A 104,622-nucleotide genomic window follows, 5' to 3' on the forward strand; every position below is an offset into this window, starting at 1 on the left:
AGCATTCCCTGTCCCTGCCATAGGCAAAAAGTCTTACTGCCGCTCCTGTGCTAACATCTGCATGGCTACAGTCTTAGCAGAGTAATTCAGCTGAAAAGTTAGTAGTCTTTATCTGGATTAGTTCTCTAAAAGTCAAGAAGCAGGAACATGCCACCATTGTCTGGGGATAGGTGAGGTCACCACTTTTGGCAGAAGCATCTACTTAGATCATCTTCAAGTGATTGTGAAAGAACAACCTTAGCTGCATGCAGAGTTAATTGGCATTATCTTCTGCATTGCCACAGCATGTAACCACTCATTCTCAGATCCCTGCTAAAATGGGATGTAAAACTCAACACTGAGTGTCATTTGTTAGTTTCTGAGAAGTCATCTGACAATGGGGGAAGGACCAAAAGAGCATTGAAGAGGTAAAAACCTTGGTGTTAAAGAGTAAACAGAATCAGATTAGTTAAAAACTTCATTTTTAAGTGGGAAAAAGTAGAGAAAAACTGCTTCCAGAACAGCTCACAATATCGTGAAAAATTTGTTCAAAACAGGAAGAAAACAGACATCCAAAAAAAAGAACACCTTTTGACAAATCCCTATTACAAAACACAAGATTTCAAGTCTTCTCATTAAAATAGTTTCAATTTTTCTCCTTGGTTTCTTAGAAATTTCTCAAAAAAATCATATCTGCTGTGGATATATAAATGAAAAGTTTCTTTACATAGTTAGAGTTCAGCTACTGAAAACAAGATTTTGTAATGAGATACATCTGACACCTGTAAAACTAGGCACTTTTTCCAGTCCTAATAATAATAATACTTTCATTATACAAACGTGTGTGAAAATTCTGGTGTGGAAGTGAAAATAAAACTGTGCAGCAAGTATTGACTTTTTAAGTGTTCTTTCTGTAGGCGCTACATGAGCATCTATAAAGTATATATACTGAGTATATACACAGCTATGCAGTAATAATAACAATGGTAAGTACATCCTTGCAAATATATACAGGATACATAATAACTGGTACTCACAAATAGCCCTGCAGACTAAGCATATAGAATTATCATAGTGCAGCAGCTTATGAACAAGTGAAGCTGCACCTCAGAAATAACTTCTAACTTTAGCTCTCATGTCCAATAAAGAAATATTAATTATTATTAATACATATCACAGTGCTGTTCAAGATGTCCAGTAAGGCACTCTATGGACATTACTGAAAACAGAGCCCCTGTCTTCAGAGCTTACAGGATTAAGTCTGACCTATTTATCACAAAGATGCTGATCCAGATATTCATAAGGATTTGCTTGAAGTAGTGTTTTAATTGCATGTTTCTCAAGAACACATATCACTTCAGGATCTTCTAGGTAACATACTGGTAAAAGGAAATTTACCACACACACCCCTCTAAGCCTGATGAGGGCCCAAGAGCTAATCAAAACCACTACAGGCCTTTTAGCAACAAATCTGAATTAATCAAATCATCCCTGCTGTTTTTTGTTAATGTTTGGACAATCTAGCTTTTCTTCAGTATGCTCTTGCCGTCTGAGTAGAAGACAGGGAGCCAGAAACTCCTTGAGTTTTAATCCTGGCTCTGACACTGATTCTCTCTGTGGCTTTGGGCAAAGAGTCATTGTTCTATAGTAAAATGCTTGTGTTGGCAAGATGATGAACTACTACTGTAGATGATCTAATAAAATTTTTCCATCTTTAATTTCTATGATTCTGTAATGCTAACAACATAAGTTTCAGCCTCTCATCTGAATAGAGGAGATAAATACTTACGCGGCTTGCCTGCATGCAAAGAAGAATTAAAGTTACAGGATATAGGACTTCACAGGACTGAAACTACAATGCATAATTGGTATCTTATTTAGTACCTTGATAATCAACAACACTTACAGGGACAGTGTAAGATGAGACCAGATTGAATATCCTCCTTTCCACCCTGCTAATCATTGTCTGAACTAGAGCTCATTGGCAAATTCTGTCTGTAGCTAATTGAGAGCCCTCCTTTTGTGTTTAGGCATTGCTTCACTAAAATGTTTCAGAAAAGTAAAGCAACCTCTAAAGTAGCCAATGGTGGACTTTTTTTTTTTGGGGAAAGGTAAGGGAAGAGGGTAAGTAAAACAGGGCAAAGTTCCAAGAGCGATGCTTATGCCAATGCATACAATGACACAGTCATTGTGAGAATGCCTGCATTTCCCAGCTTTTACAAGCAGCTCAGTTGCACCCACTGGTTGCTGACTGAAGATGGAGATTCTTATGGGTGACTCTAACTTGACCTAGGGAATAGACTGAAGAATAATAGAACCAAGATAACCTCCCAAAAGTACAATAATAACAATATGCTTCTGAAAAATGTTATTAAGATTTCTAGGTTTAGAAAGACAGAAGACATAGAATCATGGAATCACAGAACTGTAGAATGGTTTGGTTTGGAAGGCACCTTAAAGATGACTTAGTTCCAAACCCACTGCCATGGGCAGGGACATCTTCCATCAGACCAGATTGCTCAAAACTCCATCCAGCCTGGCCTTCAACACTGCCAGGGATGGGACAGTAAATAAATGATCTTCCATATGCAATTACCTTCACATTAGCTTAGCTGCTTCATTCACCGTACAAAGAACACCAACCATTGTAAACCTTGTAACCTACTGCTATGGATGCCATTCTGCCATTTCAATGTATGTGCAAAAAAGTCAAAGGTGGGACTGCTGCTGATAATCTTGCTTATCAGCTATACAATGCTGGATGTATCAGATGGAAGGAGACAGCAGAGAAGAGTAACTAGAATATATTTCAGTGAAGGACAGTTACAAACAGATCTACCTAAAGACTTTCTCATTTTCCTATGACACTGAAATCTGTCTTTCTCACACCAGACAATGCACAGAGACAACTACTTACAGAACTGGTTGCTAGTGAGTTGTGTCATTATTTGGCAGGGATTTCCCTCTCACTGTTTTAGCAGGCTATATTGTTGTTTCCACAACCTAATTTTTTTTATTAACTTACTTCCTTTGATAAAAAATGCTACCTTGGCCTTTAAGTCCATTGCTACACATCATAGCAAGGTAGATACAGCAGAAAGAGTGATCCTTGCTTGAACAGTGGAAACCTCTTTGCAGGCCCAACAAGTAGTCAAATTTTCTTTATTCTACACATGGTGAAGAGGAGGCAACAATACAGACAATGTAGAGATGTATAGATATAGATTGCTGTCATTGAAGGAGGATGTGGTGATCTGCAAGATGAATGTTGCAAGATAGCAATCCGTCAAACTGGCAAGGGGTAAATAGGGAGACAAAGAAGATTGCTGTCCCCCTCCAAGTTACAGTGTTTTTTGGGGTTCTTAATGATATGCCAACACCAAGACTATCCTGACATAAAAATACTAGTAATGATGACACATTGCTCTAAAAAAATTGAAACTGTGCCAAATTAATTTTCAGTCCACAAGAGATCTCTTTGCCATACTATTTAAATAGATTAATATGACTTCTGTCAATAGACATTTGCTGCCTTAAACTATTCTGTAACAACATGACATTATTATGAAAAATACATATAATTACTGTTATTTACAGAAAATATTGGTGGAGTTGTTAGGTTAAGCAACCAGGACAACTACAGAGGAATGGTTGGTTAACCAATTATCACATTTTCTTAGAAATGAGTGCATAAACCTCAAGACATACCACAGTTAAAAGCCATTTCAGCCACTGGAAAACAACTGAAATACATCTAGAAACCTCTGGAAAAAGGATACCCTTCCCCCCAGAAAAAATTTACTTCATGCAAGTCACAAGAAAGTTATTATCCGACCTAGGTCACTGACAAGAGATGTTATTAATGATCCCATTGAAATTATTAATGCATTTAACAATCACTTTGCAAACTATAATATTATATCCTGGGAGAATACTGAATCATGCTGGTTACTTGGATGAAGATCAAATAAGCTTAGGATGAAAAGATCAGACTCTGAGAAAGTTTAGAGTACTTTGTGATTAATAAAAATTAAATGCCAGAACTACTTGATTTGCATTTAAATCCACAAAGGTGTTAACTTGACTCTACTACAGGATTTGTAATTACACAACTAAGCACACCTCTGCATACAGAAAATATCAACATTAATATGAGTCTACTACTATACTTATATGCAAATATGCTAGAGGAATATTTTGTTCAGGTGATGCACAAATGAAACTTCTCTTCAGTTTACAAAATGGATCTTACTGTAACACTTTGTTAATACATAAGGCAATAAAGAATTTCTTGATCTCTCTTCTTACTTCTCAGGTAGTTTAATGATGAATAGTCTAAATTTCCTATCTGACCATGTGATTATAAAACACTGTATTCATGCAGATTTTATATGGTATTTAAAGTATGTGGTAAGACTTGCAGCCTGCAATTCTGTAACAATCAAAATTAAATCATAAAAGAACTCCTTTCATTTTAGATATGGTATGGACAAAGAATGAGAATTTTTGGTATGAAATAAAAATTTATTCACTAAGTGGTAAACGATTTGAATTATTCTGTCAAGAATGATTTGGGGATAGTAAGACCTGCCGGGGAAATGAATACTGAACTAAAAGGCAGTTTTTCTCAACTCTCTCTAGTTCATGTCTCACTTCCAGTAAAAAATTCCTTTGTGCCTAATCACAACATGGCTCCAAAAGAAGCAATCACAAGGCTGCTTCATCTTTCATCTGCCATTCAGAGCACCTCCAAGATGGCATATGCTTCCTGTTTGCATGACTAGATGCTCTGCTGAAGTATCTTCCAATCTGATTTTCTAGAACATCCAAGTCCAGGAGTGATGTGCCTCCTATTTTCTTTCTTATTATTTCTACTTTGTAACCTGTGCTACTTGTGGTAGCTCCACTGAGTGACTGCAGATGTGTTAGCACATTCTGTTGCCTCTTTATGTATGAGAAGATCAATTTTCCCTATACCATCCTCTTCTCTTATTCCTTTACTGTCCCTTTAGGCCTTGCATCATATTTCCTGGAATTCTAACAAATTACATTTATCACACTGAAAACTTCCTCCTCTGCTGAAACAAACTTTCATTACTACTTACAGTCTTATTACCTGCGTATGTATCTCTTAAATCTGATCACAGTTCTAAGCTAGTTAGGTAGGTGGTAACAGAAATATGTTATTTTCTGAATAGCTTCCCATGAGCAGATCATTCCCTTTATCAATTAAGGAATTGAGTTAAGGAATGCTGGTCAAATACTTATCACAAATACCACAGGTCAGTAGAGATTTCATAGAAGGGCTGTACCATGGCCGGTTGTCTCAGCTCTCATTCCTCTAAGTGGCCCTTGGGTTTAAAAAGGAGGTGCTCTGACACGAAAAAGTGTGAGAATTTCATATTGCTGTTGCCTGAACTGGACCTATTTAGGCAGTGAAGAAATTATGTCTGCCTGGAATACAAAAGAAAACTGGGAAATATAATTATTTAATTCTGCTCATAAAATATATTTTAAAACCCGACAAAATAAGTTTTCAAGTTGACCATATCTATGAAAGCATCAGTGGGAACAGAGCACTGCTCAAAGAAAAGAGCCTGTTGCAAAGAAAAAGTACTATTCAGCAGTTAGAGAAACATACAGTTAAATGTGCTGTTGAAGAGAGATACTACTTAACCACATACTAATTTTCCTTGCTGAAATGAGTGCTGAATTTAAAATGCAAATCCCTCTAAAACTCACATACAAAAGAGATACAGTACAACCTCAGTGCTACAGGTACTTCCCTCCTTCATACCTATATTTTCTATTCTTTATCCATTCTTAAGTTATAACAAATAACCAGAGATAATTATCACATTTCTGTAATGACAGAGAACCTGCACATGCTAAGACAGTGGCATAATTTGATATTTATGAAATGCTTCTTTATTTATGAAGCATCTGTCTCAAAATTTAATTACCACCACTACAGTGTTTCATTACAATTCTAACACAAATTAATAATGAACAAGATTCCTATCCAGGCTATTAAAATTTGAAAAACGAACATCTTTTGATGAATCAAAAACACCACCTCACCCAGCTACTGTGTGAAAGTCTTAGTATTTTCGTTTGTTTTTCTGTTTCCTATTTCAGTCAGAGAGGTTAAAATAAGAAAGCCAAAAGCTGGAAAAGAAGCAAAATGAGAGGGACAAGGGAATGGGTGTGTGAAAAGTTAGGGAGGTTGAACAGCAAAAGGTTCAGATTACAATGCATAAAGAGGCCAGAGAAATATTAAAAGAATTATGAAGTTTATAATATTGGACACAGAATTAAAAAAAATCTGGAGAAGCAGCATAAGAATAGATAGATGACAGCTGTGGGTGGGTGAAGAGAGAGAAAGAATAGAAAGGCCAGATCTTGTTCCCATGGAAGTCAAAGGCAAAGCACTCACTGACTACAGTGGGAACTGGAGAGGCCCTCAGTGAATGAAAATTCATTCCCATGAGGGTTGGAAAGGGCGGAGAACTGGCATTGATAGAAGAATGAACAGACATAGGGAAAATAAAAGTTGAGAACAGTAACTGAGGTCCAAGATGACACATTCAGAAGAGCATCCATACACCAGGCTTGTTGGGGAGCTGAGGGCACTCGGCACATCACAGGACCGAGACCCAAACTCAAAAGCTCTCCCACCTTTAGTAATCAAAGATCCCAGAATTGGAATCTTCACGTCACTAGTGATTTTGGAAAGTTCTTTGACTAAATGTCAGGTCATGTCACCTTTGCTTCACTGTAATTTGATGTAGAGGCACCTGGGACAATTTGTCAGGTTAGCTGCCCTTGACTGTAGGGAATTGACTGATGGTAGCACCAGCAGGCTTCAAGCCATTGTGTGTAGCACAGGAACTGGTTTCTACAGTGGAAGCAGTTCAGCATTTTTGAACTGATGACCCTGCTTTCAGTCACCAAATAAATTACCTATTTCTCCTATTCAGACACTTTTATTGTGCATCTTGCAATAGCTGGTGTTCTTCTTAAGTCCTAATTTTTCTTTTTTTTTTTTTCCCTTCTTAATTGCAGAAAAACAGTTTGACCTAAGCATTTCCAAACGCTCACAGAAACCCAGGCAGATAAAAGGAAATTAAGCATCATTCTCGGGGTGTGTTTCTATTTTCAGGCTATGATTTTCTTAATCTTTGCCTTAGGACCAGTTAACCTACTACCCCAAAGTCTCATAATTTCTTCATGAGCTAGCAAAGATTTGTTAAATTCACCAGCAAAGCATGTGTATCCATTCCCCCCTAGTGGAAGATAAAAGTCTTCTGCTACTACAAATTACTTTGTCAGCTCAAGTACTAAACAGCTGTGTTACAAATTTGAAGAACCTGGGCCCACTGATGACCCACGTGAGTATCTGCAATATATTGCAGGATTGAATGTTCAGTGGTTTTTTGGTATAATTTTTGTTCCCATGTTACTGCAACGTAAATTGCTTTAGGAATTTGTGTTCTGCCTCCCTTGTGCATATGTAGATACAATCAATGTCCATGACAATACAGTTCTTCCAAGTGAAGCCAGGCCTTATTTATTGCATAGTTGTTCAGTGTTCTCTGTTAAATGAGTAAGAGCTACCAGTCTTGCCATAAAACCTAACATTGAGACTGAAACATGCCGGAGACAACAATCTCGAGACTAGAGAAGTTAAAGCTTCCCTAGGTAAATTGATTCTGTCTCAGCTTCTATTGCACCTTGTAGGTGCTGCTGGGAAAATCGAAGAATCTGAAATTTTCTGAAGCATACATGGTTGCTGTTCGTTGGATGTGCAGTACGAAACCACACAGTGAGTGTGCTGACCTCTTACTCCTGTAACTAACATCAGTGAGACCAAAGAGTTATCTCAAAGTGCTATGGAGAGGTTGGAAGGACTACAATAATGAGACTAGATCTACATGTGAATTTAAGCCAGAGCCTACTTCTAATTCTGAGCTCCTCCAACACCCATTTCTGTTTTCACCCAACCTTGGAAACACCTCATCTCCATAAGAGTCCCAATTACTTCACAGTGGAACAAGTACCTAAAATTCTACTTCTGAATATTCACAGAAAGGTATGTCACTGTAAATAGAGTCTATTTCAATTTAACATGCCTTCTTCAGCCTGATTTGACTCTATAAACTCCCATCTACGTCTATTAAAAGCCTTACTGTCTGCTGATTTTTGTTAAAACCTAACTGGCCAAGAAGGCGGTGCCTGCTGTTAGGTAACAGTCTAGTCAGTACGGCATTTCTCAGGGATGTGGGAGGCACAGACTCAATTTCCCCTTTCTTCTGAAGTGGGTCATACTCAGAGCTTCCACACAATAGGCTTTGGGGAATGCAAGGAAGGGAGGGTAGAAACACTGGTTCCTTTTGAAGCTGTGCCACAACATGAAAGGACGATGTGTATAAATTTTCTGGGCAAGATTTAGAATCCAGGCAGCAGCAGGATTGGATCAGAAAGCCCTGCGCTCCATCGTAGGTTTTTCATATTTTTTAAAGGACTTCTTATTAGGAAAAACAGCAAAAAGATATTCCCTATCTTGGGTAGCAGCTGCTCCCTCATTTCCTCCCTCCTTCTCAGCTGCATGTTCTAACTATTAAATTAAGAAATAATGGTTCAACCTTGTTCTCTTTCTTGCCTGATCAAGTACAACTTGCTTTTTTGTACACTGGAATGGCTGTTGAGTATACATTTTACTCCTCTGTCAGAGAGGATTTTTAACATGCCAAGTCAATGCTTAACTAATAAATTATTGCACAACCAACATCACGGTAAGAGTACCATCAAATCCTTTGCTGCCTCCTCCTCTAGTCAAATTTTGAAATAATAATGTTCCCTGCTCTTTACTGGAAGCAAGAACTTAGATACTTCGCCAAACGTGAGAGGTAGACTTTTGTCCAAAGTGCAAGGATGTGCAATCCTGTACCCTTGAGTAAGATTTTTAAGTTTCCACCGTTGAAAAGCCTTTAACTGCATTTCTTCTTTTAAGCAACCCTCTATGTGTCATCCCTGGACAGCAGTCTACTCAACCCACACAGCCCTCTGAAATATCTTTACTCTCCCTTTACATCATGTGTGGAGTATGATCACATAACTCCAGGGTTCTGAAATCCTGTGTACAGTCTCATGCTCCTTTTGAACTGATCCATTGGCACTAATGCAAGAGCCCAGTAGAAATATTTCTGTACACAGTGAAATTTCTATATTCAGAACAGGGTTTGGATGGCATGTTAAATAATTGATACAATCATATATTGAAAAATGAGACTGTGAAGAACGGCCAAATAAAGACTAATTTTCAATGAGCACCATTTGTCATAGTCGTTAATGAAGCTGGAGTTCTGTAGAAAAAGTGGGCTGTGGCTGTCTAGTTAAAAGTGCTATGCAACATAAACTGATATCATATTGCATGTATGTACAGAGAGCAAATATATGTTGGAACAGCAACTCCACTGTTTGCAGTTCCTATTTTCTTAACTTCCTTTAGTAAGGTATTTTTAGATGTCAGTTTAGAGAAAGAAAGAAAATTGTTGAAATTTAAAAGTTAACATGCAGATATAGAACATCTCCGTATGTTTACTGATTAAAAAACAGACAAGAAGGTACTGCCTGCAGGTCTTTAAAAGCTGTCATCATTTCTTTTTTTTCTTTTTCTTCCAATAATTCAAAAACATACAAGATAACCCATTTATTACAATTAATATACTGCAACAGGCTGTTGTACTACACTGATAATCTTTCCTATTTTACAGAGCTTTCATGAAGCTTAATGAGTTTAGTTTCCTGGTCTTGTTTTCTTTATACTCTTTCAATACTAATTTTTACACAAATGGAACTGATGAATAGTGCAAAATATATGCAACTGTCTAAGACATGAAACAGGTTTTGAAATCTTTGGATAAAATTATTTTAAGAAGTAAACTGCAACACTGCACACACTGTGATTTTAGCTTAAACCTCAGTACGATACTCTTACTGCCACTGCTTATGCATTTTACCTCAGTCCTGTCACTTCCCAGGCTGTTATTTTCAAATTGGGTGTCAATGATTCCCAGTGGTCTTTATTAGTTGTTTTTGTTGGGGTTTTTTTTGAAAGACCAAAGATTAAAGATGAGCCTATGAGCTATTATCAGATGGGAAATATTAATTTACTAAAGCATCTGAACATTTGGAGTAAATTTGAAAACAGAACCATCTGTTATATAAACTAATCCAATAGTTTATAGACTCCACACTTTGTGTAGTCAGCCACTGTCAAGTAACAGATTATGAAACCTAGTAATAAATCTTAACTCCAAAAATGTTTCTCCATTTGAAAGGTTTGAGAATTTATTTTTCCTTTCTTGCTTTAATGTAAACTTGATGCAAGTTGGCAGAACTCTCTGACCTGTCGGGGGTCTAGCATTCACTCAGATCCCTATGGGATGCTGTGGATGCAGCCTCACAGAGGTCAATTGCAAGGCAACATTTGTGATACCGGCCTCTTCTGTGCATCAGTCACTTACTCTTATGCACACCGTGTGCAAGCTGCTCAGTCTGGTTTTGAGATGGGTACCCCAAAATGACAAAATTCAAAACAAGGATTGTATCCACCTTTTCTAGACTAGTCAAAAAAATGAAAAAAAAATGTTTCTTGTGGCCAAGATTTAAATTAATAGTTCAAGATTCTACTCATTCTGGGTTGCGATCCCTGCTAAAGACAAAGACCCCTTATAGCAGTCAGCATTCAAATGGACTTCAGACAAAGTCCCCCTCTTTCTGATATGACGATTATGGCTCCATGTACCAGTCATGAGCAGATGATTCTTACCAGACACTAGAAAGAACTCTGTTCATCGCAGCTGGTTCAACACACAGAACCTGACAATTCCTGCACCTGGCATATCTAAGTCTGTCCTTTCCTCCACTCAGTGACATGGTAGTGAACCTTTATGCTTCTAATTCTGGGTATGGCCTGTCATCTCTACCCACATCACATCAAACTAAAAGAAGTTGTGCAACCCATCCATATTCCCCCTTTTATATTAATTGATATGCATGTGTGTCAGTGTAACACTAAACAAGGGAAAGAACTTCATATATATACATATATTTTTACTAAACGGAATAGAATGAGGTCAAATAAGGATCCCAAACAAGGTTGGGGATTCCTAAGTGCAAGAAGGACTTCAATCTTTGGTTCTTAATATCCTTGTTTAAAATATAACAACAATTGTCACATCATATTAGAAGAAAAATAATATTCTGGTAGTTGCTGTGAAAATATTTTGCATTCCTCATTTTTGTCTTCAGAATAGATCAGCTATAGATCTTCCAACAGGTACAAACAACATTCTTATATACTTAACTATGAAACCTCTGAAAAAAATGGGGGTATTAGTAGATGAGACACTGCAGACTCAATGTGGTTTACATGGCTGCAGCAGTTATGTAAACTAACACTCAGTTTAAACAAGGAAGGAAGCTTTCCAAAGCACTGTGCTGATATACAGTTTAAAAAAGGGAAACACTGAGAGAAGCTTTTAAGCTCCTTATTTCCTCCTCATCTTTATATGAAGAATGGTACATTACTTCTTGAGTCCTTCTGTTGCCTTCAGGTATCCCATCTGAAGAATGACATACTAATTGCTATGAGCAAAGGAAGCAGACTCTTTTCCTAATGTGACATATCTGATTGCATAATTGGACAAATTCTACAAAACTATAAATTTAAATGGAAGAACAGATCTGTTCTGTTCTGTTCACAGAACTCGGGTTTTTTCATAACTTCTTTACTTCTCTGAACACCATAATCAAAGACTGATTAATGTATTCCGGCATTCACCAAATCCATTAATCACTCAGACTGCTTAATTCACTGTCCAAGATAGTCTTTGGGAATACAGTGTACAACTGTTTTTCACGTAGGGGAGCACTTTCTGTTGGAGTAACATCACTGACAATCTAACCATGTTAGTGATTAAGCGATTCAGGGTTATATCATCTAGCCATTTGTCAGCCCTCCATATTTCACAATTAGGTATAAATGTCTGAGTTTCCAGCCTGCATGAATTAGGCACATTCTATGTGGACTTTTCCAAAAGTTTGCCTATCCTTAAAAATTCTAAATAGCAAGAAAAAATTGTCAATGCAAAACTACTCAGAGACATCTGTTCTTCCATCGATTTATTCAACAATCTCCTGTTAGCATGTACACTAAAGGGAGAATAGGCTCTGCAGAATGCAAGAAAAATCTGTTTCACTAACTAAATAAATTCCTTCATATGTTGTGGCAAGACAAATAAATAAACCCAGAGATTTACAGACAGCCACCTTGGCTGACATTTCAGAGAGCTGGAGCTTTTAGCAATATTTTTTGCTTAACTCCATCCTAGCAAAGCCCTATCTCTTCTCCCAAAACCTCATTTCTCAACTCGCCCCTGCTGTCCTCTTTCAGGCCCACTTCCCAGTTTCTTTCTCTTTTTCCTTCCAAGGTGTGATTGCTCTCTTTGCTCCCCAAAGTCTCCTTCTTGATTGTTTTGCTCTGCTTTAATGAGTCCAAGGCTTCGCTCTACTCCAGAAATTGCATCTATTCCTTTTGTTCCCAAGCACATCTGTCTCCTCCAAGCTTTCTCTCCTGTTCTGACCTTCCTGCACTTCAAGACTTTTTTTTGCCAAGTTTATTTCCCCTCTGTCTCTCTAGACTCTTTCTACTTCTTGACTTTTTTCTACTCTCAGTGCACTAAACCCATGGCACTATTTCTTCTTTTATTTTCCCTTTAGCAGTGACAAACTAAAACTTGAGAATTCAGATTAGTAAGAACAATAAAATAGCAGTCATTGTCACATTTTTTTTTCAGACTAGTATGTACAGCAAAGAGGGAGGCTTTTAAAAAGCGATGCAATATAGACATCACTAAAAACAATAGCAACTTTCAAGCCTCATCTGTGATACCTTATGCATAGTCAGAAATCCATATGGAAATGTCATTTGATATTATATTTACATTTTCTAATCCAATAATGAAATGTTCAATGCTGAATGTAGTAATACCTCATTATATAATTCAGATAGTAGATATTGATAATGTGATATTATCTGAATGTGATATTATTCTTAAAAGTCTCTTGTTCTACAGACTTGCCATTTCTTTTATATGTACTGTGGCATATAATAAAAATTTAAATTTCTACTGCCTCTAAAATGAACAATATTTCTACCTTGTCCTTCACTGATGGACATTACTAAAAAAAGTCTGTTAAACATTTTACTATTTTGAGCAAAATTAGCATGTTACAGGCTATTGGCAGATTACTTTATATTGTACTTTGCTGCTAACAAAGAAATTAATTTGTATCGGAGAAGAGGGGGTCCTTCCCTGTTCTCAGTGATGTTAATAAACATTTAGCTAGTTAATTCACTAGAGACAGAATTAGAATGTAGGCCAACACAACAGATATTTCGCATTTAAATACATTACTTTCCTAGTGCTCTATGCAACATTCCTTAGCCAAGCAAAACTCCTACTGATTTCCTGTATTAGGTCCATCTTTATTATTTAGCAGATTGACGGAACCAGAGTGGTACCATCTATTACTACTGGCAAATAACATTTGAATTCATCTTCCTCTTATTCACAGGATGACTCATTCTGTGTCGTACACACTTCATTTTTGATTTATGTAAGACGTACATTTTAACATCCTTTCTGAGACTCAATTATTTAATCTATTTTTGTCATTCTATTCATTTGCTTATTCAAGTCATTTTGCATTAATAATCAGACTCCATTCTTCTTCATTATTTAGTATTATTTGGTATAATGGAGTGTGTGCCAACTACGACTTTTGGATGAAGCTTCAGGATGAGTGACACATTAACTGCTGAAAGTTAAAACATATAAAACTTCAGACAGCGAAAAAAGCAAGATATTTGTAGAAGTACTGTCTAGTTTTGAACATCATAATTGTGACTTGAGCCAAGTTAATAATAATAATAATAATATGCTTTTCCCAGCTATTTGTATCCATACAAGAAAAAAAAATACGTTATCCCCAAAAAGTTAAAACTGAGAACTAGAAATAGAGATCTTCTCATTTTTTTTAAATACCCTGTTACGCATTTTGCAGGGAATGGGAGATATCACTTTAGAAGAAATTCTATTTCTGATGAGACAAAATATTCTCCACCTTATTTATTAAGTAGACAATAAATGTGATCTGCTTTTTCTGTAGGACTGTGGGCTCGTGAAGACTGAAGAATGCTCGACTTTCAGACTTTTGTTTTACATGTCCTGCATATTGTTTCCTATTAAAAACTGAATGCCAAGACAACTGTCAAAATTTTCTCACAAGCTAGAAGAGGAAACTAATGGGCTTTTTCCAAAGAACTAGCCTAGCATACTTCTCTGCTGCCTGTGTACATAAACAATTTGTCACAACCTCAGGAAAAAGGTTAAGGTTAAATTCTTGTGCACCATGGCTCACAAAACAACATTTTGCCTAAACAGACACATTTTCTGACAGTTTCAGTCATGTAAGTCATGCAATTTGTATGCCAACATACTAGCCTATTTAGTTTGTGAAGAGTGTGTGCAAAGTCATTTCACAGAATGATGAAATTGTTGGGGTTGGAAGGGGCCTCTGGATATTGTCTATCAATCCTCCAAAAATATCAGCTCTTCTCCCCTTATCCATCACTCTTTTGGTCTGAGTAGGGTCAACTAAAGCTTGTTGTTCAGTAATATATCCACTTGGGGTTTGAATGTCTCCAAGGATGAAGACTCTGCGATCTCTGAGGGCAACTTCTTCCAGCCTTTGAACACACTCAGTATGAAAACTTTGCTCTTATGTTTGATCTAAACATACTGTGTTTCAGTTTGTTTCCATTGTTTCTTCTTTCACAGAACGTCACTGAAAAGAATCCAACTTCTCCTTTTTTGCTCCTTCGCCTCCTTTCCACTTTGAAAAATCCTCCTAAAACTTCTCTTCTCCAGATTTAATGATTCCAGCTCTCTGTGTCTCATCCACATGTCAGATGGTCAAATCCCTAAATCATCTTCATACCTGTCACTGGACTCACTCCAGTACAACAATATCCTTTTTGTATATAGGGGACTCCAGGCCTGGAGTGGAAAAAGGGAAAGGGTCACTTCCCTCAATCTTCTGACAACTATTTGGCTAATACAGCCCAGAACTCTGCAGGCCCTCTTTGACATAAGGTCCTGGTCCATTTTTCCACCAGAATCCCCAGGTCACAAAGGTCTTTTCTGCAAATCTTATTTACAGCTGGTTGGTCTCCAGCCTGTGCTGATGAATGGGGTTATGCCTTTGTTCTTGTTCCAGTCAGGATGGGGTTAATTGTTGCAGTAGCCAGGAAGGAGCATGGCCAGGACCAGGAGGTTATTCTATATCACCTCCTGTCATTGCTTGGGGCAAGAGGAAGGGGGTATCTTCCGAGGAGAAGGGATGCCTTCTGGTTGATTAAGTGTGGTAGAGGGAGTGGAGGGGAAATGCTGGTTCCGAGACGGAGGGAGCGGTTGGGTAACGTGGTGAGGAAGCCCTCCAGTATTGTCTATTGTCAGGGGGTTCCATGGTGGGGAATAGCATTTTCTTTTCGTGTACCCTCTGTCATTAGTAACGTTGTTGTTGTTGCTGTTCTTTTCCTTATCTCGCTGCTGTTTCCAGTAAATTATTCTTATCTCAACCCGTGATCTTTGCCTTTGTGCCTTCAATTCTCCTCTCCAGCCTGCCACTGAGAGGGGCAGGAAGAGAGGGGAGCAAGTGAGTGGTGTGTGGCTTGGAGTGGTTTCAATGGCAAGACTAAATTGGAGAATACTATTCCTAAACCATGACACTTCACAGACACAGAACCTTACATTTTTCTTTGTTAGGAATCCTGCCTTTCAAGGTCTCTCTGAAAGGCAGGCACAACCATTTATTGTGTCAACCATTCTAATTTTGCATCATCCACAAACTTACTCTGTGTGCATTATGCCCCTTAATCCATATCATAAGTGATGATGTTAAATAGTATCAGCTCCAGTATCTGGTCTTAAAGCACACAAATCGTGACTACCCTTTAGTACAACTTTATGCTGTTTCCCTTTGATCCCAGAAGTTTAGTCAGTCTTCAATCCACCTCACTTTCTGTTTGTCATCTAAACTTCATCAGTTTGTCTATGCAGATATTATAGGGGACAGTGTTGAAAGTCTTGAAAAAGTCAAAACAAACAATATCAGCTGCTCTTCTTTTTTTGGCCCTTCTTGAAAACAGGAGTGTCTTTGCTGTCTGCCAGTCCTTGACAATCTTGCCCAACTGGCATGACTTTTCAAAGATTTTTTGACCAGTCTTGCAATGACACTGGATGGCTACCTCAGTAGCCATACTTCAGCACTTTTAAATGATTATTTCCTTAACAGTATTACAACACATTTAGAAAACACTATCAAAGCATTCCTGTAGCTAATTTATATGTATATGTGGAAAACAAACCTTTAATTGTGTGACAGCTATGGTTTCTGGTTTATGTTGCACAGGTAAAGAATTTAAATCTACTTCACTACCTATTCTCAGCAAAGCCAGTAATTATTTATTCTTCCTATATTTCCCAAGATGATGAGAGTATCACTTGAGTTCAAATAAATCATGAAACAAAAACAGAAGAAAGTTTATTTCACTAAATAGGTGTCATTTATTTTAATATGTCCATGGTAGGAAAGGATTAGCTATGTAAATGGTCAACGAGATAAAACCAAATTGGCTGCTTCATATTAACTCATAGGAGGGTAAGGAAATAATTGAATATCATGTTAGCAGACTCTCACTTCTCCTCCAAAAGAGTATATTTGTAAGGAGTAACTACTCAAATCTATGATGCTCATTATAACAATGCTGGTCGTTATTGTAGGTTTCCATTTGACATCAAAAAGATAGTTCTCTCATACACTCTAAATTACCTATAACAAGGTGTCAAATTCCTGAACCAAAAGAATATTATTCTTTTTTTGACACAAGCCTGTATGAACTGGCTACCTAAATTAGCTACCTAATCTTTCATCATTAGGTGAATGCATACATCTCAAAGATATATGTTCTGTGAGCAAAGCCAAATATTTTTTGTAAGATATTAACAGTAATATCTTCAGCATAACTGATTTCCGGTTCGCGTATGTTTGGCCCATGACACTGATTCACATACCTCTATATCTGTTCATTTTCTGGCTGCTTCCACAATTGAAGTTCAAAAACTATTATCCACTCTGGTCACACCACAAAAACCAACAAAGATACTCATAGTCTTTGTTGATATATATTATTTTTCCTGTTTTAATTCTGTAATTCTAGTAATCCAACAAGTTGGCCGCCTTCTGTTAATTATTGCATCTCCATGTAGATCGGCTTGTTTTGTAAGTATTACCAGGCATAAATTTTTTTTAGAATATTTAGGCTATCTCTCAATAAAGACTCAGACACATCCTCAATTTTCTTTACAAATTATTGTACAGCACATGGCCTTTGTTTGCCAGTTCGCTCAGCCAGAAACAAAGGGAAATTACTGTGACTTAGCTCAGTCCACAAAGAAAACAACTAAAACCGAGACTCGTTTCTGCTCATGCTACAGGCTAAGGAAGACCCATTTATATATGCCATACTTCAGCTGACAGACAATAACACATCATAAATGGATCTGAAATTCAGGTTGATAGAGTAGCACTAACAATATTGGACCTTTAGCTGTGCACTGAACAAATAGGTCTTACACTTCTCTTTGAAAGCCCTGATGATTTTTGTGTCTCCTGAAATACTTGGGAGACAATTTCACCCAAGGTCTTTAGCTAAAAGCTAGTAACTAAACTAGTAACCTGGAATGTCTTCTGAAGCACGTAAGAATAAGATGGAGAGTGACAATAGTCTATATACTACATGTATAATACATATATTAATCTTAGAAATGTACAGTAGCTATTTACTGATTGAAGCTCCCCAAAACAGTGACCATCTTTCTCCCAGTCCCTTTTTCTCCAGATATTCAATACAAGTCTTTACGCTAATGTATTTTGACTGGGCAGTGCTAGGTTAATTGTTGGACTTGATGATCTTAAAGATCTTTTCCAACCTAAAAGATTCTATGATTATTGAATTATATTATCTCTGAGATCTTTCTGGATAATACTATGTGTAAAGAGTTCCCAACAATGAAGCATATTCCATACATGATCAAGGTGTTACTAGAACAATGTAAGCTAACAAACACCTAAAAATATCTAGAAGTGTTTTAAAGTGAGAAATTGTTGTAAGTTTCAATATCACTGAATCAGTTCAATTAATTTTGAATATTCCTTTACTAATTTGAGGAGATTCTAAAAGTATTACGGCTCTTAAGTTCTGTTTGGCTAAAATTTCACACAGCAGTAGGTTAAACCTTTTCAATGATCTCAGGATTAGCCTTAGCTTTCAAAACTCATACAAAGAAAAGTTCTATAGTCCTTTCATCTGAGATCTTATTTTCTTTAGGATTATGAGATAATGCATCTGGAACAACATTCATTCATCCAGGTTTGTGGTTTAGCTGAAAGTCAGTCAAAATTCCTGTAATCGCAAATGACATCTGGCTAAACATGCACTTGGGTCAAGTTTAGACCTCAGCCACTACAAAGAGTTGTGGTTAGATAGCATGCTCAATTTGACACCTCCCAAACAGTGGAATATATGCTCAGTTCACACAAACACAACAAGTTAAAGTTACACTTTTTTTTTATTATTCTCTGTAGCTCAACATTTACTTTCAGTAGCCTTCAAAATTTATTGTCAAAAGCTTTCCTGGTGTTTGTACGGTGCTTTCCACAAGACCTTATGCTGAAAAAATCTCAAACCTATACCTGATGTACCTGATGCCTTCTAGTGTAAATTAAATCAGAAATCAGAATTTCAGAGCATTAACCAGTAGTTCCAAGGGCCAAAAGCAAGTTGCAAAATCTGAACAGGCAAGCAATCTATGAAATGGAACAAAATGAACTAGTTTAAAGGTAGAAAAATAGCAGAAAGTCTGTAAATTCAAAATCAACTAAAATTCCCTGTACTTTAATCAAGCTGTAACAAAACTAGAGAGCTACATGTCTGCCTTCACCACATGTTTCAGATGAGACTTAGTGACAGGACTCAGCCTCTTTCATTCTTATCACCCATTTTTTGGTATGGATGCATATCGACATTTTCTCATAATTATTTTCCTAGGCTCTGAATGAGAGACTGAATTTCATCTCATAGTTTCTTCAGGACCTGAAACATCACTGCAGAACTGACAATTCCAGTCCTTTCAGCTACTTTATAGCACTGAATATAACACAATTCTGTTGAGTAACAACCATGAAAAATGTTAAATGGATGACTGTATCTGTTCAAAATGTAGATGTTAGATTTTCAGTGAATATCTATTGAGGTTACGTGTTATATGGCAGCCATGGCATTCAATGATTGGACACGCCTCATAGCAAAAAAAAAAAAAAATTAGAAGTAAATCTTTTTTAAGACAAATCCCTTGTATACCTCGTTCCACCTGAAGTTCATTATCACAAATCCTCAACATGGTACAGTTAGCAAACAGCAGAAAGGAGAATTAATGCTAGAGGAGGCAGACAACCCTTGGAAGTGCACATTAGCAAAAGTGAAGAACAGTACATAACACAGGGGAATAACAAAACACATGGTGCATTGCAAAACATATAGAAGGAGAAAGCAGAAAACTGTATGGCAAGAGATAAAAAAGTGCCACAAGCCCACTATAAGAAGAGTAGAAGAGAAAATCAGATAAGTATTTTATTTAGGTTTTGTGCAGATTTTTTGTAACATCTGATTCATCTTGATTTTGGACAACTCCTAAGCTATTTCTACATTTTTTTTCTTCTAAAAGTGTGGGTTTTTTATGAACATGTATAGTTTCTATTCCTTGTATGCTCTCTACTCTCGCTACTTATTTTAAGGTGGCCCTTTATGTTATTATATTTACAGCTCTATCCTACTCCTCCCCAGAGCATTTTTTAATTGCCTCCTTTTCCCTTTGGCTCCAAACTGAAAGTAACACCTACATTGTTGATGGCTCGGTCATGGTCTTATAATTACCCCCAGCTGTTTGTTCAGGAGACTTTCTTTCTAGAACTATAACTTGTTTGTACACTTTTCTGTTGGTCAGATGTGGAAAAGCCTGTAATCTGAAATAACTGTATAGTTATTCATGTATTAACCAGATCACCTTCTGTTTGCATATGATTTTCACTTAACAGTCTCTTACTTTCTCGAAGATAAGCTTCAAGTTCAGCACTTTTTTTCATGAAGCATTTCCTAAAGGTTTTTCTGGGAGTTGGTCCAGCACCCATTTATAACAGCTTTCAGTACATTAATATTTGGTAATACTGTGAATAGAGTTTCACATGGAATAAAGACTGCTCAGGCAGCATCATTGAGAATCATGACTTTTTTCCCCCCTAAACTTCTGCTTGAGTTCCTTGTATTGCTGGATGGAAAACAAACAAACTTCTGAGCATTTCCAGAATTCTATCTAATAGTCTTTGGAATGATTCAGTCTACCATATCGGTAAATGTATAGGGTAGAATATTTAAACTTAAGTGATACAGAAGTATATAACTTTAGTAAACTCTTCCCAGTAAAAATCAGTAGCTTACACAGAGTTAAATACCAATCATCCAACATTAAGGCTATGAACACATTCTTTAGCTCAAATTCTCTATCTTTTGTCAGTATGATTAAAGGCTCAGATTCAATGTAACTGATGTCTAAGGAACTTTAATTTTCCTTTGATAAACTGACAAAAAAATCATTTCTTTAATCTTAATCCAAAGGGCACAATGTTACAATGGACTCCTTGTGATACACTAAAACATGTGAAAATCTGTTCTTATCTTCAGAGCCCTTTACTAGCAGCCACTACAATACCCTGCCAGATACAGAAGTACATGCAGTGGATTAATCTGGAGCAATTAGCTAACAGCACTTGGTAGTTGTTGTTATGGTGGGGAGAGAGGTATATATGATTTCCCATAAAGGTGGCAGTAAAATAATAATTAGTTTAGAATCAATCTATGTAGAACAGGGAGAATATGACATAAGTAGGAGAACCCAAGGCCCTGCACATTAAGGATGTGTTCTCCTAATTGGTGTTGGGGGAGTGTGAGGGAGTAGAGGCAGTGGTGTTTGATTTCTGGGTTCTACTAAATTCAGTGGTTTTGACTCAATGTTCAGTCACAATTGTCTGGATAGATACACATACAACCTTAAAACCTTTGTGTAGAGTAGGGCTGTACTGCTGCAACCATTATAAAAGAATTACAAGGTATCAAGTCTGTTGCAGAAGTGAAAAATCAAATTTAAAATGTGCCACTGCTATAAATGTAGAACCACCTTTTTACCCCCTTTCTGTCTCTTCTTTGTAAATGCATACATACTCCTGAAATGTATATACACATTTACTGTGGATGCCACATGCAACGTTTATATTTTAATTTGTTTCCTCTGATTTTTGTGCATTGCTTAATTTAAGAAGAAATATAACATGACATAAGTTGAGCTCAAAGAAATTCATCATGTCTGTATCGTCACTGGAACGAAATGTCTCTTTCTCCTATCCCTTGTTTCCATTTTCATTCAAATTGGACGGAAGAAACAGTCCTAGCAGATTCAGCTTGTCAGCTATATTACTGGTAAAAATCTGTTTGGAAACCAGATTCCTCCACATGAAAATGTGTGTGTTAATTAGCCCCTTTTGTGTCAGCCTGTTTCTGAGCCAAGTCTGAAGAGTCATTTGAGGGCACCGAATGTCTGTTCTGAAGAGAGGCTTACGTGATTGAGAGTGTCATGACCACTTGAAAAACTTTCTTCAAGGATGAGAACTTTTCTGTTGGCAACATGTTATCAGGAACATCTAGTCCAGCACCATCAAGGATTTTTCTGTTTATTTTAAAAACATGCAGACACTACTACTCCCTTTGGTTGTAGTGATACAGGGAATTGAGGGCAGAAGAAAAAAATGCTCAGAGAGATTGATTTAATGAAGTAAGTGCAATTTATCATTAATAAGTGCCTGCATTTAAGTGCCACAAGTTTACCTATCAATTCATGCTCCATCTGTAATGATTTTAAGCACAGACAAAAGCCAAGAAACTCAGCTACAACTTATGAATTTTAGTCACTATTAAGAAACTGGCAAGAATCAACTGGGGGGTGTTGGTCAACCTATTACCAGCAGAAAGAATGAAGTTTGAGGGTATCTGCATGATTTGTGCCCATTTTTATTAAAAGGCTGTACTTATACATATTTCCTTTTTGGCATTTGTGGCAAATAAGGACCAATGTATCCCAAACCCTCCTGACTTAACTGGCTTATATAGGGTCCCAATCCTCTGGATTGAACTGGTGTGAGCAAGGCAAAACTAACCAATTTCCTAACAAAACCAGCAAGTTTCTTCATTCCCTTCCCCCCACACTGAGTCCATGTACTCACCCTATCTTTCCCACAACTCTTGTCTCAAAGAAGAACAAGGGTTATTTTTTCTCATAACCACCCCAAACTGCATTTCTGAGAGGACACTGCTTCCTTCCATTCTCAGCAATTTCAGAAGGCTGCCAGAGGCAGCCCCTCTTCCCAGAAGTCACTCACAAAGTCAACAAGCAGTTTACCCTCTAACTGTTTTGATGTTGGCCTGCCTTCCAGCAATTCTCAGTTGGCACATAGTTTCCTGCAGACTATAATCAGCTTGGCACATGTTAAAACACCCATGCCAGGGCTATGGCCAGAACGAGTCAAGTCAACTGCTGTGTTGCAGTTACAGTTTGCCTTGTTACAGTTTCAGCAACACACTCAAGACCAGATTCTCTGACTGCCCACATTGTCTAGCACTTCACATCTCCTTTATGTGAAACTGAGAGCATTGCAGTTTTAATGTCAAGAAACAAACCTTAAGAGAGTTGTTCTCCAGCATGCTCTGAATTCCTTACACAACTTAGATAATCTGCATTCCTGCCAGCCCACCCCAGTATTCCAAAACATCACGCCTAACACAGCATAGCCCATCCTGCCCCAATCTCATATCAGACTGCTTAACTCCTGTAGCTCTACACAAGATATGTCCCTTCCAAAACCCTGCTCAACAGACCAAACTCACAGGCAGGCATTTTTTCCTTTAGAGACAAGGTGTTCAAAACTGGGAGAAGGGGGTGACTGTGATCTCAGGGACAAGCAAGAGGAAGTGAAGCACATAATTCCCTGGAAGGGGAAATTCAGCGAAGCAGGTACCCAGGTCTACGGTCATGAGGATGCAGATAAGGGCAGTGGAACATATCTCCTGTCTATATGGCCACAGTTCCCTTCCTTCTAAGGCACAAGGACAGGATCCCCATTGAGCAAACTCAGTCAGTGCAGACTGTATTGGCCACTGTGTCAGTAGGATTAAACTCAGCTCACCTGTTTGTTAACTGCAGTTTTACACATGTACAACACCAGGCAGTCCAGGAAAGTGATTTTACCCACATGACCAAGAAAAAAGTACAGAGGGGGTATCCAGAATATCCTCAACACTGGGTAAAGTGACTGCTAGGTACAGGTTTCCCAAAGGATTATTTACAGACATGGAGAAGTCACTCTTCTTGACTCATGATTGTTTTTTGTAGGGCACTATGTTCTGTTCATAGTCATATACAGAAACTGTGATAATTGACATTTTTTAATGCACACTCAGTGAGAATTCAACAGTTCAGTGGAGAATTCTGTATGACAGAGAAGGCTAGTGACACTCTTTGCCCATTGCTCTTTCACAAACACATACGGCTCTTAGGGGATGCTTTTTCCCTTAAATACTTTGAAAAAAAACCCAAATCTTGCCACTACATGACTGCTATTTAAATTTTCTGGTTTTCCCTGATCAAACTGCAAAATTTGCTAACACTATGAAAACATCCAAATAAGGCAGCCCATCAAGGGCATGAATATGTTATAGTGCTTCTAAAAAAAGTCAATGCTTAATCTGACTGTGATTAATATGGGTAGCTTTTTTATATAGATTCTGACTGTATTGGCAAAAATAATTTTCTGCCTTTTGGGAGAGAGTATTTGTATTTACCAACAGAGAAAAATAGGTCTGATTCAGGTTTTACTAGTTTTTATGATTCTTTTCTCCATGTAAGGCTAATAAAATCATCTGAAATTGTAAAACAGAATTGAAATTAGGAAGGAGAATTGACTTTACACTTAACCAAAAAAAATGAGTTTTCTATTTGTAAAGAGACTACTACTTTGGCCTAATGCCCAATATATGTTGACACAGATGGTATATTTCCCTTACCTTGCAAGAGTAGTATCCACCAAGGTCAAGCTCTTCTCTGCATTCATATAAACAGTGGCAACCAATGCTCTCCCTACAGGCATTTTGAAGAGCTCTATAATCCTGAGTGATCCTTATAGCACTCTGTCAATCCACCTGCTTCATAGGCAATGCCTTTGTGCTTTGACTGAACTAGAAGAAACCTCAGCAGATATGTGGCATCTGTTCCACGTAGCTAAATTTCTTGTAGTCGCCTCATCTGGTAGTATCAAGGATACTCACAAACCATGCCTGGAATGACCAGTGACAGGGCAGAATAATTACTTCTGGGCAATAGGTTCACGTCCTTCCTTGGAGCCTCCTGCTTCCTTCCTCATTCCTCTCCAACGCTGTTAGTCATGACTATTTAAGAACACACAGTCACAGGAAGATCAATGTTAATGTTGGAGGGCAGCAGTGAGAAGGCTCCTTTGTGAAAAGCAGCATGATGAGTCGCAGAGTGTTTACAGTCTAGAGCAAAGAAGGGAGTAAGTATCCTTACAAGAGGTGCCTGTATCCCAAGGACATCCTGTGAACATAAATGAATGGTGTGGTTGAAAGTCATGGGATATTCATTGTAGTCTTATATATGTACCTCTGATTGAGATATCTTTACTGGGGAGATCCTCTGGAACAATGTAGAGGAGTACATAACTGTAGGAAGCTAGGACCCATAAATAATTTCCTTCCTTTCTTGAGCTTGTCCTAGTGCAGGAGAGTTTCTGGGCCATCATACTGTTTCCTGATTTATGCAGGAAGGAAAAGTCTTGGAAAAAGGTACTTCTTACAGCCTACTGTAATGACTAAAGATATTTTCCAGCTACTACTGCAACACAGAGATACACGCATAAGGTTTCACCACCTTCAAAGTTCCAGATTATTTTCTTTCCTAAAGATATAACCTTCAAGATCAATGCTTATTTAACATCAGTAACAAGCCTGGACATGTCTAACATAAGTCTAGTAAAATGTACCCATCTTATCGATGAGGCATTGAATGTTAAGTTTATCTTGGAAGAAACTTTGAAATGTAAGCAACTAATAATTTTTTTTTTTTTTGTTAATATAGGTCACTTAATCTTACAGTTTATCAAAAGTCAGTCATTTAATGGTATGCTTGAATCTGTGTGTGGTTTGCTTTCTTTTTTTTCTTTTGATACTTTTGGTATTAGCTCAATTTCAGAGTTCCTACAAATTTACTGTAAAAGATCTGTTTGACAATGAGAGAAGAAGTTGCCAGCCATGCCAATTATAGTGATTTTGTGGTGTGGGACTTTAGGCCACTGGGAACTAAAGACCCATGCCAGAAAAAAAAAAAAAAGCTTTTCTAGGCATCTATGTTTCTTTCACAATTGTATTCACATTTCCAATTCAACCTATGGTTCACTAGTATGTTATCTAAAGAAAGAGATTGGGTTTACACTAGAACTTTTCTGAGTACTTGATATTAAACAGGGGTATAGAAGAAATTTTTTAAATTTTTTTTTTCCCTTTTTTCCTAGGAAAGTAACATCTGGAACAAATAGAGTCTTTAAATGATTATCATTAACACAATTGTGTTGTGTTCTCGAAAAGCTATTAAAACGTGTTAACATGGTTACATCATGAACTTCAGCTGGTTCTTATAACACATAATCAACTGAAACCAGACGTGTTCACATAATGCATATTTAAAATACTGTATCGTAAAATATGATTTTGAGAACATTTTCATTAATATTAGGATTACTTACCAGTTCAAGCAGTTATTTTGAGGACAGATTTCACTACCCATGACACACTGAACAGTATTTAAGTACAAACGTAAATGCGTTTACTGTTCTGTAGGTAGTAAGGAAGCCAGGAACCAGTTTGGACAGAAAAGACAAAATCTATTTTTTTTCTTTTTATCAAACCATTCTGTCTCACCTGTTGTTCAAACAGCACCTTTAAAAAAGAGGCACACATAATGAAAATCAAATACAGACTTCATTAGTTTTGAAATCAATTAATTAATAGTCATAATCAGTATGTGCCTATAAGAATGTTAAAAATATCTCCCAGCATAGAACTCAAGTGGAACATGACAGCTGTCTTTTCACTGGGTATGGCATGGTGTACCAGTGCAAGACAGGAAGGAAAGAAACTGTAAGAATAATATTGTGGACCTATTACCTGTCATTAACACCTGCTAAAGCCTTCTCTTTTGGCATCAGTGTTTGCCTTCATGCCTTTAGGGAGAATAACACTATTGGTTAAGCCATTTTTTCTAGCAGACAAACCTTCTTGACAGAGCTTCCCAACTAAATCATGAGAACACCTTTGTCAGTTTGTCATAAGTAGTAGTGTGACAGCCAAAGGCTATGTGCTTGTTAAGCAATGAAAGGATTTCATGTGTTTGGAATGAAGATTGCTCTAGACTTCCCAATTCACCTGACAGCCAAGAAAACCTAGTAGTAATTAGCAAGTACAGGTAACTAGTACACAGTGCATCAGCATCATATCAGATCTTCCTGTGTGCAAGGTCATGTAATGGTTGCCTCCAGGACGACTAAGCCACATAAAAATTATAGGAGGCTGTTTCACAGGCAATATTTAGTCATCGAGGTCCCTCTGACTACACATGGGCAGGGAAACCAAGAAGCATATCTAAGTTCTCCAGTTGAGATGCACATTTTGAGCCTTGAGTCAGGACCTGAGCATGCACCCTTCTCTGCTGTGTTTCCAAAGGAAGGTAGGGCCTAGGTTGCTTGCTCAATGAAGTATAGACACAGACTCCAAAACCAACATTGCTGCTAAGTAAGGCACTGAGCATAACAATACAGGCCAGTTTTCCAATCTTTGGGCACTACATGCCATGTGCAGCCACAGAGAAGCAATAATATTTTTACCAAATAGTTAATGAGATACCACTTTTGTGGCAGGAGGAGTAAAGTAAGAAGAAAAAGAGTGATTTCCATGCTCAAAGCCCAAGAAATGGCATGTTTGGTATTCAAATGGATCTTTTGCAAGACTGGAAAGTGGTCTTGGAGATGACAAATATGTGGTCACTCAAGTAGCCTTGAGTCCATCATTTTACTAACCTGTAATTACATGACCACAGAGTATTTCCCCCAAAATATTCCTTTTTCATTCAGGGAAGAAACTGAAGGCACAGTGGGGGCTGATAACAGGGTTCAGGTACAAATGTATCTTATTTTTCCATATCATGTGTTTGATTTTTCAACCATAAAATCCCCTTATTTAATTTAGAGGGAAGAGGATGTTATTTTTATACAGCAACGATGTTACAGATTCTTCGGATTAAAGAAATATTGGCAAAATAGACAAATGTTGTTCCAGTAATAAACTGAACGGTAAGTTTACATGTATTTCAATATGACTAGAATAATATATACCTATCACAACAAAAAGTAGACATAAAAGCATCTTTTTGTTTTCATGTAAACACTATATGTTTATAGAATAAGAATACAAGAAAATGACAAAAATTATCAGTAAAGACTGGAATAAAAGAAACAGAAACTTAATGCACCTATCAGAGTACTGTAATCTTCTATAAAGAGATTCAAAGATAATTTTAGAATTTAAAAAGGGCAACTGATTCTAAGCCAGTATGTTCCATGGACTTGATAGAGGCTATGGTTCAATGATTAGTACTGAATTTTAGGGCTTCTGATGCTAGATAAAAATATTCCAAGCATACATGACACAAAGCTTCAAACAAAACTCACTGTGCCTGTTAAAATTCGCTGAAGTTTTGACAGGTTAATTTTGTACCTGAAGTCTTTATGCCAGCTCACATAACAATTGCTTTCACCCCTATAATGGTATGAAGAATAAAATAACATGCCTCCTTCTGCATCCAGCATGAAAACCACATCAACACTGAATTCTGCTCTGCTTTATTAGATGAAATGTGATCTTGTGTTCACAGCTGATCTGACTCAGACTTGTGCTTCTGAATGACCTAGTACCGTGCAGATCCGGTATTAATGATTATAGACACATAAAACAGATCCGTTAAAAATATGAATCACTTGCCAAAAGACAGAAAAGTATAAACAAACCGCAAGCAAATACAAATATTGCAAAGTATAGGTAGATACCATGTTTGCATATATATTTTAAGTCAAAAGGCAAAAGAATAGAAACAGAAATTTATAAAGAATGAGAAACCTTTAAAATCAAACACTAAGCAAAGATTTTTTTCTCCACTGATAAAACCTGCTACACAGCCTGCTATGCTTTTCAAATCTCAGATTGTTTTGAAACACTGATGATGTTTGGAACCATCTCAAAACAGCACCAATATTCAGTTCTTTACCATAATGCTGATGCTGTTGCCCATAAAAAAAAAGCTTTTAAATGGTATCATTTTTCTAAAGAAACAATAGTAATCTTTTATGTAGAAAATATCCTATGGAAAAAAAGCTTACAAGAAAAATAAAGATTTAGCAAACTAAAGATGTGATAGCTGTAAAAGTAGACATAAAAACAGGAAAGTCCTGTTTAAATATATAACACAAAATATGAAGTGAATGTGTTTTCTTTCTCCTAATCTTTTCTGAGAAAACCTAAAATTCTAAACAATGAAATAAAATAGCTTGAGACTCTTATTTCTCTTCATCATCTATACTTCCAGCCCATGACACTTCTCACAGGACTTGCCCCTCCTTAACAAAGATAAAGCATGTTTTCTTAGTTCTTATTGTTTTTTTTGTGTGACAAAGCATTTCATATTCATGATTTTTTATTTCATTTTCTAAAAAGATCTAAAATTCTACATAACACTGAAGGAAAAGAGGTGGAGCTATTACAAAAAGGGTACAAAGATTTAAAATTATCTTGCCAATTTAAAATGGTATTTACCACCTATTAGCACCAAAAGAAGTCAAGTCAGCACTGCAGGTGCTCATTACCACTGAAAAGCAACCCAGACGGTAGCCTCTTTGCCAGCAGGTTTTTATTCTGCACAGGGGCATGGCTCAACCCATAGGCAGGTTCAGAGACTGGAAAAAATGTCATGCTAATGAGTCTGCTTGTAGAACCAGGACCCTACTCTATAAATGAGCCATGTGTACATATTCAAACTAAGGATTACTTATTAAATAGTCCCCTTACATCCCAAGTAATACATAGCTAGCCACTGGTGTCTCCAACTTGATGGGATGCAATTCCCTTAACTGTTATATTTCACTGTTTTCAGAGATGTTACTCCTCACTTACCCAAGTTTAAATAAAAGCCTTATTTTCTTAAGCAGCAAAGACACATAAACTTTTATCATACTTCAATATCGGTATTGTACAAAGAACAATCATTCCAGAAACAGTTTTGTGAAGAAGGTCTTCGACAGGAACACTTGAGAATGGTGTAATAGAAAAAAGTAAGAAAATAAGTAAAAGGAAGCATCTGTTGGGAATTCTTCCAGCTATGCTTAACACATTTGGAAGATGACAGAGACATAATACGCGCAAGGCTAACACAGTAGCTTGTCGCTTCTTATAAACATACTGAGGTGTTTTTTGGGCCATGATAATGTTTTCAAAAAATACATGATATGGCTTGCCCTGCTTTTCCTCTATGAGTCTCAATGTACCTAAAGTAACTACTATTCCTGTTTCACAGACAGGAAAATATGGGACTGATTGGAGAAATTACTCAAGTGGCTCAAGGTAATACAGTAATTCAGAGGTAGAAATTATAATAAGACCCAAGTTCAATGCAATTATATATAAGTTCTGTTAGAGATCAAAGATACATTTTTGTTTGTTCTAATGCATTCACATGGAGGATGCCCTGAAACCCAGAACCACAGATTTGCAAAATCGGTTTCAATGGCCTAAACTGCCACCACCTTTCAGAAAAACCTAAAAACATATCTAATAACAAAATAACATTATGAAAGCAAAGAGATGAAAATAAATGGTGTAAAATACATTAAGCTTACTAAGAAGATATCAGATACCAGAACCACAAAATTCGTGCATAAGTCCTTCTACTTTGCTAAACGTGGAGTCTCATTCTGCTATAGTTCAACAAACTTCATATTTTAAGATTAAAATAGGGAAAGGAAATCAGATGCGGTCATTTGATCAGATGATACTGTTTAAAATGACAGTTGAAGAGATGGTTGCTATGTCCTAGGGATACAGTATAGATTGAACTCAGTTTTAATTGACACAGTGAAGTCTATTACAGAAAAGCACTCATGAATCAGAATCAATATAGCTTTTATTTGGGGCAACTTTGTAATTCTGTGGGTTCTTTTTAGTACTTAAATTATTCAGTAGTTTCTTAATGAAAGCATAGTTGACCAAAATCTAAGAATTATAATTAGGTGAGGCTGTTTATGGGTTTGGGCTAATTTTTTTCCCATTTTAATGTTTTGTTCAAAATAAACCAGAGTATGACTGTATTCATAGGCCAAATCAGAGGTGACTGACTCATCTGTAACTTCTATTTGAAGAAAACATATAGGAAAACATCAATGAGGGAGCTCAGTATTTGAAGATGCAGAACCTACCAGCTTCAGTCCACTAAACACTGCATAAATTTTATGAGATAAGCTCCTTCTGTGTAGTAAATCATGAGAGTGAAATGAATCCAGAAGAAATAGTCCTAAGACATACAGTAAGAACAAGATTAATTGTAAATTAAAGAAATTAAAAATGGTCAAAGCAGAAATTCTATTTTGTTTAAAAAGATCTTATTTCATCTCCAAATAGAGTTTGCTTACAAGTTTCATAAGGAGTACTTTCTGAAGCCTGTAAGTCATGCAAGAACTCTTCAGGGCGAGATAAAACAGGTAGGAATTTTTGCCATGTGCTCACACTGTTTGCTTTGTTTACATCCTGCTTTTGATAAAATTTACGGTATTCAATTCTCTTTACAGGTTTTTCTGAATCATCAATTAAAAAAAAACAAAAACAAAATCACACATAGACATTGGCATTCCTGTGTCTAATTTATAGAAAAAGCAAAATACCATTAAACATATCTGCTAGACCCTATTTTATGAAAATCAATGATCACAGATTTAGCCTTGAGATGACTCAGGGAAAAAAAAAAAGAATATTTCTCTACATTTCACCTAAATGTGGAAGAAGCAGTATAGGAAATTAAAGGAATATCTAACGCCATGCATTTCACTTCCTGTGATCTTCCTCATCTACCAGGAAAATATACACATATATGTAAATTGCTGCCCATCACAATCCCCACTTATTTTACCTTCTTTCTATACATGCAAGCATAGAGCTTATGCAGTCATACCTCCTGATTTTCTTCCTTTATTAATTCTGACTTTTTTACTGCTTTTAGGAATAAGAAAGAAAGCAATTTTTTTTGGACCAAAGACCATCTATTCAGGGCTTAACATTGGGAAAGTGAGAGCAAGACTACAAACAGCTAAAACTGGGAATTTCCAGTTTAATGGAAAATTCTGGTATTTTGATTATTCTGAATCAGAACAAACTATTTCAAAATTTCCCACAAAGCAAAAATTAAAAAAAACAACAACACTTAAAAAATGCTTTCAGAAATGTTGAAACACATTTTGTTTGAGCTTTTTAGTTTTGTTTTTTTAATATTACTTCTCATATTTTGTATTTTTGTATCACATTCATAACTATACCTCATTTCATGCCACTTAATTAATGAGTAATTGCCATAATATATTATCATTTAAAAAATTTTGTTTAAATTGTGAACAAATATATCCAGTAGCTGATGTATATCTCATTTGAGTAGGAAAATAAGTTCAATATTTGGCTTTGTATCATTTTTAGAAACATTTGTTTCTAAAACTAGAATTAATATGGAGATATTCAAATTGTATTAATATTAATTATTAATATGGAGATATTCAAAATAGTAGCTACTTTAATTTGTACTATAAATTAAAATTACACAGTACTTTATTACATCAGAGCATTCTCACCATACTTGACCCCTTTTGATCTCAGCAAAGTTATTATTCTTGCTCTACAAAATGTGAAATACTCAGTAATTTCAGTTTACAAGTCCATGGATTAATTCTGACCTGTTACTAACATCGATTATTTCTACCACTACTACCTACAAACAGTGATTCTGGACTGAGTTTCTCATACATCCATCCTGCTCTTGAAACACTTATGCTTTTCTTCATCAGCGAATGTGAAAGGTTTCAATTTACATGACCCTCTCTAAAATTCAATCATGAAGCTTGCACTTTCCCTGTTTGCCCAAGTGAGAAACTGTTTTTCATGGCACTGCTCTCCCCTTAGTGTCTCTTCAACACTGGCAATGTAATGACAGCTCAGATTGCATGCCTTCATCCTTCCCACCAAATTTGTTGCTTCGGTTTAATCTAGTGACAACACCACTTAGGTCACCATGAAAAAAGGTGTTTGAGGGTTTGTTTTTTTTTTTTTTAAATGAATTAGCAAGATGATTTTGTTCTTGACTTCCCAACTTTTAACTTGAAAGGAATTTTCCATGATATACCTGACTAATCACTAACTTCAACACAAATTTCATAGTAATAAGATACACCCCTTCACCGCTTTCTTCAAAGACAATCTTGTCTCTGCTATTTTCACATAATGAAAAACAGCTGTTCACCAGCCACCATGTTTATTGTCTTCTTCCATGCTTTATCCCACCATGCTCTCCACCCTATCACCCTCTCAGGTGATTTCTATTATAGTGGTTCTATCTTGGTTCCAGAAAACTTGTAATCCCAATGTAAAAAATGAAAAACAGCTACAAATAACTGCATATAGGTAAGAGTGATCTAATACAAAAGAATGCAAGAGGCATGCACACTGGTTGCCTTACTATAGTTCAGACTTTTTCAGGCATTGTGGCAATGCTCCTACCCTTTTTAAAAGGATTTAAGGAGGGACAATATATTAATTTAGATAAATTATTATTTCTAGTTTTGCTATCTTCTATAAAATGGAAAAATTGACATAGGAACTCTATAGCTTTAGAGCATGTTAGTGATGACATATGGGTATTAAAGTGCAAAAGATGAGGATCAGGACACATAAATTCCTAAATATTTTGTTACATCTCTCACTCATTTAATATGTCTTTGTGGTTATTATATCACCACGGGTCATATTTAAGAAGCCAAACAAAAATATGTATGCTATATTCTTTTAATGTAGAATAACTATACAAATTCCAATTAAATAATTTTTTTTGACCTGGACATCTTTTGTGAGTATTTTGATGACTACCATAAACTCTGTAGTTTACAGGTGCATTTTATTCAAGGGAATGTATGTAGCTGCATAAGCACTTTAAAACAAGAACCAAAAGAAATAAGTGAAGTATATCAGAACCTTAAGCTGGTGAGGTGCATTGAGGAAAAGTGTTCAGAATGGCAAACACGATTATCAGTTGTTTAGAGACACTATGATTCTCTGGTTACCCTGAAAGCCAAAAGTTGCATCTTCTACTGTATCCTGCTCTCATGCCAAGAAAGGCCTGGTGAAACCTAGGAGAAAGCAAGCAGTGCAGAGAGAGACAAGGGTTTGCAGCTCAGGCACTGGGGAAGTTATGAATGAGTGGTATTCCTTCTGTTATGCAGGAAGAAAAAGGCAGAAGTATGTGCACCCACCTGTAGTACAGTAAAAGCAAAAAAAAAAAAAATATTATCAGACCTTTGCTAATTTGTCATCCCACATTCTTCTACAAGGCTTGTGAAATAAGTGATATGTGTGTTATGAGTAGCATCAGGCTTTATCAAGCTATGTGTAGAATGGTGCCACTATGCAGTGACCTCTGAAATGCAGAGGGAAGAATAAAACAGACCAGAATATTAAAATATAGCTCCTGCAGTACAAATGTGTATTAGAATACTTGAACTATTAGTATTACCTGAACTAAGCAAACTTACCTCAAAGCCCCCTGTGATTCTGCCTTTATGTTACGTTAGAAGAAATCCCTTCCAAAGATTAATCAGCTTAGCTAACCATACAGTGTTTAAAACCGCACAGAGCAGAGTATTAGCCATTCATAGAGGATACAAATAACTAAATGTGTCCTTTCTGCCTGGCAAGCACCGTATAGTTCAAGGTGGATCTGAAAACAGAAGAGATCTGAGCCAACATGATCTCAATTGTTATTTTCAATAATAAAGTACAGCTAGCACCTCAGCATGCAGTTGAGTGGAAGCAAACAGGGACAAAATGCAATGTTCTGAAACAGCTTTTATGGAAATCATGCACTGTTTGTGACATGTATTTGGTCTCTGGAGATGCATTCTTGTTTAGCCCTCTACTTTTAAATGCCATCTTACAAATCCAAAGGGTAACAAGTACAAACTGTATCTATAAAACAACATCACAACTTTATTCTCAATAGCTAAGTTTTGAAATGCAAGCATACATTATAAATAGAAAAACAGCTGGCTTGGAGCACATTGCAAGCCACTAACACAGTTGAGGGATTTGAATGACATCATAACCCGTGAGAGCATGTTGCTGGCCAGCTGGTGTTATTTATAATATACTCATAATTGAGGAAAAATAAAAAAGGCAAAACTTAGGTATTGCAGAACTAATAAAGTTGAATTCTCTCTTTCCCAGTGTCAAGTAAATTGTTATCAAGAGTAATTTGAAGATTACTACTCAAAAGGGGGGAAATCACATTATAATTACAACAGCAGATTTAATATACACATCATGGAAGCCCCCCAAACTGGGCTACTTGTGCTACTATATTTATAGTACTGTAAATTCTAGGAAATTATACGATTTCCCCTGTGTGGTTGCTGAAAGATCACAAAGCTATTTTGCCCTATTTACAAGTAGTGCTTAACAATTCTGTTATTTTTAGCAAATTACAAACTGCTATTTTAGGGTTAATCACACAGAGAGTTGGAGGTTTTAATTGTTACTCAGCATATAGGCGTGGCAAGTTTAATAACGTAAAGACGCATTAAGAAAGACGTAGATAACTGACTGACTACCTTTCTGTACTATATAAATAAAATACCTATGCCTCTATGCAAAAATAAAATGTGTGTATATACACAAAAGTATGCATATATACAAACATTGCCCCTAGGTATATGAGTTTTTATGTATTTGAAATGCAGACACACACACACACATAAATACAAATGCACACATAGCTATCTGAAAGTTAACTAGAATACATCTTCTTATTTTTCATGGCAGCACAAGCTCTTTTTGTCTGCTAACCCCTCAGTCACTAATTCACATTTTTTTAAAGGGAAAAAAATATGCTTCTGTGCTCTAGTTTTAAAATGCAAAGGTATGATGTTATTTGTCACCATGCCCAAAAAAGTCCTTACTCGGTAACTTTGCCAGAAGAGGGAGAGAGAGAGAAGGCAAATGCTCCCCCAGCTGTTTCCTGTCTACAGTGTCTGTGTAATGTAGATAAATGTGAGGATTTTCTCTAAATCCCTCTTCTGTTTGCTAAATCTCACTGTCACTGCTAAAATCAGAGCAGATAGAGCCTGCGCAATGGAATAAAGTCCTCAATATTGAAATGTGACATTGCTCTCAACATCTCACATCTCTCTGGATTTCTTTTTTCTCATCATTACTGCTAACAAATTCATTTCCAGACTTTGCACTTTTAAGAAGCAATGGAAAAAATCAACAGTCTTTCAACACAATTAGTTAAGTGCTGCTTGTGTGATTTCTTGAAGGTAAATCTTTATTACTATTTCAAATAATTTTTTAGTTTTATTTTGCTGTGTATTGTCTGCTTCTGGTTTGAAGAGTATTGTGCACTTTTCAATAACATTATTTTAGAACTGAGAATTATTTATAAATTGCTGAACATGCAATTTTATGTGATCTGGAAAATGGCTGTATGTAATAGTTGCAATTACATAGATGACTGTAAGGGTAAACTATTGCAAATACATGTCTTAAATTTCACTTCTATTCAGAGAACTTTGTAATATTTCAGTTATGTCATTATTAAAGGGTCCAATTACATCATTGTCTATATTGTTAATGAATGCTTTTGAAAACAAGAACTTTTAGCTATTTTCTGCAGGTGCAGGGTTTTATAGGAAAAAAAGGTATTATTCAAATGTTAAGTTTCTGCAGTTTTATTATACACAATTACAGAGAAAACGTTCATGCTTTCACAAGGAAACTTTCAAGGGATGTTGTCACTGCAGCAATTTTCTGGCAGCATCGTAGCATTTGCTTGTTTTTTGCTTTCATAAATTAAAAGTAAATGAGAAGTTCAGTTTGTTTTCTACATTAGAAACCAGCTGCGACTTTTGCTGACCTTGCATATTTGTACAGCTTAAGCAATTGTACATAAAGAAAATGGAAATTCCCTTACATGTTCATCTCCAAGTTTTCCCTTCTAGGGAGGGCTGTTTCAGGAAAGTTTGCATGTGAAGTTTCATGTTATGACCCTATAATTTCTGCACAATAATATAAACTGTCTTAGGTAAATTTGACTTCAGTAGGTGCATTGACCTCTGTTTCTGTCAATTGGCTCCAGTTCAACTTTCCATTATCAGCAAATTTATATCCATCAGGAACTTTTTTTCTTTAATATTTTGCAAGGAGATTTATGCAGTTGAAAGAATTATCCTGTTTTAATTGTTTAAGGCCTAATTATTTTTTTACAATGTCTTACACTTAAAACACACTTATCTCATTCCTTAATGACCTAATTACAGGTCTATAATTGTAATGGATGAAATCATTCCCTTAATGTATAAGTGGGCATCCCTTCCAATATACTTGAAAGATGAAGATTTTTTTTTTAAAGTATTGAACAAGGCACTAAGAGACATAAAAGTAATGTGCTAGTTCCTCAGCTGTGCATCCTGCCAAGCTTCCTTGGAATCAATGGAACATATTGATTTAGGTTAGCATGTAGCCCAGATTCTTTACTCAAAGTTAACAGTATTTAAACCTTGATCCGCTCTAGAGTATATAGGCTTTATTTATATAATAATTACTAGTGAATACTGTTATTGCATAATAATTACACATTTCTACTCTGATTTGATAATCAGGCCCACCCTCTTTGTAGTAAAATGTAATTTTGAATATATATCTTTTGATTTCTTTCTATAGAATGTACTGTCCATAAATATGTTGCTCCACTCCAGGTATTTATAATTATTGCAGATGTTCTTACATGTTACTAAAATGACCGAGCATGTGAAGAATTCTTATGCACAACTTTTGTCAACTATTAGTTTTTTAGTCAAAGAGGACTTACATAGAAGAATTGAGAAGTAAATGAGATGTAGAGTGTTCAAATATGACATTCCTTTGTGGTGCCACTCTTCTGGACTGTTAAAAGAGGAATGTAGCAAAAGCTGGTTATTTTACTGAAAAAAAAAGGAAATTCCAGCTGTGAAAATATGGTCATTCTATGCAACTAAAAGAAGTGCTTAACCAGGCTCATCTTGAACCTGTATTCAATTTCCTAATGTAATTAGATGCTTCAATAAACCCCACCCACATGGCAAAGCTTTTTCTTTTAAGCTCTCAACTTTCTAGTCAAATTGGGGATAATGTAAGTATTCTGCTTGATTGTAGAGAACCTGAAGCAATATTGGATTACAACTTTGTATTTTCTCAAGAATATTCCCCTCAGACATAAAGAGGAACTTTGATTTTATCACAAACATATTGAATCAATTAATGTTGTGTTTAATTAAAATGATGAGGTAAAGTCAAAGTTTTAAGCTATGTTTTGGAAGTAGTTTTAATGAAACAGTACTTAATTTATCAAATAATTGATTGAACCCTAGAAACATGTGAGTCTGTTTTCTTTTCTGCAAAGTTTTTATGTGTTTGAAAATTCTTGACTGTTGTTAAATTTGGAGATAAAGTTAGAAATTCTCTGTGGTTTATACTGTGCAGCCTTTTTGGCTTCCACTAAAGGAAAAACAGTAGATAATCTGTTTTGTCGTAGTTCAGTGCTGATATTTATCTGAAAATGCAAGCCAGCTGAGAAGTCTTGAAAAATAAAAAATAGTTAAATGTCTAAAATTTATGTTTATTTCTGGACCAAATGTTATACGAGAACAAATTGCTAAATACATAATGTTCTTGTATTTGTAATGTCTTTCAGCTTTCTGAGGCAGTGTGCTAAACAGCTTTCTGCTTTACCTCCTCAGAACTGGGAACCATCTTAAACTGCAGGTGCATCACATTTATCTTATAAATTCAAAAATATGGCAAAGGAAAAAAGAATTGTTGTTGTTAAGATATGTAATCATTACAGGGAAATAATGCCTCATGTTACCATCATTCATTTATAATCTGATCTTTTTCCATCTGCCATTGCAGTCATGTCTGTGCCTTCAAGCTTGTTGGGTTTTGCATGGCAAAGTTGGCTAAAGACTCTTGTGAATGGGAAAATAATTATTTATTCTTTTTTATAATATATCATGGGATTTAGATTTGTTCATTATTTTCATAGTGGAAATAGGGGACTCATCTAGCAAGGTACTAAGATCCCTTGCCAAGAAAATAATAATTCTTCTAAGTTATTGACTAGAGAAGACTTAATACCCCACTGGATCAGATCCCAATTGATCAGACAATAGACAATTTCATCAGTTTTTCAAAAGTTCAGTGAAGAAATAAGATTAAATGGTCCCTGAAACCCTGAAAGAAACTTCAGGAAAGATTAATCATTTTACTCCAATTACTTTGTACTAGTTTGCTAATACAAAGCAGTTTTAAGCCAAGTTTAACTGTATATAGAAGACAGATTTGTAACTTCTTACCTGACTGCAATACTAATGTTAAACTTGAGAGAGAATGAAATTAACTTCAGATTTACACCTTTTGAAACTAGCATTTTTGGCAAGCGATCTAAGTAAGTTCAGAGTATGCATTAAGCACATTCTTCAGTGTCCTGCTACTATAGGTAAATAGCTCTTCCTAATATTAAAAAAAAAAAGCCATCTTCTTTGATATGTTGGGTAAGATCTTTGGACATAAATTGATACTAAAGGAAGTGGATAAATGGAATGGTGTAAGTTTACACCCATTGAGAATTGGCCTTTCAGTCATAAGTACAGAAAAAAGATGGTTTATAACCAAATGTAAATGAGAAAATAATTATCACCCCTGTGTATATCTCATAGCCATACCTGACTAAGAGGATATAGTGGAGGTCAATAAAGTATAGCTGCATTTCTCGAATGCTTCCAGATATTTGCCTGTTAGTAACAGGAGACTTACTGTAAGAGTCATTGGTTGTGGTCCTCTACTATGGAAGGTCCCACATCAATTCCAGTAACACTGGCAAGCTGTACCTTGGAACATTTTTTGGTTTGTCCTGGTATTTTCCTTTTTAAGGTAGATGGAGAATCATGGGGTCCTAATACAGAACTCTCTTCCTATTAGGCCAAATCTCCTTCCATTCAGTTTACAGCCATTTATTCCTGTGCCAGTGCTGGCTTTTAGTTTAAATAGCTCTTCTCCATCATATGCCACCCCCATTTCCCACAGTATGTTGGCAGGCAACTCTCATATTCCCTCAGCTTATCTGTCTAAGACAAACCAATTTGAGGTTCTCTTCCTTACTCCTATCATTCCAGGCTTCCCTTTGCCTGTCTATTACTCTCCCCCATATCCTCCTCTTGCAGGAGCAACCATAAATTGTAGTCACTACAGGGTTCCCTAACTTACATTTGAATGTGAACCAAGAATATTCACCAGAGGAAATATTCACTTCACAAAATACATGGACTGGAATATGTAGACCATTGCAAAATTATGATAAGACATTTCCTGATAGTACATTTATTGTCCAAGAAATTATAGTACATATTCATGCTCAACTCACGAGGGTGCAGGAGTTATTTTCTTTAAGACTGTTGGGAAATTCTGACACTGCTTTTGCTTCCTTGGCAGGTGAAGATGCACACTGTGTCCTACACCCATTTCTTCTACCTTGGGCTGTGTTTGCTTACCTTAACCAGTTCTGTTGCTGCTGGCCCAGAAACACTCTGTGGTGCTGAGCTGGTTGATGCTCTTCAGTTCGTGTGTGGAGACAGAGGCTTTTACTTCAGTAAGTCAACCTTTTCTTTCATTCAACTGCTAAACTTTTCCATGTAATCCATTGGAGTCTTCTACTCCTCTAAATGAGCTTAGCTATGATCACCAAGGCTGCCGACTTTATCTCAGAGATGCTCAAGACTTCAATTACCATGAAGTCTCAGTAAAGAATAAAGTTGTGCCTGTGTTCAACCTCTCTGAGTTTCTGACAAATTTTGCTTTTCAGGCTTGCTATTGTTTTTAACCACTTTCCAGCTGCTGCTATTCCACCTGCTATCTTACTGTTTTCCACTGACCTGTCACTGAAATTAAATGAATGAAAGCACATACAAGACATTCATGAGGCAGAGGTGCATGTACCTGTTATGTCAGACTACTAGTAAACAGTTTAAATACACATTGTATCATATTAAAAACACATTAACTTCAACATCTGGTTTGAAAAAAAGAAAAGTTGGACAGCAGCAAGCAGAAAGTTACCACGTCCAAGGACCCACATGCTTCTTCAGTTAAATACAGGTGGAGGAAAATTCATGCGTGGTGAGATAATAAAGACTAACACCAGTACAGGCAACAGATAAAATTAACTCTGCGATTGTGTGGATCAAGAAATATTCACCTTGTAAGTAATAGAAATCTATTTCTGATTTTCAGCTATTTGCTACTCAAATAACAAAGTTAATGAAACTTTTAGCTAGGAACACATTCATTAACATACTTGTTCAAAACATCCTAGAATTTGTGTTCTTATAGCCTCTGAAGCTGGCATTTACTTTTAATAACAGCATGTGCTTCTCTGATGTTCTGTTCTGAGGTTACCCATCCTTCATGTCTAGTAGTAATTCTTGTCTTCCAAGCTATCATTTTTGGGTTTTTGATCATACCCACCCTATTCCTATTAATTTCTATTCATGGAGTTATTGCTTTCAATATTTACTCCTTGCTTGCAATAAAAGCAGAAGTTCAGATTCTTGCACTTCTAAATTATAAAAAATCCTAATTTCCTTAACATATAAACTGTAGACATTTTCGCTATCTTCTTGGCACATTCTATTATAGTTCACTTTTGAAACTGGGCACCTTAGTTTTGTATATGCAAAGTAATTCACTATTCACAAAAGAACTTTTCTTTTCTGTATTTAACACTTTAGTTATTGTTAATGAGCATCTATTCTAGGCTGCTGTTGAATTTAGTATTCTGATGCTAAGCACAACATTAAAACTACTGTAATCTCTCATAAAGGAATTTACACTTTTCTACCAACTCTTTACGTGTTCATTTACACACCAAAATCTGTTATATTTATCAGCAGCTCAGTTACACTTAAGGGGCTATTTGAGTGCCCTACAAATACTTTATGGCTGGAATGAATGTAAAGGAAGACTGACACCTCCCACTTCTGTTTCTGCACCAGAAAACAATGAGATATATACTACATCCTTAGAACAGCATAGTATTTTTTCTTTTACTGTGTATGTATCTTAGATGTTTCTCTCCCAGCAAAGTCTTTGCTGCTTGTTCAGAGAGCTATCATTCTTGTTTACCACTAGAGCAGCTGTTACTGCCAAGCTGTCAGACCTACTGTTATGTGTACTTTGTGTTCCTCAAGGTAAGAGGTTATGTGAAATGCCAACCATTAGCAATAAATCTCTTTGTTTTCAATCTCGGTTACTCTAAGGTTTCACAATCTGTTTCAAATCTCTACCCTAAGCTAAGTCATCCTTACTTTAAAATACCTGAATGGGTTTCCAAAGTTTCAAAGGAGATCATTACTCTTGCAATCTTGATTTTTTTATCTGCTGTCAGTTAAGACTTTCTCTTAAGTTTTCTCTGTTTTTTTCTCACATTCTGAGTTCCCACTTGAAATAATGTAACTTGACACCATAAGTGTGGAAGATTTTACTTATGAATGACCACTTTTAGGAAAGTCTTGCAAAGTTGTAATCAACATACTGCAGTTGCATCATTCAATAGGAATTTTATGAAGCTGATATGTATGTGGCCCCTTGGATGCTAAGTAATGCGTGTCCTCTACCTGAATACTTCTGATTCACAAGGAAGCAATTTAATCTGTTTTAGCCTTCTCCTTCTTGTTAGAGTTCAATCTAAAATACAGAACTGGAAAAAGTAAGCCCAGTAACACTGGTAAAGCAAATAGCAAATGTACTACCAAATCTAGTGAATATTTTTCTTTTGTTGTAAAGAGTATGTCAGTTAAAGTAGTATTTTAAGCCTTCCATTCTCATATTCTGGTTCCTTTAAATAAAGTATAATCAATGGTAGTGTTTGCCTTTAACTTGCACAGGAAATAGCTGTGAGGGAAGCTTTTTCTTCCATCATTCTGTATTTCACTAGAGACTCCAAATATAAAGAATACCTTTTGGCTGAGGTGGAACTCCTGGTTCAGATTCAAGGTCAAAGCTTCTGACTATTCCTTGGGAGCTGTGGGTGGAAATGAAGATAGAAATAACTGTATTACTTTCTGTTGAAATTCTGTACTTCGCAACCACAAGTCTATATCTATGGCTAGGACTGGAACACAAAAATTTCTTTTATATAGTCTACTTTGCCCAACTTTCTAGCTATAAAAGGAAACTCTTTACAGCTTCTCAGGAGATGCCCCAGCTGCTTACCACACACAAAGGGAAGTATTGACTTTCAGAGGAAGTCAAATGTGGTTCCTACCACTCTTTCTTCATGAGATAGACTGTCAAGGAGCAATTTTAAAGTTTTTTTAGGGGAGAACACTGCAGAAACCCCAAAATGGAGCATTTACTTTTTTCCTTGATCATATTTAATTCCAACAGGCACTGGCTACTCCTCAGACAGCTTTTTTTTCCTCCCATGATTCAACAGAGAAAAGCAGTTTGTTGCCACCTTTTGTCTAGGAACATCTCTCTAGGAGAATTTCTGCCACTGAAGTTCCCGTGTGTTAGGTTTTGTTGGGAGAAGCCAACAGAGAGCCTGGACACCGCTACAAAAGTGGCTACACTTAAACATAGCTTTTCTCAATTAATGTTTCTCTAGTCTCAAAACCTGTGGATTCAACAGTCATGAAGAAAAGTGGGATGGCTTCAACATTCACTTGAATTTTAATGTCTAGGAAGGTCTACCATGATACACTTATTACAAAACAATGCTGAGAGCAGAGAATGTTGGAAAAACTAAAAGGACAAATAACAGGAAACTTACAGAAGTGATAATCTAGGAGGGGGTAAATTATGCCTGAAATAGTCTAGTCTTATCACAGGGATTTACTTTGTAGATTAGTCAAAAAATTATTTATTTGTACGTGTTGAATTTGCTGGACAATCATTTAATTATTTCTCATACTCTTTCTTGAGGACTATTACTACCACAAGAAAGGAAAGCTCATGTAGTTTTCCCTAAGGAGAAAATGCTGTATTCTTTTTGATCTAGTTTCTTCTCCTTTGAAAATACACCTTTTCCAATAAATACAAAGCAATCTGGCTAATAATACATACGAGTGCCAATAAAGAAACAGGTTTTTTATCTCCATAGACATTTTCAGTCTTCTAATTTTTAAAGCCCAGTTAGATGGCAACATCTATTTGAAATCATGACAATCAACTTCATGAATTAAAACTCTATCTTTTTTTTCTGTTAAAAACACTGTTTTGGTCTTATGTTGAATCTTCTGAAGTATCACTTGCATAGAAAAGGAGTAGAATTTAGATACCTGAGACAATGGAGCTCCTCTGATATTCTTCAGAGAATGGAGAATGATCTAGCACATGCTTCCATATGTGAAACAGTGAATACCATAAAAGATGGGTTTTTCTGGTATCCAGCTTGATGTTCCCTGTGTCAACTGCTTTGTGGAGAATTATTGCAGATTTTTACTACATTTTTTTTGTCCAATGAGACAACCAAAACTGTGTGTTGTCCTTTGGAAAATCCCCAGCTGTGCACAATGTAAGACTATTAGTTTATCATTATCAGAATAAGAACGTGAACATAATTTTCGGTAATGAGAGCTGTCATCAGATCTCATTGCTTTGTAGAACTAAGGTGTATGTGGAGGAATTGCTGCCTTAGAAAACAGGAAATAAGTGATATAGCAATAGGCAATTACATTTTGCTTCTTCCATTTCCCTTTAGTTAAGAGCTGCTTGTTTACTTCAGAAAATCTGCTTTTAAGATGTTATTAAAGTTTCTAGGCCTGTCAAACCTATCAACATAATTACAAGAGATGGCACGGCACTCAGTTCTTTAAGTACTCCATACCTGTAGGAGCTATGAGTCATTAGCTCCTCTCTGCATCCCTGATTGAAAGGAGCATTAGTGTTAGAAGCCCAGCAGAGGCATGCTGAAAATCTGCCATGGACACACACAGACTGTGGTGTCAGTGACAATCTCACAAATCTCTGCAAAAAAATGCTGGTCATCTTGGCTAGATTCACACAGCAAGATCTAAGAGTGTTTTTAAGTTCCTTGGTCTGGTGGCATGCCCCATTCATGTCCAAACATTGTATCCATGGAAGATTTGAGTGTGTCAATCTTTATCCCCAGGTTCCTTACTTTCCTTTTAGGAAAACTCACCTGGAAAGGAGCTCTAGCCAAGTCTGCAGAGTCAGTGCTCAGAGAACCAGAACTATAGGCACATATACTGATACATACCTCTGTAAGAAAGACAGCTCTGTCCTCTGGAATGGTATCACTGTATAGCCAAATAGCTGACACATAAGTGTGATGTGTGCTTTTTTTGTCCCTGGTAGTAAACATTGAGGAAGTTCTCTGAAAATATGCCAGTCTTTGAAAGAATTTTCTTATTTTTTACAACATTAACAAAGGATAGGGAGTGTTCATAAAGGCTAACCCTAGTTTAGTGAGGTTAATCTTCTTAAGTTACCTCTTTAATAACAGAGAGAGGGTCTGCCTTCTTTCTCCATGGATCGCACAGCGAGTCTAGGAGGATTTATCCTCTAAAACACACTAAATTTAGACCCCGCTAACAGGTCTTCTCTGCAGCTAGTTCCTCAGGTCACCAAGGATTTAATAATTTTTCAACCTTTTCATTAAGTGGGACTGTAGTGGTGATGATAATTTTAATGAAGTGACTGGAAGCAAATAATTGATCAAAATTTCAGCAAGAAACAACTCTGCAAAAAGCGTCTCCTACCAAAACCAGAGAAGTACAGTTTCTCCAGAAGTTCGATTTATATGTGTCTTTATTAGCTATTAGATGTTAGAGATGCTAGTGCTTTTTATGATGTTTACCTTTTTTTTATGCACTAGACCAAATTCCAGATTTGGTTTCAAATAACGGGAAGCTGTTATTTGACATTTGATTCCCTAACTGCTATATGTGTATTTAATACATTGTTTAGTCTCATGTTGGATAAAGTCACTCAAAGAAGCACTTGGCAAGATCAGCATGAATTCTTGGCATAGCTGCCCCTCTTACTTTTCCACTGAATCTTAAATACCAAGAAAAACCCTTCGCTGACTTCAATTCATATGCTTCATGCAATTGGCCAAAACCTTTGTATATAGACCTCTGTATTTGTTCTGGTATTAATGATGCATTTGCAATGCTTGATCAACAGTAACAAAAGTCACAAAGCAAATTATACAGTTTAGCAGAACTACACACTCTCTTAATTAAAACCTTTTGCACTGACAACTTTTGCATCTAGGGTGATCTATACAGAGTGCTCATTCAAAGACGGAAGTTCATATAGCCATTTCTCTAGGGCTTATTCAGCACTTTAGCTCTCATGCATGCTTCAAACCTCTCACATCACTGAAAATCAAATAGAGACTTAGAGCCATTTTCTTCTCAGATCTTTGCTAAAAAAGGATGGATCTGAACTTGTTTACTAAACCATACCCAAATGGCAATATTTAGCTGTGGTACAAGCTTAATTGATAAAAAATATGACAACAAATGCAAGGGGGTAACCAACAGTTAAGTAATTTCTCAGTCTAGAAATCAAGACAAAAGAAATATCACAAATGTATACTTATCATAGAATGTACGCTAAATTTATCCCTGGTAATAACCACAGGAACTTCACTGTCAAGAGGAAGAAAAAGCCATTAATTCATACTTTCTTTGTGGTGCATTTAATGCAAAACTACTATGAAAGATAAAGCTCAAGTACTGGGTCTAATTGTTAAGTAATGACAGGCATATTTCATGTCTACATCAGTGAATGAGGTTCTGAGAATAGGAATTTTAACACATATGTAGAATTTGGAGGGGCCAGAGGATCACTCCAACTTATGGACAGTTACGTAAATTCCTACAAAAATAAGATTCAAGTCTGAGATACTTGCTGTGTTTTCTGATTGAATACCATGTGCAGACAAATTTCATGTATTTTCAGTGTTCTTGCTCATGCAAGATAGAATGGAATGTGTTTGCTTACCTCATGTTAAATCCTTTCCTAGTGAAAACTGGAATAGATTCCTGTCATCAAAGAAATAATTTAGAGCTCATCTCTCTCTTTCTTTTTTCTTTTTTAATATTTCCCATCTTACTTTTGAAATTCAGCTGTGATCCTAGTATTCCCATTTATGTAAATTAACTCTTCTAGAGTAATAGGATGCTTCCAAACAGCAGAACCTTCTGCTTCCTTATGTGCCCACAAAAGTGTGGAAGTGGGGAAAGAGTGTCCTCTTAAAGCTCTTCTGTTAGGAAGTTATGACTCACACACAAACCTGAAATTATTTTATTTTTTTTAATACAGAACTATTTGTTTATGGTGTTTGTGTCTTTGTGTGTTGGGCAGAAATTTACACAAGGTTGAGTCTGCAGAAAAAAGAAGAGGTTGTCTCAAACCATTCTGACTTAACCCAGCTCACTGAACAAAACTTATGCATGTCTTCTTTCTGAAAATAAATATTCTAAGAATAATTACTTACTATTTCTGTCTCCAAAAAAGTAAACACTTAATACCCCTAAATCACATAAACAGCAAGTTGTAAGTAAAACTATTGAAAATTGTTTTGATGTCAAAAGAATGTTAATTAACAGCCATATCGTACTAAGGAAATGGATAAAACTTAAGTTACACACAAAACCTCTGCATTTCATGGGTCTGTATTCTAAAGATTATTTTAAAATGTATGGCTTATGCAAAGGTGTAAAAAGCCTAAGTGTTGTGGGGAAAAACGTAGAGAAGATGCCATTCTGGTTGTGGATCTGAAAAGATGAGTATATTGCTAATTGTGTTTGATAGCTGTGTCGTACCACGTATAATAAATTCAATTTACAAAAGAGGGATATTTTTCAGACTTGCCTGAAATATACTGAAGGTTTCTTTTGACTCAGCCCCATCAAAATGACATGAGTTTCTACTCTTATAACAAAACTTTTGCAGCTTTCTTTTGTAAGTCTTCATTGATTACATCAGGTAACATAAAAACTAATAAGGGCATCTATTTTAGGTTACCACCGCAGATTTAACTTGTATACGTTTCACACCTTGAAACTTCTGTGGACAAGTAAGATGTAATAATTTGTTTCTACATCCCCTGAATTCCTGAATTACTAGTCAACAGGTCTTCCATGAAAAAAACTTAGTTTTTCCTACGTATTTCAAGTTTTATGTTTCTTTCCATTAAAGTTTCCAGCCTTTCACAGACATATTTAGTTTGGCAGGAAGAATCTGGTGACTCATAGACTGAAGAAATTTGAGAGCAAGCTACTGAAAATGTATCTAATTTCTTCTTGTGTAATTTGGGAGCAAGCTACTGATAGTATGTCTAATTTTCCTAGTTTAATCAGATGTATTATTGGCAAATACATGTCCTGAAAAAAAGCCATGTTTATTTCTGAAATATATAGCTAAGATTAAATGCAAAACCACCATATATTTGCTTTTAGAACACTTCTGCGTTTTTTCTAATTGTTTCTGTCATTTTACTCTAAATCAATGGCCCTGAATGAAAAACAGAGGTATTAGTGAAACAATTTGCATTACAACCCTACTTATATTTTGGAAATCAGTAATATCAAAGTGTTCCTTATGATGTTTTTGGTGGCTTTCTGTTCGATTTTTTTCTTTTTTTTTCAAGGAAGGATAGGGGTCTAGGAAGAATAGGATGCTCTTATACCTCCATGATTCATATAGAGAAGGAGAGATGTATTAGAAAAGTTCTTTGTATTTTACATTATTGACTATATTGTTCCTTTCATGTCTGTTCAGACAAAAGATTTTTAAATTCAGATCTTTCTAGACATACATCTTTTTCATTTATCTACAAACAGAATGAACCTTCTGAATGATAAAGACTAAACAGAGTTTGATCCAAAATAAGGAGCTTCTGGTTCAGACTAGTTCCATCTGCTTTTGGACACTTAAATGAGGATTCTGAATCAGCAACATACTCAAGCTCATCCTGCAGTCAGTGAGAGGACTAACAAACTTTCAGAGCTCTCATTAAGTTATGAGTAGGAGATACTTTTCCTTCTCCACTAAATTAAGCAAGGAAGCTATGGCAATCGTATCCTTACGCTAGTTAATTCAGTTGAGTAAGGACCCTCCATTAAGAGTCTAAATTTTGCTGGGATGAATCTATTCAAAACCATAAAATGAACTTCATTGTAGAGATAAGGATGTACTCATACAGACCACATTTCAGATCAAAGCAAAACCAAGCTGATTTTAGCTACTATGATATTACACAGTTAAGCAAAACCTAAAATGTGCCTTGTCCAGGTAACACCAGTTAGAGCTGCTCCTTTGGCCTTTAAGAACTCCCAGACCTTAGTCTGACTAAGTGTGAATCCTGTTGGAGAGCGCACTCCGCCCTGAGACAGGAAAAGTACAAGAGAGAAGCTTATCTATCTTTTTTTCTTGATATAATAGATAGAATATACTCTTACACACCATAATAAGTAAAACTCCTTCATGTTTTATTCCTGCATAATAAGACAAGGTGCACTTATCCACGCATAAATAAGGAAGGAATTTTTTACACTGCTGTCCACACAGGTTCATTTCTATTCCTATGAATATCCATTTCCCAGTAGTTTTTTAAGAAATTGAGGCAATAATAATAATATTTAAAACCTAGAGGGGCATCTAAATATCAGATGTCATTAAAGAACCATTTTCTCTGTTAAAATGCTGTGCATTCCATCATGGTATCATAGTGGAGAAAAGACACAAAATGATGCTCAAGTACAGTTTTGAGACACTCATTGATACAACAGGCATAGTGTTTTCAGATACTCAGGCAATAAAATATTCAAGGTCAGTTTGGACAGGGCTCTGAGCAACCACATCTAGTTGAAGATGTCCTTGCTCACTGCAGAGTGTTGGACTAGATGATCTTTAAAGGTATCTTCCAACTCAAACTATTCTATGAATTTGAAGATTTAAAAAATAGTTGCTGCTGACCTAATGAGCTTATCCATTAAAGCAATAATCTGACTGAATTAAGAAAGAACACCACCTGTGGTTGTAAGCCATTCAATGAGTTGAAACAACATCACAAAGCACCTTTACCTCCTCACTTCAGCCCCCCGCTTCACCTAAGGCAATATAGAAAAAGCACAGGTCCACTTCAAAGATAACTACATTTTATGATCTTCTCTAACATGATTGCTTTGCAAGGAACAGTAACCACAGTAGTTAAAATTTCCAAACCATCTTCAGGGGGAGGAACTGTACTTTAGGTTGTTCAGATATTGATAAATCTTTTCAATAACTGTATTGTTTTGAAGCTGAGTACAGCAGTAAAAACAAGAAAGGATTAATTTTCTATGAATAAATATGTATATAATTTAGTTTATTTCAAGGTACTCTTCATGTTGTGCACTGTACCATTCCCAGCTGATTTTGTTTGAGGGAAATGGGATAGAAATGAGGCTAGTGTTTCCACAACATCCTCTCACTTCAGTTATGTGTTTACTTCTGCATTTAAAAGGCATGAAGGATGATCTCGTATGAGCTACATGAATGATTTTCATACACTTAAGGAGTTCCACCATTATTTCAGGAATTACATGCAGAGATTTAATATAGCTATCCCAAGACATAAACATTTAAAAAAATGGAATGGTCAAGATAAACTGTTCATTCAAGAAAATGGGAAGATATTTTCTAGAATTTGATCCTTATCTTTCTTTTTTTAAACAATAGAATGAATTTCTACAACTTCATCTCTAATGACATTAAGTCAACTATCCTAATTTTTCTTTCAAAGTAATTTTATTTCAGTTTCGAAAGCACTAGGACTTGATGCAATAAAATACAACTATTTCCTGTTATCGCTAAGATGAAGACTAATAAAATGAGCAGAATTCATAAGTGGTGATATTCTTTTTGTCTGCTGTTCTTTTCAAATAGAAATCTCTATTCTGATATGAAACAGATGAAGTTCAGATCAGTGAAAAAAAGAACAATTTTTTTTTAATAAATAGTGCTTGACACCTCCTAACCCCCGATCAAGAATCAAATAACCTGCAAAAGATTTCAAATGCAAAATAATCATATTTGAACTACGAAACAGCTGGGAATGCCTTGTTGATTTTTTTTTTAGGATGTAATATTTTTTTAAAATGTATCTCTACACTCTCATACGGCAGAGGATAGAGACAGTGGCACGGAAAAGTTGATATGTAGCATAATAAAGAAGGGACAAAGATGATGCCAAAGCGGGGGAAAATAGTAATGTTAATAATCCAGGCTGGCCCTGTCCAGGAGTTTATTCACTTCATAATCCAAAATTGGGAGTCCATGGATACTCAAAGTTATCTGTTAACTTCCACTGGCTTTGGCTCAGTTCATTGAGGATAGTGGAAGTTAGCCTGAGGAAATCTATTCCATGAGTTCTCTAGTCATGGAAGAGTACTCTACTCACTAAAGAAAACATTGATCATTGATTTTCCTAGGTCTTTTGGCCATAAGTATCATTGCATCACAAATATTTTCCCTTGACTGGATTCCCACTGCTTTCTAACCAGTCACCTGTTTTTCCTAAGAAATACCAGCTGAACTTCTGATATTTTTCTTTCTGTGTTATAAATATAGCAAAAAAACTTTCTTTAGAGCAATCAATAGAAACTATTTGTTTCTTATTTGAAAAGGGTACTTGTACATCAAAAAAACCATTTTTAACATTACTTAAACCAACCTGAAAGGTCTCTAGTGTAATTTTAAAGTTCATCTACTATTCACAGGAGAAAATTATCATTGAGTCCAACTCCTGAGCCTGCACAGGACAGCCCAAAGAATCACACCATGTGCCTGAGAGCATTGTCCAAACACTTCTTGGACTCAAACAGGCTTGGTACTGTGATCATTTCCATGGGGAGCCTATTGCAGTGCTCAACCACCCTCTGGGTGAAAAACCTTTCCCTAATATCCAGCCTAAACATCCCTTGACACAGCTTCATGCCATTTTCTCAAGTCCTGTCACAGGAGTGAAGAGATCAGTGCCTGCTCCTCCGGTTCCCCTCATGAGAATATTGAAGATCACAATGAGGTCTCCCCTCAGTCTCCTCCAGACTGAACAAACCGAATGTCCTCAGCCACTTCTCACACAGCTTTCCCTCCAAACCCTTCACCATTTTCATAGCACTCTTTTAGATGCTCTTTAATAGCTTAAGGGTTTTTTTAATTTTTGTGGTGCCCAAAACTGCACACAATATTCAAGGTGAGGCTGCCCCACTGCAGAGCAGAGCAGGACAATCCCCTCCCTCGACCCACTCACGATGCTTTGCCTGATGCCCCCCAGGACACAGTTGGCCCTCCTGGCTACCAGGGCACTGCTGACTCATATTCAACTTGATATCGACCAGGACGCCCAGGTCCCTTCCACAGTGCTGCTTTCCAGCCTCTCATTCCCCAGTCTGTACATACACAACCAGGGTTGCCCCATACCAGGTGCAAAATCTGGCACTTGCCCTCGTTACACTTCATGTGTTTGGTGATTGACCATCTCTGTAATTTGTTGAGGTTCATACATAACTGTTTGTTGAAGTGCCTAAATGAGTCTAGATTTTGTGGCAGATAGATGGCTACATCTAAAAAATTGAAAACTGTTTGGACGTGTTACTCTATTTTCAAAAATTAACACAAATCTCATGAATAGCCAGTGAACCTTGGAGGCTCCTAAAAGCATATCAGTCAGACTTCCAATGTTTTTTAGGCACTAGTGAGGCAGATGGACACTCGAGATTTTTCAAAAGCAGTCATATATCTTATTTCCACTAAAATCTATGATAGGTGATCCTAGGCAGGTGGTTTGTTTTGTTTTGTTATTCTAATCCTTCTAGGCATATGCTTGTGTTTTTAGTTGCCTCAGCATCTTTGGCAATACCAGTCAGGGTCCTTAGCTACTTTTCTAAATTTTGCTTATGGACCTTATTGACTACTTGTGAAAAAGCTATCACTATTAAAAGCTCTTCAAAATAAGAATTGGCATAATGAGTTGGCTTCCTCTCTGACGTTAAACATACTAATACGCTTAGTATGAAATCTTCTTATTTCTAGCATAAATATGTGAGGCATCAGATGAAAGCTAATAATTTCCCAAGTGAGCTAAAAATAATGATGGCTGAATTTGAATAAATATTCTAAGAGGCATTCTGGAACAGACAGTGGTTAATAAGTACTGTAAATGCTACCTTTCTACTAACCTCATTTGCAAGATGCCAAAGCATAGGCATGCACCACAAACAATACTAGATGAATATCGAACATGAGAAAAATTATAATTGTGGCAGAAAGTTGGAGACAATGCGTATCTCATTGTTTTCTTTGTCTTCTAACCAAAAAAATTTAATTTAAATTCCCTCAAACTTCTTCACGATGTCTTATTTTGGAGTTTCATGTACTTGTGACTTAGACCTTGTCTCCCTTGCAATGAGACTATCTGACAGCACTTAAATTTACTGCAATAATTCAGAATACATTGTAATATAAAGAGAACATTTTATGGAAAGGTATTACTTTGTTTAACAACAAATAATGTAGGAATATATGAATTAAACTCATTTTTAAATGTGCTGCATTGCAAACAGAAGAGTTTAATGAAAGAACTGGTGACTAGGATATGCATGAAGAACTCGATAAAATCAGGGACTATTAGCCTTAATTTTGGTCACAGGCCAATGAGTTTTATATTATAATACAGTTCATCAGTAAATGAGTAAAGTCTTTAAAAAAAATTGTATCAATAGTTATGCAGAATACACACTTTTTGGGAGAAGGAAAAAAAATCATTCAAATATTTAGTCTGCCTTCACTATGTAATGAGTGGTCTCCTGCCTTATTGACTTCCAAGATCCAAGCACTGCAGACAATAAGAATTAATATTTTCCTCATAAACTCCTCTAAAGTGCTCATCATAGAAGTATTTGATTCCAGCCATTGGACAAATGCATTATATGCAACAATATCCCAGGAAATCATCTGTTTCTCTGAGTATTTGTAATTTTTTTTGTTCTAGTGATTTCATATCCAACTGGAGATGGCAAGGACTTTTTTTTCCAAAATAATTTTAACATTTCTGCTAGTACTTTGCATGTTCAATATAGAATGCCAATGTCAATCAATTTAACCTAGAGATATAGTGAAGTAGTACCTTCTCTTTATACAGGTAAAAATTAAGAAAAAAGCAAAGCCAGCTCCAAAGCATGCAGCTGCAAGTGTGCCCCTACCTCAAAAGCAGCTTCAGCATATATCCTATCCTACTGAACTAACAAAGCACTTTTGCCAAAAGAGCTGGAAACAAAAGCAGTGTCATCCTCCGCTCTTTTCATTCAAATCTAAACACCTTTCTAAAGGATCATTAGCCTCTTTCTGCTTTCGTTGGAACAACAGAAATTGCCTCCTTCTTGCGAGCTGCAGGAATTCAAGAGCAGCTGCTATGCAGGACAGCAGCAAAGCACTGACCGAGAATATGGTTTGTTGTCAAGTGGCTTGTCATAAACAGCAGTCAATGCAGAAACATTTAAAATCCTAAATTCTTGAAATCTCTTGGTCAAGAGATCTGATTTTAGATGAAAAGGTTAAAAACAATTAAGAAAGAAGATAAAAACATTAATTTTCCTTTTCAGCTAATGAAGGAACCCACAGAAGGTGGTACAGAAATCCTAAATCAGTTCACAAAAAGTTAATCAAGTACTGTAGTTGTGTTAGCACCTCTCAGAGTTCAGAAAATCACAGAATGGAAGGGACCTCTGGAGATCATCCGGTCCAACCCCCCTGCCAAGGCAGGGCCACCTGGAGCAGGTGACAGGGGAACATGTGCAGGTGGGTTTTGAATATCTCCAGAGAGGGAAGCTCCACAACCTCCCTGGGGAGCCTGTTCCAGTGCTCTGACACCCTCAATGTAAAGAAGTTCTTCCTCATGTTGAGGTCAAACTTCTTGTGCTTTAGTTTACGGCCATTCCTGCTCATCTTGTTGCTGGGCACCACCGAAAAGAGTCTGGCACCATCCCCTTGGCACCCGCCTTTGAGATATTTATATGCGTTTATGAGATCCCTCTCAGACTTCTCTTCTCTACACTAAACAGGCCCAGCTCCTGCAGTCTCTCCTCATACAAGAAATGCTCCAGACCTCTAATCATCTTTGTTGCGCTCCACTGGACCCTCTCCAGTAGACCCTTGTCTTCCTTGTACTGAAGAGCCCAGAACTGGACACAGCACTGCAGCTGTGGCCTCACCAGGGCTGAGTAAAGGGGCAGGATTACCTCCATTGACCTGTTGGCCACACTCTTCCCAACGCACCCCAGGATTCTATTTGCCCTCCTGGCTGAAAGGACACGCTGTCAGCTCAGAGTTGCACGCAAAACCTTCAGCAATTTCCTATCTTCTGTAATGACATGAATTAGGCTTATCCATCCATGGGGAGTCAGTTAAACTACCAGCTGGATGAGAATTCATTCAAGTGATTTTATGATGTGAGTGCTAGCAGAGACCACCAGAGGATTTCTAAACAGTCAGTATAAAAACAGAGTGTTTTTCACACAGCAAGCCTTCTTTGCAATGGACAGTAATCTACTACATAAAAAGCCACTTTGTATGTCACCTGGTTTCCTTCTTCCTTTCCCTATTCTGCATCACTACATTGTACACAACATTTGGAAAACTGTTGTTTCTGAACAATCTAAACAGAAAAATATGATTTTGTTGATCAAGTCCATCCTAGCCAGCCTCAATTTGTCTTTTTTTTCTGACAAAGGAATTGATAGGCCATCATTGACATAATGCCAGTGTAGATTGATAATATTTTGATAAAGTTTTTGTTTTTGTGTTTCCCTATAGTCTCAGGAGATGGAAAGATGCCTTGGAAAACTAAAACCTAATTTGTATCAAAAGCAGATTGTTTTCTTGCTGAAACAACTATAATCACAGAAAACTTCTGGCTGAAGCAGGCAGCTGAAAACTGAAAGTCCCATAATTTCTTATTTTGAGCCAGTACTGAAAATCCACCTTTTCTGTGAACCACCTCTACCTCTTAGGTTTGTGTTATGTCCTTATGCTATGTTGAAAGAAGTCATAATGCTGTTTTAAAGTACCACTTTGAATTCTTTTTAGACACATTTAAACTACAGTAATTCAGCCGATGGCTGCTTGATTTCAGTGCAGCCAGTGAGAAAGCAAACAATCCAATGACCCCTAGTTCACTGAGATTGCTGGAAAATGAAAACAAGGGATTTGGAAGGCCAGTGCTTCAACACATAAAGAAATATATTGAATACTTCAAAAGATATAAAATTCTTAGAACTGTTGGACAGGCTTCTGTGTGTGAACTTTTCTGTCCAAGTGGCATTGCTAAATACCATGGCACCAATCAGAGGGCTGACATCATATTGTTGTGTAACTCATAACCATAGCAATGTCACTTCTTAAAATGCATTATATGTGCATTCAGCTGCTTAAAATCTCAGCTGTGTCAGCTGTTAAAAAAGTACAGATCAAGAGATTTATTTTGAAATATGAGCTCTTTGTATTTTTTTTTTTTAGCAGAAAATGTAAAGCTTGTTAAGCCAATGTTAGCACTGGAAGTTTGGATTTAGACAACAGACATAGTAAGAACATGTTTCATCACCAATCTAATTCACAGTGATATAGTCTAGTAAGAGAGCTAATACTCATAATTTTAATGGACAACAATAAACTTGAGCTTTTACATTACAAATGGGCCAAAATGCACCAGAATGTACGCAGTCAGTAAAAAAAACCTAGAACAACCAAATTGCTGAGTAAATGGCATAGCTACCAGCCCAAGTTAACTTAGTATAGGTTGGGCCCAAAAACTATAAGCAATGGAGAACAACATGTAACAGAAACTGGGAATTTAATCCTCCACTCATTTTTTTTAAACCCTAAGTGCCCTTCCAGAGAATCATTTGCCTCTTCTGCTCTCACTGGAGGCACAGAAATTGCCTCATTCTTGCAAGCTGCAGAAATTCCAGAGCTGCTGAGCAGGGCAGCAGCAAAACACTGACCAAGAATAGTTCTTGTTGCCAAGTGGCTGGTGATAAACAGAGTTCAGTATTGCCAGGTACTAGTAAAGGGAATGACACGTACCCTTTGCCTCAGGTGACACGGTACGGAGTAGCTGCTGTTATCTATTACCCGTCCTTTTAGAATATCAGTATGTTGGAGCTGTGAGCCAGAGGCACTAATGATGGACTGATTGTGCCTTTATGTGACCACAGTCATCAGTAGTGGTGTAATGCAGCCTTTGCCCTCTTGATAATCCACCAAGGAGACTAGCACTGTCATTATGATGCATAAAAATACTAAATAAAGGCTCACTGTGCCCCATAGGCTGCCCTGTATTCAGTGAGTTTTGAGACTCTGCTTTCAGAAGATAAGGCTCCATAAAACATCATCATCTGGGGTAGAAAGTATTACAGCTTCTTTGGCAACAATAAAAAGACCTGAATTTCTCTGGTAACAAATAACCAGACCACCATCTTGCCTTTCAACACCTGGCAATTATAACCACTACTTTAAGTGCACAGGAATTACTGGCACAGATTACTCCCAGAATCAAAGCCACAGTCACTTGATTTCTTGATATGCTGTATAAGAGGATCTTGTTGCTAACCAATTCCTCATACATACAGAAAATTTAATTATAAATATCGCATCCATAAAAAGAAATGGTGAGATATTGAAATCCAGAAATTAGACTTTCTAGTATGAGAAGCCTAATTGGTGTAAACCATCTCTCATCTTTTAGATTTCAGAGGACAGACCAAGTGTTTCTTTAGATAGGCAATGGATAGAGAGTGAAGCAGCTGGGAGGGCTATGACTATTTCTGGCTGTGGGACTAACTTGTTTACATAACCTTGAACCAACTAATTTTATCTGTATTTGTTTTACTTTCACCATGTGTGAAAATGAGGCAATTATATTTGTTCACCTTTTAAAAATGCTTTTGAAATCCTCTGATTTAGGTAACAATTCAGATCCAACTAATTATTATTTTTTAGAAGCTTACCCACATACAACTCAACCACTGCAAGGGTTAAAGTTTTAATCAAAATGCCACATTGCAGTAAGGATGATAAATTATAGGTGATAGTCTATCAAACTTAGGAAGACAGTTCAGTAAATACAATAAAAATAGATCTGTTTACATAAGGGATAAAAATTGGCTACTACTTTCAAACTAGAAGTTAATGTATGCCATATTACTGCAGAGAATCCCACAAACTGTTTTTAAACAATACTATAACAGTTACATAAAACTTAATGGCATGTTAAGTAGATCACCCCAGCAGGCCCTCTGCTTACTACAAGGATATGGCACAGAGTTCATAGGTTACTTGAGACTCATTCTCCGGGCCAAACGAGTCAAACAATAACACTTTGAGGCACTGAAACACTTTTCTTTGGTTTTCAGCAGAAGCAGATGTAGAGTTGACTGCACAAAAACAAAAAGAATACTTTGAAAAGAGAGCAACAGCAAAAACATCAGCTCAGCTCGCAGTTTACCTGTAATCATACTTGCCTTTCCCCTTGACACTAGCTTTCTAATATTACCCTCTTCATCTGAGGATCAGTGCAAAGCTTCAATAAATTGGAAGCCCATTACTTCATGTGTTCTTCAGATTCCTTTGCTAAACAAATTGGTGCAGTGGTTTAATCTTCATTTTATTTTGGGGTGTGAATTCTGAGTCATCATCATTTAATTTTCTCCAAGCCTCCAGCTCGTGTTTTCTGTTTTATTTCCTGGATGTGTCATAACAACTGAGTTGTACCACCCTAGTAAAATGGTAAAGCCTAGCACACATCTGCCAGCAACAAAATACTGTGCTTTCAACTCTGATTCCCCACACATTCCACTTTTCACACTTCCTTTGCATCCTTTCAATAAAGTGGTAGAGCCTAGTAAGCAATTTCTTTTATTCTTCACAACATTCTGCCAATAAGTCAAAGGATTGAAAAGACACTTTTGCCTTGTATGCTCTTTTCTAGCCCCATTTCTATCAATATTCCCACAAGGTTATTTTCCTGAAGTCAGTGACTTCCCTGTAGGTAGGATATCTCTCTGGAGGATTCTGGGTCAATATTGTGCTGGTGAGTGACGAAGGCATTATTTTTCGGAATTGCTAAGTAATTTTGACTTGGAAAAATCAGTTGAGAAAAGTCTTACTTTTTGAAATTTAATAGAAATTCTGTTCAAAAGTTTCCAGTGTTCTTAATGCAGAAACAATAAAAAAGAAATCCTTTAGTCTGACCTTTGAGATATCCACCATGAATTTAAAAGAGTCAATACAGTATATTTCTTTTAAAAATAGTCATTATACAACAGAATTGCTTACAGAAGAAAAGGAGGTGAGAATTAGCAGTAAAAGAAAGGTGCTACAAGAAATGCAGAAAAATTTCATCTGGAAAGAGGTGAAAACTATGAATCAGAAGAAAGTGTAATTTAAGACAGAGGAGCCTTTAAAAGTTGCTAACAAAGTTTTTTGTTTGGCAGCTACCTTACCTGAACTAGGACTTTGACTCCTTTGAGGGTGAATCATCTTTGAACCAGGTTTCAAGGACAATTCTCTCACAAACGCACAGCACATGCAATTTTGTCAAATTTTTCTTACCAGATCTGGGCTGGGCAGTGACTGCACTGTGTGGCAGCAATTGCATGTCAGTGGATAGCTACATAGATATCAATTTTGCAGTCCTGGTTAGCACAGTCTGTGAAGCATCTCTACAGAAATACCCACACCAGCTCACCTAACCACACAGCAGCCACATCTAGTTTAACTTCAATCTCAGTAGAGTCCAAGAAAAAAATGCTTTTAAGAGAAACCTCACTTTAATGTTCACATGGGGAAATATCAATATCAGACAGCAGGTTCAGTTATGGCAGCAGTAACAAATGATAGCAGCTGTTCTAAAAAGCAGGAGAGTTAGATAGCATGGTGACAACTCCTTGAAATTATCATGAGTGGAGCATAACAAGAAAAACACTTTCAGCAGCCCAACTCTTCAGAAAACTGAACCAGTAAATACTTATGGTGGACTGATAAATACCTATATCTACCTTGACTGACTTGGAATTTTGAAATTTGCAATCTCTAGGTGACTTTCCACATGCAGGACATAAGTGTACATATCTGAACCAAAGTAATTTCCAGGGGGGTTGGAACTAGATGATCTTTAATGTCCCTTCCAACCCAAGCCATTCTACGATTCTGTGATTCCTTTTTCCTCCTCTCCAAATTCAACCTTCACACGATGGAAGCACAAGGGTTATTCAGTAAAACAGGCATACACTTCAGAGAAGAGGGGGTTACATTTGAGCAGGGGCAAAATCATATGGCTTCTAATCTTTTTGTTGGAAATGACTCAATGGTTTTAGCTACACCTTTCTCTATCCACCTCCTTTACAAGAAGAAATCAAAAAACCTTAAGAACTTATCAAATATGCACAATTCACAAAACCTGAAGCCCAGACAGTTAAGGTTTGGTTAAGCTATAATAGCATTAAGGCAGAGATTAATATTAGAAAGTGTCAGGCAATCTGAAGATTAGGTGTCATTACCTGTTCCAACAATTAGTGGATATATTACTGTGCCAAACAATCAGAATTTATACATATGATTACCAAACCGTGTTCTGCTGTTCAGTTGATGATACTGTTATGGCATATTTAGTTTGCTTTTGCAGAAGTATTTAATTCTCAAACACTTATATGCACTTTGTGCAATAAGTCAGGATGAATTGTTCTTTAGGGACTGGGCTGCCTCCTATTGATTCCAGCCTGAGCTATACCAGATGCCATATAGCCCATCCAGAAGAGCTTACTCTTAATCTTTCTTCTTCTACATCCACTAACTACAACTTAATATAATTGTGCCAGAGCGTTGAGACAATAATGAATGAATGGTCCATGAAGAACTCTGGAGAGGTTTCAGCAATTTCTATAAGGAAATGAGTCAAAATTAGTCCAAGCAAGATGCAGAACATGGTACAATAATGTCTGTTTTCTCCTGACTTAAAGGAAAGAACAAGTGTCCTGTCACTGATATTTTATCTTGATCCAGCATGGTGTCTAATGTGAAAATTTACAGTGTGAATGAAATAATAAATTAAAAACATCTGTTCTATTAGGAAACAAATCAAGCACTCAATAATTACTACCAGCTTCAACACTAAAATTTTAACAATATGTTTGAATTTTTTAAGACTGCATATTTTAGCAATTTTACAGCACATCACTTTGAAAGACCTTGTGGATACTTGCCAGACGTGATACAGTGGTAGAGGAGCTCTACAGCAGTGAGCCTATTTATCCTTAAATCACCTCGCTCTTTTTCTCTCAAACAGGAGAAAAGATTTCTGAATTTCCCAATGATCTTGCAAGATAAATGTCAAAAATTAATAGAGCTAGAAATTACTATATTAAAAGCAGTATTATATTCTTTAAATCTAGTGCTAAGAACATAAACCTTTCCTAAGTCCTACTTATCAGTTCAATGACGTCATCCTGGAGTAGGAGGAAGGATAATCTTCCTTGTTGCTGCATTATTGAAGAATGGCAAAGAGTTGTAACAAATATGCTGCCCATCGTGCATGTACGTTTAAATACAACCAATACTGAACAGCCTTTTACATAGGATGGAACCTGTTGTGGATTTAAAAAGCCATGTATTGTTTTCTATATTTCTGATATCTTTTCTCCCTACAACACAGGAACATGTCCCAAGCATTTCTTCAGTGGTTCCTCTCTGCTCTTTGCCTTTACCAGCTGTCACTTCAGTGACATTTCCCAAGCATGAAGCTGACAAAGAGCAGGGCAGAGCTTAAGTGCTGAAGCTGTGGAGAACAGTAGCGATACTTTAAAATATCAACATAACTCAGTGTTTTGGGAGCAACTTCTTATATTGTTACTTGAATGGACACTGTTTACTATACAACCTCTCACACTGAAGAGAGTTCAGTTATTTTAGAAAATTAAAAGGTTATTGAACTACAGCACACAGCTATTTTGTCAGTTAATTTCATGATTTTCTACCATAATACTTCATGTAAACTAGACATTTAGAAAGCCTACTCTGATTAATACTAAGAAATTTCTGTTTAAGGAATTAGGAAAGCTATTACTATTGTAAAAAAGAGGACAAAGTAGAGAGAACAAGACAGATATTTGGGAAGTGTTTTATTTCCTGATTTCCACATCTTCTTTACCAATTTATCTTTCAAATTTCAGAGCTGCATCTAGAGGTCAAAATGATCTGTCATTCTGGTCTAAAAACGGTCAAGAATAGTTATTACATGGCAGTGGCCTTCTTCCAACAATTAAGCTTTCTTCTAATTTTCTAGTTCTTGTCTGTTATTTGAGCCACTATAGTTCATGATCCAAATACTGGCAGGAAAAACTACTACAATATGCAGAGCTAGCACAAGCATTTTCTTCAACCTGTAAAAACACTGGTCCCACTACTGAAATTAAATCGACTCAGCCACTCCAATAACAGAAAGAGGAGCCGACATTATTTTCAATAGCCTCCAACAATCTTATCTAGTGGCCATAATTTTAAGAAACATTCAATATAAGATGGCTTGATTATGACATTTATTATTCTCATGAGTATCTTTAAACTGAACAGGGAGCATATCTTAACCTCTCTTTGTTCAGAAATAGTTCCATAGTGTTTCTGTTTTTCCCATCTTATGTGATAAGGAGGCAAAATTATCACAGGCCACTCTGACGCTGTTCATGAGGTGACAGTATTACAATACACAGAAGCAATTTCTGTGAAGGGAAGACACAGTGAGCCTGTTATGTCCTGTAATGCAGGCAAACCCTTGCACTGCAGACTGTTTCTGCTGCTCTGATTTGTAGGTGCTGCCACACTGCTAACCAAGTGTGAAGGAGCCCTCTAGTGTGAAGAAGAAATGGACCTACTACCCATATTTTGCATAAAAATAACACAGGAAAACAATGACTACAAACAATGCCAGGCACTTCAGCAGAACGCACTACCCAGGAGATTCAACAATCATAAAACCTCGTGGATCTCAACCCTGAAGCAAAAAAATATGTGTGTGTATTATAGATGTGATGATGCGATTTCAGGGCTAATGTATGACCAACCATAAAGACAGTTGCTATTGAAAAAGGAATCCAAAAACTTGGGAATGATGTAAATATAAACTGCAGCCCCTTTCAGATAAATATTTTGTTTAAATTTTTCAATAGACCTTGACCTTAAGAACAATTGATAAGATACATTTAAAGGACTGAAAGCCTTTCTGTAAACCTTGTGTATTATGGTAAATTTTAACAATTAGCACAGAATCATTCAAATCTTCCAGAGACAGTCAGTTTACCCTATAATATAAACATATCCAGGAAATTCCGGTGCTCAAATCTGTTTGCTACTGATAAAGCTTCATTACAACAACTCCATCACTCTATTTCATATAATACAGGGGAAAAAAAAAATCTATGTATTTCACACTAGCTTGTAATTCATGTAACATTCACATAATATATACTGTTGATGAGACAAGAAGCCATTGGAGAGGCAGTACATGCCTCTGTGGTACCTGTAGTATGCTATGAACTTGCTACAGAGTAGCTGCTGGCAAAAGATCTACACACAAGTAAAGAGAGACTCACAGATAAAGAGAGAAAGGTATTCCATCCCACAAAGATCCATAATACGCAGCTATTTCGTGCATAAGAAACTTTTGTTTTATGCTTCGTATCACTAAGATTAGAAAAAATATTAGCAAGGATGTTGTTTACTTTATTGTCACCATTTCTAAATGAGATCTACATTGAATTTATCTGATCTAAACCAATATTGTTCTGAAGTTGTATAGAGAAAATGATACACAATAGTTTATTTTTCGTGTTTCGTATCTTTAGAGTGATCACAGTTGATTGCATAGCAGTTTTATGATGTTGAATGGAAAGTCAACACAATTATGAAGTTTAAACTGACAACAACTTATTTAATGCCCTGCTGTCTAACTGCTAGAGGGCTAAACAAAGAATAACTAGAATGCTAAAATGAGTTTAGGAAATGCATTAGAAAAGTTACGAAGTAGTATCAGAAGATGTCAAGAAGGAACACATGAGAGGCATAAGCAACTGACAGATGACGAGAAATTGCAAATAATTAAGCCAAATCGCAAGAGATGCAGTTTAGGTAATCATTTAGAAACAAAGAAGTGGAAACTCAGACCCATTTTAGAGAAGTAGAATTCTGAAAGTGACTTCATTGTACTTCCATTCAGGATTTTATCCTGGATGCAGACCTGAAACTTTTCTAAATTTCACAAATGGGGAAAATGAGTTCTGCAAAATTAAAGCATTATCCTGGTTAAGGCCCTTAGATTGGAAATCTTATGTGAACAATCACTCTTACTAAACTTGATGAAATTCTCACTTCTGGAGAGGCTGCACAGCCTCCTTGGATTATTTTGGCACCTCGTTTTCTGCCAGGAAAGAGGAGTTCAGAGGAATGTAAAACAAAAAACAAGGGGAAAAAAAATTAATCCAACTTTCCCAAACCACAGAAAGTTCAATTTCATTTGGTATACATTTTGCCCAAAGGTTTAGTGAGAGCAATGTTTTATTCAAAAAGATATATTTTATCCAAAAAATCATTTTCAACGGAAAGAACTCTAAGAAGTTTTGCTACAAAAGGCCTAAGAGAAACAAGCATTGTGCTGCTGGCATCTACATCCACACTGAAAGTGTATAAATACTAACAGTGCAGGAGGCTGCAAGTATTATTTTTTTTATTTTTTCAATAACGTTTGAGTGAATAATGAAAAAGTTAATTGGGATATGCTATTAAAAGAAAAACTCTTCAACTGCACATATCGGAATACGACTTAACTGGGCATTTTCCTCCTCCTTTAGTTGTACCAAATTATATAGAAGAAGGTAAGAAGAAAAATTACAAGGATTTTGGTATTAGGTTTTCTTGTGCAGAAATATAGTTTACTAACCTGTTTGATTCAGTTTATGTGTATCAACATTAGATTTAATTGTAGAATTAACTACAATTAACTACATAAGGATAGTTATTTGAAAATATTTATGATCTTATTAAGTCAAGTTTTGGGTACCAACAGAATATGTTTAAACATAATTTTCCTTTTTACATCTTGACTCTTAATTTAAATACTTGATTCTCAATTTCAAATATTTAAGTAACTTGTAATTACAGAACTAAATATCTAAAGACTCACAATAAAGATATTTGAAAAGGCTTTAATACTGATGCCTATGTCCAAGACACAACTCAGAATCTATGCTTTCAGATGATCAAAAGATTTCTTCAAAGTCCCCCAGGCTATGAGATTTATCAGCATTTAAAGGAATAAAAATTGAATTATAGGTGTTGAAGACTTAAGAACGAAAAGTGGCTGTGATTTCTAATAACCAATACAGGAATAAAAGAGATTCTTTAGAAATGTATTTCATAGAAATTACTTGGTACCCCTTTCTCATTTTTTGTGATACCATGTAAGCCCTCCACTGGCCAAGAACACTTAAGATAAGTACTTTTTTCCATAATACTTTTTTTTTCTTTGTTTTTTTTTTAATAACCACCATAGAGGAGGGACAGGCTTAGACTGATGAAATGGATGACATGATGTGCAAAACCATTGTCCCAGTATTGGGAAGAATGATTTTGCAGACATAGTGCATTGAACAGTTATGTTTTACAGAATCACCATTAAGCTTACATATTACTACACAAATAAGAAAAATTAAAAAGTCTACACCATCGCAAGCATATTTATTCATCCTCCTGACTTTCTGCTGAACTGGATTCCTTTGCTTAAGTAATTGTGGATGTTGTAGCTCAAAAAGAGTCAATGAGCACCTGGAATTTAAAGGCCAGATTAACTTCAACATTGTCATAGCCTTTTTAATATTTATAGTACTCCTGGATGACCCACAGAAGAAACCAGGTGAAACAAAAGAACAGGAAGATTGCAAAATAAAAGAAGCCATTGAAAAACATCTTTAACTGATGTGGAGGTTTCAATCATTAATCAAGCCTAAATGAGTTGGAAAGGAAATAATAAAAGAAAGGAATAATTCTGGTTACTTGGGAAAAACTTCTCTTTAAAAGGAAATGAACTTTTAAAACCTTTGGACTTCCCTGAAAAGCCATTGAAACTTAGTAAGTGAGAACTTAAAAAAAAATCTACTCAGAAACCACATTCCCTTTTAAAAACTGTGACTGTAGAGGGCATTGTCAGCCCCTTAAAGGGATTACTTCCTATTTGCTTCATAAACCAGCTCTACTCCCTACAAGCACTTCCATTTTCAAGGATCCTACAGAAACTGTTGTTTCAGTATTTAAGTGTTATACTGGAACTAATTTCTCCCTGCACTATGCCAGTATTCCTTTATAATCCCCCTGCATGTCTTCAGTAACCACAAGGTGAACTGGAAGGACAAGGAGAGCAAGTGTAGTTTCATTTGTTATTCAGCACTGACATATTTTTCTTTATGTTCCTGTCACTAGAATTGATTCTCCTAGCTCCTATTGTAATATTAAATCACTAAAGAATGAAGCTACAACTGGTAGAAAACCAGTGTAAGTGAAAGATGAATCAATTGTAACAGTCTATTTTAGCTAGGTTAGTTCTGGTTTTGTTTCCAGGCACAAGTCACTGTCTCTCATCTCAATGACCTCATCCTCACTCCCTAATGACTATGTACTCCACTGGAAAGTTTCACTTTTCTTTTATCTCCTTTGACAAATTTAACAAGAGCATCATGACCTCAAATGAATGTTTCATTTCAAGATTAGATTTTTACATGCTGTACTGACTCAAATATAAGATTAAAGAAAGACAGGTATATAGTTAAAGCATTGGCCTGGTGCTTATGTTGATGTAGGTTCAGTTCCTGGCACTGATACAGCCTTCTCCTGTGCAAATAATTGATAGTTAGATTCCATAAATATTACCCAAATTAAGTACTATCTTTCTCTGCAAAGACCTCTTGTAATTTAGGAGACTGTACTGTTTAACATCAGAGAAGATAAAAGAATCTGTCTCTTAATCTTTCTGTCTTAATTCCCTTTCTGAATGCAGTGGTTAATTTGTCCTTTCTAATCAGGAATCTCACAAGTCAATCTTCACAAGTAAAAGTATCCCAATATGGCAAAAGTAACAGACAATCAAAAATATTGTTTCTGGGAAATGATTCAGATCTAAAATGTTGGCCTTAAGAAAACTACATGCTGAACTTTCACCAAAAGCATTAAGTCACCTTACCATGCTTGAAGTAATTTCTGAAGTAATTAGTGTCATTCTGACTTATACAGAAAGGCTCAATAACTGGAAAGTCTAAACAGGATTCAGGCAATACTTCACAGGTGCAAAGCCGAATCTTGTTTATTCCTTATGCTCTCTTGCTGCATCCTTGTACAAGGTTGGATGCTTTTTGCTGACAAAGCCCTCAGTAATGATGTCAGATCTTACTAAACTGAGCTTAGAGCACATTTTATTAAATCCACTAAAGCTAACAGGTGTAGACAACTATGAAACTGTTGTGAGGAGTGAGCTAGGCCCTTATGGCCTTACCTTATTTTTCTCTCCTACTTTCTTTTCTATTTTCACACTTATTGAATCATAGAATCATTACGATTGGAAAAGACCTTCAAGATCAAGTCTAACCTTTGACCAAATACCACCACAGCCACTAAACCATAAGGGCCTACATGTTTTTTTAACACTTCCAGAGGTGGTGATTCCACCACTTCCCCAGGCAGCCTGTCCAATGTTTAACCACTCTTTCAGCAAAGCAATTTTTCCTAACAGCCAACCTGAACCTCCCTTGGTGCAACTTGAGGCTGTTTCCCCTTTTCCTGTCAGTTTTTACTTGGGAGAAGACTGACCCCCATCTCACCACAATGTCCTTTCAGTTAGTTTTGGAGAGCAATGGGGTGTCACCTGAGCCTCATTTTCTCCATACTAAACAGCTCTCTCAGCTGCTCGTCATCAGATTTGTGCTCCGGACTCTTCACCAGCTCCATTGCCCCCCTCTGGACATGTTTCTGGACCTCTTTCTAATAGTGAGGGGCCGAAAACTGCACACAGTACTCCAGGTGTGACCTCACCAAAACAGAGTACAGGGGGACTGACACTGCCCTGGTCCTGCTAGCCACACTACTTCTGATACAGGCCAGGATGCCATTGACCTTCTTGTCCACCTGGGCACACCTGGTCTTGTTTTCAGCCGTCTTTCAGCCAGTACTCATTTCTAATAACGGAATGAAAATTCTCTACTGCTATAGTAGGTGAGAGAGGCCTGTGCTCACCTGCTTATCCTCCTGTAAGGGCTGCTGCTGTATAAATAAAAATAAAAATTGTAATATGTGTCAATATGTGCACTCCTGGGTAGTGGGAAAGGTATTAGACAGAACTTACAACAGGCATTCACACTTTCCGCCTTTAATCAGATGATCGTGTCAAAATGCAGCAGCAAGTGTACCATGTTTGTTATTTGTTATTTGTTTTCACTTCTCAGCGTACAACTGAGAAAGAGTAACTATAGAGATAAAATTCCTGATCACACAGTGCAAAGCAAAGTGCCGCTTGTTATATGGTCACTGGTATTAACCACATAGCAGCCATTCTACTTCACGTTGTACATCAGTATTCCTTTCTTCTTACCTCCTTCAAGGAATCTCACCACATCCGTTTCCTCCAATCTCTCTAGATGCCACTAAGATGGCATTTTACTCACTGAACTGTAAGGTTGGAAGAGAAGGCAAGTGTTCGTTCGTTATCAGCATGTTGCAAAGCCTACTACATTCAATGTAAGGCTTTCCATTCATTTTGATACACCTTGGGTCAGGTTATATATAAGTAATTTCTGGCATCTGATTCATCAAGACACAATCCTGACTGCACTAAAAGATTTCCCACTAACTTCAGTGATGCTAGGACTTCACCCAGTTATGGCGTTTGCATTGTTGTGTATTTGTTACTGCAAATAAAAGGCAGCTTTACATTGTCTGTGGGATAAGAAGGACATGAAAGGTTCTATCAGGACTGCTCCTCCCACCACACACAACGGTAAGCAGTAATTATTTACTATGAGATCATATACAAGAAGAGGAGAGAATGTATTCTCATTATGGGCGGATGCCTGTATTACCATTGTCCTCCTTGATGCACTATAGGGGGCAATATTCAAATGTAACAATGACCTACTGGCTTCTAATTATCTTGTCCTAAACCCTGATAAACCTGGCTATTCTTGCAATAGTGAATTTCCTTTCAGCAAAGCATTTCCCTTGCCAAAGTATATATTTTTTGGCAGTATCAGGCACTTTCCAGCCCTGGAATCTGACGTAGCCTTGTAAATTGTGCTAGGTCAGCAAGGTTTTCACCCTCTAGAGCACTGAATTGATGTAAAATAATACATTATATTGTTTCCCATTCTTTGTCCAATTTTTTTTCCTCAAAAGAATTCTAAACTCTGAAATTCCTGTTTCATATCATAGTGTAACACTCAAACCTATAGGTCTTTCTCTTCACACATTGCAAATGGCTTAGGAACTACTGTGTGAAGCATAAGGGCTCTATCACATGCTTAGTGTGCTTGATGGCCTCCAAAGCAGCCATTCCATAAAAAGGCAGAGTACAGCACACCTATACGTAAGAGGAAATTGTTACAAGTGCTGTATTTTGGAAATAAGTTAGGGGAAGAGGAGAATTTTTTCCCAATTAAATACACAATGAAGAAAAAGAATGCTTCTGAAAGCATATTTCTGGAGGAAAAAAATACCTTATTCAACTATGTGACAGACTAAATAAACACAAAGAAATTACAAATTAAGATTCCTTCTGGAATAAAGCTACACATCTCACTGACTTTAAAGAAGTGAAATAGTTATTTACTCTCCATTTGAAACATGAAAAGGTTATCATTTTTTCATAAGGGGAAGCTTAGAAATTATACTTATTCAGGCAAAACTCTCTGTGAATTCTTGGCAGATTTCTCTTATAGATCAATACTGAGTGCCTATGTTTTCCCAGTCTTACTTGCTTACGATTTCAGAGCAATGAGCAAACTTCTTCTTGCTTTGGACTCAGTAATTAATGCAATCCAGTATTCCACAAAGCAGTAGCTCTAGTGCAATATCTCAATATTAACAAATGCATATGCTTTCATAAAGATTTTACTTGTGAATACTGATAAAGCTTATCCTCTATTCTCATGCATATTAAATTAGATTTCAGAGCTAGGGCATCCATTCATTGAGCATTTATAAATGCTAATATATGCTCATTTTGATGAATACAAACAAAAATCAGTCTAAGCATAATTATTTTTTGGCATTAACAAAACATTGAAGGAAAATGGAAATAAAATATTAAATATTGTCGCTTCAAAATGCATGCAACTTATTTACATGAAAATCAGATTGCCTACTTTGCACGTTTAAACCTTGAGGTATTTCTGTTAAGGGACTTTACAACACTCTGCAAGATTTGTTATTTTCTTGTTTGTTTGTTTGTTTTAACAGTTCACAGAAGTATCAAAACCCAGGCATTTCCTGCTGATTGAACATTGACTCATAATTTTCCAAATACAGATTAGAAATTCCAGAGCACTCTCAAGAAGTATCACCAATATAACATTAAATCATTTGTCTAAGATTACAAGGAGATGGAAAGTGATATCAACAATCTCTTGTTTTGCATATGCATACATTTATAATGCAAAAATACACAGAAACAGTAGCTAACATACAGAATACATTTAAAGAGGTATGGAGATGCATAATTAAATAGTACACTGGGTGGTGTGCTTTTTAGAACAATCTGTTGTTATATTTAATTTTTAAATTGGAAATGAAAGACAAAGGCTTTGTACTCCACCAGGGGCATATATTTTGTGGTTTAGGACAAATCATTTTCAATGGAATTCATTTTCTTTGAAGAACTCCTAGAAGGAGTTGTGTATGCATACTAAGACTCGAGCAAGTAGCTTTATCTGCAGTCCATGAAAGAACACTGCCTCTTTCAGAGGACAAGGATACATTTAATTTTAAGAAAAGCATTCAATACAGAAATCAGTCACCCTGTAGGCACACCTCCTTGTTGAGTTCACTATCTTAAACGAGATCCCTAATTTTCAGGTAGCAAAGATGAGCAAGATGAATCTCAAATTCAGCATCCCTGGTCTTCTGTGCCACTATAAGGCAGACAGCACATGCAACTCAAAAATACTCTAATCAGCAGCTCCCAGTCTGGATCTAGCAGACAGGATAAGTTTGCTCAGCTATTGCATTGTAATATAGCACCACAAACTCTCAATCTTGTTGTTCAGGCCACAGAAAAAATTCTGTTTGTCCAACATACTGCCTTATAGCATGCTCACATACATCCCAATACTGTAAGCTGCTATCAATGTTTCAAAAGTGTACAAGTTATATTACCCTGATGTTTTGATGGAAACATTGTGAGTTTCTTGCTACAAGACTAGAGCAAAACTAATGGCCTTTTGCAATGCTTTAAAAGCTGCATTTACAGCTGAAGATTGACTCTGATAGCAGGTTAGGTCACTGTTTTTCAGATTTATGATGTATTTCTGAATTACAGTCTACATGGCATTCTGGAGTTCTATGCTTGGCTAAAAAAGACACTATGTACAACAAATACGAAGAGTCACATATCCTGGACACATATCCCGGACACATTTCCCCAGCTCTTCCTAGAGTCCCCTAAAGAGTAGATTAAGCTTTGTGTTTATCCTGGGCTATTTCTTATGTAATTTCTAAGGTTAATACTACAATAGTAGATTATGATTCTACACAGAATGCCTAGATAACTTGATATCTGATACTTCTATAGTCCACCTATACCAGTAAGGTATTTTGGAGGGATGGGGAGAAACAGAGAAATCGAGTGTAAACAAGTCCTGTTGAATTACTCCACTGACTTTGCATTATTTAAAGGGAAGTGCTGTTAGTACAGAAGTCAGCTGTTTAACTACTGCAACTCTGTACCTTGGCCTGCTTTCAGGGGACTTCAGAATAGTGTGACTAGACTTCGTATCTGCTTGTCGCACATTGAAAGAAACATTCACATATTTGATAGTGTAGATTAAACAAGTGCCAAATATTCTATTAAGTAAACTTTGACCTACATGATATGAAATTCTCTTGAGTTGGCAACTGACAAAAAAGGAAAGAAACCTCCAAGGAAATCAGTGTACGTCAGCAAAAAGGAATGCCTAAGACTGTTGTATGTCCACAGGCAGCACTTTGAAGGTTGAGTAAATACAAGGAACTTTTTGATAACAGTTGGAAGGCAGCACTCAAATTATGTCAGAAAGATGAGAAAGAACTATATGGGTTCGCAGTATAGTGACACAGAAAGTCCAGTCCATACTGTAGGCAATATTATAAAAAAAAAAAGGGAACAAAAATCATATTAAAAATGCAGAACCACCAGCCATTTATTTACTAATACCAATTGGTCTAGAAATTATCTTAAGTGCTCAGTTACATCAGTCCCTAGAAGAGCACTCAGGCATGTGCTCACTGTTTAACACGTGCATTAGTCCAACACATTATATAGGAGCTTGAACATTTGCCTAGATCTAAATGCATATTTTGGTAAGTTGATGAACTGGGACCATCTGATCCTGCAGTCCTTCCAGAAGCAGATGGGCCAAATAATGATAACATCTGTAGAAGCGGTAGTATCTCCTTGTAATTCTTTATCTCACCTTTCACTGTAATAGCATCTTTGTAAGCAGCAGCACTTAAGAGGACAGCAGTAATTTAAAATCTATTGATTTAAAATTACTTTAGATATCAGATACTTCTCAATCATGATTGAGAATCATGATTACTCAAAAAGAATATTTTTTTCTATTCATTTGTTCTCTTTGTTGTATAGCACTTTATATCACACAAATTTTAAGTATATTTCGTTGCTTAGGTCTTTCAAAAACCTTGGGAAACATTTTTTTAAAGAGAAAAAGTCTAACTTCACTGGACTAATGTTATCTTTTTATGAAGGATGAGCATTTAGCATGCTATGTGGTACATGAATATTTAAGCCTATAAGTTCATAGCTGACCACATCAGTGATGTGTTAGTGATTCCATTCCAATGTTGTTACATGTACCATACAGGTTTTTTAAAGGGCTATTAGACATTATATAATCCTTCATAAAATTATTATTCTGTTAGAAAGAAAAGTAACTCATAGATGTTTTTGGTCTGGCTACACTAAAAATGATTTTGAAGTGCACTGAGATTTGCACCAGAAAGATTCCAGGATTTAGGATTTGTATTAACTATTTATGTATATGATAGTGAGGAGAAATGTTGCCACTGATTACTAAATAAGGCAGGCAGTGCTTCATAGGTTATTAAAGGTACTTTATCAACTTTATAAATTATAAAGGTCCTACACATTTATAAATGGTTAAATTCAGACTCTGAAGGGTAAAATAACTTGAACAGAAGCTTTTAGGATGTATTTGCTTATGAAAAACTGGCAGATTAAGAAAAGAAAGGGAAGCTTTACTAATCAGTTTTTTGTACCTATAGTTCAGCTGGATCTACTGGGAAGAGTTATACCTGCATATCCAGGAACAGAATTTGCCCTACCTTTCTTTAAATGGGAGTGAGATAAAATGCGGCGCAGCTCTGGTTATACTGCAAACTAATGGCACTCCACATGTTATCTTGACTGCTAAATTTTAAAAGTATTAGGCTAAAACAACTGGATTAACAGAATTCAGAAAAAATCGTCACCAAAAAGCTTGTAATTTATATTGTAAGTCAGTGAGGGAAAATAGTTTCGGAAAAAAAACCGCTGCATCTTAATATTTATAATACTTTTCAGTGATACACATAAAACAACACACACACACAAACAAACCAAAATATTACTGTAATTTGTTCCTGGCTTGCTCTTCTCTTTAGTCTTATGAAACAAATGATTTAGCAGGCAATGTACGATACAGAGGCCCTCAGTGGATTGTAATATACTAAGTAAGCATGTTTTTCTTTTCGTTTAATTTATAGTCCGAGGAAAGAAAAAAAAAGACATTTAAAAACCTGTTATCTGAGCTTACAAAGCTCATAGGGATAATTAGTTCTTAGCTAGTTGTATTGCTGGCTAAAATGTGACATAATTTACCACTAGAGGTCTTTTCATTTACTGATGTTCTGAGGCCTCAAGGGTTCTTCATCAATGGGTACATGTTTTAATCACAGGATACTGCAAAATGCAGTGTCGTCTTTTCAAATTGACAGCTGCAGGACAAGTACCTGGACATCACCCTGGAATTTGCTGTACAAGCATTTGATATAATAATTTCCCAAAGAGAAACTGAATTTTTGATACCTTTATGCTTTATCTAGCTTGAGTAATTCTTAAAACATAAACTCCTGCCAAACTCTGTGAATAACAGATTTTTGATCTCAGTGATAAAACTTAAGGGAAAAAGAAAAAAAAAGAGGCATGAAAAGAAATTGGTAGAGTTGACTGAGTTACTTCATTTTTTGGCTCTTGGTACAATTTTCTTTCCTTTTTTTTTTCCATATTTTTCAGTTCTTAACTAATGTGGATCATTCTGTAAATGGAAATATTTAATGTTGAAAATGTCAAAACAAAACACTTAATCTTTTCAGAATTTTAGTATGTGAAATCAAATTCTAGCAGAATTTAAAATAGATATAGAAAGTAGGCAGCTACTTACTTTTTGTGAATTTACTGTTCCTTCATTTCTAGTTAGTCATAACAGGGCAAGTACACATCCAACAGGGTTGCATACAAACAAGCCCAGGAAACAGTGGGACTTTAATCTCTGTGTAGTATAGCAGAGAAATTAGCAGTTACTAAAGAAATAATAAACCACTGGGGAAAAAAACCAAAAATACGTTTGTAAGAGTTGTATGAATGAACATGTCAGCCTTTACTGGAGCTGAGTGAAAAATGGAAAATATTTGCCAGTTAAGTAGTTTGTTCAGATGCCTGGTGCAAAACAGAGGAAAACTATGTTATGTCAGTCCCATTTCCTATCTTGTACAAATCTATGGAATATAAAGTCTTCTGCTTTTATCTGTTCCATCAACCATCTTCCTATTTTTGCAGCATTTCATCCGTTACTTTGTTACCTTATTTCCTGCTTCCCACTAGCTTTTGAGCTTGCAGATATTACAGCCTGTGCAGTTGTATACAGTATTTATTTCCCCTTTGGAACACATTCTGGCTCCACATAGTACCTCGCTGTAGCCTTTTTTACTAGGAAATATTTGTCTACAACACAGTCATGATCTATGATCTTTACACATCAGCTACCTCAGTTGGCTCAGCAATCAGTTTTCATCCTAAAGCTAAAGGGCAAATTTCCTTTGTAAATGCCAGATTTCAGATTCCTCCCTCTCCATTTTCAATGCTAAGACAGCTCAGGAACATATTTTAATAATATTTTTCTAAGAACGCATAAATTTGCTCAAATGCTTAAATAGTGAACACCCATAGGCAGAGATAAAAGCTGGCTGTTTCCAGGAATTTCTTTGAAAGGTGTATCTGAGAACAGGGTCTTAGAATAGATACACGCAGAGTGGCTCTACAATGGTCATTGGTGATTCAGTTAAAATAATGCAACTTGATGATATGACTGCTTCTGAGAGCTTTGCATTTTCTTTCTAACAAAAAAACTTTCCATTTGTGTTTTGAATAGGTAAGCCTACAGGGTATGGATCCAGCAGTAGACGCTTACACCACAAGGGAATAGTGGATGAATGCTGCTTCCAGAGTTGTGACCTGAGGAGGCTGGAGATGTATTGTGCTCCAATAAAGCCACCTAAATCTGCACGGTCTGTACGTGCTCAGCGCCACACTGATATGCCAAAAGCACAAAAGGTAGGCCAGACTGGGAAAAATTCACAACTACTAACAAATAAACCAACCAAACCAACAAAATATCAATGAAGAAAACCCTACGTATTTCAGGGAAGGAAAATTCTATCAAGGCTGGTAACATAGAAGACAATTGAAGCGTTCTGCCTACTAGATTTAGTGCAGTTTTGAAAAATAGTTTCCATGGTAGGAAATGAGTAGGAAACAGTATGTTTCATCTCATCTCTTAGAACACTGAATAAAACATGGAATTGCTAAGTTAGTAGTTGTGAGGCTTTATCCTGCTATAGGGTGGCAAGTGATAAGTACTCACGTCATCCAATCAGAAATAGCACCTAAGACTTCTTTCAGAAGAGAAATCAAACACTGAATGTTTAACAACTCATCTATCCAGAATCTCTTCACTCATCCTTCTCTTTCAGGGAGAGGTAGAGTGAGTGCTCAAGAAGGAAAATACATCTCTTCTGCTATTGATCTTATGTGTAAATGAACAATTTTTTTTCTTTCTTCATTATTTTGGATTTTTTTTTTATTTGTCAGAAATAAACTAAATGTATACTCACTGCAATCATTACATGCTTCATTTTAAGTATTTAAAGTTTGATACATATATTCTCCAAGCACTTCAAATATTAATTGATATATTTTATATAGTTGTGGAGTTCAGCGTATCCAGATTTTTGCTCCTGTGATACTAGATATACTGTAAATATATGTATCAACAGAGCCTATAGTTCAGAAAACCCATCTTAGACTAGGCTACAATTGAGTTCATGTACAACCCTCTCTCCTGTTTGAGTTCTGAACATCTGTTTTATATGTTATTTGTCTTCTGCTCTAAGTCTGTATTGATTTATTTTATTGCTGTTTGACCCTGCCTGTCCTACACATATGTTGGCCCCATTCCTGCAGTTATCTGAAAATTTTTGCTTATAAGAAACGGAACTGCATGAAAACCTAATGTTTCATAGGAAGTAAAGAAACCCCTACTGCATATTAATTTCCTTAATATCATCTTTATGAAAAGAACAACTGCAATCATTCCAGCATCCATTCTTTTCCATAAGTCAATTCACAGAATGGAATCCTTTCACCTCTTCCTCAAGAGTTTTCAAACTTTTAAAGCGGTGTCTGTGTGACATTTCCTGGGAAGTATCACCTTAGCCTTTAGTATGTCAAAGGGCACACAGGGCAATGAGTGAAGACTTCTTCAGGTAGAGCTCAACTGTAGACAAGAAAATGCTGTGGTTTATTCCTGTCTGGGCACACATAAACTTCAGGCTTGCTGGAAAAGAAGAAAACAGTCTTGGCCAGTAATCTGTGTTCTCCTTCCCATACTTGTTGCTAAGGTGATTGGTAAAACATTCAAGTAAAGGAGACAAGATACCTGCCAGCTCTCTAATGGATCTCCACACCACTTTCCTTGGAGGACTAAGGAATGATGTCATACTTTAGGCAGCTGTCCTCTTCCCAGTTCAAAACTCAAGCAGGAGAACACTTTTCTTGCAAACAGGAAGGACCAGAAGAAAGACCTTGTATCTGCTTCCAGTATCAGGAGAGGTGGTGCTCAAGAGGGGTACTGGAAGTAGAAAAAAAAATTGAGTATGTAACTGAGTAATTGAGAAAGCCTAGCTGCAGAAGAAATCATCCTGGAAATTAAAAATTGAACAAATCAAGAGGTGAAAAGGGTAGTAAAAGGACAATGAGGAGCACAAGAAAAGAAAGGAGAGGGAATTAGATCAAAGAAGTTGAGATGCAAAATGTTGAAAAACTGAATGAACCAAGGTGCATCTCACAGAAAATATGAGATTTTGAGAAAAAGGGAGAAAAAGTAAAATTAGAGAAAAATTAATATTAAACAAAACACCACCTTTAGAGAAACTGTATGTGAAAAGGAGGAGAAAGTTGAACAGAAGAAAAAAAAGTCATAAATGCTTCTTGATAGGAACTTGGCAATAAAATAACAGAAATCTGATGAGGAAAACAAACTGAAATTTTCATTATTGTTTGTGGATGGAGAAAATTAGTTTGAGGAAACAAAAATACAGAAGTAGTAGGAGAAACTATTATTCATATTTTTGATAGATAATAGGAAAATACAGAGAAGGGAAGATAAGCAGAATTCATTAGGAAAAAGTCAGGTACACATTCTCATGTAATTTTTTTTCTTTTTCTTTTCTTTTTGCAGTCAGTTATATATACCTCCATTAAGAAAAGCAATTATGTTCATACTTTCTTTAAATAGCCTCTCCCAATATGAATATATTTAGCTAGTTCATAGTGTTGATATGTCTCTGATTTTAATTAAAAAATACCTATGTTAAAGTCAAATTGTTTTTCAGTTAAGCAATTTTTTTCTGCTTTGGAATATTTTTCTCTCTTAATATTATATGTTATATATGAGATATATATCTTATACATAGAAAGTGAATATATGTATTTGAGATAATATATATGACCTCTAAAATTTTCTTATTAAATGCAAGATTTAAGGTAGGATTAAGTGGAATATATATTGTGCAGTTAGACTTCATAGGCAGTCAGTTTCTTATGCCTTTCATATATCTGGCATAGTCTTTATTTAGCATCTCCCCATAACTTTCTAAATGACAAATACAGGAATTGGGGTTTGGTTTAAGCAAAGCAATGGTTTCACCTATTTTTACACTAAGTTTATATTTAGACTTTTAAAGTGCAAAACAAGAGCAAGAAGGGAAGTTAAAGTCCTGTGTTTCATGTCATGATCCCAGCTAGTTTTTCTTCCATTCATCTTTCTCTTCTGAAAAATGATAATAAAAGTTTAGTCAAAAAGTGAACTAAGTATTACACAGCAACTTGGAAAATTAGTGAGTAAGAACTTTGAAAAACAACTGTCCTAGCAAAGAAGGAACTGAGCAATTTCCACAACTGTATATGTGAAGGAAGACTGTGACCTTTCTAAATGAAGCAGTGTCACAGAACCAATGTCACAAAGTTCTTATTAATTTACCTTGAAAATTACTACATAAATGTGAGCACTGGTAAGGCTGATTTTAAAAATTAATAAAAGAGAATCATACGATCATTTAGGTTGGAAAAGACCTCTAGGATCATTGAGTTCATTAACCCAGTACTGCCAACTCCACCACTAAACCATGTCTCTAAGTGCCACATCTACACATCTTTTAAATACTTGCACAACTTCCTTAGGCAGCCTGTTTCAGTGCTTGACAACCTTTTCTGTGAAGAAATTTTTCCTGTCATCCAATCTGAACCATTTCTGGCACAACCTGAACTTGTTCATGAAGACAGTGCCCTGCCATCCCCTTTCATCCGAAGCAAAAGGAGAAAAGAGGTGCACATCTGGATATAATTTTGTTCTTCCTCTGATTTTCAGTCCTTATTCTTATTTAGGCCCACATGTGAAAAATACACATGAATATATATACCAACAAAGTATGAATAGGAAGCAGATTCTCTTAAAAATACTTTTCCGACTTCATCTAATCTTCAAAATTTAAGTAAATACTGAGTGACGCTAAGAGAGAAAAGGAAAAGATATTAATATTTTTCATTTAAGAAAATGCCTTTAGGAAAACAGAAAAAGTATTGCATTATTTCTCATTAATTTTTCTAAGACTGGTAGATTATTTTGTAATTGGCTGAGTATCAACTCACAGATACATTTACAGGCCAAAATATGCACAACGGCACCAATCCTAATTTCTGTTGCAGCCATGCCACATTACTAAGCCAATGAGGGAACTTTTAGGTGTAACAGATAGAAGGGCTTGGACTCTTCAGAGAATTATTTTCTCCCATTGCTAACTTTCCAGCCCTGTTTTTATATTACTGATCACACTGCCCACAGAACCGAAAAGATTTCAAAGAGCCCCCAGAGAGTTCATAGCTAAGGTATCATGCCTGTTACTACAAACACTAGACTTTCCATTTATTACCAGTAGAGCAACAGAATTTTCAATGCCAATATGAGGTTTGAATGTCTGTCCTAATAGGATAAGAATGTTGCTACATGCTTCCCAATATCCTTCCATCTCAGTTAAATGACCATTACCATGACTGAGGTAGTTGTTATCCTTTTGTCTTTTCTCCAAAGATCCGTGCTGTAGGTGAAGAGTTAGAAGTCTGCGCTTCTCTTTTCATGAGCTGATTTATATAAAGTTCACATTTTGCATCTCTCATCTTAAAATGGTGATTTTATTCATCTGTGTCTGAATATCAGCTCAGAAGATATGACAACAAAACAAACATCACAGATGCAATTTTGTCTCTAACTACCTTTTCCTCAAAGACTTGAGAAATGAGGCAAACTTTGATATACCAGTACAAATGCAGGTCTGAGAACCTGATTCAAGCATTCACAACTTTGTTTTTTTGTTTTGTTTTGTTTTTCCCAACAGTCTCAGCATTGCATACATGAAAAAGTGTGTTATGTGGGTCAAAGCATTTTCTGGCATGCATGTTACTGCTGCTACCACCAGTGGCACTTATTTGTAGTTATTCATCAAAACGCTGAATCTGGAGAAGAAAATGTTCTAAAAGTAACCTGCCATCTTCCTTCAATTTCAAAGCTAGTTTGTGTATCATGACAGCTATTTTTTTACCTATATGTCAGCATTAAAAGCTGTAACTGCAATCCTGCTGCATCTTAGTATCTGCTTTATTTGGTTGATAAAGCCATTTTAAAGTCAGACAACAGCAGTGGTGAGATAATTTATATTTTCATTTGAGAAAAATATAGGTAATTTTCAATCTAAATACACTTTGAAGGTCAATGCAATGCAAAATGGCTGTTCTTTCATCATAAGACTCTCACTGTCTATTTTATAGATCGTGAGTTTTCAGTCCTTAAGAATGTATGACTTTTTGCAAATATAATGTAACATATAACTCTTCCTATATGTTGGTAAACTATCTTCAAAGAGGAGCACCTAGGGTCAGCACTGAGGAGAATATTTTATTTTGTTGCTGTGTAGAAAAAAGCTGGGCAGATGAGTAAAGAAATTCCCATTTTCCTATTTCATTGTAACTGATCTAAGCATTTGCAGAATAAGGCAGGATCCTTCATATTGGCAGACTCCTGTGAAACACTACAATGATGATTTTCATGAAAATCAGTGAAAATCGAAGGGCTGACCCAGGATGAGTACTTAAGGGTGAAAACTAACATACAACTTAGGGAAAACTAAAGTCAGCAAAGGTAGTTTTGGAAAAGCTGGAACAGAAATAGGCAATGAAAAGCAGAAAATATGTTAAGGTACAGATAAGCAGAATTCTGTTGACATTTCTGAATCCGTATTGTTTGATGCTAAGGAAGCCATTCTACAGCAATATTAGCAAAACTGGATGAAGACAAGCCAGTATCCTTCTGAACTTTTCACAGGAAAAGAGACTAGATGATTAATCTATTCTACAATGGCAGATTCCTAAAAGAGACATTTCTTCATTATGAATACTTTGCTATCAGCAAGTTTGGTTTGTCAGTGATGATAAGTCCTAGCTTGGCTTAATGTTTTTTTTACTTGTTAATGGTATAGTTAATTTAACAATTACTAGTACTGCTTCATTTTTATTTCATATACTTGAAATAATAATTCAACTCATAACCATGAGAATCCAATCCAAATCCAAGAAAATTAATAAACTCTATGTGAGCTCAAGTTTTGTGATCCTTTGGTAGTTTCAGATTTATTTTATGTTTAATAGATACTGAAAGGAAATGGAAAAGTTATATATAGAATACAATGTTATCTGGGAAATCACTAAAAATCTCCACGAAACTGTAATGCTCCAAATTAGTTTTCATTTTCTTTCTGCCCATCAGAAAAGCAGGCAAATCTTATTACTTTTTATATTTTAGAGGCTACATTTCCTTATTTTTAGGGCTTTAATAGCAACTACTGCAGTGGTAGAGCTGCATACACATTCTATACATTTCACAGAGAGAGTTTTTTCTTTTTGGCTTTTCTTAGGACAGACAGATTTCAGTTAAGTAAGAATTTGACTTCTGATGAGGATTATAGAGAGTCACTTAAAAATTCTGCCTTTATTCTGATACAGGATGGACGAAGCTTTGGGCCCAGCTAATATTTACCAGCATGGCAAATAAGGAAATCAAACTGAAATGTGTATGTCACACCCATCACTGCTGCTGGAAACTGGCCTGTGCTTGGACTGACAGTAAACTGAGGGCATTATTCATTCCAAAGCTCTCTTGATTTGCCTGGCACATCACCCTGTCTGTTTTGAAAATACAAATTATTTGACTGTAGCTCCTACACTGAACCCACACTTTTTATCCTCCTCAAGGCCTTATCCAACAAAATCCAACATATGTAATATGCTATTTATGCAATATGTAGTTAGCAGAGCAATTTTGAAAACACTGGGTACCAAAGCCCAAGGGGGTCCATAAATCCTGCAGTTACAACTCCCAAGTTCCTCGGCCCCTACACATTCCGCTCTTGCAAATGTCCTTGTGAAAGAAAATCTTTGGTACCTACTGTATGTCTAAGCCCATCCAGGTTCCAGTATGCAGATGTTTCCTCTGCCAAGATCAACAATGACAGCAATCATTTATGTCTAAGAGAACTGGAAATTTAGGGTACAGAAGTTCTGTATTGTTAAGTGCCCTGTAGGTAATTGAACTACTGATTAAAACACGAGGAGGTTCTCTGCAGACTATTCCTTGTGAACTGGCAGAAGGGGGTCTAACAATTCCAGCATTCTGGGTAACTGTTTTCCCACTATTATAAGTTTTGTGGTCATGCAAAGTATTGAAACCTATCTGTAATATTTTTTCCTTTCTAAACCCTCAGGAAGTGCATTTGAAGAATACAAGTAGAGGGAACACAGGAAACAGAAACTACAGAATGTAAGAACATGCCATCCACAAGAATGAAGAATGAATGTGCCATCTGCAGGATACTTTGCTGTAAATAAATTATTTGTTAAACATTGGAAGACTTAAAAAAACCTTTGTTTTAAAAAGCTTGATGCAATCTCAACCAATGGGCATTCTCCCAGTGAACAATGCAACTAAACATTCCAATATTAAGTCTTTAGAGAACAGAACATTTTAACCAGCCCAGAGCTAAAATTTCTGTGGTTGATATATTACTGTTTGTTAACCTTTTTTAAATGTCCTGCACAAAAACTCTTAAAGTCCTGTGCCCCTCAAATGCCTACAAATTTATGGGCCTTTGACGGATCCAATTGCACTAAATTAACCTATGAACATTGGCTGCTGGAGTCATTCATCAGCCTTGTCTAAGTGGTGGTTTTTTTATTTGCACTTCTATACAAGCAACAGGCTGTTTGTTTTACAGTGTCTGATAACATTGTTTGTCTACCCCTTCATATTTGCACAGTTTGACATTCCCAGTAACAGCAGCAGTAAGGTAACATATACAGTTTTAAACATCCATTAATTCCATCTGTGGCATTTCAACAGAATATGGGTTATAGATGCATTTGTTTTAAGACAGTTTTTTCTTCCTTCTCTTGCAAACTTGCAATTTATTGCAATTTGTGAGACAAAAGATTTTTTTAAAGCAGTTAAAGCATACATAGGCTCTCAAACCAGTAATGATTCTTCCAGGTAATTATTTTGCAACAGTATAGGTAACTTCTTTCTTCCTCCATATAATGCAGTATGTAAAATTTAGCATATCAATAATACACATATATCAAACAGTATGTAAAAATCTCTGTTTTATAGTACAACGGTGCTATTTTATAGTTTGTTACATGAAAGGGTCTGGCCAAAACGGTAATAGGTAAAAGCAAATGTGGAAGGACCAAGCCAAAGATTAAATAACAAAAGAGTCTCAAAATTATTCAGCTTAAATCAACTGAAATGGCTTCAGATTTCAATATGGTAATAACTTTCCCATCTCCAAAAGAAAATTCACATACTTGTTTCCTTTTAGATGTTTGAATGATGGTGTTCTCACTTATGGTTATGTGGAACACAAATTCATAGATGTCTAGGCCCAGAGAAAACAATTTGAAGAACAACTCTCAAATGATTTCAAAGGGTAGTCCATCAGTGCCTAAATCTTGCAGAAATATCATCATTCTATTCAAACATAATAGAGAGGTACCCAAGTTCCCCTCCATTTTAATTCTTCCCACAATCAGATGTGACTTAACTGACCATTCATTGGGCTCCTGCATCTCTCTGTAAATCAGAAAAGCCGATCTAATCACCAAATTACAGTGTAGAAAGAGTTCTCAAGAAGAGATTAACCATAAAATCCTTACATCCTTACTTACAATCCCCTGTTACGTAACTTTGATAGGCACTGCATTGGTTCTACCTTAAATAACACGTGTCCTATGCTCCATTTTCTTACGTCGACTGAGAGCCAGATTGGCCATGCAGTGAAGGTAGCCAACAGTGACCAAGGTGAGCAATAAACTTCTCTGTGAGAGAAGGGTAGACTAGATGGGGGGGAGGAGGGCTGGGGGCATGCACTGTTCCACCCTTTCCAAGAACTCCAAAGTGGTTCCACTTGACTTCTTCCCCTCACCTCCCTGCATGTGGTAAGCTCAGGCATGGGATGACGTGTCTCTTGGTCAGCCCCAAAGGGAGCCTGGACAATACTGCTTGAAGGGAGCAGTTAGGGAGATGTTAGATTAGACCTATAAAGGAAGCATCCCTTTTTAAAGGCTCAAATCTGCCTTCCTTTCTACCACATCCAGGGGAGTAGATAACTGAAGTATTGACTAAAACACAAGAAAAGGTTCTCTGCAGACTGCATATATACAGCTCCTCAATAGTTCCTTGTGAAACAAGGTAGGTCTTAAAAGTCTAACAAATTATTATAGTTCCTTTTTATTCCCATAGAAAATCTGTGGTTTGTATTTTTAACAAGTGCAATGTATTCCTATGCAATTCTTTAAACCCTCCGCTTTCTGTGAGATGGATGTCTATATGCACAATAAGCTACAATAGCAATGTAAAAGTAGAACAGTAAATGAATAAAAAGAATATGTCACAGCTGACACTGACTGAGATAGTTATGTTGAAAAAGGAAGAAAGTAAAGAGAAACAGGTGTGAAAACTAACCTAAATTATTTACCACCAATTCAATAAACAGAGTTAGGAATTCTGATACCTGCCACAGCTCCTACAAGCATTTTTTTGGCGGGGAGATGGAGAGGGAAGTACTTCTACTTTAATGGCTGTAAGAATTCTGAAATACATTCTAAGAATAAGCCATTATTTTGATGTCACAGACTTAATACATATTTCTATTTCATGTCCCATGATCCTTTCTGTCTCCTAAATCCTCTGAAGTTCTAAGGGGAGGAAAGAAGAAAGATGTGAATGTAAGAAGCAATTTGCAGATAGCTGTGGTGGCAAGTTTCTTTGCAGATAACTTTTTTACTGATGCACTGTTAGCACAACTGAATAACTATACATCATTTTGCATCAATTCCTGTGAATTAATTCAGATTTTTTGTCTTATCTTGAGATTCACACACATTCATGCCACCATATTTCTCCTTTTGAGAAATTATAATTAGAAAATGTCACTCAGACACAGCAGTATCTAACATCACAACCTGACAACGGTCTAAACAAATTAGAGCAATTCTTGGAAGAAACTAAAATAAATAATGAATAGGTACAAACTTCAAAGGCAACACTTTGCTTTACTAGTGAATAAATGGTATCACAAAATGGAAAGTAGCTCCAGCCCCACAGAGGTGAGAAATGCATGGATGGGAAATGCATTTTGTATAAGAAATATCCAGTCATATGGCTGGGAGCACATGATATACCAGTTAGTGTGAAAGATAAAGGGCTGCATTAGCTTAATAATCTTAATAAATCCTCTACTTAAAGAAGTTGAAGCATGAGCCAAAACATCTCCCTCCCAAAAGTACAAAGCAGTCTGACTTGAAAAACTTCTAATTAGAGAAATTGAAAGGTTCAGCTGGATTTTCAAAAGCACTCCAGATATTTAGGAACAGGATGTCATTGATTCTCATAAATCACTTAAATGGTACAGAAAAGCCCACTCCCCATTCTTCCCTATCATCTAAGTCACATGAGAGAGGTAACAGATTTTTGTATTCTAGAGTAGACTTAAACTCCAATTATTACATAGAATGTCACTGAAATGCATAAGAAAAAAAAAGTTAATTAAGCCTCATTATTTTCAGTCAGTTCAAAAAGCACTGCAGATTTAAATCCACTGAAGTTAATATATCTCTTTCATCCAGGTAGCAAAATCTGAGCCTTATCTCCATGGTAAACGCAATTAATCATTAAGAGTTTAAATAGAAAATGAATTAATTCCTTATTTTGCTCAAAATGTACTTACAAACCTACGCTTACGTTTCTGTGATAGACTTGTATGAGGCTCATTTGTGCCATTCAGTCAAGAGAGAGAAGAAAATCAAACTATGGGTTATTGCATCCAGTCCTTGTAGACACATCAAAAAAGGCCCCTTTTTTCCAAGGCAGCTTACAGTGTCAATTCCTTTTGTAACATTAAAGGGTAAATTAGTGGTGGGCTTTCTTTCTAGAAATGAATTTCATACAAAATTAGTAGCTATGTTCAGTTGCCCCATGAGCTTGTTGTTCTCTCAGTATCAATCAAAATTGATTAATGAGGACGTTAAGCCAAGCACTGTGTCTTCTTGGCTCTCCATTTAATAATCAAGTACAGGAAATGGCAAGATCAGAAAAGTGTACACATATTTGCTTTACCTGTTATTGATTTGGCCAACAATGCCAAAGTGGTGCTATTGTTTTGTTTAAGAAAGTACTTGACTAAAATATAAAAGAAAGCATAAATATTTTTTTAATGTATGAAAATGATAATTATATAGGTATGGTTATTAAAATAGAAATAAAACTAGCCATAACTTTTCAACTTTTTGTCACTCAGAAAATGGCAAAAAAATCTTGTATCAATGGAGGTGGGCAGGAATAAGAGTCAAAATGCCCCAAAAATTCATAGAGTTTAAATGCAATTCTGAATCTTTATTACAAGTAAGCAATACAGATGAAGAAAAGTATCAGAAGTCAGGGAACAATGGATATGATTGAAAACCTGTACAGATCAATGAGAGTCCTGTATCATACCAGAAATTTTTAAGCCACACTCTAGCCTGAAATCAGTGGAGAGTTTGGCTTAGTCAGTGGCATGATATGATTGAGATTTTCATTGAGAATATATTTTAATTTTTACCTGATTACTTTCTCACTCATGGCATGCCCCCAGAAAGTTAATATTCTTTAAAAAGCCCCAAAAGGCACAAATGCATCTGATTTTAATGGGGAATAATAATAATAAAGAAAATATTCCTAGCAGAAAACTGATGTTTTTTTTTAATTCTCACTAGTTTAAATTGTGAAAAAAAGTTGAAATATATGGCTAAGAGTCTGTGAATTTTTTTTTTATTACTTTATGTGGTCACTATGGACATCCTAATGTGCAAAATTTCACATTTCATTGCTTTGTTTTGAAATTATGGTAAGTTAAGCCCAAATAGAGATTCTTGGAACCTATAGGCCAGATAGAATAATTACGTTCTGATGAAGGTATAATCAATATATTTAAAATGTTTTATTTTTAGTCTGAAAAGGAATAGTAATAATTTATTTGGGGACTCTACCTATACTGGTCCCTCTTTTAAGGATACTGTTCAGTGCAAATAAGTCTTCCAAACACTCAATTTCTATTCAAACCCAATATTTATTCCTCCCTCCCCCCAGCAAACCTAGTTAAAACACTATTGCAACATAATATTATTGTTTGTCTCTTTGTTTGGGGGGGGTTGTTTTGTTTTGATTCAATTTGTTTTGATTCCAGGAGGGAGGGGTAAGGAGGAGGAGATGAGGCTTTCAAGTGATTGAGATTTTTTTCCTCTTGGGCACAATCCACGTAAAATAAAGAATTTTTCTTAATGAGGTTACTAATTATCTAATTTGTGTGTGGAAGTACCATTAAGTAAAATAACTAGATTAAAGTTATCTTGAAAGAAGGAAAAAGAAATTTAACACAAAGTTTTTACCCATTCTAATCCTACACTGTACATTTTGCTTCTCACAGCGTTGGAATATTCTACTGGACTATAAGTGTCCAAACACACAATATCTGATATATATAAACTTTTGATATTTTACATGAAGGGTGTTATGGGAATGTCTGAAGCTTGATTACATGTAGTGCAGTATAGAGATACCATTCTAGCAGAAACCAAAATGAGGACCTCCCTGATGCTTACATTAGGAAATCTTATACTAGTTGCATAAAGGGTGTGTGTATGTGTGTATATGTATATATATACACACATATATAGCATATGTATGTATATATGTGTGTATATATGCATATTGTTATAATGTGTGCATGTCTATGTGCATGTGTGTGTGCACGTGTATATTATGCTTTTCTTCTTTTTCCTGTCAAGTAAAATTTAAAATTTTTGCTTTTACTCTTCAAATCTCATGGATTATATTCAGTAATCCAACTGGAATCTAATTTTAGAAGAACATTGTATAATATGGGTGTCACAATTTAGATCCTTTCTTTGTTTTTCACACCTAAAGAAATGACCTGATATTTAAACCATAAGACACTTCTTTGCTGTCATCAGGCAAACATATTTATATGTTTAAATACAGATATAAAATACTAACTCTGAGAGCCATATTATGAAAACATAAATTAAATTTTTATCTTTTGTTTCATTTTTCTCCAAATTACTTCTGTTAAGCGAGATTTTTTAAGTGTAAGCATCTCTTCAAAGCAAGAATAATGGGTAATATAAACAGAGCAGAATGAAAATTTCTGTCATCACTTCAACTATTAATTTGTTAATTATATGGGTTTTGGAAGAATAATTCGTGTCTCTCTACAGCACTCTTAAATATTTCAGAAGTAGAAAAGACTTAGCACTGTAAATTCTTATATCTCAAATTATTTATAATAATTTTGGATTTTCTGTGCTCTTCAGTAACTTTTTATTTTGCCAGCTTGGCTCACATAAGTCATAAAAAGCATCAACATGATACTTCTGCTGCTAAACATTCTTTCCTACAAGTATTTAACATACTCAGATCCACCTGAAATATTTACATATTCACACTTGATTGATGCTCTTAAGAAACAAAACAAATACAGTTGGTATTTTAAAGGCATGAACCATTTTTAAACTAAATCAAAGACATTTCATCTTATTGTATTTTCCATTTATTAGTGTCATCTCGTTCCTCTAAAGCAACAACAAAATACCTACAGAACAAAAAGGACTCTATCATGACAGATAGGATCATGCTTCATGTACTCATGTTAAAGAAAAAGGTTTAACCAGATAACTATGTATACAACTGATTAAATGAAATTCATATTTTTAGTGAAATATTTAACTTTGTAAATTTTAAAATCAAATGAATGTTTCACTCTTCCTGGTTTACTGCCATTAATCTGGCTTGTGCTATGAGAAAAAGCTCACTTTAACAATGGCCAAAGACAAAGGATCCAAGACCAACAGACTGAAGTGTTACCAATAAAGAGGTGTAATTTCCTTATTTTGTACACAGAGATGAATTCTAGCTTAATATTTTTTTCAGTTTAGAATTCCAAATGAAATTGATATAAATACTGCAGAAGAATTATGATACTCTATTATTTCCACTGAGAGACAAGTTCAAATAAAGCACATGCAAATGACACTGCATGATACAGTTTATAAATCATACTTTTTCATTTATTACAATTTCTAAGGAATTAGTTCAACAGGATTCTATAGAAATTCTGTGCACTGTGAAAAAATAATTGTCAAAAGTGTATAATGATAATAGTTACCTGATTAAACTAAACCTCATCAAACATGAGTCATAAAATGCTCCACTGAAAGCATCTGAACAGCTTCACCTGTACTCTGGCACTTCACGTTGCATTTATCAAAATGTGATGGTTCTGTTTCAAAGTTTCTTAATCCTTGGAGTCTTTAGGTCAAATATTAAACATATTTTTCAAGCCTAAGGATTTTAGGAAACAAAGTTAAAGTAGAAGAAGCAGCACCACCTACTGCCAATAGTCATGGTGTGACTCTTGGGGATGGTCCTGTGCAGGGCTAAGAGTTGGACTCTGAACCTTGTGGGTCCCTTCCAACTCACCATATTCGGGGATCAAATCATATATGATCTTTCCCTCTTTCAAAAGTATCTGCAAAGCCACTCAGAGTGCTAAATGAAGAGATCAATAGCACTTGGTTTTCAGGAAGACAGCCTTTCCAATAGGAATAACTATCCTGCCTCTCTTCAGTGTTGTAGTTCAATTGGTATCCTGACTAACACTGGGGTTCCGTAATGCAAAGCATGAATGTGGATACGTGAATTTCTGATTTCACTACTGAATAATGCTACTATTAACATTTCAAGTCATTATAACCAAACAGTGACAAGTGTTAAATGTTCATTTGCTAAAAACCATTTAAACTCTCTATTAAAGTTCTAACTGGATTTATTCTTTCTTTTTTATTTTCTTGTGCTTACTCATAATACAATGTCACTACTTGATGACAAATAATATTTCATACTGTGTATGTAACATCATTGTGTTGCAGAATCCCCCAAATACCTCAACAATGTCTTTGTTGCGCTATTCTTCCCATTTAGCACTTATAAGCTTTTCTAGTAACAATCAATAAATCAAAAAAATGGAGCTGATATGTACAAATATATAAAAAAAATTCAAGAAGTTTTGATAGTTTGCAGTTCATGTAATGCCATCTTGACCATTCTCTTCCCCTCTCTCTATGAGCTGTCTAGAACAGTAAAGTTTGCTCCATAAATAATAGTGTATTCATGCTTTTAAAGGCTTTTATATGCATTTATGGTAGGTAAAGGTTGGAAGAGGTAGTTGACTGATTTTCACTTTTATCTACTTTGATTTCAGTAAAGGGCTTTGTCACTCTGTATACATAAAGGCTAATGCACCCTTTGGTTTGTAGAATGTACTGAAATGTTTGCAACCCTCTTGGTATCAGGTCCAAAATGTGAAGCATTACTGTTAAGAGGGTATCTTTCTAATGTATTTGTATGTATAGTTTACACCTCTGTGAGGTCTAATAAAGGATTATGGTTAATAAAAAATGCGTTGAAAATTCCTCATCCATATAGATTTTGCAGCAATTTGCACTATTCCTTTCTCTTCCCTGGCAATACATTTCAATTCTCAGAATATACCAAAATCAGGACATACCTTAACAGGATGAGCAGGCTTCATTCATCCTAAAGTAGAACTGACATAGAAAGTTAACTAGGGGCTCCAGAGTCTCAATGAAATGAAGTATCAGCAGAGGAAATTATGGAACCTATAGATAAAATTAATAGAAATGAATGACCAAGAGCCAACTGTATTCACCCCCAGGTGAAGATAACTGAACTCTGGCATACAGCCACTCACTCAAAAGCTCCTTGCTAAATTAGAACTAGATGGTAGCTAATGTATACAGACTATTTCAAAAATACTCAAGAAACAATGAAGGAACTACAAACTGCTATGCCTTGTATCTCTTCTATTCTGTTCTCAAGAACAGAATATGTGGGTATGTGAATAAATATCATACGATAAATATGGTATCTTGCAGGAAAAGGAGGATGGCTGTTGTGAAGTCAAGCCTCAGAAACGTGTTGGGAGTTCTCTGAAAGAAGGGATAAGCACATAGTCAAGGAAGATCAGGGTGATCCTAAATTTCCTAAATTTTTGTAAATTAGGTCCCTCACCCAAAGTTCTTTAAAAAACTAAACTATCATGGAATGAGAGGCAAATTCTTCATATCTCCACACTGCTGATTAAAAAGCAGAAGAGATAAATCAGCAAGAATGGCCAGTTGGTAGTGGAGGGGCACTGTATGTGAAATCTTGCTACAATCTGTTCTAGCACCCGTACTGTTCAACCTTTTCCTAAATGAGCAGGAGAAGGAGTGGAAGGCAAGAGCACTAAGTTTATAGGTGATATTAAGGCAATCAGATTGATCAGGCATGATGATGCCTTGGTGAATCTAGGCTGATTCTTCCTATTTGTCATGTTGTCCTTTATGTGCTTCAAGACAACTTCCAGGAAGATTTTTTTCTACAATTTTCCGGGTACTGAGGTCAGCTTACATCTCCACAGATCCTGGCCCTCTCTTATGGGTGCAGTATTTCCCTTTTTCAGTCAATAAACTCACACACTTGCCATAATCTTTCTAATATGACAGAGAACAGCCTCACAACAACACTGCATAGCTCCCTTACCAGCTTCCTATGTACCCCACATGGTCCCAAACACTTGTGTATCTCCATTTGGCTGAAGTGCTTTGTAATTCCATCTACTTTTGTTTTGGGAAATGCTCCTCTCTGCCAGTGAGCTCGTGGTTCTGGGAGGCTTGAGGACAGCCTTACCACTGAAAAAACAGACAAAAAAAGGTATCTGGCTGAGGAAGCCCCTAAATTGTACATCAGTGGAGGGTAGGAGTTTTATTACATGTTACTTTGTTCTAGCATTGTTCCTTAGATATTGATTTTGGCTATAGGGCAAAACAGTTTCCTGGACTGGTTTTCCCATCTTATCTTTACTCTGACTTCTTGTGTTTTTATCCTGCTGGCACAGTAGACCTTCTAGACTCTAAATGCACAATCTCTAAGTGCACAATCCCTGAAGTAATATCCTTCACACAAAATTCTTTATATTTAAATATTCACAGGCAATAATGTGTAAACCCACACCGTCTTATTATAATACTTCAGCTATTTATGGAGGTTTCAGTTTAAAAATAATCACTCAACAACAGTAGACACATTTTCATTCTTACTTTCTCATGATGAGATGCAATTAACAGAGACCACAACTTGTGGTTTTGGCAATGTGGCCAAGGAAAATTTAAAAAATCCATTAATTTGTAATCTTAATCACCATTTTAAAAAGCTTTTATCATATTGCATACATTTTCATATTGCATTTTATCATCATTACATACATTACTACAAATTTTTAATTCTGCATGAATAACATCTACTTGTTAATAAATTGCCTGTGTGGTAACATAAGCAAAATAAGAACACTCCATAGGGATTGAGGAAATGTCTAAGAAGTTACTAATAGTTAAGAAAAAATAACTTCAGTAGTCACCTTCTTTCTTCAACTGCAGACTTCCTCAGATACAGAGAATTTAATTTATAGGAGCTTTTGATCTAAGAGTTGCTGCAGATTAACCAAGCCTGGATATTTACTTACTTTGAAATTATCTTCTTTATTGCCCTAACTTGGAACAGTTTTTGGATCACAACTAAAGACAAAAATCAGTCTAGAAATTCATTGCTACCTGAAAGCCAGAGGACTTGTGGAAACTTAGTAAAAATTAGGACTATCAACATAAGCTGTTAATTATGTCATGGAAGATGTTCTTATTTTATTAGTGCAAAGTTTACACTCTGTATGGAGAACTAAACTGAATTTCTTTTTTACATTCAGCTATGTGTGGTTCTGTCCTGTATTTTCATACTGCTTTACACTTGGTTAAAAATACCCTTATTGACACATTATTGCCTTAATTTTACCTTATATTTTTACTTATATCTCTTGTACATACCTTTTAGATAAAGTTGATTAGTGTTGATTTTAAGCCAATCTTTCATCTCTGCTAGGAGGAGTTACCTCTGAGAAGTATGTTTTACCAAGCAAGAGGGTGACAGAGCTATTAACATTCATAACAGTTTTCACATGTCGCGCGATGCATCAGAAGTACACAGATTTTCTGCTGGTTTTCTGCAAAGAAGTCATTTGTCATCTCTGTATTTTGACAACCAAAACGCTGAGAAGAAATTGAACAGAACAGGAAGAAAACTGTTAGTCAAACTGAGATAAAACAAAGATTAAAGCAGGATTTGCAGATAACCACTGGGCTGGTTTTGTTTGTTTGGGGAGCGCTTGGAGTTAAAATTTAATAAAACAACCATTTAGATTAAAATGCACTGTCTTTGGATCAGACTCCAAGCTCTCCAGGACTCACTTCTCAGTGTGTGCTCTCTCTACTAAGTAATGTTTTCACTCTTTTTGTTTGCTTTCTCCTTCTGTTCCATATATCACCTACTCTTGCTGCATCACGACCCAATGCCATAGGAAAAGCAGCAAATGCCTTCCCAGTCCTTGCAACAAAAAAAAGCTGGTGAGTCTACTTATTTTGGCATGCTGTCAAGAAGAGAGAGAAAAAGGTTTGAATGCCATCAGGCTAAACATGAGAATCAAACCAGACCTCCCACTGATTCTACACATAATTAGCATGCAATTAGCTTAAATTGGGAGGGGGAGGAAGGTGACAACCACAATGCCAGCACTTTTTGGGTGCCCAGTACTACACCACAAAGCATGTTCTCAGCCTCTCATGGTACGGCTCTGGGCACACAACACACTACACAACTGTAATCACTTGAAGATCTTTTAGGGTCACAAGCAGATGGAGCAGGGAAAATCAGTTATTTCCACCATTAACAGACCACAGAGAAGCTGCCAATTTTTGTTCAGTTTTGGTCTAGGCATTGGTATTCCAGATATAATTTTCCTTAATTCTTTCAAATAATTTATGTTTCTGTCACATCCATCATTTGTATTCTAGTACACATTACAGAGAATCAATTTGGTACCTGTGTCTGGATTCATATAGATTTTATTAAAATTACCTGACTGCAGAATCCCTACCAGAATCAGTAGTCATACTGTGCAAGGCAGAGTTTTTTTCATTTCACATTCTTCAAATCCCTGCTTTTCAAAAAATGCTTCATATTATTGCCTTTTCTGCAGATCTTCATCTGGATATTGTTATCATTGTTGGTACTTCCCAACTTCAAATATTTTTTGTACACTCCTAGAGCCAAATCAGTCAGTAAATTTCTTGGTAATTTAACATGCTGAAAACAACCCTGTACTGCTTCAAGCACATTCCCTTGTTGTTTTAGTAATCGATAAATAAGCGATTGACTTCAGACAAAATGCTTCAAGTAGCTTTTTCTGCAAGTATAACTTACTATCAAACACATTTCCTGCTGTTCTTATCCTGTTTAAACATAATTTATAATTTTTTACCCATCTTTCAATCTTCATTCAAATACTACATGTTCTCTGCTATATCAGTCAGAAAAACTGTACCAGTTAATATGAAAACTTATTCGTTTTAAGCACCAGTGCAGTAACAAAATTAGCAGAATAGAAATGCCATCCAAGTCTTTGGCCAAGACTCAGTAAGGTGTTTGAATCAGTACATAAATACATATAATCAGTAGGCCCATTTACAATGTTTCTCAATAATGAAAGTGATATTATTATAATTATTAAAATTCTAAGTCCAGATATATTATTCTATGTAATTTAATTCTATTAATATAGATATACTGTTATATTTTTCTTTTTTAATTTGTTATATGCCTTTTGCTACTTCAGCAGAAAGCTATACAATGAGTTTTACACTTTTTTAATTTCTCTCTATTCTTTTTAATTCCTTCACTGACATTCTACAGCAATATTTAATAAGTTGTACATTTAAACCTTGTTTTATTTAAGGATTTTAAATTACTATATGCCTTTCAGATAAATAACAAATTATAAACTTCAGGCTTCTTATATTTCATATAGCTCAGATTCTTTCCCCCTGTCAGAGTACAAAACCCTTGATTTGATTTTGTTCTGCTAGTTACTTTTTTCATATGGGCTCTTTTTTTTTTCCATTCCTTTACTTTTTTCTATTCCCTTGTCCAATGCAAGAAAAAAAAGAACAAACAAACAAACAGACAAAAAAGACAAACAAACAAACAAACAAACTAAAAACCAAACAAATCCACATATTCTTTCTTTGATTTTTGAAAGAAGATTCTAATAAGGTAAGGTTATTCATAGATTCCTAACAACATACATATTTTTAATTTCTTTACATCCTCTGGTTTTCTTTACGCAGCTGGATCTTTACTTTTCAGGTAAAACTGTTAATTGAGGAGCTGTCGCCTTAATTGTTAAAGTTGGCTTCCTAGAAAGTATCTATATAATCACATTAAGCTAACACAATATAGAATCATACAATATTCTGAGTTCAAAGGGACACACAAGGGTCATCGAAGTCCAACTCCTGGCCCTGCACAGGACAGCACCAAGACTCACACCATGTGCCTGAATGCTTCTTGAACTCTGTCAGGCTTGGTGCTGTGACCCTAGGAAGCCTGTTCCAGTGCCCAACCACTCCAACCTAAACGTCCCTTGACACAGCTTCAGGCCATCCCCTTGGGTCCTGTCCCTGGTTACCAGAGAGAAGAGATCAGTGACTGCCCCTCTGCTTCCCCTTCTGAAGTTGTAGACTGCAAGTTAAGAATACTCAGCAAACACGTTTGAATTTTCATCTGAAAGCAATTTTCCAATATCTTGACAAACTATTGCTTCAGAAAATGTCTTTTATTACATAGTGTGCTCCAAAACTATCCTTGCTGGCATTATCTTGAGCATTCATCAGTGCTGTAAGCACTTCCTTTTTCTCTCTGCTTATTTTTCAATTGTTGTGTTCTGTGTGAACAAGTTCCTTTGTACAAAAAATATCAGTGCTAAATATTCTTTCCCCATCTCTCATGTTCTAGTAATTATACATCCAGAGAATACCTCAGAAAGCATTTTCCATGTTATCTGTCTTCCATGTGATAGTAACTCTAGGCCACTAAGAAGGACTTTTGTCTTCCTCTTTGCAGTGCTTACTACTCCTTCAGCCTTCCCAGCAGCAGATAAATTTCCAAAGAATATTACAAAACCTTCATGATGCCTCTCATGTCCCGAAAGGTAGGAAATAAATCACAATGTTTTCATTTTAGTATGGATTGGACAGAATAACTTCCCAATATCATTCAGCACACTAGTGCCAGATAGAGGTAAATTCTCCCTAGCACCCTGATTAAAAAAATCAGAATTTAACCAATGACATCACAGTGTTTCTCCAGTATCTTGTGATTTATTCCTGACCTGTTACATTCATTTCTTAAACTCTCTCAACCACAATATACAATTTTAAAATACCAATCTATCAATGCAAACAGTGGAACAAAAAAAAGTAATTTTTATTTGGAATGCCTCTTCCATTCAAAAAAATTTCGTTCAATATTTGGCAAAAAAAAATCCTCAATAATTTATAATAATACAGTGGATTCTTTCCTACCCAGCCTGCCCCCTTATGCAGAAATGTCTACTACTTGCCCAATTTCAGAGTGTTCATACAATTACAGATACTACTCAGGAGAATAAATCTGCAAAATTTTAATCTAAAATGTTTCAGGAAACTGAAAAGGCAGAAGTAAAAATGTAAAAATGTGAACATAACAGTTAATATATAATCCTCAAGGATGAAGGCCCCTCTAAAACTCTCAGTTTAGAAATGTGTCATGTGGTACCACAGATTACTGAAGCCTGAACACATTATCAAGGTGGTATGCCATATAATTTGAACATAACCAAAAAGTTGACAGTAACTAAAACAAGTAATTAAGTTATGACATCATGAACGAATAATTCTTTCTACTTCTGGAACATCTCACAGTGTTTTTCAGAAGAAAATGAAGCAGAATTATCTTGGGAAAGACCAAATTCTGTAGCTAACTTTCAAAAAATATACAGCTAAACCATAACTAAACCAAGAGCAGCACTCAAGAATTCCAACTCTGGTTTTATATTTGCTGTTAAAATCAAATATTTTGCTGCAGCCATTCTATTATTCTTGGTTGGGTAGAGGATCAAGTGTAGGATAGACTTGACGAGAAAGGTACTGAAACCAAGAGCAAGTACTGTCAAGGCCTTCAAAATTTTTATGATGTCTTTATCCTGTTACAAAGAGATTATCTATCTTTATGTCATGGGATGATGTTACTTCATACGTTAAAGTTTGTTGCCTGTGTTTTTAAGTTTGCCTTTTAATCATTCTGAATCACTGTTTCAAATTCTTTATTTGTTGAAAAAAGTAAACTGTGTGCTAAAAGAAATACATGAAGTCAACCCAGACTTTTCAGAGTAACTTTGAAAAAAATTAGGCTATTACATTCATTTGAACATAGTGTTAGATAAATCTATAAGGTGTATATATATATTTATAAGAATATATATATATATGAGGAATATGTTTATCCCACTTGTAACACAACATCCTAAAAGTTAAGTCTCAGACATCAGAATCTACCAGACTGCAAATTAAGAAGGGAAAAGACAGTAAGGCATCCTGACATCAACCTATAAATCTTACTGAAAACACTATATAGTACAGTCCTCAGACTGGACCTCATAGACTTACAAATAGGACTGTAAACAAAAACAGATATAGGTTTCTTCACTCAGTGTAAACACTTACCATGTACCAGTTTCAATTACAATCTGAACTATATATGTACCCATAACAGGTTTATTTTTATTATTCTTCTGTCAAAACGTAGTCTCATTGGTCTCCTGAAAAAACACAGACAGAAATTCAGCTGTCAAAAGAGATGTTGAAGGGATTTTGTCTCTCTCCCTAATAATCTCTTGAGAAATCTTTGGGATCAAAACAAGAACTTAAATCATGTAAGGAATTAAGTGATATTGAATTAGAAGAAATCAGCAATGGCTACATATTTTTCAACCCTTGCTTTGTCAGTAGAGCTGCACAACAGACATTACTCTTTGTCAAAAGGGCAAAAACTTCAAAAAGACAAAAAAGAAAAATGAGCTAGTTCAAGAAAATACCCAACCAATATGTTTTGAATCATTACTGAGACCCCTTTTCTGACCACCATCTGACAGTAAGATTTAAGGGTCTTGTAATGTACTTATGAGGGATGCAAGATCTTCAGACAAACAAGTTGTAACAGTACTGTCTAATTTATTAGCTGATTAAAGTTTTCAACTTCAGTTTGAAAAAGGGAGTACTTAAATAAAATCTCACTGTGAATACAATTCCTTCAGTCTCTGGAGAATAAAACTGTATTCCTATAACAGGAATTTAAAAATTACTTATCAAAACCAAAAGGAGACAATGAAGATTTGAATATTCATTAATACTACCAGTGGTATTCACAGAGGTTTTTCGTGGTTAAACAAATGAGATTTGGGCAGTTTTTAAATATGGAAATGTCAATACACTGAATTCACATACCAATTATTTGTCATGCTCTTTGCTCAGAAAAGGACTAAGGTTTTGGTTGTTTCAGAGGCTTGGTAATTACATCTGTTTATATACTCTGTCAAGAAGAAAGCAGTAAAAGCATGGAAGCACCTCATTGATTGAAAAGAAACATTCATAGAATCATGAAATGGTTTGGGTTGGAAGGGACCTTAATGCTCTAGTCCCAACTCCTCAGCCATAGGCAGGGACAACTTTCACTAGACTAAGTTGCTCAAAGTCCCATCCAACCTGGCCTTGGACACTTCTAGGGATGGGGTATTCACATCTTTTCTGGGTAACCTGTTCCAGTGCCTCAACACCCTCACAGTAAACAATTTCTTCCTAATATCTAATCTAAACCTATCCATTAAAGCCATTCATCTCACTTTAATTCAGGATCTGAAGATGATCAAAATTATAACTAAGAAATTATAGTCCAGGTTTTCAGATTACTGTCTCAAAGTTATATTTGGAAAATATACTATGGAACTCTTCAAGAATTTAAACATGTCCTTGAAAAAATGTTTTGATATAGAAGATTACGTGCATAGCTTATGTATTAGTGAAGCAGCATTTTGAGGTGAAAACATTTGTTTCCACATTCTCATTTTGTTGTTCTAGGGCATACAGAGGAGTTAATCCATGGTAGAAATTTGAAAAAGAATGCCAGCTGACCTAGTTACCTCTTTGGGGTTAAAGTACTAAATTTGGTCATCCATATAAACAAGCAAATACCTATATCTCCGTAGAATTCTAGACATCATGAAACATTGAACAAGTGATTTCTGATTTCATTATTACATGTCACTTCTGCTAACTTTAACTTCCAACTTTAGCTTAGCATCTGCTTGATTCACTAGAGAAAAAAAGCAAGAGGAATTTCCAAGAAATTTCTGTCTTTCTCCACTGTGAATTTGCACTCACTCATCACAACTACTTGTAACTATCGAAAATTTTAGTTTTCAGGCCTTACTCTTAAACAGTGGAAAAAAAATGCCCTCTGAAAGTGTCGTAAATTTATCCTATAAATATACATAAGATGAACCATTGTAATTAATGCTTCACCTCTCTAGTAGCCCAAAATCAAGGACTGAGAAATTTTGATAAGCCTTCTCATTTAGCAACCTAGAACAACTTTCACTCATGTAACATCATGTTATAGATTCAAAATTACAATCCTTGTGTGATGAATTTCTCACATTCTAATACTAAAAAATCACAGTGAAGAAAAAAAAGCTCATATTTTGCACATAAATTTAATTATATGAGAAGAAATAATCTTCATCTTTAACAAACTAAATTTACATAACTATTTCTTTCATTTCCAATGGAGGTAATTCATGGTAAAATGCATCTTTGAAACTAGGGGAGGAGGAGTGGAAAGAAAAAACAGCAATTTCAGAAGCATTAAGGCTTCCACTGGAATTGTGTACTCAGTTTTTACGTCAGTCCATGTACGGTGCTGAATGGAAAGTACCAAAGGGATGTAAAAATGACTGTTGGTTTAGGACACATGACATACAAGAAAATACGAAAAGTTTAGGGTTCTTTTAGTCTTGGAAAGAGATGACAGAGTAAATAAAACACCTTAAAAAGATTATTGCATTCCATTAACTGCATTGTCTGCCAGGCAAGTGATATTAATGAATCTATACAGTCCAGAAGAAATATTAAACATTTAGCAGAATATTACAGATATGCATACTTGAGTTCAAAATTCATATTCTGCACAGTTCTTTTTAATTCTGCATAGAAGATGTTGAAATCTGCTTTTACTGTAAATTTGAAAATCCATTATGTACACAGCATTCTGAAAAACTATGTAATTTACTGGAAACTATAAATAACCTACCTCCAAATTTTTAAAAGATGTTCCACTAAACTCTACACGTATGTAATATAGTAAGCCTTATTTTACATCTGACAAACAAGAAACTATTTCCTTTGTGTAAAACCAGTAGCTGAAATACTAAGCATATAGAGATTTCAGATTCATGCAGTATCCTTTCTGTGGCTATATTATTTTAGGTTCTGTCTCTGGAGCAAATTCTCAGCAGAGACTCAGGGCTATGCTCAGCATGCAAAATGTTCAGCTCTCTAAAATAAGACTTTTTTAAAAAGTGCATAATTTGGTGACTTGCTATCTTTTATTAACACAGAATCAAGTTCCCTACCTCCATAGCAATGAAAATACTGGAAGTTTAAACACTTATTACTTATTACAGTGGCAGTGCGAAGATATTTAGAGCTAGTAGGGTACACTTCAGTGTTATATTTGCTGTTGACTAGAAAAAATAGATCTAATTTCTCCCTTTGGAATTCCACAGATGTAAAGCAGTCAAAAGTGAAGATTTCTGCATAATGCAGGATTAAGGAAAACCATACAGGAAAGGAAAATCAAATATGCCAATAGAGTGGGAACCTACACATGAGAAAGCATCAGCCCGCTATAAGCAAGAAAGAAGAGCAGTGATACCAAGGAGAAAAGAGCCTGAGAAATTGATGCATAGGGAAAGTACACCAGGGATGACTGACTAGACTATCTCTGAGGAAGCTTAAGCAGTGCATATTCGGTTTCTCTCCTCCTTGATTTTAACAAATCCTTTAATGTTTGCTTGCTTTCATCACTGCTTTTTTCTTACTCCACCACCTCACACCACACCTGTTTGCTCCGTAGCTTTACTTTTCTAACGTTTTGCAGCAATTTTGACCTCAGTGTATGCAGTTTGGTGAGCTTCAGTGAATTTGGCACTCACCTGACCATCTAATATGACAGACACAGAACCTTTAGAGGGTTTTGAGAGAAGCTGCAGCCCTCTGACTTCAGTATATCTGAATGTATGACAGCTCAAATGTGATGCAAGTCTGACTAATGGAATAATACCGCTCATATATGCTATGTGCAGTAGATGACAGCAGCTCAGAATATTTCAATTATATATTCCTTATATTAGAAAACTAAAATTAGTTCAGCTATAAGCCTGCCTAAGAGTCCCATCCAAGACATAGTATGATCAATGGAAACCTCTCATATTAATGGGACCAAAGAATGATTTCAGGTTGGTGTTTGGTTTTGTTTTACTAAAAAGACATAGAGCATGACTATTCTGCAAAGCAAATATTTTTACAGTCCATCAACCTTGTAACAGATAAGTAAAAACACAAGTTGGGGGGAAGTCATCTACAATCGTTGTGAATGCATTCATGGCATTCAATTCAGAGAGGAAGTCAAGCCTTTCAGCTCTGATGTCTTGAGAGTGGTTAATTGAACACATGGTGGCTCTCTGTACATTACCAGCTACAGGTTTAGCTCCTACATATAACTGGTGAAGGTACTGTTAAAAGAAAAATCCTGAGTCTGTGCACAAGAATAAACTGGAAACTTATCCTTCCCAACATTATGAAAAACATGCTCATGATATGGCACTGAGCTTTAGAGTGCTAACATTCCAAGGCTCATGCACCAGGCAACATTCCTGTCAGCCAATTTTACATGCCAGATGTCTTAGAGGAAACGAGATCCTGGAAAGGAAAAACCAATAGAAAAGAACACTAGGTTTATTTCATGAAAACATGATCAAGTTCTTTTAGTACAGGAAAAACTACAGACCAAATGCTGCAGGTCTTAAATTGAGCAAAACTCCCACTATAGTCAAGAAATTTATTGATTATAAATCATAGATTTTGGCTTGATATGATTGATGCAAGACAAGACCTCTAGTATCGTGCAGTTACTGAAAAATGTTATATGGATAATGTAGCATTCCCCACAATAACAAAGCTTATAAACACATGGGAAAGGGGAAAAGGGAAAGGGGGGAAGAAAAGGATTTTAGGATTTTAACCATTATCTTAAGGGGGTTTCTAAATGAAACTGTATTTTATAAATGAAAATATTACCTAAAGGTTAATATGAAGAACAGCACATGGGACAAACCAATAAGATAGAAAAACCCCCTCTATTTCCATAGCTAAACATGGAAAGGCTTAAGTTGGAAGGGACCTTAAGCATGATTTAGTTCTAACCCCCCTGCAATGGGCAGGGATACTTTCCACTAGACCAGGTTGATCAGGGGCTCATCCAACCTAGCCTTGAACACTTCCAGGTATGAAACATCCACAACTCCTCTGGGCAACCTGTTCCAGTCCCTCACCACCCTCACAGTGAAGAATTTCTTCTTAATATCTAAATAGAGTTCATACATCTGCATTTTGAAATCAATGTGGAAAGAAGGGGAGATGGGTATCCTTAATCCTGAGTACTTAATCAACGCCTTGATTTATTTCAGAGTAATGTTTTTTACTACTTATTTTTATATCTTGCAATTTGTATGAAATAGTGATTTTTTTAAGTCATATTCAAATGGAAAAAAAATAAAGTGTTCTACTATTGATTTTTTTTGTTTATTTGTAGGTACAAAGATTTGCAAGAAAGAGACTGAAAGCCTTTTACAAATTTCTTCAGAATGAGATTCTAAGATGCATGACCAGAGTGAGATGCTTTTAAGTAAGAACCTGAATTGGTGTAAAAAAATCTTAACATTTAGCACTTGTTACTGCATACAAGCCCAGTGAAAGTCTTTTGCCTGATCTGTTTCTTTTGAGATCACATTTCTCGTTCCTCACTGAATTGTATCCGGTGTAAGATAGCGCACAGAGGAGACTAGATATTAGTGCAAACTTGCAATTGAAGAATATTTTTCCTTAGAACTTACAAATTAATTCAGGGGAAAGAAATTTTGAATAAGGAGGGCTAGTTAGAAATATGATCGGTGTTACTGAAAAAAAAAGTTAGAGAAAAACATAGATAACTTCTGTCAGTGGTTTTGTAATTTAGAAAGATTAGATTGCAGATTTTATTATTATTTTCTAAAGTAATGCAGAAATGCAAGAAAAGGCAAAGTGAGGAAATGCTTTTAGGCCATTTTGAGAGAGCAAAGAACAGACTATTTAAGCAAAGGGAAATGATTTTATGAACAGGGTGAACCAAAACAAGATTTTTCTAGAGCTGATTATGTGAAAGGACACATACCTCCTAGTGGAAGAAATCAAAATACCTTTTAAATAAATGTACTTTAGTATTCCACAGTATTAGTTCCAATCACTGCACCTTAAGTGTAATACAACTGTAGACACTTATTGTAATTTTTCATTTTTTAAAGTGTAATGAGAAATATTTTATGATTATAGATATTATTTCACTTTACACAGTAAAGAGATATGCAGAGGTAATAAGAGTTATTTTAATATGTGGAGAGGAGGGAAGAATGTGATGTTGTTAGGATCAGCATACCTATAATACAAGTATTAGGAATAACAAAAATACATCAATAAGGGAGTTGGGATCAACTTTAGAATTGTAATAAAAAGAAATAAAATATGATTTCCTCATCTACCAGAACAATTTCCAGTTTTTGATATATGAGGAAAGGGAGAGCGAGCTGGGACCATTTAGCCATGAGAAGAAAGATTCAGGGAGATTTTATGAATGTGTATAAGTATCAGACGCAAGGCAGACTATTTCCAAGAGTTACCAATGGAAGCTAAAGAGGAGAGTGGATCATAAAATAACAGAAATTGCACTCATATGTAAAAAACCCCTTTTTTAGTGACAGAGTAGAATACAAGAATAGGTTGCCCAGAGAAATTGTGAAGTTTTCACTCCTGAAGATGTTCAAACCCACCTACACACAGACATGAATGATGTGCTGCAGTTGACCCTGCTTTGAGCAGGGAGGTTGCTCCCTTACCACCTCAA

General features: G+C 35.9%; 1 protein-coding gene across 2 annotated transcripts; it reads left to right on the forward strand.

The window, feature by feature from the left end:
- Positions 1-35,683: 35,683 nt before the first annotated feature.
- Positions 35,684-82,938, forward strand: IGF1 (insulin like growth factor 1). Of its 2 annotated transcripts, XM_027680473.1 has the most exons (5): positions 35,684-36,009; positions 38,421-38,491; positions 40,217-40,373; positions 75,523-75,704; positions 82,520-82,660. In XM_027680473.1, the coding sequence occupies exons 3-5, from the start codon at positions 40,223-40,225 to the stop codon at positions 82,577-82,579; spliced, it is 393 nt and encodes a 130-aa protein (XP_027536274.1). In that variant the 5' UTR covers positions 35,684-36,009; positions 38,421-38,491; positions 40,217-40,222; the 3' UTR covers positions 82,580-82,660. The 2 variants fall into 2 exon arrangements, with proteins under 2 accessions (XP_027536274.1, XP_027536273.1); XM_027680472.1 differs by lacking the exon at positions 38,421-38,491 and having other exon boundaries at positions 35,701-36,009; positions 82,520-82,938.
- The last annotated feature ends 21,684 nt before the right edge of the window (positions 82,939-104,622 follow it).

This window comes from Neopelma chrysocephalum, unplaced genomic scaffold (assembly GCF_003984885.1).
Source record: "Neopelma chrysocephalum unplaced genomic scaffold, ASM398488v2 Primary Assembly neopelma1_59, whole genome shotgun sequence".
NCBI lineage: Eukaryota > Metazoa > Chordata > Aves > Passeriformes > Pipridae > Neopelma > Neopelma chrysocephalum.

Coding starts and splice junctions, on each gene's coding strand:
- IGF1 (XM_027680472.1), top strand. CDS start 35,947: ATGGAAAAAATCAACAGTCTTTCAACACAATTAGTTAAGTGCTGCTTG. Junction 36,010..40,216: donor GCTTGTGTGATTTCTTGAAG/GTAAATCTTTAT, acceptor CTTCCTTGGCAG/GTGAAGATGCACACTGTGTC. Junction 75,705..82,519: donor ATATGCCAAAAGCACAAAAG/GTAGGCCAGACT, acceptor CTAAACCCTCAG/GAAGTGCATTTGAAGAATAC.